At 38.0% G+C, this 144,179-nt stretch overlaps 2 protein-coding genes and 1 long non-coding RNA gene across 9 annotated transcripts; all 3 read left to right on the top strand.

Annotated features, from left to right (window-relative positions):
* Nucleotides 1-1,500: 1,500 nt before the first annotated feature.
* LOC132611950 (uncharacterized) lies at nucleotides 1,501-2,925 on the top strand. The gene has a single exon (XM_060326308.1). The coding sequence runs from the start codon at nucleotides 1,501-1,503 to the stop codon at nucleotides 2,923-2,925; it is 1,425 nt and encodes a 474-aa protein (XP_060182291.1).
* Nucleotides 2,926-26,557: 23,632 nt separating this feature from the next.
* LOC132608892 (calcium-transporting ATPase 3, endoplasmic reticulum-type) lies at nucleotides 26,558-119,855 on the top strand. Of its 7 annotated transcripts, XM_060322668.1 has the most exons (34): nucleotides 26,562-27,740; nucleotides 27,821-27,871; nucleotides 28,083-28,116; nucleotides 29,530-29,547; nucleotides 33,040-33,176; nucleotides 33,671-33,745; nucleotides 47,736-47,781; nucleotides 48,094-48,153; nucleotides 48,299-48,379; nucleotides 49,715-49,800; nucleotides 52,239-52,340; nucleotides 54,248-54,301; nucleotides 56,818-56,919; nucleotides 70,843-70,901; nucleotides 73,674-73,818; nucleotides 79,468-79,575; nucleotides 84,123-84,275; nucleotides 84,654-84,758; nucleotides 85,887-86,083; nucleotides 89,265-89,376; nucleotides 91,531-91,629; nucleotides 91,710-91,855; nucleotides 91,981-92,038; nucleotides 92,956-93,048; nucleotides 94,360-94,410; nucleotides 94,503-94,634; nucleotides 101,472-101,573; nucleotides 115,470-115,524; nucleotides 115,833-115,918; nucleotides 116,341-116,489; nucleotides 117,921-118,026; nucleotides 118,133-118,186; nucleotides 118,855-118,900; nucleotides 119,357-119,855. In XM_060322668.1, the coding sequence occupies exons 1-34, from the start codon at nucleotides 27,708-27,710 to the stop codon at nucleotides 119,422-119,424; spliced, it is 3,003 nt and encodes a 1,000-aa protein (XP_060178651.1). In that variant the 5' UTR covers nucleotides 26,562-27,707; the 3' UTR covers nucleotides 119,425-119,855. The 7 variants fall into 7 exon arrangements, 6 of the variants coding, with proteins under 6 accessions (XP_060178653.1, XP_060178654.1, XP_060178656.1 ...); XM_060322670.1 differs by lacking the exon at nucleotides 101,472-101,573 and having other exon boundaries at nucleotides 26,559-27,740; XM_060322671.1 differs by lacking the exon at nucleotides 79,468-79,575 and having other exon boundaries at nucleotides 26,560-27,740.
* A 5,897-nt stretch (nucleotides 119,856-125,752) lies between these two features.
* Nucleotides 125,753-132,497, top strand: LOC132608891 (uncharacterized). The gene is made up of 5 exons (XR_009570593.1): nucleotides 125,753-125,924; nucleotides 126,000-126,107; nucleotides 128,096-128,384; nucleotides 129,533-129,778; nucleotides 132,227-132,497. It is a non-coding gene; the product is annotated as an uncharacterized LOC132608891 (long non-coding RNA).
* Nucleotides 132,498-144,179: the final 11,682 nt, after the last annotated feature.

Below are 144,179 nucleotides of genomic sequence, written 5' to 3'. Positions count from 1 at the left end.
GTAAGTTGATTATTTACATTGAGTTTGAACTTAAGAAGGAAATTCTTTTTAGGGTGATTCATTGTTGTCAAGGGATATGTTATAATGAGTTGGTAGAAGTAATATGTCAACGATGTAAGATGACATATGATCCGGGCAACATTAGTTTGAGTTACAAGACAATGGTTCTGGATAAAACGTGGCAAGAGACACCATATGTTCCATTATAGGATGATTTTGACTTAAAATCCTATTTTACAATTGTTGATGAACGAGGTACTAGACCCACACTGAAAGTGTGTTTACTTGAGGATGGGAAGAGAATTTGATTATTGAAGCAGGAGATTTGTGTATTTCAATGTAGGAGATCTGAGGTCAAAACACAAGAGATTTGGGTGTTGAAGTAGAAGATGAACAAGAAAAGAGATATAATGACTTAAGCAAGAGATTTATGTTAACACATAGATTTTTTTCATAAGATGATATTAGTATTAATTAATTTTTTTCATTTTGCAGGTGATAATCTATAAATAACAATGGGTAAGCTGATTATTTACATCCAGTTTGAACTCAAGGAGGAAATGTTTTTTAGGGTGATTCATTACTGTGAAGGAATATGTTATAATGAGTTGGTAGAAGTAATATGTCAACGATGCAAGATAACATGTGATCCGGGCAACATTAGTTCGAGTTACAAGCCAATGGTTTTGGATAAAATGTGGCAAGAGACACCATATGTTCCATTAGAGGATGATTTTGACTTAAAATCCTATTTTACAATTGTTGATGAACGAGGTGCTAGACCCACACTGAAAGTGTGTTTACTTGAGGATAGGAAGAGAATAGAAAAGACAAGTGCAGTAAGCTATGAAAGTGGTGAAATACAGGTTCTTGTGGGAAGTAATGAGTGCAACGTGATCCAAGACCATTATAGTCCTATTTTTGTGGAAGAAGAAAAACCAATTGATAAGTTTACTGAACTTCACTTGGAGCAGAATAGTGATTCAAGAGCATTATAGTCCTATTTTTATGGAAGAAGAACAACAAATTGATAAGTTTACCGAACTTCAATTGGAGCAGAATGTGATCCAAGAGCATGATAGTCCTATTTTTGTGGAAAAACAACAACCAATTGATAAGTTTGTGGAACTTCACTTGGGGCAGAATGTAACCTCTGATTACCAAGTTGCTGATGATGAAACAATGTATACGGAAAGGGGTTATCCTATGGCAGATGTAGCTTGGGACGACAATTTTACAACCATTTGAAGACAAAAAGACAGTTTTGAGGAAGTTAAGAAAGATTGCTCTTACTACTAAGTTTCAAATGAAGACAAAGAAGTCAAATCCTAAGTTGGTTTTTGTAAAATGCATTGTTGAGAAGTGCACTTGGCGTGTATGTGTTATAAAGTTGGCAAATCGACAAGCTTTGTCGTCAAAAGGTATAGTGGTAAACATAATTGTGGTATCAAAAGTGCGCCAAAATACCATAAACAAGATACATCTGACTTGATTGCGAACATGCATAAAACTTTTGATACATCAGGACAAGGACCAACACTTAGAAAGATAAAAACTTCGGTACATAATGAAATTGGATGTGAAGTTAGTTACAGGAAAGCAAGACAGAAAGCCTTGGCTATCATAAGAGGGACCCCAGAAGAAGGTTATTCACTGTTATCGGGGTACTTGCATATATTGGAGCAAACAAATCTGGGTTCGAGGACAGACTCAAAGTTGGATGAGGATAAAAACTCCAAATATTGCTTTCTTGCTTATGGAACAGCTATAGAAGGATTTTCTCATATGAGGAAAGTAATTTCTATAGATGGGACATTATTGAATGGAAGATATGGTGGTGTACTTATCTCAGCATGTGCACAAGATGGTAATCATCACATTTTTCCAATTGCATTTGCTATTGTTGACTCGAAGAATGATAACTCATGGACGTATTTTTTCACAAAGTTTGCTGAATATATTCCTGATAGTGATGATTTGTGCATTTTATCAGACAGACATGTAAGCATAACGAATGTTGTTGCTGATGTCTATAAGCTTGCACATCACAGATTTTGCATGTATCATATTACTATGAATTTGCGGTCCAAGTATGGTGATTGTGAAATTCTTTATAATTTTCAAGAAGCTGCAAAAGCATACACATTGGATGAGCTCTCTGTTTATTTCGATGCAATAATGGAATCAAATGTGGAAGCTGGTTGGTACCTTGAAAATTATATTGGGCTTGAGAAATGGGCGAAAGCCTATTTTCTTCGAAATAGGTACAATTTGATGACAACAAATATTTCAGAATCGCTCAACGCAGTTTTAAAGGTTCAAAGAAACGGTCCTATTGTTTCTGTACTCAAAGCTATCCAAGATAATATGACTAAGTGGTACGTTGAACGCAGCGGCAAAGCTCAAAATAGCATTCATTTCTTAACCCCTAAAGCTGAGGCGTTGGTTCGGGATCATTATGTTGCCTCTTGTTTGCTAGCTCCTACCTGTTTAAACGAACATGAGTTTCATGTGCGCGGTGATATAGATTTTTTGGTTAATCTGGAGCATAAAACATATACCTGCAAGGTCTTTCAGATGGATAAGCTCCCGTGTGAGCACGCGATAGCAGTTTTGAAACTAACCGCAGGCCAAGACATATGGGAGGAGATATATATAATGTGTGATTCTAAGTACCTAAATGAGACGTGGAAAAAAGCTTGGGATAGAACAATTTATCCTGTTCCTCATCCAAAAACATGGATAAGACGATCAAAGGAAAAAAAAGTGGTTCATCAGCCTTCCATAAAATTGCCAAAAGGTCACAAGAGAGAGAATCGTGTTCCTTCAGTGGCGAGAATTCAAAGAGGAAGAAGCAGTAGAGAAATTTTTCAATATGCAGGCAAACAGATCACTATAAGACGAAGTGTCCTCGAAGATAACTGATGATGCATTGTAATCTGAAGACTGATCTCTTTTGTGGACTAGATCTTTTGTGGTTTTACTTATCTCTTATGTTATAAGGATTCTATCTCTTTTGTTATATGATTTTCATCTCTTGCGGAATGGTTATAGATCTCTTATGGTCTAGATCTCTTGCAGTTTACTGTTTTATATCTTATGTTATAAGGATTCGATCTCTTTTGTGGACTATATCTCTTGTAGTTTGTTGTTTTAGGCAAAGTAAGAAATATTGAGTGAACTGCTGCTTAACCTGCAAGAGATTATGACTTAAAACAAGAGATTCTAGAACGAAGCATAAGAGATCCACTATATCCAAGCTTTTCAGTAGCAACCTGTTGTAAATACCCAATAACTTCTCAAGAAAGGAAACTCCCAAGCCTATGTCAATAACACAAACTGATATTTTATCCACAACCAGCTACACAAAGCATGAAAGCATTTAATAGAAGAGACAGTTTAAACAAAACACGAGAGACAATTAGAAATTTAAAATATTTATATTTTCAAGTTGTGCTAGTTGAGTCTTTGAAAGCAAAAAGGAACATAAGAAACTATCATCAATTTTCTTGCTCTTGTTCACATGACATCCTCTGCTCATTCCAACAATCATCATGCACCAGTTGGAGTAACTACTTCTATTGCACCTTTTCTGGATCGTCGACGCTTACACGATCGCATTATCAAACAGCTACTTTATGTTTCCATTTTGGGGGTCAATCGCCTGTCCAAGAGGGGCTCCTATACTTAGTTAGACATCTGATGTTCCTAGGAACTTTAGAATCATGTATCTGCACCAAAAAAATCCATTTTTTTTATAATACAAGCCAAAGATTCTTTCATTTTTTTTCAGACAACCTTCAATTTTGTCTAACCGTTTCTTTAGTGTCATCAACTTTACTACCAGAACCCATTCGATCAAAATTAGAATCCAACCTATCAAAACCAGAAGCAGCAATACCAGAATTTTCGATTTTTGATTTCCCGATCATTGGAGAACACCAAAATCATTTACAACATAATTCATCATGGGCATCTTATGTGTAGGACTTTGATTAAGACGATCCTCTTCATTAATGTCACGACCCGACTAGGGGCCGCGACGGGTACCCGGGGCTGACCACCGAGCACCCCTTACTTCCTCACTTGTCATAATCATTTTGCATTTCTTTGTCATTCAGTAGAGCATAATCACAAAATGACCATTTTCCATATATAAAAATATGATTGATTTATATATACATAGGCCTCTGTAGGCTAACAAAATAATATGTACAAATATGCCGTAGTCATTTAGTGAGACCATCTAACCCACACTGCGTATCTACGAGCCTCTACTGAAACACCGTACACATAGACGGAACAAGACTCCGTCGTGCCCAAAATGCATATATGTACCAAAAGAATAGGCATAAGCACCTCCGGACGATGGAGTGCTCTCAATCAGCTGGCAGCTACTAGGGATCTGGGTCAAGCTCGCCTCCCTGTCTACCTGTGGGCATGAACACAGCGTCCAAAGAAAACGGACGTCAGTACGAACGTTGTACTGAGTATGTAAGGCAGGAATGAAATGAGCAAGCGTTCTAGAAGGATCATAAGTCATGAGAGAAGGACATAACCTGCATGAGTGTCATAAGCAACATATTTTTTACATATATCATGTCTTACATTATCATAGTATATGTGTTATCATATCCAATATATCTTCTCATACATCATCACATACAGCATCACATCGTAATCCACATCGTTACCCGCATCTGGGTAACCCTTAAATGCTGCCCACTAGTGGTGATCATGTTCGGCCCTCTAGGCTCGGTGTAAACATAGCAGCCCGCATTAGCGGTGACATGTCCGGCCAACTAGGCGCGGTGGAATCATATGCAGCCCGTCTTAGCGGTGACATGCCCGGCCAACTAGGCGCAGTGAAATCATATCATCACACAACTCACATTTCACATTATTAATACACCCCTCATAACATAGCATCATCCTATCAGTTCTTAGCATTATATACGTAACATAGTTACATTATCAGCTAGCATCATTAATCATCTTATTTACATGTCATAATGCATTAACAGTATACTATAGATTTTAAGAATGATCACACTATATCGGGGTGATGTAAGGTCGTAAACCCCCGATCGTATTATGAACATCCGTGAATATCGTGCCTCGCCTTGAAGGGAGTAGAACGTAAGGCGAGTGTTAACAAGAACAACGTCATCACCTTCACTTCCGTACCCTTATGTGATACGTTATATCGGAAGACTCATAAGCTTCCTCTTATAAAAGGATTTATGCTTTTTGAAAGAAGGTTTAAGGATTCATGCCTTTTGAAAGAAGAGATGAACCTCACATACCTTGTCGTTTAGCTTCGTTATCGGTCACTTGCCTTCCTTCGATGTCACGTCGTTACCTTCACGAGAGGATCGCATTAACATTAGTTAATCGGCTATAAGAATACATCGTTAATTCTAGAGAGAATTGGGCAGCATTTCCTTTGTTTCTACGACTTTTCCCACATTCTATTTCAGCTCCCAAACATTCACAACAACACACACAATATCATATCAGCAATCGTCATTTGTACACATTGAGCAAAATCCACCATTTCTCCCACATTTATGATTATGTCTCGTTATCGCATTTTTTGCATATCTAGTACTTGTCCCATGGTCTAAACGCCTTTTATAACATATCCATAACCACAACCTATTCATACTCATGATTCCTTCTAGCTACCATTCAATTACAATACTACTCATTCATTTATAACTCACTTCCTATATTTTCTTACAATCCAAGCACCTTAGTCCTTCAATACTCTAAACAACCTAATATAGCCATGAAACTTACCTTGGATGATGATGGAACAAGTCTAGAGTGGAATTCCTTCTTCTTCACCAAAACCTTGTTTCTTCCTTTTTGGGATTTCTTAGTTTGGACGACTTTTAGTTGAGGTTCATGGACTTGGATTCATGAATTTGATGTTTTTGATCTTGGTCCCCTTTGATTTCTCTTGTGGATGGATGTGGGAGAATATATTCTAGGGTGTTCTTGGATGGAAGAGAGGGGAAATGAAGTGGAGGAAATGAAAAAAAATGATCCCTTATGTAATTTAAAAAGCTGGTCGTGGGACTTTATACGGACCAACATACGGTCCGTATAATTTATGCTGACCGTATGTTGGACCGTACATTTGGTCCAGAATGCAATCTTCATCTTGTCCAATTATACGGTCCAACATACGGCCAGTATAATTTATACGGACCGTATGTTTGGCCGTATAATGCCAACTGAAGCGACTTCTGTTCTCGTCGACTTGTTTGATCTCCGATCCTTATGGAACCTTCTTAACACTTGTTTAGCACTTCAATACTAATCTAAGGGATGTTATTACGTGTCTCTAAGACATCATTATGCCCTCGTTGACTCGTTGCTCGTAATTCTTATCCGATATGCAACATACGACTCACTTTCCTTAATAACTTCCTTTCCTCATTTCGGATGGTTTTGAATTCTCGTTTAGGGTAATCAATTACTATTTCGTACTTCTCAAAACATCGCGTTCATTGTGACCTTCGGTCTCCTATTCGCTGTACATATACGGGGAATTTTCCAAGGTGTAACAATTAACCACTTGCATTTTCTCAACATAATCTTCTTTGTTAACCACATGCATTTGTTCAATCTCACGTTATTGGTCTTGTCCTTCTTGTTGTTGCTGCTGCTCATCTATGCCGTCAAGAGGACCTAAAACATCTATTTTATCCAGCTCGCTTACTAACTCATTGATAGTTTCGTTCTTCTCATCCACCAATTCTTCGAAAAGCTTCACCCATTTACTTTTAGCGTCCTTCTTAGACGGTTTCATTATTGGTATGCAATGCACCTGTAAGACAACACCACATATTATTAATACTAGTAATAAAGTATCTTTTCACCAACTTATTAATACCAGTTATAACTTATCAGTAACAAAATCATACCTCATTTTCACTTATCAACTTATCATACCAATGATAACGCAAGTGTTGAGTTTTTTCTGAATGCCATTGAACTATTCGGGGTATTGCATTATTCAAAGTCAAAGACTTCTTTCCAAGATTGGCTCCAACCACATCTATCTCTTCATAAGCCCATACCTATTCTGAGAAACAAATGTATATATTTTATTTAACTATACAATGTAATACAAAATTATTAGCTAATAATTAAACTTACCAGAAAAGCATCAGTGAAGCCTCATATAGTGTATGGTTGTGGTTTCTTCTTCTATGTTTTTTCTACATTTTGCTTCCATTTGTTTGCCTTTTCCTGAAGGTCCTTCTTTAAACTATTAAGTGTGAACTCAAAGCACACTCGACCCCAAGGATATGACGCAAAGAATGTTGGATTTGTCACCAATGCTAGGTAGTACTCAGACACTTGCTTACTATCCTCTGCAGCTAATAAGACTAAATGAATTATGTATAAGGCAATAATACCATTTTTCTCGGCTTTGTTGAATAACTTTGATCTCGCATTCAAAATTTGTAATAGATCTTCACCCACCAAACAATCCTTTTATCGTCGTGCCCCTTTAATGAGAAACAATATTCCCTCACTCTACTCACAAAACTCAAACCACGTTGATATAATTGATAGCACTTACTTTCACTTGGAAAAGGACCACAATTCAATCCAGTAACAAGACAAAATTCTTTCATTCGAAAGCGGACAGGTTTGTTACGAATCAAAAACCACATTTCATTTTTTTCCTTTGTCTTGATTTCCCTTAACAACAAATAATGACACAAAAGACCATGAAAGCTATTTTTCCAACAATCAAAATTTATGTCAAGGAATTGATCTAGGCAGGCCTTAAGCAAAAAAAAAAAAAAAAAAAAAGACGTACTGTGTTGGGATCCATCCTTTTAAGGGAATTTCTGATACGATCCGGCTTGTGGAAGACACGGATTTAAACGACAAATACGCAGAAACAAAAGATAGAGTAGAAATCAAAGATGAGAAGTAATGAAATTGGGATGAGAATAGAAAAGACAGAAGCAATCAACATTTATGTCAAGGAATTGATCTAGCCAGGTCTTACGCAAAAAAAGACGTATTGTGTTGGGATCCATGCTTTTAAGGGAATTTCTGATACGATTCGGCTTGTGGAAGAAATGGATTTAAACAACAAATATGCGGAAACAAAAGATAGAGTGGAAAAAAAAAGATAAGAAGTAAATAAATTGGGATGAGAATAGAAAAGACAAAAGCAAGACCCAATTAGTAAAGGAATTATAGGCAAACTTAGGTATATAAAACCTAAACCCTCCTAATTGATTCCTACTAAAGAACCTATACTATTTGATAATCAGCCAAGAGTGATCCAAATGAATCCACAAATGAACAACTCTATTGAAAATCAATGGAAAAGGGTTTTATAGCCAACAATGTAATCCACCACGATTAACTATCACTAATCACTAGATTAGCACTACACTAAACTACCAAACAAACTATCACTCAATTTAGAGTATTCAGCTCAATTCAACATAATCTAAGTAAATGAAATGTCTAAGTCTAATATTTATACTCCTAGACTAAAGAAGACTAAGTTATTACAAAAATACCGTTAATGAGGCAAGGGCCTTATTTGGTCGGTAGTCTTCTTTGGGAAATTTCAGAAATAGCCCTCATATGGAATCTTCATCTTCCAAACACCAATTGTCTTGTAATTGTGGCCCAAATTACATCCCTAGCCTTGAATTTGGATTCTTGGCCATGATTTGCATCATATAGCCACAATTTGCACTTTTAGCCCTTTGCGCTTTTAGCCTCTTGGTGTAGAAGTCTCCACAATCTCTTCCCAAGCTATCATCCAAACATCCCACGTCCTTCCAAGCATCTTTGTGCCCTTTGTGCCATCTAGGATCATATCTTCCTCTCCTTCTTCAAAAGGATTCGTCCTCGAATCCGAACCGTGCAAAAAGATAGAAGAGTATGAGTACACATCCTCGCACAAACAAATAAAGGTAATAATAACATCCTCACACAAACAAATAAAGGTAATCATCATATGTCAAATGATAATACCTAAAGTAAGCAAAGTATGCGACCAACATACTAAATGACCCCACTGGATATGTTCTTCGTTTCAGCAGGTTTTACATACTAGTACTATTCACCATGTACTAACGTCCCTTTGCCCGGGGCCTGCACTTCACGGTGCAGATACCGGTTTTCAGGAGCATACACCTGCGCAGTAGGATCACTTCAGTTATCAGCTTATTGGTGAGCCCCACTCCTCTCGGGGTTCAACATGGAGTCTGCATTAGTATTCAGTTTATGGTAGTCCAGGGCCATGTCCTGATAGTTAGTATTCAGACATGTTTTAGAGGTTTCATAGACAGATGTTAGTTCACAGAGTCAGTTGTGCTTTCATGTTTGCAGACTATTATGTTTTCATGATATTTCATGCTATGAGAAAATTTCAAGACTTTATTCCGCAAATTACATTTTCTTGATTCATTTAAATTGCATCATATAGATTATGTTGTTTTGATGCCCATGTTGACAAGCAAGCCATGAGGTTCGCTCGGACACATGGCAAGCAAGGCCCGAGTGTCGTGTTACTCCCAGGCCATGGTTCGGGGCGTGACAAAGCTTGGTATCAGAGCCAGGTTCAAGTGTCTTAGGGAGTCTATGAAACTGTGTCCAGTGGGGTCACTTTTATATGTGTGTGGCGCCCACACATATAAACAGTTGACCACCAAGACATTTAAGATTTTCTCACTTCTTTCAACTCTAGATCGTGCAATAGAGCTGTGTTCTCAGAAATCACTCGAACTCATGTTTGTTTCCCGTTCTACCGAATACGCCTAGTCTCAATGGATGAGGAAGATGTAAAGCTAGTCGTTATCGATGTGTTTCTCTCAGATAGAGGCATCAGGAATTATTCTAACTCGTGTCATGAAGCTTAGAGCAGTAAGTAACATTCGTCTTCCATCGAATTCTGAACGTATCAAATGTGTAAGCGGCAAGAAGGAAATTCGAGGCTCAAGACTAGCTAAATAGTGCATGGTGTGTTTATCAGGTGATAGTACCATTTGAAAGGCAAGTTTTGATATGGTAGTACACATAGGTTATATACCTTATAGAATAAGTTTATTTGGATTATCTGACCATGGAGCTACTGTATAAGGGTGATGGTTCATATTTAAGACCCCACGAGGTAGGATGTTATGAAGTTAACCGCAGCAGGCATAAATTGTCCACGGTAGTTTTAAGTAGGAAATAGCCTAAGAGCCAATCACCTGTAATACTAGAAAGTATCGACTTTTTTTTTAAGGATATATATATATATATATATATTTTTGTCATATGATCTATGCACATGACTAAGAAGGGACTGATGCGATAAGAAAACCACGAGCAGACGATATAAATTTTTGTAGGGTTAGTTTTAAATTATTTCAGCTTATTCAGATCAGACCTAGAGAGTATGACGTTAGTAAGCTACTAAAAGAAGCAGATATTACTACGAGATAAAAGATATGACAATTCTCTCTTAGGTTATGTGATTAAATATTTATCCCTGGTGTATAGTATGATACAAATTTTGAAAGTGTATAGAGAGTTTGGGGTTAGTTGATCCAATTCCTTGTTTAAGACAGATGAAATTTCCCTAAGTGTGATCCATGTCTATAGTTCAGAAAGATAGTATACAACTCCAGAATAGAGTCAGATAAGGAGGAAAAGTTAGAAATAACCTTATGCTTCACTTTAGTACTCAGAGAAGAATTAGAGATTATGATGCTAGTAAGTGGTCAACAGAAGCATAGTGAGTAAGTTTGAATAGACACAGTGAATTAGAAATTTTCAGCAGAGTTAGTAGAAGTACGATTTGAGTTACTTAGTCAAGTTAGCACTACTAAGGTAACTGTCTGAATACACCGAAGGCGTGTTAGAACCCAAAGGGTTTAAGTTAAATTCGAGGTATAGAAATTGGTGAAAGAACAAAATCATCTAAGCAGTAAGAGAGCAAGCTACAGAAGAAGAATTTTTAAGAGTTATCAGAAAAGAGTTTTCCCCAAGACTGACAAAGCTAGCATGCGAGTTATGTACATTAGAAACCCGTTCATTTAAGTAATCCAGTTTTCCCTGTAAGTAAGACTTGCTTGAAGTAAGCGGAAGAAATGAGTCGTCAGTATTTTTTAGGAGATTAGCAGAGCCACTAGATGACCACTTATCACTAACTCGAGAGATCCATAGGCTTTAAATATCAGCTCTTGAACTAAGGGGGAGATCGTGCGATAAGGTGCCGATACAAACTATGTGTTTTATAAGTTGATAGGTGTTAAAGAGATTATGTCAGAGGATCACAGTTTCATGGAGCCAAGATAAGGCGTGTAGAGTGTGATTTTTGTCATGTTGTTGAGATCAAGTACTAGGTAATTATGTTATAAGATAAAGTTCTAGATCGGATAGCGGAATTTAAGGGTATAACAGTTCCAATTCCAGAGTAATTCATGTATTGTGTGGTATTAATGACCAGACGTACTCTACTCGTGCCTTTCATACCCATACCATGCCCATGTTAGAGCTTTACACTCCATGTTTAAGATACAAGAATTAAGACTTCATACGATGGTAAGGTATGCAAGGGAATGTCCTTTCATGTTTCGCACATCAGGTGTGCTCGTGTCTAAAGTTAAAAAAAAAAAAAACTGCATTCAGGTCTCACGTATCTATCATGATTTTATACTTATGTTCTAGCATTGACCCCTATGATTATGTTATCCACATACTCGTGCCCCAATTCATTTCGCTATGCATTCCATTTATAACGGTATTGTAACAATGATTTTGTGAGATAATAATGAAGGTGAACCAAGATGGATGTCCTACCCATGCTTCTATGTAATTCATGCTTATGTTCTTTTAGCTAATGTTTTACGATCATGACGACATGATTCCTTTTTTTCCTTTCGCTAAGTATCTAGGTCTCGTTATGTTCAAGGTGACTTTCTATCCATGTCTTAGATGCTCGAGGAACGAATTATTCATGCCTATAATCTATTCCTTCATGAGCCTTATTTATAACAAGGGCATTTACTTACAGTGATAAGAGTAAGCTGTGTTGAACCATGTCCTATTCTTTCGGTATATCTAAATTCTAAAGGTAATGTTTTATCTATGCCTTACGTCTCTGAGTACCCAAGAGTTAGCCTGTAACTTGTGCTTTATGCAAGTCAGACTAACTCCTTAGTCTTACTTCAATACTCATGAACTCAAGTCCATACGCCATGGTGTGTAGGTACTCATACAAACGCCAAATTTTTCATGTACCCATGTCCCATGTCATTCTATTCACGTATTCACGTTTCATGCCATATGAATCACGTTCCCATGTACGCATGTTCCACGCTACGTCCTTCATGTACAATGCACCATGTCATGTCTGTTCTCTAAAGCAAAGTATCTCATGTGAATCGTACCAATAATTCTTTTTCTCTCAGTCCTCTATAATTCGTTCACGAGAATGAGCAAGATGAGCTAAGGTATTCATAATCATGATTAGCAGCTAACAAGATAATCAAAAGTAAGGTGCATTCCTATATTCAAATAGATAACTTTTCATATATCCTGTGGTACTTATCTCAGGAGTATTCTACTCAGATTCGACGTATTCATGTCATGCCTATGCTAGAGATTTATGAATACCTATGTTAGGATCATATTCTTGTTATACGACTCAAGTCTGTCGCATTCACATCGAGTTGCGCTTACATTCAAAGCCTAGGTCATATTCAAAGCTTAAGCCATGTTCCTATCTTATATTACCATGGTGACAAATGAACGTCTACAATTAAGTCCCTAAGTATCCAATCCTACGCGCGCTTAGTATTCAACCCTCATGTTGTAACAATCGTGTTTTCGATATTCAGATCCCATGTTACGATATCCATTTTCACACGTATTCGTATCTCATGACAGTTTAGCACTCATGTATTCATGTCATCCAGTTTCATGTATTTATGTCCCACGTCATGCGTCTCATGCCCAGGTAATCATGTCATGTTCGTGCCTATTTCCAGTACTTCTGTCATTCATGCCTACGGATTTTCTTCCAAACCCCATGCATAGTAATCATATAATCATTCAGCCAATATCCGTGTGTTCAAGCCAGCTCAGTATATATGTTAGCTACATTCAAGATCCAGTAATCACGTTATATCACATCATGCGTATTAAGATACCGTGTGAGTTGTGTGTTGGTACTTTAGTTAGTTGGCAGGCGTTTGAGAAATGTCGTGAGGGTCCGAATTATGAAGGAAGTCCTACCATAAATTTTGTAGATTCCAGAGTTAGTAGCGATTCTTAACCACTAGCCATAAATCGAGGACAAATGTTCATGATTCTCATTCATGTAGGCGCTACTCAGTTTCATGTTCCCCATGTACTTGTTTCCATGTAATCACGTACTCAGTTCTCATGATCCATGACCATGTTCCCACGTAACCATGTCAAGCTCTTATGTTTTACGTCATGTTTCTTTCATGTTCATGAATTCAAGCCATGTCCAGCCATGTTCTTAACCATGACCCATCATTCGAGGACGAATGATCCCAAGGGGGAGATATTGTAACACCCCGTACCTTTAACCTAAGCTTTGACCATGATCCTAGACTTAGAAAACCAGATAAAGAATGTGGGAATTGGAAATTTCCTCTTCAGCTGTAAGATGGTGGTTTACGCCCATGAACAGTGACCGTATTTCAGTTTACGGGTCGTAAATCAAATCGTAAACTGGTAGTTGAATGTCATATGGTTAAATACGGACCGTATTTCACAATACGGCCCGTATTTCAAATCGTAAACTGAAACCAAGGATTTCTGAGCATTCTGGAATTTGGCAATTTGATGTCAAATGGTTAAATACGGACCGTATTTCAAAATACGGCCCGTATTTCAAAATTTATTTGGAATTTGGGAAAACTTCCTTCATGAAAGTTATAGATCTTTGAAATACCTTTCCAACGGTATATTATGGGCGTCAAACGGACATCTGTGCAAAGAGTTATGGCCATTTTACTAAAGAGACGCAGTGCAGTCCATATGTCAAAATACGGACCGTATTTCAAAATACGGCCCGTATTTCAAAATACGGCCAGTATTTAACTGGGCCGAAAATCTAATTTTTCCAAAACAGTATATATTCATCCATATCAGTTCAAATCATTATTTTTCATTCCTTCAAGCCCTGGAACGACTTCCTACCCTCTTCCATCATCAAGAACACCAAGGTAAGCCTACTCTAATTATTCCAAATCAATTCTAATACCTATCCTTGTAATCTAAACAAGAAATCATCATTCCAAGACTAGGGTTTTCAAGAAAACCTATCTCAAGGTTCAAGAATTCAAGATTTTGGAAATCTTCTTCAAAGCTCAAGTCTTTAATTCAAGTTTTGGAGCAATTAAGGTATGTAGAACTTCCATCCACATGTGGGAATCTCTACGTTCTTCCCCATGCTCCGTTTCTTGATATTCATGAAGTTCAAATCCTAGGGCATTAAACCCAACATATTGGTAGCCCGTATTTATGTATTTATGTACATGAATTTTGTATCTATATTCGTTATTGTATTCCTAATCTTCCATTACGGTTATTAGGAACCCTAGCTTAATCCATGAATCATGAATTCTTCCTCATGTGTTCTCATTATGTTTATATGAAACTTTATGATTTTATGTAGCAAGTTACAAGCATGTTTTCAAGTCAATTATATATATATATATAATTATGAACTATTGTTATTACTCATGAATCAAGAACATGTTTGCAAGACTATTACAAGATATTTCATGAAACCAAGTTACAAGTTATTTCGTGAAATCATGATTACAAGTTATTTACAAGTTATTTCACGAAAATCATGGGCTTCTTAGCCAACTATATTATGTTCATGTTTTGGGAATTTCTTAGTTAACCGAGAAGGCTCAGATAGCCTGAAACTACGTTGCCACCGTAGGATAAGGGTTGTCAGCAAGGAGGCAACACCTTCATTATGCAGTTTGGATCCTTACATGCTTATTATTACTTAAATCGCATACCCCTGGCAAGGTGTGAGTGTTCTGCTGGTAGGACGCAAGTACCAGACCATGTTGTCGGTTATACTATAGCATTCCCCACGTTACAAGTAGTTTTACATACAAGTATTTCTATTGATTTACTATTTTAAGATTTTACTCACGTTTCATGCTCATGTTCAAGTTACATTCAGTTTCAGTTCATGTCCTATATCTATGTTGTGCCATGTTCTTCGTTTCAGCAGGTTTGACATACTAGTACTATTCACCATGTACTAACGTCCCTTTGCCCGGGGCCTGCACTTCACGGTGCAGATACCGGTTTTCAGGAGCATACACCTGCGCAGTAAGATCACTTCAGTTATCAGCTTATTGGTGAGCCCCACTCCTCTCGGGGTTCAACATGGAGTCTACATTAGTATTCAGTTTATGGTAGTCCAGGGCCATGTCCTGATAGTTAGTATTCAGACATGTTTTAGAGGTTTCATAGACAGATGTTAGTTCACAGAGTCAGTTGTGCTTTCATGTTTGCAGACTATTATGTTTTCATGATATTTCATGCTATGAGAAAATTTCAAGACTTTATTCCGCAAATTACATTTTCTTGATTCATTTAAATTGCATCATATAGATTATGTTGTTTTGATGCTCATGTTGACAAGCAAGCCATGAGGTTCGCTCGGACACATGCAAGCAAGGCCCGAGTGTCGTGTTACTCCCAGGCCATGGTTCGGGGCGTGACAGGGGATAGGGTCAAGAAATTTACCCACCCCATGCTTGTCATAAAGACCAAGACATCATCCCATATTGGGTTACAAAACACATTGTAGCCTCCAAAGGTGACTACATGCTCATCATTGCAATACAATCCATTATGCATATCATCATCACTAGTCATGTTATCATCGAATAGGACATTATCTTTTAAGAGAGAAGAATGTATGAACAACAAAGAGTCAAAGCATGCAATTCCTCTCTCATAAAGACAAAGGTCACTTTCCACAACACTTTCATGCACACGACTAGGTAAATGATCAATGATACCAACATCATCACTGGATTGAGGGTCATTAAGCACATCACAAGGTTCCTCAATTAGTGGACTATCATGGCAAACAAGTTGATCATTACAAATATCCACACTAGTTGGACTCAAATCGATCTTACAAGAAAAATCAACTCGGTCATCACTAGGATCAACTAGTAGGTGAACTAACAAATCATATGACAATGTATTAACATGCAAATCATAGGGATCAACACTATGTGGACACAAATTAATCTCGCATGAAGAGTCAAGATGGTCATCATAGGATCAACTAGTGTTGGATCACCCATATCAACTACATTGTCAACAATCAATGAAGATCTAAGCTCAACACATGGTAAAGATTCATTAAGCTCACATAAGGCTCAGCTATCACTCATACTCAAGTCAACATGCTCATTCACAAGATTTGGAGTGTTAAGATTAGCTATTTTACCTTGAAGTGCACACAAAGTATCTTTCTTACCGTGGTTCTCAACATTGGAGCCCATTTGCTCCTTTGGGAAGCCTTCAACTACCTCATGAATGTTCAAAGTTCGAGGCTCATCACTCAGTTTGCTTCCAAGAATACCTACACCATTATCAAAACAATTAGAGAAGAAAGAAAAGCTATAAGATTTAGAATGGGGTTGTGACAACTCCCTCACATCACTCCTCACATCCTATCCTTTTTCCACTCTAGAGTTGTCACTTTTCACTTCCTTACTCCTCTCAATCTTTTCACTCTCAATTTCATGGGAGTTGGGACAAGTGTCAAGTACATCTTTGGAAGGGTTAAGGGAACCCTCCACTTCACTCTTCTCTTTTTCTTCACAAGGGTTGGATTTCCTTTCCTTCAATTGTTGCTTCTTGAGTAATTGTTCCTTCAATAGGAGTACCTGCTCCATCAACACTTTGAGACATTCACTTGCGCTTGTGTCTCCTTTAGGGTGACTTCTCACTTGAGCCCTTGAATTTCTCCTACTTCATCACCTATCAATACTTCCCTCCTCCTTCCTTCCACATCATAAGCATATTGAGAACATAGAACATTCGTATTTGGATGACAAGCATGATTCATAGTATTTCTTGAAGTAGGGAATGCATACTCTCTACTTTTTCTAGGACGACTCCTACTTTGCCTAACCCACACACTTATACCATTTTGCTTAGAGTAGGAAATATCACAAGTCAATGTGCGTGAATACCTATTAGAAGATTCCTCATAAGGGAATGCATGTTCAAATTCACTATCTTCACGGGCATATTCACCACAAAGCTCATAACCATAAGGTTCATATCCATCACAACTTCCCAATTCATGCAAGTCTTCACCAATTGGTTCATAACGTAAGTGTGAGGAAGGAATATACCTCAAGTCTCCTCCATATCCATGGTGTGTAGGATGAGAATCGTCATAGCCTTCACCTTCACCAAGGGATTCTTCATAGAACTCTTCTACTCTTTCGTAGTCTTAATAAGACCCATGAGATCCACTTGTCTCATATTCGCCTTCGGAGTAGTAAGGCTCACCATCGTATGGGTCATGATCAAATTGACCATTGTCGTCTCCATAATTCCCATACTCATCATAGTCATATGTTGCACCATCTTCCCCATAGCATTCTTCACAATCAAAGCCATATCCTCCATTACTAGAGGCATAGCCTTCCATGTCATCACCACAAGATTCTGAAGCTATGGATGACATCCTTATATCTCCTCCTCCTTATTGTCACGACCCAACCGAAGGCTATGACGGGTACCCGGAGCTAACCTACCGAGCACCACTTAATCTGATTTATATAACCATATCTCGGTGGACAACTTGGCTAACTCAAAACTATCATAATTTGTACGGGCATGAGTTCTCGAAAACAACTCATCAATAAGATCATCAACAATTATGCCCATTTTATATATACATAAGCCGGCAAGGCTACGGAAATGATATATAAAATATACACCGGTAGGGTTATGAAACTTCTAACTATCCACACATGTCTACGAGCCTCTATACAGAATACTGGAAATCATAAAGACGGGACAGGACCCCGCCATGCCTAAAATATATATATACCAAAAGGAGAATACCAATAAACTGCGGCTCCGAAATAAATGGAGCGCTCTTGAGACTCCGCTGATGAAGCACCTAGGGATCAAATCCGTCTCCTTATCTACCTGCGGGCATGAACGCAGCGTCCACAAGAAAAGGACGTTAATACAAATAATGTACTGAGCATGTAAGGCATGAATAACAACATAATCAAGAAATAAAGAAGCATGAGATAAAGAGATAACCTGTATATCTGATTGCCTCTTAAGGCGGATACCATACATGCTAAATTTATTTTCAAAACAACATCCATACATATATATAAGTAAACTGCCCGACCATATAGGTACGGAGTTATGCTGCCCGGCCATATAGGAATGGTGTGATCATCATTATCCCGCGTCCGGGCATCCCGCGTTCAGGATGATATTATAAGCTGCCCACTGCAGTGGTGTGTCTGCTCGGCGGCCTATAGGCTGGCGCAATGTGAAAGAAATACATATATAAATACAATTAGCATGCATGAGAGCCCAATGAAACACTTCTACTTTACCGGAGTGACGTAAAGTCGGTAAATTCCTATGTGTCATTATGGAATCTTCATCATCGCTATATCTCACCTTAGAGGAACAACTATCATAAGGTGAGATCAACAACAACGAATGAAATCGGTAATCATGTGACAGGCTCAATAGTATCATGAGAACATTAAGAACTTTAGGCTTTGGCCTTTCAGGAATTGAAACCATCATCATCACTATCATGTCTCAGTTTGAAGGAACAATAACATAAGATAAGGCCAATTATACTGAATGTAATCAAGAATTATATAATAAGCCCAATCATATCATATCATGAGAACATCTAGGACTTTAAGCTTTGGTATCACTAGACATGGAGTCATCATAAGAAATCTTGAGAATGATGGACTTCTATCATTCTTAGGAGTAAGGGTAATATGGATAGCATGTATGGGATCATAACATAGGAATCATGCCTTTGAAAGAAAGGGTTAGCCTCACATACCTTCACGTCTTCTTAACTACTAACGTTTTCCTCCAAAGCCCGCAAAATCTACATTCGAGAGGGTTCATAACAAGGTTAAGTCTTGAAAACATGCTTAAGTTCAAACTAGAGCAACTAAAAGGCTAGCGGAATTTGGGCAGCACTTCCCCTATTTCATCAACTTTCACCATATAATAAAACAGCTCCCAAACAACAATAAAAACATCCATAATATCATAATCAAGGAATTATATTCAATTTAATCTCAAATTTAGCCAAAATCCCCTTTCCAAGTTCACCTCATAGTCATCTTCTTCATTACAACACTCATGGCTTCTCCACTTTAATTATTTTCCTTTCTAAGGGGTACTAAACCTTTACATCAACTCGATCATAAGAATAGGATGGAGAACATAACTTGTAGTAGTAGAATTTTACCTTACTCAACTCTCTCTTCAAGACCAATTTCACCATAACCATGAAAGGATGCAAGAACCATCACTCTCCATGGATTTACCTTGAGGTTTTGATGTTGATTCTTTCTTTAGATGATATGGAAAGGTGTGGAGTGTTTGGGAACCTTCAAGAACTCTTAGGAAGCCTCTATAAATGTAGGGAAATAAGTGTGGAAAGTTAGAAATGAAGTTGGGGTCGTTTGGGATTTAAAAAGGTGGCAAAATCACCCTCCGTCCCATTTTGCAATGAGTATGCGGCCGCACACTCCATCCTTAGCTTGGGGGTGATTTTGGGCAGTGAGACCAGCCAATTTGGCAAGTTGGCGACCAGTATGAGGCTTAGCACACTGAGTGTGTGACCGCACGCTGCCCATTTTTCTCGATTTCGCGGAAATACGTTCTTTTCGATTCGTTCGACCTCTAATCCTTATGGAACCTTCTTGGCACTTGTCTAGAACTTCATTAACCATCCAAGGGGCTCTATATATCTCCCCTAAAATGATGCCAAGCAATGTGTAGCTCACATGATATGAAAGCTTCTCAAACATGACTCAATCTCAACTTTCTACGACGAACTTACTTCCATTGCCTCATATGGCTTTGGAACCTTAAGGTATACTCTCAAAATTATCAAATACCTTTCATGAACTTATAAGGGCTTCATGTCCACTTTAGGCTTACGTTAGTCTATTCATAACGCAAACGGCACAAAATTCCAAGGTGTAGCACTTATGTCCTCTCTTCTTGTACCTACAGAACGAGCAAACAAGATTAGTAGTAAAGTTCCTCACACTCGTATTTGCACTCAAGCTTACCTCTCAACCTAAAGCTTCTTCCAACATTGGCAATACACCGCTAATTCCAAATTAATTCACAAGGTTGCTAATCTTTATAAAGAATAGATTTTTGTATAGATGAAAGAAGGACGACACAAAGTGAACGGACAAGAGCCAAAAAAGTTTCAACGAAATAAAAGAGAAAAACTTGGAAGAAATTGGCATGAAATGAAATTCGACTCAAGAACTAGTTAACAACCAAGTAAGGGTCAATTATTAGTTGTTAATTAGCTAGGAAAATCAAAGAAATGAGAAGAAGAAGTGCACAAACCTTGGCCAAACACTTAGATAAATTTGGGAAATTTTTGGCCAACACTTAGAAAATTCGGAGCTGCTTGCAGCGTGTTTTTAAAACGCAAATAATTCTTTCTACATAGCTACGATTGATGAATGGTTTGTTGATTTGGAAAGTAGACTCGATGAACTTCAATTTAGATAGGTTATTTGTCTTGTAACTCCTTATACACACAAAGATACGCCCCTCTAAAGTTGACTCAAAATCTGCCAAACTTAGAAAAAATTTCTAAGTGTTGAGAAAAGATCAACTCTCTGAATTGGGCCCCACGAGCGTGCAGAGGCGCGTCAGGCGATGATGTGGCCGCTGACATGGCAACTGACTTGGGCAATTTTATTTTATTTTTTGAAAAATCACAAAATTGGATTAAACATTTATGATTTTTTTTTTTTGGAGACTTGACTTGGGCCCACACAAATACCTTTTCACTAAAAGACTTGACAATTTTGGATCAAACACTCTTTTTGGTCTTCTTCTTCACTATGAAGATATGAAGATGCTTATAAACTCCAAGAACATCCAAAACCAATTCCATGCCCAAATCAACTTGTTTTTTTCTCTCAAATTTCGGATATAAATCCTCCTTGACTAGGAGAACAAAACCAATAAAAATTAGCTCCAAATAAACTCCAAATCACTAATCCCACTTTGTTAGTTTCTAAACTTTTGAAGAACACCTATGAAGATATGAAGATCTTCAAGAACACTATGAACTTCCAATTTGCAATTTCTTCAAATCAAGTCCAATTAACTCCAAATTTCGAATCTAGCTCCTCCTCAACATAGAGAAAAAAACCCAATACAAATTGAAATCAATTAACCCACAAATCAACAAACCCAAATTTCTTGTTCTTCAAATTTTTCAAACCTTCAAACCCAACAATGGTGAATTCTTCCAATCAACTTGAAATGACCCCAAATTTTCTATGTGGCTTCCTCTCAAGTTAGAGAACAGACCCCAATACCTTTTAAGCTCAAACAACCACCAATTCTTCAATACCCACTTCAAGTTTTTCAAAAAGCTTCAAACCCAACAATGGTGATTTGTCCAAAACACCTTCAAATGCTCCGAAACTTTAGATCTAGCTAGATTTGATATCAAGGAACTCAAATCTAACTTCAATTTCTCACAAATCCAACCACAACACAAATTTTTTATTTCTTTTGGAATTTTCGAATAATTTTTTTTTTGGATTTTCAAATTTTTGATGTTATATCCCGTATTTTTGTACATTGGATTATTCGTGAGCTAATCGACATAAATTAAGGGATAAGATTTTTTTATTTTTTTTGGGATATGAGACAAGGACTTTTAATATGGCACGACTTACTTGTAAATTTCAATTAGTGTAGAAATATTAGTAGAGATTAGGGATTAATTAATCATGATTAGATTATTAAGTGGGGATTTATTATTAATTAAGTCAATTAATGCACTAGGTGGGCCCCACTATAACATGGCCAAATCTGATTGGTCCATGCCATAGTGGGACACATGTCTCATAAGTGGGATGCATATATAATGCAAGAGATGACTCATTAATCACATTTCCATTCACAAACTTAGTGAAAGAGAGAGAAGCTCCCAAGCCATGGAAACTTACGGCCATGGCAGCCCTTGAACAGCTCACGGCCAGCCCCCCTCTACATAATTAAATTGATAATCTTCAAGTTCAATTGGAGAAAGAAATAGAAATTACAACAGCCATGGCAGCTCACGGCCATGGCAGTTCTTGATCAACTCAAGCTTGCTAAGGTAAGGTTTAATTCCCTCCTACATGTTTTAGTGATGATTTGGTCTTTGTACAATTTGGTGGAAATGGAATTTGTGAAATGGAAGCTTAAATCATGCTAGAATTTATACTGATTTCATGGGCTGTTCTTGTGGAATTGGAGGACTAAGTGTAGTTAAGATTTTGTATTGTGTTGTTATAATTGATGGGCTGTTTTAGGACTTGTTGTACTATTAGGATAGTTTCCTTGCATATAGTAGTTGATGTCGTTGTGGTGTTGTTGCTGATATGAATCACCAATTTGGAAGAAGGAAATGTATAAGATATCGTATATGAAGCGTATGTGGCTTGTTTGGTGTAGTTTTAGATGTTTGAGGTGTATCGGGCATTGCTATGTTGTAATTAGGGGTTGTTTGGGGCATGTTGTTGTTAAGTTATTGATGGGATTTGCTTGTATATGGATGATAGTCACTGATTATTGTGTTTCTCGATTCGAAAGAAAAGATAAGTTCAAAACGTACTTCTAGTAGTCCGAAAGATTGCTTATGGGTGGTTGTAATTGTTGGACTATTATAAGGTCGTTTCGATGAAGTGTTATGATTATAAATTATTAAGAGTAACTTGAATATGTCGTAGTCGTTATGTCGACTATTATTGAATGTTGTAATATGTGGACTGATTTGGAATGTTATGTGGGCTGTTTTGGGGTATCCTTGGATCTTGTTTTGATTAGTTCTTGATGCAATAACTTAGATGTGCCGTGGTTGATGCTATTTTGGTTGTTGTATAGTTGGCTTAGATGTGAGGAGAGTGAGCGATATAGGGGAGGTGCTGCCCAATTGTCTAGAAATAAGCTACTAACGTTGAAGTACGTTTTACGTCTTTCCGTAGCTTAACCATAGTCTTGACGTCTTAATATAGGTTGAGATACTTTGGACAGCGTATACATATCAATTCACGGATTAAGCGCCAAAGGTATGTAAAGCTAACCCTTCTTTCTTTTTGGCATGATCTTTATAAACAAATAGACGACGAGCATATAACTCCAAAGAAACTCCTATTCTTAGAGACACTAGGATGGCTAATGTTCTTGATATCCAGAACCTATTTCATATTATCTTGATACGTGTCTATGATCCTTGAAGTTCTATTTGATATAATCCATAGTGACATTCGAGGGGTACTTGATATGATTGTTATCTTTGATGCTCAAGTATTAGTTCTTTCTACCTATTCTATTGAGTCTCGGATGATGATTTAGTTTGCATATGGTTGCTCACTACTCTGCTCGTGCATGCTGTTAATATATCTTTCACCGAGTCCCGGGCCGGGTATGTTTTCGTGCACATTTTCACTGCATTGTTCACCGAGTCCCTCACTAGAGGGCCAGGTACGGTATATATATATATATATATATATATATATTATGATGATGATGTGATTATGGCGCCGAGGAAGGTATATGATGACTTATTCACCGAGTCCCATAATGGGCCGGATATGGTATATGATATAGACATGCATGATTTTCATATCGTAAGGCATAGGTGCATTGGTATCTTTGATTATCATACTTGCCTCCTGTAATCGTTTATGCAGTTGTGATTTTCCTTATTGCATTACATGCTTTATATACTCAGTACATATTCCGTACTGACCCCCTTTCTTCGGGGGCTACGTTTCATGCCCGCAGGTACAGATACTCGATTTGGTGATCCTCCAACTTAGGACTTCTGCTCAGCTGTTTGGAGAGCTCCATTGTTCCGGAGCCTAGACTATTTTGGTACAGATCTTTTGATATAGACTTATGTATATGCCCAGGGGTACGGCGGGGCCCTGTCCCGTCATATTTCACTTTTATACTCTTAGAGGTCTGTAGACATGTGTGGGTTGTATATAAGTTTTAGGCAGCTGTGTCTATATGGTTTGCTTTGGATATCCCCGTGTATAGTGGCAGCCTTGTCGGCTTGCATACTGTGTTATTGTTATGCTGTGACTCCTCAGGAGACAGGTTTATGATATGTGGTGTTGCGAACCCTTCGTTTGTTTTTACAAGTTTCCATATTGTCCTTAGTTTCAGTCTATTATATCTAACAGGTATGTTTACGAGTGTCCAGCTCGGGCACTAGTCCCGGCCCATGGGGTTGGGTCGTGACATCCTAGGATTAGAAATTGTAAAAACAATCTCTTAGCCTATGCTCTGATACCAAATGATATGATCCGGCTTGCGGAAGACGCAGATTTAAACAACAAATACGCGGAAACAATAGATAGAGTAGAAATCAAAGATGAAAAGTAAAGAAATTGGAATGAGAATAGAAAAGATATAAGCAAGACCCAATTAGTAAATGAATTATAGGCAAACTTAGGTATATGAAACTTAAACCCTCCTAATCGATTCCTACTAATGAACCTATACTATTTGATAATCAGCCAAGAGTAATTCAAATGAATTCACAAATGAACAACTCTATTGAAAATCAATGGAAAAGGGTTTCATAGCCAACAATGGAATCCACCATGATTAACTATCACTAATCACTAGATAAGCCCTACACTAAAGCACCAAACAAACTATCACTCAATTTAGAGTATTTATCTCAATTCAACATAATCTAAGTAAATGAAATGTCTAAGTCTAGTATTTATACTCCTAGACTAAAGAAAACTAAGTTATTACAAAAATGTCGTTAATGAGGCAAGGGCTTTATTTGGTCGGTAGTCTTCTTTGGGGAATTTCGAAAATAGCCCTCATATGGAATCTTATCTTCCAAACACCAATTGTCTTGTAATTGTGGCCCAAATTACATCCCTAGCCTTGAATTTGGATTCTTGGCCATGATTTGCATCATATAGCCACAATTTGCACTTTTAGCTACTTGGTGTAGAAGCCTCCACAATCTCTTCCCAAGCTATCACCCAAATGTCCCACGTCCTTCCAAGTATCTTTGTGCCCTTTGTGCCATCTAGGATCATATCAATTTCTCAATTTTTCTATAGCAAAACCCATCCTACACCTAACTGTCACTCTACCGGGGAAATAACCAGTTTCATCTTGAACTGTTTTAAAAATGAATTTCAACTTCATAGGTGTGTGGAGGGGGGGGGGGGGGTGTAGCGCCATGCAAGTTTTCCTGTATATTTAAGCATACATCAGTAAAGACTTTTAACTAGTTATTGTACAAACTGCATAGTAGGTGGCAAGAACTTTAACTAGTTATACAAGCGATCTTAAAACACAACATAAGCTATAGACTTTAAACACAACATATCATAAAACAAAACATAAGAGATCACCTATTTAAACACAATGACCATTAACTGAATTATTAGTTTTCCAGCATATTCGATCACACATCAGTAAAGACTCTTAACTAGTTATGGTACAGACTATGGACTAGATACAATAGCAAGACCTTCAACTAGTTATACAAGAGATTTCAAAACAAAACATAAGAGGTTTAACTTTAAACACAAGAGATAATCAGATAAACATAAGAGATAGCTTATTAAAACACAATGATCATTAGCTGAATTATTAGTTTTCCTGCATATTTAATCACACGTTAGTAGACAGCTAGCTATGATACGAACTATAGAGACTAGATACATTAGCAAGAACTTCAACTAGCTATACAAGATTTATTTGAACAAAACAGGAGAGATATTAACTTTAAACACAAGAGATAATATAACAAAACATAAGAGATCACTTATTTAAACATAAAGTTAACTGAATTATTAACTTTAAAAATTGTAAGAGATTGTTACCTTCAAAGAAATTGTAAACAGAAGATTATTAACTACAAAAATTGTAAGAAATTATTAACTGAATTAGAAGTTAGAAAATACATGTTTTTTTTAAGATTATTAAAGATGTCTTTTTTTTTTTTTATTTTTTTTTTATTTTACACTGGAACTAATTCGTAAAAGACTATTATAATAGTCACATATCAAATCCTCATACAAGCAAACAACACCACCTATGACAATACCAAGGCTCTTGAACCCTTAAACTATTGACTAATTCATTGAAAAAATTACGAAAATGACAATTTTCCTCCATTATCATGGGAGAGCCGAACAACAAAATGGAATTACCTCGTTTTCCCCAACTTCGACATTCTCTTCGTATCGAGAAGCAGATTCATCCTCATTCTCTTCGTGTCGAGCAGTAGATTCATCGTCAGTCTCTTCGTGAGCAGCAAATTCATCCTTCTCTGACTCATCCCCATCACTTTCTTCTATTGTTGTCTCCTTCTCAATTGGCCGCTCTTCGTCTCTTTCCCCTTCAGTTATTTCCTCGGAAACTTCTTTTGACTAAACGTCATCCTCTTCGTGAGCAGCAGATTCGTGCTTCTCTGACTTATCCCATCACTTTCTTCTGTTGTTTTCTCCTCATCAGTTGCCTGCTCTTCGTCTCTCTCCTCCTCGGTTGTTTCCTCGAAAACTTCTTCTGATTCAGTGTCATTTCCATGGGACGACCCAAAATAGATTTAGAGGAAGGAGCTTTTTTGGTCATCTCTTAAAGATCAAATTCAATCAAAAAGTGAAAAGAGCAACACTTGGGGAGTAGAAGCTAAGAGAACAATTTGCAGCCAATACAAGGGAATAATTTGTAGCCTAATAAAATTGAAGAAAATCAATGGAGATTGAAGAACTTTAGCTTGAAAATCAATGGAGATTGTAGCCCAATTTGCAACTATGTCGTTTTTTGATGTTAGAGTGAAGAAACTTTAGCTTCTAGGGTTTATTAATACACTTTTCCATTGTTTTTGCAGAGATACTTGCAAGAGCAGACCCCATGTAGGAAAATTTATAGAAAAGTAAAAAAAAATGAAATTCCTAAAACTAACTGGGTCATTTACCCAATATGAAATTGTAAGTGGTCATTGCATCTCATTTCCTCTTTAGCGGTGGTGTCTGATGAAATTCATAGCTCTCAAAGTAGACGGCTAGTTCCATCGCTCGATTCACTCTCTCATTCTTGTCCTTTCATGTGGAGTAACTGTTACGGGACTCCTTCATTCTTGGCTTGGGCTTCTTAATCATAAGACTTTATCCAATCTGCCTTTACTAGAGTTGACAAGATCATCATCCACCATGTCCTATTGACAGACACACACTATTAATACCCAATTTCTTGGCTTGGGTTTCTTAATCATAAGACTTTATCAGATCTGCCTTTACTAGAGTTGACAAGATCATCATCCACCATCTCCTACCGACAGACAAACACACTATTAATACCCAATAACCCCTCGGTGTTCTTCAATGGAGGACGCTTACGCTCGATCTGTTTCTGAGGTATGTCCCCTTTCTGCTTAATCCCCAACTCTTTTGGGTGATACCTTGTATGAATTCCTATGCTGCAATTCCATTTTCAGGTTCTTGAATTCTTTGGCGTGGATCCAACTAAAGGTCTTACCGATATACAGGTGCACTTACCCCTCATTGCACTACAATAACAACTATTCCATAATCCCCCAAACTATTTCACTACAATAACAACTATCCCATAATCCCCCAAACTAGTTAGTTATATGATCAATCCTCAATCTTCAATTGGTTAAGACCATTTGTGTCTTTCTTTAGCTGGGGTTAGAAAGGATGGGTTCTAATCCTTATTCTCTCTCGTTTGCTTCCCAGGTTACACAACATGCACGGTTATATGGCAACAATGGTAATCCTTGCTTTCCTTACTTCTCATGTGCTTTCTTGTTCCAACTCTCCAAAAATGCTCCGACATCGCAACATAGCTCATGTGCTATGCCAGCATATTGGGGAATATTTTTGGGATCAGGATCCCTTTTAAAACTATAATGCTAATTACAGTGCTCTGTTGTGTCCTTCCTACAGTATCCCAAACTTAATTGGCTAGGCTGTAGTATCCCAAACTTAATTGGCTAGGCTGCATATCCTATTGCCATCTTGTATCTTTATTTGTTTTTGAAATTTTGAAACTATGAGTTTACAGGAAAATAATACATGAAGTTGACTCCTTTGTGCCCTTAAATTCAGTAAGCGGAACATTTTAGGCATGCACACAGTTTACTTGCAGTGTACATTGGGCTAGTGCGAGTTGTCATTCCTATATTTGGTTTCTATGTTTGGTGAGGTTTCTTTTGATGTAAAATTCCTAGTATATGTACGAGATTCCTTGCCAGGTCATTTTGAGAAGGACAAACTATTCCTCGAGTTAGGATCTTCTAGTTTTGTAACTTTACCAAGATTTGTGCTAGATTATATAAGATCATCCTACGTCCAAGAGTATTTAGGTTCTGAATGTAGTTATGATGCTTAGATAGCCCCTACTTTCCAATTGTGTTGTAATTTTGGATATCGATGGATAGAAGTTGATGAGTTGATTGAGCAGCTAGTGAAATTTGGTTGTTATAATTGGTATGGTTGTGGAGAATAAAATCAAGTTTTTGGATCCGAGTGTTATGAGGCTACAAAATGTTAAACTGTTAGCTTGCATCTCGACTATAGTTGGTATAGCAGTTGTGTCTGTGTCAGCTTTCTCAGCTATTCCACCGAGTGCCTGCAATACCCTATCAGCATATGTACGGAAATTCTGCCTATCAAAGTTTAGGTAGATGGGAAGAATCCGCTTAGCCCTTTTTGTCTTTAGCTGATTAGTAAATTGGTTTTACTAATCAGCATTCCATGCTTTTTGTCTCCTTCATTGACCCCTAAGCAGCATTCCTTGAGACTCTTGAGGTATGTTACGCACTGCTTTATGGTTCTGGATGGGTTGTCATGAATACAACAATGTTCTAACGGCCAGGAATTGTTTTAAGGAGAGGCCACTGTGATACCCCTAAGCAATCACTCAAGTTTATTCTTTTTGTCTCTGATGCTATAATTTTTTTTTTTTCCATACCAATAAAAAAATGTTTTTTTCTTTCTAATTGGTATCTGTGGTGATAAGGTTTCTCTTCAACACAAATACTTAATGGAATCTGTTTAAGGTCATAGTTTTTAATAATTGTGCATGGTTTTGTGACTATACGTATATGCTTGTCATTTCCCTGATTTTTTCTTCTCTGATATCAATTTTCTCTTTGGTTGCATGTTTCATGAATCTTCTCAGTGTTGCCTCAAGAAAAAAGTAAGTTCTCCCCCCCCCCCCCCCCCCCCCACCCCCAACACACACACACACACACAAACCATATCAGTCGCATATAATTAGGTTGCGTCTAAAATAGGGTAAAATATAGACATGCATAATCAAAAAGGTAACTTCGCTTTAGAGCCCGTTTGGATTGGCGTATAAGCTGGTCAAACCAGCTTATAAGCCATTTTTAACTTATTTGGGTGTTTCTCAAAAATAGAAAACAGCTTAAATTAAGTTAAAAAGTTCTTAAAATAAGCCAAAACCAAGAAGTTGCTCAACCCCAACTTATTTTTTTTTTGGCTTAAAAGCCATTTTGGTTTGACCAACAACTTTACCTTTTAATCTCTTATATTTTCTGTTAATTCCAATACTAACCTTACTTCTAAAAACCCTTTAAGCACTTTTATGCAAACACGTAATTGCTTAAAAAAGGGCAGGGCAGCCCGGTGCACTAAGCTCCCGCTATGTGCGGGGTTCGGGGAAGGGCCGGACCACAAGGGTCACGTAATTGCTTATTTATAAAATAACTTTTAGCACTTAAAAAGTACTTTAAGCACTTATGCTTAGAAGCCACTTTTTTTCAGCTAATCCAAACGGGCTCTTAGTTATGGAGATTTTATTCTTGTGTTTCATTTTATTACTGTAGTAAAAAATCTAGATTTTTGATGGAGGAGTCATGTTTTATTAGCATTTGTGAAAAAGATAGGAAAAACAGAGAAAGCTCTTATTCAATTTATATGGTACTGCAAGAGAGCTTTTTCTAGAGTAGAATATGGTAAAAGAGATAAGAAAAAACGTTCCTAATTGATGGTATTCTTAATTACTTTACACAAATATGTTCACATATTGTATTCACCCCCAATATTCCAACAATATTCAAGAAAGACAAACAAATAACGATATTATTTCATTTTGGTGATGCTACAATGCAAAATGATTTGCAATAATGTAAGCATTTTATTTTTCTGGTCCAGTCCTAATCATTACATTTTCCTCTTAACTTAACGTCGCACATTGAGTGAGATCGACTGTTTTTATAATTCTGAGCTATATAATGTCCTCAGGATTCTCTGCAAATCTATATAGATCTAGAGACCTCTCTTGAGTGACAAGTGTCCGAAATCCAAACATCAGATCAAAATCTGTCTCTCTTGCATACTTTCAAGATGTATTTTGGAGAATTTCTCCCATCCTATGTTAAATTAAAGAAAAATCCCATCCTTTATTCATCCGTTTCCATTGGCTGACTCCTCAAAGTGTGGTCATTGCGTGATTGGCTTAGGCGGCTACTCCCTTTCATTCTGATCATTTGGTTTCAATCTTTTCTTTTGCCATTGGAAAATCCCCATACCCACTTCCCAAGACAACTTTATATTGTGGTGTTTTAAGCGTCTAATGCCCATCCCCCTTCCTATATTGGTCACAGTGCTTTTCCACCTTACAAGATACACTTTTTTCGATATAGTTACCAGTTTCAAAAAAAAAATAGATACTTTTTTCTTTTTATTTTCTTTCTATTCCAGAAGATGTCCCTCCTAATTATGTCTTATCTTTTATCCACTTTTAATGAAATTGTGAGTAAAATAGACAGGTCTGAAATGGTATTCAAGTCCATGTTTATCTAAGTCAGTCAGTCTTAGAGGATAGGTAATGCATCTTTCGGGTGGTTAAGATTCTTTCAAATGTTCTACCACTCTACGCCATACACTTAGCTTTATGTTTGCTCCTAGTGGTATGCCTGATGTTGGTAATTTATCAACCTTACGTTCTCGTATCCATGAGAGCTGTTGAATATTTGCATCGTTGTCAAAGACGCCAAGCTTTAGAAGGCGCTGCAGGTCTATTAGAGCTTTAAGCACAAAGAACATTTGAAGTGTGGGCTGTAGCATTAATGATGGTGGAATGAAGATAAAAGTAAAAATTTACATGTAATGCAAAGAAAGAAGTAACAAATTCATTTATAATGTTTTCCTTAACAATAAATGTATCTTTTTTGCTGTTTGTATTTATTGTTTTGTGCCACTTTATTCACTATAGAACTCATGGGTAATGAGGCACAAGCCTTAATTCCTTGCCTACACTTAACCGCAGCTTAAGCGAGGCAAAGTGCCCTTCCTGAGCTTTTCTGAGCTCCAGGGCTTAAGCGCACCTTAAATGAAGCATTTGACAGCACAAAGTAGTTGTTCTGTTCCTCATAGAAGAAAGGCTACTTTTTTTTCCAAAATTGACATGCAATCTACAGGCTACTGCAAAGGCCAATAAGACTATAATATTTTTTAACTGATCATCCTTGTCTTCACGAGAAAACTGTGTCATCTGCAAAGTGGATGCTGGAAGGCTGCACTTACTGTCACGGGTCCTTCCTACTGTGAAGCTAGTTATCCACCCCATCCGTTCATCCTTATCAGTTATTCTACTAAGACTATCCATCACAATAATAAATAAGGGTGACAATTGATCATCTTGTCCAAGGCCTCCAGAAGATTCAAAGAAGCCTTCACCCTTGCCATGTAACGCTGAGGATTTCATTGGTGCATTATCCGCTCTATCTACTTTCACTCTTCATTTTCTCTAGAAAAGAGATAAGGAAATTCCAAACTTACCACTCATAGGACTTTTCTATGTCCTGTTTTAAATGATTCCTCGATTTCCTCCTTTTGTGTTTAATCTAGGCACTCATTTGCAATATGGACTTAATTGAGATTTGCCTCTCCTGCGACCAAAGCATTTCGTGAATAGTCAAGCTCGGCATAAAAGGGCTTATTAATGTCCTGTTTGTTAAATGATCCCTCCATTACTCATTTGCAATGGGAACCTAATTTGAGATTTTCCTCTCCTGTGATAATTCTGTGAATAACAAAGCTGGGCATAATTTATCCCTTTCAGTCTCTTATTCATATCATCAAGCTGATTGGTATAAAGAACTTTAATTCCAAATCCCTCCTTTTGTTTGGGATCAGGGAAATAATAGAAACACTTAGACCTCTTTCGAACTTCCTCTCCTTATATAACAGCCAAACATCTCCCCAGCCAAACATCTCCCAATGTTCCAGCATTTATGTAAAATGTGAATACCTATCTGAATCTATCAGGTCCAGGGGCTTTATCTAGATTGCACTGCTTTCTCCACCTCTTCTTCAAAATAGTGACATTCCAATACTCAATCCTCCTTTGTGATATACGGATTCCATATCCTCCCAACATTATCTCCATTCCTTTTAGTAATAGGGGAATTTGCAGTGTTCTGGAATATGAATTATTATTCATTGAGTGTGTCACCTATGATTATAGTTTCAGCCGAATGCTGGTTTTTCATGACCCACACCATGACTTCTTGACTGCACCAAGCTATTGCTGGTTTCAACAATTCAATTCAGTTGAATAAATCTCATGCGTTGTGCTTATTAATTGGGACAATTTTCTTATGATAAGTAATAATTAGTACATTGTTTCTTAGTTCTGTCTACGTATTATTGTTTATTGCAGGCACTCCTTTCTGGAAGTTGGTGCTGAAGCAATTTGATGATTTGCTGGTTAAGATTCTAATTGCAGCTGCTTTTATTTCCTTTTTTTTGGCACTGGCTAACGGAGATACGATATTATCAGCCTTCATTGAACCTTCTGTAAGCTAACTTGACTTCTCTTTCTTACTGCCATTAGGGGACGGAGCGGGGGTACAATTCGGGGCAATTTTTCTTTTACCAAACATAAATTTCTAATGAATAAATAACACTAGTATGCCATATTGCTAATAGAATGAAAATATATTATATAACTTAAGAACTTATGAACATTGTAATCTATACTTTTTCATTGTTTCCTTCGTGATTTTAGGACTTGATGTACTTTCTCCTTATAGTAGGAACAGAATCATGTTTTAATTGTATAATAGTAGCAATAACAAATATGAATAGGAAGAGCCGACTTGACAAAAATAGCTCTAAAGTAATACTTCATTATATTACAGTGAACATGCTCTCCACGTGTTGATTGAACTAAAGAAAGTTTGTTACAGAGTGCCAAGAAAAGTTTTCTGTTGGTACTTCTGTAGAACAAAATTCATATCATTTTTACGGTAATCCTTCTTATTTACCATAATTACAAGTTACGTTTACAGGTTATCTTGATGATATTGGCTGCAAATGCAGCGGTCGGGGTGACCACAGAAACAAATGCTGAAAAGGCTCTTGAGGTAAGATATTCAGTTTAGTGTAGAAGTAGTGACATTGCGGTGTTAGCAATCCCATTCTTCAGGTTATTCTTTTGATTTCTGTCTCTGTTTATTAGTTTGAATTCTATAACATCGCATTATTTAACCTTGCTGTGGGAACCAAAAAAACATCCATTTTCTTTTGTGTCTGCGGTCTTGCGGTCTCTTGAACACTGTTTTTATTTTGAGTTCTTGTTCAATGAAGAATATCGTCTATGAAGTTTTGGAATATAAACGTTCGCCAGGTTTTTACAATTTTGTCTCTGGAAATTGTAATACTGTTTACCAGTTTGGAACTATTATGGATTAGGTGAGATGTTGTGGTGCTAAATTCTTTATAGTTACAAGTACAAAGGAGAAAAAAGAGATTTGTGGAACTGTTACAAGGGATCTTCCACAATATCCTTCACATATAGGCACTGTATTGATTTATCAGCAAGCTAAAAACTTACAATGGCTAATTGTTGATTTTTTAAAACTCCCAATTTTCTCTTTTCGTAAAAAAATTGCTTCACGAAACGTTGTTAATCCTTCTGAATGAAGCATGAAAAGAACAGAGCCAAAGGAAAAAATAAACTGAAGTGGTGTTTGGTGGAACTGCGGCGTCGAATGCTCTATCTTGTTCATTCTATCTTTTTTGTCTTCTTTCTTTTCTTCTCTGGGTCATTTTCCAAAAGAGAGAATTTATAAAATGAATTCAGAAACTCGTTGTTCCATGTGTGTAATATCTTATTATATTTCCTATGTTAGCATTTTATCATTGCAGTTGGATGGATACACATTTCAATTTTTATTATATAAGACAGGATACACATCACATTCTCATGTTACTACGGATTGTCATGTGTCGTCCATGCCTGGTGCTACTTGTCCTTCAGTGCGGTGGTTGATTGTCTCTGCCTCTTCTCCACATAGAAAGCATGTTGAACACAGATGTATATTCCTTTTTGTTAAATTATCGTTAGCTAACACTGCATTGCTAGCTGGTAGCCAAGTAAAGCACGCTACTTTATAGGGGATTTTGACCTTCCAAATCAGTTTCCAAGGCCAACCAACAATCTGATTTTTTGATACATTGTATTCTCTGTAAGCTCCTTTGACAGTGTAAGTACCTCGGCTATTACTTGACCATAGTACACAGTCTTCAGATGTGGAAACTCCTTTCAACTGTTCCAAAGTGTGGTAGAATCCTGTTAGTTTAAAAAAAAAAAGTGTGGTAGAATCCTGTTGTTAATCTGTCAATCTTCCAGTCATTAAGTAACCTCCTGTAGCTCAATCTCCAACCTTGGTTTGTGCCATACCTTTCCAGTAGTTGAATTTTGTTGCTGATTCAAATTATAAATAAATGGGAATAGTTCCTTCAATGATCTTTGCCCTAACCATTTGTCTTCCGAGAAAGATATCCTCCCACCATTACCTACTTTACAGTAAGAGTTGTTCTTGAACTTTGGCCACAGATTCCTGATTGATTTCCATACGCTAACACCATAGGGGCTGACTACTGGCTTTGTCATCCAATTTCCCTCCATGCCATATTTCTGACTGATAACATTTTTCCAGAGGGACTGCTCATTTGCGACAATTAAATAGAACCTTGAAATTTGAATACAATTTGTAATTTGCAAGTTCTTTTGATTCTAAATTTGCAAATTACATTATACAATTTTGCATAAAAAATGAAATTGCATTCTTCTAAAAGTTACTCTCAACTTTTCAATATTTTCACTAGGTATTCTCGTTGGAATTGACAATTATCGTTCAGTGGCATCAATTCCCTCGTCGCTTCGGTGGATAGTATCTCATTATAAGATGCTTCGTCTTGGTCATTTTCTTCTAGGTGACCAAAGTTTCTTCTCTTCGTTCTATCCAATCTCTGAATAAGACGGAAATCTCTAAGCTGTCATCCGCCAATGAGTGTCTCCGAGCTGAAATTGTTGCGCTAAAAGTGATTTCTGAAGTTACAGATGATGCTTGAATAGTGAACACATCCTGAGCCATTCTAGAAAGAATTGAAAATTGTTTTTCGTGCTTCCTCTAGTATTTCAATAATCCCTTGTTAATTAGTGAAGAGTGTAACTGAGTACCTCTTTGCTTATTCAAGTTTTACAGGATTTTCCATGTGCCTCTTAACAACCCCATCCCGCCTTGGCATGGGCCAGTTTTAAATGCCAAGGGTTATTTGCAAATATTACAAATTGCTTTTTGTATTTCCTTTTCTTGGGTACAAAATTGCCATGCTTCTGATGTCTTTCTATGTGCCACTGGGACTTTAGTGGGAGGTATAGGAACTTCAGACTATGATTGAGTTTGAGTTGTAGCTGCTGGACTAATGGGTGTTTCATTTAATTCATCATCTTCTTCTTCATTCATATTGCCATAATCCCCATATCGTGCTTGTGGTGCTTTGTGATCTTGTTGCTCATTAGAATTAATATCATAAGAAAAATTGGTATTTCATCAACATGAGTGAAATTATCTATAGGACTAAGATTACTAGAACTGCCAACTTTTTCCTTATCCCTACTAACATTCCATAAACATTGTAGGAGCCATTATGATATTTGCAAATTAAAAACAATAATTTATAATTCAAATAATATAATAAAATTTAGTACGAGAATTAAGTGAAAAATAGAACGAGTGCTCCAAACGTCAAAATTTTTAACTAGAAACTGAAGTTGAAACTTGCTTCAGCTAGTTGCCAACTTTATCTCAAATAATTGGTAGCAATTTAATAGAAAATCACAATTTTAGAGAGAGCGGGAGAGATAGTAAGATTGGTGGAGAAAATGAAGAAGATTTGGGGGTATTTATAGTTAATAGTTAGGGCGAAGGTGTAACTTTATAAACTTGGGAGTTAAAAATAAAATTTGGGGTAGGGGTGCTTTGGGGGGTTGGGGCTCCAAAATGGCCTTTTAAGCCATTGCTAAAAATAACTGTTGAGAAATGACTGGAAATGGACAGCAACAACAACATACCCAATGAGTCCCACAATGTGGGGTCTGGGGAGGGTAGATTGTACGCAAACCTTACCCCTACCTTAGGTAGGGAGGCTGTTTCCGGGAAGACCTTCGGCTCAAGAAAAAGCATAGGAAAGGTTAGATACGGGTAAACAGTTCAAAGCAATTATGAAAATGAAAACAACGAAAGTGAATAAGCCATGCTAAACCATTCTGTGCAAACAGATACTCGCAGAAATCAAGGGACAAGAAACTAAAGATCAATGCAACTACTCACAAGAAAGGATAAACGCGACTACCTACTAGCCTTCTACCCTGATCTTAGTCCTCCATACCCTCTTATCTAAGGTCATGTCCTCGGTAAGCTGAAGATGCGCCCATGTCTTGTCTAATCACCTCTCCCCAATACTTCTTCGGCCTACCTTTACCTCTTCTGAAATCGTCCATAGCCAGCCTCTCGCACCTCCGCACTAGGGCATTTGTGTCTCTCTGCATCACATGCCCAAACCATCCTCGCTTCCCGCATCTTGTCCTCCACCGAGGCTACTCCTACCTTGTCTTGGATAACTTCATTCCTAATCCTATCGCTCCTAGTGTTCCTACACATCCATCGCAGCATTCTCATTTTCGCCACTTTCATCTTCTGAACGTGAGACTTCTTGACTGGCCAACGCTCCGCCCCATACAACATAGTCGGCCTAACCACCACTTTGTAGAACTTGCCTTTGAGTTTTGGTGGCACCTTCTTGTCGCACAACACTCCGGAGGCAAGCCTCCATTTCATCCACCCTGCACCAATACGGTGTGTGACGTCATCATCAATCTCCCCATTTCTAATAAACTCAAGATACTTGAAACTATCTATCTTCTGTATGACCTGGGTGCCAAGCTTCACTTTCACGTCAGCCTCATGCACTATATCGCTGAACTTGCACTCCAAGTGCTCTGTCTTGGTCCTACTCAACTTGAACCCTTTAGACTCTAGAGTTTTTTTTCCAAACCTCCAGCTTAGCGTTAACTCCGCTGCGAGTCTCGTCAATCAGGACTATGTCATCCGCGAATAACATACACCATGACACCTCACCTTGAATTTACCGCGTCAATCCATCCATCACCAAGGAAAATAAAAATGGGCTAAGAGCTGATCCCTGGTGCAACCCCATCATAACTAGGAAGTGCTCCGAGTCTCCTCCCATAGTCCGTACGTCTTGGCCCCATCATACATGTCCTTGATCGCCCTAATGTACGCCACAGATACACCTTTAGCCTCCCAGCATCTCCGTAGAACCTCTCTCGGCACTTTGTCGTATGCCTTTTCTAGGTCGATGAACACCATGTGTAAGTCCGTCTTCCTCTCCCTATACTGCTCCACCAGTCTCCGTACAAGATGAATAGGTTCTGTAGTAGAGCGCCCCGGCATGAATCCGAACTGGTTCTCTGAAATAGACACGTCTTTTCGCACCCTCATCTCCACCACCCTTTCCCACATAGTGTGGCTTAGCAGCTTGATCCCTCTGTAGTTGTTGCAACTTTGAATGTCGCCCTTGTTCTTGTACAATGGAATCATTGTAATGCATCGCCATTTTTCGGGCATCTTAGCCGTCTTAAAGATGACATTAAATAATTGAGTCAATCACTCCAGACCTGCCTTGCCTGCAGTCTTCCAAAATTCCCCAGAAATCTCGTCGGGTCCGGTCGCTTTTCCCTTACTCATCCTACGAACAGCACCCTTAACTTCCTCAATCTTTATACTCCTACAATATCCAAAATCACGACCTATCGGAGTACTCCAAATCTCCCAACACAATGTCTCTGTCCCCTTCATCGTTTAAGAGTGTGTGGAAGTATGACTGCCATCTCTGTCTAATGAGAGCGTCCTCCACCAGTACCCTGCCATCCTCGTCCTTGATGCACCTCACCTAATCCAAGTCACGCGCCCTCCTCTCCCTCGCCTTGGCTTAGTCGGTACAACTTCTTATCCCCGCCTTTGTCCTCTAGTTCTGCATGCAGGCATTCAAAAGCTACTGTTTTTGCCGCTGTAACCGCTAACTTTGCCTCCTTCCTCGCCATCTTATACAATTCCTTATTCGTCCGCTTCTCTTCATCATCCTTGCTATCTACCAACTTCGCATACGACCTTCTTTGCTTCTACCTTCTTTTGAACTTCTTCATTCCACCACCAGTTCCCTCGGTGCCGGCAACGACTACCCGTCGAGACCCCAACACCTCTCTAGCTGCTTCCCTAATGCAACTGGCCGTCTATCCCACATGTCAGTCACCTCCCCACTACTCTCCCAAGCTCCCATAGCCCTCAACTTACCCCCCATCTCCAGGGCACCCGTCATGGTCAAACTCCCCCATTTGATCCTAGGCTTGATATCCACGACCTTCTTTCTCTTCCTCATCTTGATCTCCAAGTCCATCACCAAGGGCTTATGCTGGGTCGTTAGGCTCTCACTCGGAATCACCTTGCAGTCTTTACAGAGACCTTTATCGCCCTTCCTAAGGAGTAAAAAGTCTATTTGCGTCTTAGCCACCGGACTACGTAAGGTTACCAAGTGCTCCTCCTTCTTCGGGGAACTCGAATTGGCTACCACCAGCCCAAAGGCTTTTGCGAAATCCAACAGTGCAACTCCTCTTCCGTTCCTGTCCCCGAAACCACAACCTCCATGCACATCGTCATATCCCCCCGAAATTGACCCGATGTGTCCATTGAAATCTCCTTCTATGAATAGCTTCTCAGTGGGCGGTATACCTCCCACCATCTCGTCCAAATCCTCCCAAAAACGTCTCTTCTCCTTCTCTCCCAAGCCCGTTTGAGGTGCGTAAGCACTAATAATGTGCAAAATAAACCCTCCAACGACCAGCTTAATCGTCATCATCCTATCATTGACCCTTTTAACCCCTACCACCTGGTCTCTTAAGGCACTATCTACTAAATTGCCTACCCCATTCCTATCCCTCGACCTACCTGAGAACCATAGCTTATACTCGTCCACATCTTTAGCCCTAGATCCTACCCATTTAGTCTCCTGGATACAAGCTATATTAATCCTCCTCTTCTTAAGAATCTTAACTGGTTCAATGGACTTCCCCGATAAAGCCCCAATATTCCAAGACCCTACTCGCAGACTAGAAACTCCCTTAACCCACCTACCCTCTCCAACCCTCACCCCCGTCCGAGAACATGACCCTAGTCTACCATCGTCTACCAAAGCCAGTAAAGCAAATATAAACTACTCAAATAGGCAAGAATCAATACTAAAACACAATTTAGCAATAATCTAGATGAAAGTCTAAATGCTACGACAAGAACAGTATAAGTAATGCAAGAATGTAAATTATCTACAAGGATAAAAAACAGAGAATTAAGAGATGCAACCGAAGGTACCAACTCCAGTTAGACAGAACCTGCTCACGCCAGTTCACTGTTCACCCCGAAATCACTGTTCTCGTCGGAAATACTGTTCACGCTGTAAACTCGAATCTGCCGGAACTGGATTCGCAGGCCCCAATAGGCGGAAAAAGGGGCAGGGAACACAAGAAAGAAGAAAGGAGAGAAGATAAAGCAGATAGGAGAAGAAGATTGGGGGGGGGGGGATATAGGGCTGTCACAAACCCTAGGAGAGAGACAACTTACCTGGAGCGGCCTCCGGGAGGTTGCTGGCTGGAGTTGGAGGGTGGGGGTGGGCGGGGGGTTGGGGGATGGGAAGTGGACCGTTGGGTTATCTTTTTAGGGGGAGAGAGAAAGAGAGAGAGAGAGAGAGAGAGAGAGAGAGCGCAAATTAGGCAATGTTTACAAGATTATAACTGGCTGCTACTCCTGAAATGGAAATCTTTGATACTAATTCAGGGGTGAGATAGATGGCGTCGCAAGACTAAATGAAGCAAAGAGGCATTTACAGGAAGCAATGGCACTTTAACTTTGGATGCTCAAATATTTACAGGAAATGGACAGTTGTTAAATTTTTTTCTTAAAAGAAAGGACTAGTGTGCCGGTCTTGGTCCGGCCGCTTAGGCCCCCCCTCTCCTAAGTTGTCCTAGGGCCGTATCGGTCCCGATAACAGGTCGGATCGGCACCGGTCCCAATAACTGGTCGGGTCGGTATCGGGCGGTCCGGTCCACTAGACAGGCATAGCTGAGTTACACGTGCGGGAAGGTGTTAGAGAATGCTACGCTTATCCTTCATTGATTGTCTAAGAGTTTTCGAAGGGGTTTAAATAGTCCCGACTACTCCACTCATTGCATTTAAGTTTGGGTTAGTTCTCAGATTCTTTCATAGTTATAAATATAGCATATCGTGTATTAGTTTTGTCTGGTTTGTGTTATCACTTTTGCCTATTTTAATCTCTTGTGTATTGAAGAATAATTAGTACCATGTTTTAGCTTCTGTAAACATTAAGTGTACATTTGGTTAGCATGCTAGTTATGCGGAGTTATAATGCGTTGTCTTTTATTGAATGAAGTAAGTAGAATATAATTAAAGGCATCGAGGGTATGCAAGAGTTACAAAACTGGAGAACATGTAGGGTGAAGAAGTACAAAAAAAAGAGCTTATAGAAATGCAGGGTAAGGCTAAGTACAATAGACCCTTGTGGTCCGGCCCTCCCTTGGACCCCATGCGTAGCGGGAGCTTAGTACACCGGGCTGCCTTTAAAAAAAATAGAATCAAGGAGTTGATAAATTCTAAAAAGAGGTCTAAATGATTTACCGGCGACGGTTAGCCCAACTAAGAAGGTTAACTTAACAAATATCCTTGGGAGAGCAAATTTGAGTTGAGACCCCATCAAGACATCTAGGGTTTCTTTTTGACCCTAAACACCAAATGATACAGACATGTACCATGATCCAGATTCTCTTGATGGTTTTTCAACTTTCCTAGAGCTCCTGCTTGCGTAGGCTTCTTTGACAGTGAATGGCATGGACTATTTTAGACCAAAAATAGCTGAGAACATAGTCAAAAATTTGTGGTGATTGGGCAGTTAAAAAAAAGGATGGTTATGCTTTCTGAGGCAGCCTTACACATGCTTTCGTCTATGAGATATTATAGGTTTGGCACATTGTGGTAAATCTTTTGACCCTAACTCCTTGTCTAGATTTATCAATATTTTCGTTGTTGCTGTTCGACCTTCACCTTCTTTTTGTTAGATTTTCTAATAGTTGTAGGAACCTATGTTGCTCGGACTCTTCACTTTCGGTGCCGTACCCATGTCTACATGGTGTGGGAGTGGGACCCGATCGAGTCAACCAATTTTGGGTACTTCGACCAAAATCGAGGTAGAAATTCCGGACAAATTCAATGATTTATGTAATCAAAACAAAAGCTATGGTGAAATTGAAGAAAATAGAATAACTTGTATATGGAATTCCTATGTCACTCCTTTTCCTTTTATCTCCCTTGATCAATATTTTCTCCCCAAGTTTTTCACATAATATCTCATAATTTAGGTTTTATAACTCTATTTTTAGAATTAATTTTTTTTTGGCTAAATCCCCGAACCCGTATCCGTACCCACGACTCTTAAAATTTAGATCATGACGAATTCAACCTCTAGATCCGTATTCGACACCCGCACCCGAGTCCAAGCAACATAGGTAGTAATGCTATCCATTTGGGTATTATTTTGCTGATGACAAACCTCTAGATTGGTGTTTATCTGTTATAAGAAGGACACCATTAAAGTAGGGTTTAGGGAATGGGGGGCGGATGTGATAGAGGTTAATAAGGGGGAGTTCATGCTAAGGGTGCGGTTCAAAAATATTGGCAGTGGGATGGAGTGGGGTTTTGGGGGCATTTATGGACCTGTGGGGGAGGGGTCAAATGAGTTTTTTGGGGAAGAATTAGGAGCTGGGTTCGGGAGGTGGAAAATTCCTTGGGTGTTAGGTGGGGATTTTAATACTATTAGATTGATGTTAGTTGGGGATTTTAATACTATTAGATTCCCAGAGGAGAGGATGGGGGTAGGGTGGTTTCAAAGGCTGTGGAGGATTTATCGGAGTTTATTGATAACCACTTTCTTATTGATTTGCCTTTGATAGGTGCCTCGTTTACTTGGTCCATGTAGGAGGATTCAACTTTTAGATCGAGACTAGACAGATTTCTTGTGTCTAGTTTTCAGGAGAAGTTGACACCTAATGTGATTCAGTTTCCTCTCCCACGATTGGTGTCAGACCCTTCTCCTGTCATGTTGGATGGTAGCAGAGTAAGACGAACGAGGTTTCCTTTTAGATTCGAGAACATGTGGCTACCAGAATCTGATTTTAGGGATAGAGTGGCCGGATGGTGGAGTGGTTATTTGTTGGAAGGGAGGCCTTCTTTTAGGCTTGCCAATAAGTTGAGAATGCTAAAAAATGACTTAAGAGAGTGGAACAAAGAGGTGTTTGGAGTTTGGTAGGGTAGAGGTGAATATGAGGGAGATTATAAATGAAGTGGGAGAGTTAGAGAGAGTAGAAAGGGGGGAGGGAGTTAGAAGAGAGGGAGAAGGAAAGGAAAGAGGGGTTGAACAGGGAATTAGTTGATCTGGCTTTGGCCTAAGAGACTAGTTGGAGACAAAAATCGAGGGCGTTGTGTTTAGAGCAGGGGGATTCCAATACTAAATTCTTCCATAGGATAGCAATTGCTAATAGGAGAAGGAACTTCATAGAATCAGTGGAGGTTAATAGGGTGGTGCATGTGGGGGAGGAGGAAGTAGAGGGGGCAATTGTAGATTTTTACAAGCACTTGTTTGAGGAGGAAGTAGATTGAAGGCCTAAGTTTGAGGGTTTAGGGTTTAATCATATTGTAGGGGAGGAGAGTGAGTGGCTAGAGAGGGCAATCGAGGAGGAGGTGAAAAAGGCGGTGGAGAGTTGTGCGGGTGACAAAGCTCTGACAAAGCTCCTTGCGCGTTGATGGTTTTTCTTTGTTTTTTTTTCAACATTGCTGGAATACAGTCAAATTTGATGTGATGGATACTATTGCTGAGTTTTAGGAAAGAGATGGATTCGAAAAAAGTTTGAATGCTTCATTTGTTGTCATTATCCCTAAGCGGGAGGGAGCCTCGTGCATGAAAGACTACAAACCTATTAGTTTAGTTGGAAGCATCTATAAGATCATCTCGAAGGTGCTTTCCATTAGACATAAGAAGGTGTTGCATGAGACTGTCTCCACTTCACAAAACGCTTTTGTGGCGGATAGATAGATTTTGGATGCAACTTTGGTAGCGAATGAAGTGGTGGATTCGAGAAGGAAGCAAGGTGTGCCAGGTGTACTATGCAAGCTTGATCTTGAAAAAGCCTATGATCATGTGAATTGGAGTTTCCTAGATTCCATCATGCTTTAGATGGGATTTGGGAATAAGTGGAGTAAATGGATCAAGTTTTGTATTTTCTCAGTAAGATACTCAGTGCTTGTGAATGGCAATCTATGCGGTTTTTTAGGAGTTCGAGGGTGTTGAGACAAGGGGATCCTCTATCTCCGATATTATCCTAGTTATGGAAGCCTTGAGCAGGATGATGGATAGAGCTGTCATGGGAGGTTTCTTGAGGGGCTTTAAAGCAACAGTTAGGGGTGTTGGGTCAGGATCAGTTTGTCACTTGTTGTTTGCGGATGATACCTTGGTTTTTTGTGATGCAGCTGTGAATCAACTGGATTATTTAGGCCAAGTGCTTACTTGGTTCCAGGTGGTGTTAGGTCTTAAAATCAACTTAAGGAAAGGTGAGATTATACCAGTTGGGAAGGTGGATGACATTGAGATACTTGCTCAGGTTCTGAATTATAGGGTTGGGACTCTCCCGACAACCTATCTTGGACTATCGCTAGGTGCTTTGGACGAGGATATTATAGTGTGGAGCCGGTTCTTCAAAGGGTTGAGAAGAGATTAGCAGGGTGGCAGAAAAGATATTTGCCCAAAGGCGGGAAAGAAGTGCTCATCAAGAGCACTTTATCGAGTATTCCCACTTATTTCATGTCTTTATTTCATGCTTCAGTTTGGATCACTCATACCAGTTGGGGAGGTGGATGACATTGAGATACTTGCTCATGTTCTGAATTGCAGGGTTGAGACTCTCCCGACAACCTATCTTGGACTATCGCTAGGTGCTTCGGACAAGGATATTATAGTGTGGAACCGGTTCTTCAGAGGGTTGAGAAGAGATTAGCAGGGTGGCAGAAAAGATATTTGCCCAAAGGCGGGAAAGAGGTGCTTATCAAGAGCACTTTATCGAGTATTCCCACTTATTTCATGTCTTTATTTCATGCTTCAGTTTGGATCACTCATAAATTGGAAAAACTTTAGAGGAATTTTCTTTGAGATGCGGTGGTTGGCGCAAAGAAGTTTCACTTGGTGTGGTGGAAGACTGTAACATCTCCCAAAAAAGGGGAGGTCTGGGAATTAAGGATTTGACGGTTTTTAACAAAGCTTTACTAGGTAAATGGCTTTGGAGATACGGGATGGAGGTACAAGCTTTTTGGAGAGGTGTGATAGTTGATAAATATGGAGAAATGGAAGGGGGATGGAGAACTAGAGATGTCAATATGCCTTTTTGGGTGTGGATTGTGGAGGAATATATTGAAGGGATGGGATGATTTTAGCGCAAATATCTCATTCAAGGTAGGAAATGGATGGAGAGTGAATTTTTAGGGTCATAAGTGGTGCGGGGATAACTTAATGAAAATTGATTTTCAGAGCTTGTTCAGAATATCTTGTCAAGGAGACTTGTTGGTCCAGCAACTTAGGGGGATACAAGGTGGAGAGAATTTTTGGGATTTGAGATTTAGAAAGGACTTCCACGATAGGGAGGTGATTGAGTTTCAAAGATTGTTGGCCCTTCTAGATAGGCAAGTCAATCCAGTTGATACCCTGATGCTTTGTGGTGGGGTTTGGGGAATTATGGAATTTTCTCTGTTAAATCTTTCTATGAGAGACTCTTGGTTAGGGAGGAGGATTCGTTTTCATGTGATGCAATATGGATGCCACAAGTACGTAGGAAGGTGTGTTTTTTCTCTTGGTGTTAGAGGGGTGATCTTGACCGCGGAAAATCTTAGGAAGCGGAAGGTTCTTTGTGTTAGCTGGTGTTACATGTGCAAGGAGACGGGCAAGGACGTGAATCATCTTCTTCTACATTGTGGTTTTACCATGAGGTTATGGTGGGATATGCTTCGGTGGTTGGAACTTCTTGGGCTATGCCAAGAACTGTGAAAGATTTGATGTTTTGTTGGACGAGAGGGAGAGGGAGAGGAAGAGGAAGAGGAGAAGACGTAAGGCATGTAATGTGGTTCCTCTTGCGATGATGTGGGTGGTTTGGAGAGAGAAATAGGAGAGCTTTAGACGGGGTAGAGTCGAGTTTTAGTTGGTTGAGGAGTTGCCTCCGGTCTCTTATTTTCTTTTGGTGCACCCATAAAATTCCTAGTTGTATAGAAGAATGGGTGGATTTTGTAGAGAATAATATTTTGTAGATTCTTTACCTTTTGGTATACCCCTTGTATACGGTCTGTTTTATGGCCATGATTATAAATGAAAATACCTTTACCTGATCAAAAATAAAAATAAAAATAAATATTGTGCTGATGCTGTAATCTCTAACTTTTTATTTAATTCATCTATACCTTTCTAAGTTGTTGGTTAGTAACTTCTGTTTTCTCTCTATCAGCTCCAGGCAGTACAAACCTCTTTCCATTGAGCGAATAAACCACGGTTCATGGTGATACTAGAAATTCTTGTTTACAAACTATCCTGAAGTTGATAAATTATATCCTAAATGGTTTTGGGTTAAGCTCATTGTTATTTTGATTGAGCTACTTATATATGCTATGATATTACTGAAATGTACAGCCTAGATATTAACTAATTTAAACAAAGAAGAAAAAAAGGTGCAAACTAAAGGATCTAGTAATTTCTTATGCTGTCCTGTAGAGGTGTCAAATGAGCGGGATCGGTCAATTTTGGGCAGGTCAAAATGGGTCAAGCTAATAAATGTGTCATAACCCAACCGGCCCAAAATCTACTCGTGTCAACATGGTTTGGGGGTCAAAAATGTGTAACATAACAGGTTATAAACCAACCCCCCACCCCACAACATGACCCAACTTTTTCTGTCCTTTTCTTTTACACCATTATCGCTCTGCAAGAATGTTGGGCTGTCCAGGCTGCAGAGCTCAAATTCTTTGCAGTTTCTGGTCAACTAGGTTAAGTTTCTTATTCGCAAGAGCTGGTAAGATAATCTAGAGTCATTCAGTTCGTAAATTATGTTGTAATTGATGATTATTCCATTGATAGTGGCTTGATATTCATATGATGAAGTTAGACCACAAATGTTTATTTCTTAACAAAGAAGAATGAGCCATATTTACAATAACAGATACTTTGAATCGAATGAAATTAAATTAGCTTTACCTGAATAGTTCTTGATAAATTAATCTGTTGAATTGGGAATATCTTGTTAAGTCATAATATCGGACGCCATTCTTTTTTATAATAGGTGAAATATTTTCAAATATTAAATGATTGGGTAAGAGAAAAATACGAAAGAGAATGGAACACAAGATATAAAATTAAAAGCAAAGGATAGATAAAGATAGAATAGAAGGTACAAGTTTACCTCTATGTTTCCTGCAACAGCAGTAATGAATAGGAAGAGCAAAACATAAGTGTCTGGTTGAGAAATCTGGAAGAGGAATGATATAACAGAAAATGACCCATTGGTTGGGTTGAATTTGAATCCGCCGGGTTACATTATGACCCAATCTATTCCACGGGTCATTTTGGGTCAACCCATTCTGACCTGCCAGATCTTTTATTAAAGCCTAACCCATTTTAGTTCGGATGGAGTGGGCGGGTTACACACTAATGGGTTAATTTTTGCCACCTCTACTGTCACTGTATATCTTTCTCCATCAGTATTTGGCATTTTGACTAACTATGTTACATGGAGGAAAATGTTGATATTCATAAGATGTATCATTTTTTCGTAGCTGTTATGATCTGTCTTGTCGATCATCTACTCTTGAACTTCTTAACTCACAGAGCTAATTGCAGGAGCTACGTGCATACCAAGCTGACGTTGCTACTGTCCTGCGCAATGGTAATTTGAGCTCTTCCTAGTTTTGAATTCTCTTATCAGTTGGTGAAAGTTTTTCTTTGTCATTAGTGTCTATGGATAGTCCTTTAAGCCTCTAACATGATTCTGATCTCGATATGAAATCTATACATCATCCTTGGATCCAGTACATAAAGGCATGGCATTGTGAAATTTCTTTTCCTGCTTCTAAACAAAACCTTGACAGCTTTTACATATCGCTTTCAGTCATTTCCTTTTTATTTCCTTACTTGATTAGCATTTTCAACATATCGTGCTTAACTATCATGTGAAATTGATCTGAAATTGATCTATCAGGTTGTTTCTCGATATTACCTGCAGCAGACCTTGTCCCTGGAGATATTGTAGAATTGAGTGGTATGTTGAGTCTTTTAGCTTTATCAATTGGAAAATTGAATAAGATTGTTGTTATATTGTTATACTCATCCTCTTATATTGTTATACTCATCCTCTTTTATTTTGCACTAAGATTTTCTTTGTGACCTTTCCATGAAATGTGAAGTTGGGTGTAAAATTCCAGCTGATATGAGAATGACCGAGATATTGAGCGATCACTTACGTGTTGATCAGGCAATTTTAACAGGTACACTTGGCCTTATAAATGATAATGTCTTTTAATTGCCTAACAGATTTATGAAATTTGGCCTTCCATTGCGAATTATTTTGTCGAGAATGCACGAAAAGACACGAGTTAAAGAATTCATAAATAATGTGAATGTAGTGAACTCTTTATAAGGTTGAGGTAAGGTCTGCGTACACCCTACCCTCCCCAGACCCCACCTGGTGGGATTATACTGGGCATGTTGTTGTAGTGAACTCTTTAGCACAAGGTAGGGTTTAGGTTTGCGTACACACTACCCTTGTGTCTTTGTTGTTGTTGTTGTAGTGAACTCTTTAGCATTTTGGGAGGCTAGAATTATGAACAATTTTTTCTTTTGAGAATGGTAGAGTGAATTATGAATAATTGTCTACTATGATGTTTCCAAATGTACCAGCAAAAAAGGACGATCAATGATAATTTCATCACAAACAACTTATAGTTTAGTGGAATACGTTTCTAAGACCTTATGCTACAAAATTGAGATTAAACTGATCAATGTTAAGAAATGGATCTTGGCTTGAAGGGAGGATGCCCCAGTCCATATAAGGAGACCAATGACCTCATCCCCAACCGAACTCAACACCCTCCTTCACGCCCAGGACTGGACATCTGGAGCGTGGACAATATAAGGCGGCGGCCCAACATCGGGTAAACAATTAATTTGGATGAGCCTGGCTCTAATATCATGATAAAGAAATGGATCTTGGGCCTAACTCAACCCCAAAAGCTAGGTCACGAGGAGAGGATTGTCGAAAGCCAAATAAGGAGACCAATGACCTCATTCCCAACCGATGTAGGAACTGAACAAAAATAAATCATTTAATGGTATTAACATTAACAAGCTTATTTCTTAAATCTTAAAGTGTATGGCTGTTAATACCAAATTAAAGGGAGTCATAACTAAAGTATGAAAGCTGTATGCACATTTTCTTGAAAGGTATCAGTTTGATAAGTTATCAATTATTAGGTGTCAGATATACTAATTATGGGACATGAAATTAGTTTTGCGATACTTTACTGATGATGGGTGGGTAGTGCTTTGGGATATTAATTACTATTGGAGTGCCAATATTTTATTATGCCATTTTTAAATCTTTTCTTGAAATATTCAGAGTTCGTAAAATGTTTCACTGATGAAATGAGATCGATTAGGAAGTAAAATTGAATAAGGTTTGCCAATCAGTGTACCTTTTTTATTGTTTGCTGCTTTTGATTGTGTATATAGAAGCTAATCAGAGATATTCATTGTAGTATCTTTAGTTCCTTTTCCTTTCTTTTGTTTTTCTTATGCTCATCTCCTTTTTGTTCTGGTGACAGGTGAGAGCTGTTCTGTGGAAAAAGAGCTTGATGCAACGACTGCTACAAATGCAGTATACCAGGATAAGACAAGTATCCTCTTTTCTGTAAGTTGTTATTAAAACCAATTCTGTGGAGTATACTATATAAAGGAAAGCTTGGAGCGTGAATTTTTCTTAAATGGTCCATCATGCTGTCAGTGACAATGTACTATGGGAGATGATAATACTGTTCGATTTAAAAATTTTAAAAATGGGAATCTGTGAGTGAACTTTGTATATGTGAGGAAACATTATTATTGAATTGTGTATCTATATTATTACATTGAGCCCTATTTATAGACACTACATCCCAATCCTTTTCCGTGTTGGATACTATATACAAATACTGTTCCTATTCCTATTCTAACACTCCCCCTCAAGCTGGTGCATACAAGTCATATGTACCTAGCTTGTTATAGATGTATCTAATACGAGGACCACTAAGTTACTTGGTGAAAATATCCACAAGCTCTCGACTTCCCAAATTTAGTAACAATATCTCCGAAGAGTATCTTTTCCCTGACAAAGTGACGGTTAATCTCAATGTGCTTAGTCCTCTCATGAAATACCAGATTTGATGCGATATGAAGGCCCCTTTGTTATCACACACAAGTTTCATTTGACTGATTTCTCCAAATTTTTGTTCTCTGAGTAATTGCTTAATCCAAACTAACTCACAAGTTGCTATAGACATTGCTCGATATTCTGATTCAGCACTAGATCGAGCAACGACACTCTGTTTCTTACTCTTCCAGACCTCCTATTTTTTTGAAACTGGTAACTGTATTGTATTCCATATGAGCAAAACAGTACATAGGTTGTACTGAAACCATATCTACAAAAGTACTCCAAGACTACTATTCTAATTCTATATTGAATCTAATACATCAATAATGTACATAGTATCATCTGAGTAAGCCTGATTACATCAAAAACAAAGCAATAAAATACAATTCAACTTGACCTTCTGCACTTCATTCTCTATACTCTCAAAACATCTGGAGTTTCTCTCCTTCCATATTGCCCAGCGCAGGGACAATTCTCCATCTGTTTCTGTTCTTTGCCTATAATCCTGCCTCTTCCCAACTCTTTAGAGCCTCTGAAACCTTGCCAGGCATGGTTCAGGCTATACCTTTGAGATTTAAAAATATTCTCCAAAGCTGTTGCGTAAACTTACAGTGTAGAAACAGATGGGTAACTGTCTCTGCCGTTTCTCCACAGAGGAAACATCTAGGGCATAAAATTATCCCCCTTTTCATCAAATTATCCTTTGTAAGAACTGTCTTTAGCTAAAAGCCACACAAAGCAGCAAACTTTATGTGGGATTTTGGGTCTCCAAATGTGTTTCCAGGGCCAGTTGGTAATCAGTTTATCAGAGGGTGATCATGCATAATAAGAATATCAAGCAATGGCTATAGCCTATTAACACACAATATTCGGATGTAGAACGTCTATCAGAGGGTGATCCTGCATAATAAGCATCTGTATATCCAACGATCTGCTCATGGCCCCGATCTTCGGAAAGCAGTCCTTTACCTGGAGCTGTAATATATCGCAGAATGCGGAGAACTGCATCACAATGACTATCAAAGGGAGAATCCATAAACTGACTTACAACACTCACAGGAAACGAAATGTCAGGTCTAGTCACTGTGAGATAATTCAACTTACCAACCAGCCGCCTATATCTTCCAGGATCACTGAGTGGCTCCCCCTGTCCTGGCATGAGTTTAGCATTCTGATCCGTAGGAGTGTCAATGGGTCTACATCCCATCATTCCTGTCTCCTCAAGAATGTCTAAGGTATCCTTGCGTTGCGAAATAACAATACTTGACGTGGATTGGGCAACCTCAATACCTAGAAAATACTTCAGTCTGCCAAGATCTTTAGTTTGGAAATGCTGAAAGAGATGTTGCTTTAAATTAGTGATACCATCCTGATCATTGCGATATCGTTAGCATAAACCACCAAATAAATATTCAAATCTGGATGCAAATTACCATTTTCCAAAAAAAGAATAAATATTCAAATCTGGAGCAGAATGTTGATAAAACACAGAATGATCTGCTTCACTGAGAGTCATGCCGAACTCCTGAATTACTGTGCTGAATTTACCACCAAACCAGGCTCGAGGAGACTGTTTCTAAAGCTGTAATATTTGTTATAAAACATGGAAGTTTAATTCTGGACGATAGACTGTTTCATTGGAAAAGAAAAGATATGGATGATAGATTGAAAATTGATCAGTTAACCCTTAGTCCCTCACAAAGAGCTACTATTTGGGATAAAAATAGAGTTAATAACCAATAATAGGTTTCATCTTTTAGCACCTGCAGAACTGAATGACTAATTATCTTCTGGTTATAATTTCAAAGACATTTATTTTGTAAAATATGTAGTACCTCTTGCTTTCTTCCGAAAGTTGTTTTCAGTTTGTTATTTTTTTTCATGGCTAAACAGTCTTCAAACATGGTAATGAGTTAATTTTCTGTTTCGATGGCCAGGGCACTACAGTGGTCGCTGGAAGGGCAAGAGCTGTTGTTACTGGGGTTGGATCTAATACTGCAATGGGCAGTATACGTGATTCTATGTTAATGACTGAAGATGTGAGCTTTATATGTTGACCCATGAGAAAATGACATAAATGGCCCCTTAACTATGAGGGTAGGTTCAAAATAGTCCGTTAACTATGCACTTAACAGTTTGGTCCTTTAAGTTTGCCACAAGTTAACAAAAATCGTCTCTTAACTATGAGGATAGGTTAAAAATAGTCCCTTAAGTATGCACTTAACAGTTTTGGTACTTTAAGTGTGCCAAAAGTTAATACTTTTAGCCTCCGACAAATATTCATCGAACTCTATATGTTGGATTTGACGAGAACTATGAAAAAAAAGGGGAAATTAGTGAGAACTCACATTCAAACGTACACATTACTAAAGAAAAGGCCAAATACATCGGGACAAAACCCACGGTCGTCCGTCGGTTATAGGGAAAAACCGACAGACTTGATAATGTAAGAAAATAGTGTCTCGGAACACAAAAACCGATGGACTCCCTCGGCTAAAATCGAGGCAGTCCATCGGCTAAGTAAAATAAACTAGACTTTAGAAATAGCAGAACTTACAAAAATTTTCACTACTAAAAATAAGCGAAAAACCGATGGACGAAAACGAACGGATAAAATCGAGGAACCCTATCAGAAAGCCAATGATTATTTTTGTAATTTTAATTTTGTTTACGAAAACAGAAAAAATGCGCGGAAACTATTTTTTAAAAAATTTTAAAATCACTACAATGGAAATATTTATTTTTATACCAGGTTTTCAATAAAAGTCTAGTCTAGTGAATTTTTCCTAGCCGATGAACTCCCTCAGTTTTAACTGATAGAGTCCCTCGTTTTTTTTGTGTGTCCGAGACACTATTTCCTGACATTATCAAGTTTGTTGGTTTTTTCTTGGTTTTGCACTATCAGACGGACGCCCATCGGTTTTGTCCCGAGGTATTTGGCCCTTTATTTAGTAGTGTGTACCTCTAAATATGAGTTCTTGCTAATTTCATAGTTTCTGTAAAATCTAACAAATAAAGTTCAATGAATATTAGGTAAAAATCATTTTAGTCCTCCAACTTTACTTTAAAAATCAAAGACCTCCCCTAACATTGAACAATCGACATTTTCATCCTCGTATCTCAACTTCTCCAGCCATTGATCGGTAGCTTTATATTATTTGACTAATCATGAAACAGGTAAAAGGGAACTTCACTTATATTTTTTTATTAATTAGCGAGTACCCTAATTAATAATATATAAATTTTCACAGTTTCCTCCGTCAATTAATTCTAACGCTTGTGCCGTCTTCAATTTTTCTCCATAGCCAGAGCAGTTCTTCATATTTTCAGAGAACCTTTCACTGCTTAGGTTATAGAGAAAAATTGAAGACGGCAGAAAGTGTTAGAATTAATTAACGCAGGAAACTATGGAAAATTAATATATTATTAATTAGGGTACTAACTAATTAATTAAAAACATAAGTGAAATTCCCTTTTACCCCTTTGATGACAGTCAAATAATATAAAGCCACTGGTCAAAGTTACCAGTTTCAAAAAAAAAAAAAAATATAAAGCTACTGGTCAATGTACGGAAGTTGAGATAAGGGGATGAAAATGTCGATTGTTCAATGTTGCGGGAGGTCTTTGATTTTTAAAGTAAAGTTGGAGGACTAAAGTTATTTTTACCCATGAATATTTTGCCGAAGGCTAAAAGTGTTTTAACTTTTGGCGAACTTAAAGCACCAAAACTGTTAAGTGCAGACTTAAGGGACTATTTTTAACCTACCCTCATAGTTAAGGGACCATATTGACAAACTTAAAGGACCAAAACTCTTAATTGAATAGTTAAGGGACTATTTTGAACCTACCCTCATAGTTAAGGGACCATTTATGTCGTTTTCTCGTTGACCCATAAACAAAGCCCTTTGTTTCGGTGTACTAGTGATTTGCTATTTTGTTGGTGCAGGAGGTGACACCATTGAAGAAAAAGTTGGATGAATTTGGTACTTTTTTGGCGAAGGTGTGTACATTTTTTTCCTTCTCCAATTACAATTTCTGAGATTATTTTGTTATTCCTAGATTTCACCTTGACCCAAAAAACTGTAGATTGAATTCCTCTCCCCATCCTCAGACCCCTAACTCATTTTTTTTTTTTACATTTTATGTACTCCGAGGAGTTTGAAATAGAAGCCTTCATCCCTGTTGTGTGCCGTGCATAATTGATACTAGGATTTACTTTGTTAGTTTTAGGATATTATATAAGCTGGGATGATGATTTGTTTTGCTAATACTGCTATGTGACAAATTAATCAAGATCACATCGGCATTTTGAATATATACCCTAACTTTTTTTTTGAAATCGGTAACTGTATCTATATTTCTTCTGAGCAAAACAGTACATGGGTTGTACTGAAACCATATTTACATAAGAACTCCATTGCTCTACTGCCTGTTCCTATATTGAATCTAAAACATCAATGATGGAAACAGTCTCATTTGAGTAAACCTGATTACACCAAAAGCATAAGATCAAAAGACAATTCAGCTTGATCTTTTGCATACTATTCTCTACATTCTCAAAACATCTAGAATTCCTCTCCTTCCAAATAGTCCACCAAATACTTGCTGGGACAATTCTCCATCTACCTCTGTTCTTTGCCTGCAAACCTGCTTCCTCCCAACTCTGAAGTGCTTCTTTAATCTTTCCAGGCATAGTCCATGAAATGCCTTTGAGATTTAAGAATAGTCTCCAAAGCTGTCCTGTAATCTTGTAGTGTAGAAATAGATGGTTAACTGTCTCTGCATCTTCACCACAAAAGAAACATCTGGAACATAAGGCATCCCCCTTCTCATCAGATTGTCTTGTGTCAGTACTGCTTCCTTAGCCAACAGCCATACAAAGCAAGCAACTTTGTGTGGGATTTTTGTTTTCCAGATTTGTTTCCAGGGCCAATTGTGTAGTTGTAGATTGGACTGATTCATTCTTCGGTAAGCTAAACTCACCTTGAAAGATCCCCTGCTACTATTCTGCCACCATAACACATCTTTACCTGCTTCCAATCCACTAAATTGTTCTATTGTGCTGAAAAATTCAGCCACTTGTGGAATTTCCCAATCATTTAGTTGTCTTCTGAAAATTAAACTCCATCCTTGAGGTGTCCAAAGTTCTGCTATAGTCCTCTGCTGATGTAGGACTAGATTATGAATGTCTGGAAAGAGTACTCACATGTTGCCTGCTTCATGCCAATCATCTTTCCAGAAGTCAGTCTTCTCCCCATTGCACACTTTAATTTTAGTTTCAAGCTTGAATTCATCCCATAAAACTTTGATGGACCTCCACATGCTTACACCATATGGTGTAGTAACAGTATTTGTCATCCAATTATACTCCTCATACTTAGCTCTAATGACATTCCCCCATAAAAGTTGATTTTCATTGTTGTACTTCCATAGCCATTTCATTCTAAGGGCCTTGCTATGTATCTCCAGGTTCTTGATTCCCAGTCCCCCATATCTCTTTTTGATTTCCATTTTACCAAGTGGTATTCTTTATTCCCCTGCCATAGGAAATTCCTTCTGATGCTATCCAACCTCTTGATAATCCCCGCTGGAATTGGGAACAGAGACATCATGTATGTTGGAAGGACATCAAGGACAGAGTTAGTCTTGGTGCGTGCGTGTAAGCTGGCCCGAACACTACAGTTATCAAAAAAAAAAAAAAAATGTACAGGAAAAAAAAAGGAAGTGTGAGCGGAGGTTGAGCAGATTGAAGGAATTGTACTTGTATAGAGGGTGTAAAATCACACTACTGAAATCAACCCTCTTTAGTATAGTCATCTACTATATACCTTTGTTTTGTATCTCAACTGCAGTGGGAGAGAAAATGCAGAAGATGATGAAGTAAATGTATTCGTAGGTATCCATTTTTTAATCAGAGTTTTCTGGGAAATGACTACAGATATTCTCTTGCTAAGTCCTTGTTACGAAATGACTATTACTAGGAAAGAATTGTTTGAACTAAGTAGCAAATTATGTCAAAAGGATTTACCTTTTCGACAGAGACTATAGTTAGAAGACTTGCAAAAGCTTAACTTCAACACCATTTTTTTCATTTAATATTGTGATGATTCTAAAAGCTATTTATTCCAAGTAATAGAGATAGTCAATTTAAGCTCCTTTAAAAAACATAAAAAACTTAAGCTCCTTGAGAAGGAAGAGGGATGAAGGAGGGGAAAGCATAATAAAAGGAAGAAGCGCGATTGAATAATCTAGGGAATCTACAATAGTTCTTTAAGGAAGTGAATGTGCCCGATTTGTCTCATTCCATGATATCTTGTCCAAGAAACATGGACATGCTGTATTGCTAAATGGGGTAAAGTGAAACATATAACTAGGAATGATAGTTATTATATATCTAATAGTTCTTGAAATTTCATTGACCACCTAATGCTACCTAGAAACTTATTAGTTCATGAACAGTTCTCCTCAATCTTTGATTTGTTATTTGCTTCTGAAGTTATTCTTTCGTTCTTTTAGATCATTGCAGGTATATGTGTGCTAGTTTGGGTGGTAAACATTGGGCATTTTAGTGATCCTGCCCATGGTGGCTTCTTGCGAGGTGCAATACATTACTTTAAGGTATAGGATTCTCATCAAAAGTATTTCTAATCAGTTTTGCCTGGATTTTGCAAGTTCACAAGTGGGGTTTTAATATTGAAGTACTGCTTCAATGAAGTTTTAAGTGTCTGATAATAGACCTTACCCTCCTTATTTATTTGTCCTGAGCACTTTAATGACTTTAATTTTTTTGATATGACTGATTTTGTTTCAATGTTAGGTATTGTACCTGACAGACTTTATTTTTATTCATTATTATTGTACATGTACCAGAATCTTGGCATATTTAATCTTTGTATGGATTAATGTACTTATCCTGCGAGGGAGCTCTGTTTTCAAAGCCGTTTGGGCGATCCTTTGGGAGAGGTAGGCTAATAATGCATTGAGGCGGACTTGGTTTTTGTGTGGGTTGGGGGGGGGGGGGGGGGCAAGTATCGTGGTGTTTTGTAAGTCCCAACCTTCCGCTTGTTCACCTAAAAGGCATAATCCAACCTTCTGGGCATTCATTTCGGGCATACGCCCAGAGAACTTTCCCAAATTAGAGCCAAAAATGCTTATTAAGTCCTTTTCTGTGCGAAGTTAGCTCATTGCAAATTCTCAAAGTAAAGGAGCTCTCAAAAGTCTTTTATTTGTTAGCCCTAATTTCATAGTCTGTTCTCTTTGTCGTTTATGTAGTAACCAAACACTCTTCAGCTCTTTGTTTGCATAATGCAAATTGCAAAGCAGGAGTCTTGTACTTCAATGTTTGCTTTACTTCCATGCTTCTCATTTGACTTCATGCTTCATTTTCTTCAAGTTTTCTCTCTTATTATTCTTTTCAAGTAAGTTTTTGGTTTTGGAGCTTCTTTTGGTATCACTCTTTTTTTAGAAGCTGTTTAGAGACTTTATTTAAAAATATGTTCTTTTTGCATTATCATAAGTTTTATGATTTGTTTTCTGGTTTTAGGTTTTCAAACAATAAATTAATATTATTGTCATTTATATTCTTTGAATGGTTAGGAACTATCATTTTTACAATTTCTAGATATGTTCCATCACCTCCGTGCTGTAGGTGTAATGCATTTGTCTTTCACTTCTTCAAGTATGTACAAGTAATGTTTGTGAACATTTTAGCATGTTTATATACTTATATTCATTTTCTCATTAATTTTCTTCAATTTTCAATGTAATTTTCCTTTATTTTTGTGATTTATATTCTTATTCTATTAAATTATAGAATAATGAAACCTTAACATCCGTGGGGCTCATGCTCAAGGCTTCGGGGCTTACGCCCGCACCTTTTAAGACACTGCTTTGAGGACACTTTTTTTTTTTGGGAGAATGGTAACCGTTAATCTATATATCCACAGGTATACTAATCCAAATGTGTAGTCCCCCTTCAAAAAGTTACATCTTGCAGCTTGCTCCTTACATGATCTTCCTTTTACAGTAAGTCCAAAACATCAAAAATGTTTTCTGTTTATACTAAAACTACTTGTTTACACCAAAAGTAATAAAGACAAAAACAATTCATCTTGAACTTCTGTAGACAATATTGTTTGCTCTCAAAGCACCTCTGATTCCTTTCATTCCACACAGTCCACCATATGCTCTCAAATCTTCCATCTCTCCTCCTTCGTTGTTGCATTTCCATCCCTATTCCAGCTGTTTAGAACTCCTTTAATGCTCCCAGGTTTCACCCACTTGATCTTCCTCAGGCTGATGAACATCTTCCATAGCTAGCTGTTCTGTCCATTTCAAGTGTAAAAAGAGATGGTTGAGTGTCTCATTTTGTTCACCACATGAGAAACACCTTGAGCATAGGTGGAAACCTCTTTTGTTCAAGTTGTCATAGAGTCAGCACTGCTTCCTTTGCCAAAAGCCAGTTGAAACAGTTCACTTTGTATGGAACTTTTGTCCTCTAGATCATCTTCCAGGGCCAATCATCCTCCTGCATAGTTGATGTGTTCAAATCCTTATAAGCTGAATTAACTGAGAAAATTCCTTTGTTGTCCTTCTGCCACTCTATTATGTCTCTTTCTCCTGACGAGTTATTGAAAGTAGCCATTGTATTATGAAATGCTGCTATACTCTCTATCTCCCAATCATTCAAGATTCTTCTTAGGTTCAAGTTCCATCCCTGTCCAGTCCATGCTCAGCAACAGTAGCTTGTTGCAATTGACAAAGTACAAATATTTCAGGGTACAACTGCTTCAAGGTTGTACTATCAATCCACTGCTGTACTTCAAGGTCGCACTATCAATCCACTTATCATTCCAAAATGAAACCTTTAAACCATTCCCAACCTTACATCTGATCCTTGCTAGCAAAATAGGCCACAAGTTCCTGATTGCTCTCCACACAGTATAACTGTATGGTATAGTTACCATGTTTGTTATCCAGTTATCTTCCATTCCATATCTAGCATTGATGACATAATTCCACAGCTTATCTTCTGTAGAAAATTTCCATAACCATTTCATCATTAGGCTTTGATTCTGGATCTTCATGTCTGTAATACCCACTCCTCCTGCTTTCTTGCTAATTGTCAATTCTTCCCACTTGACTAGATGTATCTTTTTCTTGTCTTCAGTGCCTTGCCAGATAAAATTCCTTGTAAGATCGTCAATCCTTTTGATCACATTGACTGGTGCCGGAATGATGGACATCATGTAAGATGGTACTGTTGCCCATAGTCAGTCTGCCCCCAAGAGAAAGGTACTGACTTTTCCAGTTAGACAGTCTTTTCTCACATTTCTCTGAAACACCATTCCATATCCCTTTGTACTTGCTTTTAGCTCCCGAAGGCATCCCTAACTATATGGTTGGGAGCTCCCCCACTTTGCCTCCAAGCTTCTCAGCCAGTCTCTCCAGTTTTGTCACCTCATTTATAGGATAAATGAAAGTTCTCCCCCAATTGATATGTAGTCCAGAGACTGCTTCAAAAATGATGAAAATAACCCTTAGCATTAGAATGTCATTTTCCTCTGCTTCACAAAATACTAAGATGTCATCTGCATACTGTAAATGTGTGATCTCCAAATTGTTTCCATCTCCGACCTGGAATCCCCTTATCCATCCTCTCTCATGTGCTGTGTTTAACATGTTGCTCATCCCTTCCATGACAAGAATGAACGGGAAAGGGGACAAAGGATCATCCTATCTCAATCCCCTTTGAGAAGGAAAGAAACCACATGGAGTTCTGTTGACCAGGACCGAGAATTTTACAGTGCTAATACACTGTTTAATCCATCTAGTACCAAAGCCCATCTGCTCCGGCATATTAATCAGGAAGCTCCAGTTCAAGTGGTCATAAGCTTTTTGGATGTCACGCTTCTCATAGAATGCCTGGTTTTTTACTTCTCTTCCTGGAATCCACACATTCATTAGCTATAAGAATTGTATCCATATTCTGTCCACCTTTGATGAAAGCCATTTGTTGTCTATCCACCAGTTTGTGGATAACCCTTTTCAGTCTCTCTGCCAGTAGCTTGGCAATGATTTTGTAAACTCCACCTATTAAACTAATAGGTCTGAAGTCATTGAGTTATACTGCCCCAACTTCTTTGGAATTAGTGCAACAAAAGTAGCATTCAAACTCCTTTCAAAATAGCCATCTTCATGAAAATTTTGAATAGCTGCTACTACGTTAGTCCTGATGATTTCCCAACATTGAGCAAAGAAAGCCATTGTATACCCATCCGGCCCTGGTGCCTTATCTCCTGCACATGCTTTGTTGGAATCCAATATCTCGAGCTTGAAAAGGTGCCATCAGATAAGTATTGTCATCTACCTCTAACACGGGACAGTTTCTCATGTCTAATTGAGGCCTCCAATTCTTTCTTTGTGTAAAGCTTCTCATGATAGGCTACTATCTCATTCTTCACTTCTATAGGATCTTCCACAGCTTCACCGTCTACTCTCAACTTGTCTATTGTGTTTTCTATTCTATGGGCATTAGTAGTTTTATGAAAGAAGCTAGTGTTCTTGTCCCCCTTTTTAAACCAGATTGCCCTGGATCTTTGTCTCCATGCAATCTCTTCATGCTTGGCTATTTCTTCAAACTCCATCGTCAGTGCCATTTAAGATGCTACTTCTCCCTCCAGAATTCTGTCATCCTGTGTCTCTTCCGGATCAGCCAATTGGGCAAGCACCATTTGTTTCTGGATCTTCAAGTTTCCTTGAGCTGTTTTGCACCATTCCTTCAGTTTATCCTTAAGAGCTTTCAACTTTGCGACCAAAATATAGTCAGGTTTGCCAATGTAAGTGAAGGATTCCCACCGATTCTTTACTCTCTCATTGAAACCTTCTGTTTGTAGCCACCAATTCTTAAATTTGAAATAGGAACTGGTTTTCTTCCATTCCCCACATTGTAGCATCAAAGGGGAATGATCAGAAGTTACCCTGTGAAGTATAGTCTGCTTGATGTTTCTGAAACTGGCATCCCATTCTTTTGATATGAGAAATCTATCTAATCTAGCTGCAATATATGTCTGTCTCCCTTTTTCCATTTGAACTTTCCTCCTAATAAGTCCAAATCCACCAGCTCCATGTCTATAATAAACTCAGAAAAGTCAGTCATTTCTTTGTTGGTTCTCCTGCAATTCTTCTTCTCTGAGGGGAACCTAACTGTATTAAAATAATTCCCACATAGGACCCAGGGACCTGGAATCAGTCCCCTTGCTGCTCCCACTTCTCCCCAAGTTTCATGTCTTTCCTGCCTGTCATTAGGAGCATACACCCCAATCATTTGCCAACTGAAGTCTTGACTTTTCCCAATGAAACCGCAAGAAACTGAGTACATTCCCACACTACTGATTACACCTTCCCCTTCCCTTTTATCCCACATTATGACTATGCCACCTCTGGTTCCACTTTCTTCTAGCTGCACATAGCTTACCCATCTACTTCCCCAAACTTCCTTAACTATATCTATAATTTTCCCCTCTACGCGTGGGAACTCATACTACTGTTAGCTGACCTTTTTTCAAAAAAAAAACCCGGACGACGTAGTATTACTCGTATAATAGAGGGATGATAGCGGCTCTTTGGATCGGTATTGGCCATTTAATAAAAGCAGATCTTGGTCCATGGAGTCCCAAGAAGGTAAGAACTCCAACCTGTCCGATGCTTCTTCGGCCAAATACGATATACAAGTGGGATGGGAATGAATCGCATATGTTGGTTGAGAATTGCTCGGGAATTCATTGATAATGACTTTCCCAGGTTCTAGGGAGGCTACTCTTCTTTTTTGTCGATCGAGCCGCTTTCCCTCATTCCACTCGTCCATCCCATCTTTTAGGTTCCATTTGGGCAATATGTATCCCGCTGGGTATGGCTTGTAGTAAACCTCTGTAAGATTAGGAGGATCATAGGGTAGGTAACCTTTTCACCATTCTTTTAGAATGGTGAACTACATCTGCTCTCCAGCTTTGTAAACAATCCTTGATCATACTCCTCTTCTTGCTACAGTTTAACCCCCTTACATTCCAAGAAACTATATTTAACTTCATTGATTTAATTGCCAGATATCCGCCCCTGCTCCTAGTACCATTGCTCATAAATTTTTAGTATCTAGCTCTAATCCCTTCAATTCATTCATCCCCTTCCTCTTTATGGTTGACTGCTCCCCCTTGTTCTCTTTCTTATTGTTGTCAATTTTCAGAAATAACTCTTTGGCCTTCTCTTCACACCCTCTTAAGTTTGCTCCAAATTCTGTACTGGGTTTGATGATGTGCTGTTTAACCCATTCTGGAGTACTGATTTGCTTGACAATTTCTTCATCTGAAAGTTGAATTCTCAAAGGAACAATATCTTCTGCAACTGTAGCTCGTCTTTTTCCATTGTTTGCCCCTCCCAGTGATCAATTTGAATGGGTTGGGTCTCTTTTTCCCCATCTCAGCTTCTTAGATTCTGGAACATGTTGGGTGATAAGCTTAGAAATATTTGCCTGTATTTCTATGCTTACCATGTCGTTAAGTTGGGCTTCAGGGGTTATATGATTTAAGTGATGGTGGACCTCTGCAAATGGGTCCACTAATTCTCGGTCCAATCTCTCAATTTTTTTAATTTGGCCCGCCACCGCCTCTAGTGGCCCTTTCCCTTTTTCCTCCATCCCACGTGTCCAAATATTTGAATTTTCCCCACTACTCGATGAACCCACGTGGGATTCCCTTTTATACGCTGAATCTGCGAATGTATATGACCTCTGTCCTTTATTATCCACCGGACAAAAGATCTACACTCTCTTGCCTTCGATAGCTCTGACTGTCGCCGGAATCTCGCACCATATTGGGATGGTGTATGAGAATCCATCGTTAGACACCGCGATAAACCTCGGAACTTCCTCCCCATCCCCTTTCACCTTAATCGAGCCCAGTGTAAATGGCTCTGGAGCTCAGTTTCCTCCTCTGTTTTCATATACCCTCCACACTTGTCTCCGATTTGCTTGAAGAATTCGTGTGACCACATGCTCAAAGGAAGCCCTAGAATTCTGACTCACACCCAGTCTCTTTTAATCTCTGCTGGCCAGCATCCCGTCGTCGGTTTCCACCATTCAATTTTCAATTTCATCTTTTTCCAGTTCCATTCTCCGGTCATGTGTGTTCAGCTACTTTCCTTGATGGAAGTTCGAAGAGAAGATGACCATCATTCATCGCAACCATGTGTTGCTTGCCCATCTTCTTACATCGTTAAGTGTAATGGCCTCCTGTGAGAGTTCTGGAACTTCCCAACAGTACACCTGTTCAGCAGATCTTTCTCAGAAATTGGAGTTTCCTCAGATATCTTTATATTATTTTCCTTGGACCGAATCTGAGCCTTTTTTGTGTTTTCCATCGTCCATCTGTTGCCGATGATAGCTTGTTTGAAGGATGTACCCCAACTGCTTAGTTGCTGGTCTCTGTTGCTCCTGCACTTGCTCTGGCTCATATACGAACTTAGCAATCTTGTGTGCCATATTCCCCATCCTTCTTTGATATTCCCCCATCCTTCTTTGTATGTGGTCTCCGGTATGATGATAACTGATTTATTTTGCCCTTGAATGGCAATGAAACTTATGTATCTACCACTCTCGTTGTATTTAAGAGTGCAAAAAAATTCTGAAAAATGATCCTTCAGATTCCATCTTCTGACTGCCTTCCCCTGTACTTTGGATGCTTCAATAAATACTGATATCAACCTCTTTAAGACTTTAAGGGGTCGTTTGGTACGAAGGATAAACATAAATAGTCCGGGGATAAGAATTTAGCAATTCCTTGTCCCTTGTTTGGTTAGTAATTGTGGGATAAGTTATTCCAGGAGTAAAAATAGTGCTGGGATAACTTATACCTGCCATAGGGTGGAATAAGTTATCCCCGGATAAGTTATCCCGGGATAAGGAAGAAACCTCTTCTTTTTAGAAAATATCCAATGTATAATACTTTTAATCCAACATACCAAACAGTCAATAAAAAATAACTCCAGAATAACTAATCCCAGCATAACTTATCCTTACGTAATTAATCCCAGCATAACTTATCCTAGCGTAATTTGTTTTTGAACCAAACGACCCCTAAGGCAAATTTTCACTCCTCATTAAATTCCTGCTGCGTTCCACCCACTCGTACCATGTTTCTGCACCAGATTTGCATTTAGTAATATCATAAGACTTACCAACCTGCGTTGTAAAATATACTACTGTCCCCTAACGAAGAAGAACCGACCATGGTGGCCGGAAAAGAACCCTCAGAAAAGGAAATAAATTTGAAATTACACTAAAAGCTCACTGGCCTCGAAAATCGTGCCTGGGAGCATTTTCTTTCCTATATTCAACTTCCCTTATCTGCTTTGAGGACACTTTAAAACTAGCTAACTGTGCAATGTCTCCATAGGTGATTGCTTGAGGTTTAAGAAAAGGCAAACTGAAAGGACATATTTAGGAAAATATTAATGGTCTAAATAGGCATCCGATGAACGGTGCTTTCCTGAACTTAAATTTTTCCACGCAGAAAGGGATTCACGCTGAGATTCTGAAAGAACCCATAATATGTGGCTTCTGGAACTACATTAACTTTAACTCTTGTTATTTATTCAATTTTATGATGCTCAATAAGGTGATAATGTATGCTAAACAGCTAAACATATATCACAACATGTCAAGAACAGGTAGAAGTATCAAACAGTGTGAAAACACATGCTACGGCCCTCTGTGTCTAGACTAGATACTTCAAACTATCCAACCTAGATCATGCTTGCCCAACCTACTAATTTGCTCCACATTCGCCAACCTAACATTGATACTTCCCACATCCGCCCTCATTGCACTCATCTCCATGGTCATCCCTGCAAACTCCTTAAGTAATAGAGCCTTTGAGTCCTCTCCATCATGAGATTGTCCTTCGGAATTAGTCATGGTACCTACAAAACTCAACAAACAATATTAGTAGTAAATTTCCTCACGTCGCTGGTTAAAAACTCTCAAAGTTTACCACTCAACCTAGGGCTTCGTCCAAGGTTGGGAATGAAAACCACTTGTCCAATCAAGCCTCACGATTGCTAAGCTTTGTGGAAGAATGGATTCTTGTGTTAGGATTGACGGACGACTCAAAACAAACGGACAAGAGCCAATAAACGTTCGACGAAATAAAACGAGAAAAGCTTGAAAATAGTTGGCACAAAAGAAATAGGACTCAAGAACTAATTAAAAACAATCAAGTAAGAACAATTACTAGTTGTTAATTAGCTTAGAGAATGAAAGAAAAGAGATAAGAAGTGGACAAAGACTCAGAAAAATTTTTGGAGAAGTTTTGACAGTTAGATCAGCTCTCTGAATCAGACACTGCACGCGCCACTCAGGCTTTTGCTGACGTGGCAACTTGCGTGGATTTTTTTTTTTTTTTTTGGAAAATTGGGCTAAATATTTCTGATATTTTTTTGAAAACTCACTTGGGCCCACAAACACTTTTTGACCTCTTGACTTGAAGAATTTGGATCAAACACCCTCTTTTTGGGTCTTCTTTTCTATGAAGATTTAAAGTACTTCAAGAACTCCAAATTTCCAGTCACCTTCAAATCAACTCCAAAAATTCCCAAATTTCGAATGTAGGTTCCCCCTCTACTAGTAAAAACAAACCCAATAATTTTCAAACCTTAATTTCCTCTTCTTCTCCAAGACCACCTTCAAGTTCTTCCACCTTCAAACTCCATTAATGGTTGATGGCTCAAAAATGATCCAATTAACTTGAAACATTGAATTTTGACTCAAATAACACTAGGGAACAAGTATCTAGTGTCAAATCAACGAAACAAGCATAACTTTTTTTTTGGGGTTTTAGAAGAATTTCGAATTTTATATATATATATATATATATATGTATGTATGTAGGTATTTTTTTTTTCTAGAACCAAAGGACGAAGAGTTGATGGAACAATTCTTCTACCAAGCTCTTGATACCAAACAATAAGATTCATAATGGAAAATCTAGAAATTCAAAAAGGAATTAAAAACCAAGGAATTAAGGTAAAAGCAAGACCCAATTAGTAAAGGAATTATAGGCAAATCTTGGTATGTTAAACCTAAATCCTCCTAATTGATTCCTACTAATGAACCTATACTAATTGATAATCAACAAGGAAGACTCAAATGAATCCACAAATAAGCAATTCAATGTAGATAATCAAGGACAAGAGTTTTAGATTATCAACCAAAGATCCACACAACTAATCACTAAGATAATCTCTAATTAACTAACTAAACAAATTATCACTCACAAGCAGTTTTTCTTCAATAATCAACCAAAAAAACTAATGAAATGACTAAGGAAACTATATGTAGTCTTGCCTTTTACAACTATAACTAAACAAATTATCACTCATAAGCGTTTTTTCTTCAATAATCAACCAAAAAAACTAATGAAATGACTAAGGAAACTATATGTAGTCTTGCCTTTTACAACTATAACTAAACAAATTATCACTCATAAGCGTTTTTTCTTCAATAATCAACCAAAAAAACTAATGAAATGACTAAGGCAACTTTATATAGTCTTACCTTTTACAACTAAGGCCCAAAAGTGACCTTTGGCAAAAGTAGCCACAAGTTGGCCGAAAATAGCCAACATTGGCTCTTCTTTGGCCGATTGCACTTTTAGCCACTTTTTATGGCTTCCCTTCTTATGCCTTGATCTTCAACATCCTCCCAAGTAATCATCCACACGTTATACACTCTTGAGAGATGTTCTTCAAGCGCCTCCAATGCCCCTCTCTTCATGAACATCACTTGCAAGTCTTGGAGCTCCTTGGCTTGGCTACGAGTGAAAGGCCTTGAAGGAGCGGTGCCTATTGGTATCATATCAACGAACTAGATGGTCACATAAGCAACACATATAACGTGCTTTTATGAAAAATCAAACAAGCTTAGAGTTAAAGTCTCACTTGTCTGAAATTTGATAGTCAAACCTTACTTGAAGTGCCAAAGTCAACCCAACTGAACTCAGACGGCTTCAGTCTATTTAAATTCATCAATAACATGTCCAAATTAGTCTAGGGAAATCAATCCCATAATTTGAGGATGTGGATCATATTTTACTGCATTGCAAAATAGCCATGAGGTTATGGTGGGATATCTTTAGATTGTTTGGCGCTTCTTGGGCAATGCCAAGCTCCGTGAACAGTTGATGTTCAGCTGGAAGAGTGGAGCTAGAAGAAGATGCACAAGGCTTGGAATGTTACTCCTCGTGTGTTAATGTGGGTCATTTGGAAGGAATGAAATAGGAGAGTTTTTTTTTTTTGAAACCGGTAACTGTATTCTATATCATTTGAGCAAAACGGTACATAGGTTGTGCTGAAACCATATTTACAAAGGTACTCCAGGACACTACTGTTTTAAGGCTATATTGAATCTAAAAAATCAATGATAGTAACAGTATCATCTGAGTAGACCTGATTACACCAAAAACAAAGCAGTAAGATACAATTCAGCTTGACTTTCTACACGCCATTTTCTATGCTATCAAAACACCTAGAGTCTCTCTCCTTCCAGATTGTCCAGCATATGCTGGCAGGGACAATTCTCCATCTGATTCTGTTCTTGGCCTGCAAGCCTGCTTCCTCCCAACTCTTTAAAGGCCTCCGAGACCTTTCCAGGCATGGTCCAAGATATACTTTTAAGATTTAAGAATATTCTCCAGAGCTGTTGTGTAAACTTACAGTGAAGGAATAGATGATTTACTGTTTCCGTTTCTCCATGTAGGAAGCATCTAGAACACAAAGGTATCCTCCTTTTCATCAGATTATCTAGTCTTGTGCAAGACTGTTTCTTTGGCTAAGAGCCACACAAGACATGAAAGTTTGTGTGGAATTTTAGTTCTCCAAATGTGCTTCCAAGGCCAATTAGTTATCTGTTGATTCGATTGATTCATCATCCTATATGCTGCATTAACTTTAAAAACTCCTTTGTTGTTCTCCAACCACCAAAAAACATCCTCGCTACCTGAAGTCCATTGAATTGTTCCAGTGTATTGAAAAAATCAGCCACACTTTGTTTTTCCCAATCATTGATGTGTCTTCTGAAGGTGAAATTCCAGCCTTGAGGTGTCCACAACTCTGCAACAATCCTTTGCTGATCTAGGACAATGCTGTAAATATCTGGAAATAGGAGAGCTTTTGAAGGGGTGGAGATGAGCTTTGCTCAATTGAGGAGTAGTCTCTGATCCCTTATTTTCTTTTGGTGCACCCATGTAGTTCTTATCTATATAGAGGATTGGGTGTCTTTTGGAAAGAACCATATGTTGTAGGTTTCTCCTTTTTTGGTATATCTCCTGTATACGGCCAAGATGGCCTATTTATTATCGATGGAATTTTTTACTTGATCAAAAAAAAAAAAAAACCTTGGGGTCAAAGTCAATCCTTGGTCAACTCAAACCCGTTCCTCAGGTTAACAGTCCGAAACTCGAAATTGATTACATGGATGCGTTACCCATTAGCTCAAGAATTCTATACAATAATCAAAAAACCTATTTTGGCATCAAATTATAGGTCATATTGATGATTTTCCTTTTATAGTATAAGGACAAAATTTCCCAATTCAAGCTTCTTGATCAAACATGATTTCATGGTCCAAATCTTATGAAATTAACACATGAACTGTAGATTAATCCAAGGAATCATTAACTTGAATTTGGGGTTGAAATCCCTCTTTTCCTTGATCCAAGTCCGAGAGCTTATCTTTCTAAAACCCCTAAAATTAGTCTTAAACGCTGCTGGAATTTTGAACTCAGCTTTTATCAGCTACAATGCCTCTTTTGCATTCGCGAGACCCTAGCTCGTATTCGTGAAGCACGATATGGGGGTCTGACCCAAAGACCCTTTGCGGATGAGACAATCCTCCTCGCAATTGCGATCCACTACCCACCATGCTTCGTGGTTGTGATTGGTTCCCTTGCGGTAGGAAAGAAGTCACCAGTACCAGAAAAATATGCGATCTCAAACTTTGTTCCAATGATGCCGAAAGATCCCCGAGCCCCTCAGGTTCAGACCTAAGCATGCCAACAAGTCCAAAAACATAATATACACTCATGTGAAGCTTCAATTCACACAATGACACACAAATACTCAAAAAGAGGGGTCGGTTTCCTAATTCAGCCTTTTAACTTTCCCAAACAAGATCACATTCCAAAACTTTCCCGAGCCCTTCGGGCCTCGACCAGGACCTCTTCGCTAAGTCTCAAAAGGTAAGGGCAACATGTCCAAGACGTCAAAACATGAATTTAAGTACAAATGCTCAGAACGTGGGTTTGAGTTGTTACCTGCCTATGAATTGGTGGGTAGAGTTACCTAGTACTCGTGTCAATGGGGCCTAGTATGATATGATCCTGGATCGCCGAGGAAAAGCGGAGCACATTGCGGATGATGTCGAATTGTTTAGCAGACTGGTTCTCCAAACATCTTCCAGTCGATTCTTGAAGATCATGCAGCTCCTAGCATGCATTCCTTGCACTTTTTGGGCTTGGAGTGAGTCAACGGTCTGCTAAACTATTCGACATCATCCACAATGTGCTCCGCTTTGCCCCGGCGATCCAGGATCATATCATACTAGGCCCCATTGACACAAGTACTTTGTAACTCTACTCACCAACGCCTAGGCAGGTAGGAAGAATTCACTTAGTGTCAAAGCTGTTCAAGTCCATCCCCCTGTGGGCATTTGGATTAGAATAGTGCATAGGACAGCAATAACTCGATAACCTACTGTGATGTCTAACCAACTTTAGTGTCCTCTGTTTCATGGGATGCGGTTTAGGTCCATGATTTCTAATTATCAGTCAGTTCCAGATTTCTTGATTGATTTCTTTCAGTTACCCTTCACAGTGACTCAAAGTAAATACCCTTGTTTAGATGAAATCTGTATTTGTTACTTGAACTGGCTCAAGTTTGAAAGGAGGAGCTTGCCAGCTTGGTCAAGCCAAAACCGAGGCGAGCCAGCAGTTCACAAGCCGATCCTTTCATTTACACGCCTAGTACAAAGCTATTAAACAATTCACAGGAATGATGCTTAGATTACAAGATTAGCGAGTTTGAACAGTTATTTCCATTATGAGTGATATTTTCGTGGAAATTATTTGGTTGGTTCATTAATGAGTACTCCCTCTGTTTCAATTTATGTGAACCTATTTGACTGGGCACGGGGTTTAGGAAAGAAGAAAAGACTTTTAAACTTGTGATGTTAAATGCGTTACATATATTTTGTGTGGCTATAAATCATTGCATAAAGGTAAATTGTTTCCAAATATAGAAAGGGATCATTCTTTTTGGCACGGACCCAATAAGGAAATAGGGTCACATAAATTGAAACGGAGGGAGTTGTATGTTTGTTATTCTCTTTTTATGGTAAGTCCTTTTTTGTCCTTGGTTCATTCAAATTCTTTACATGGGCTTATTTGGGTTTTGACTATACAACTGACGACACATATTTCTGTCTTCTTTGTTTAGATTGCAGTTGCCCTGGCTGTTGCAGCAATTCCCGAAGGGCTTCCTGCTGTTGTTACAACGTGAGTGTGAAACCAAATTCTTTGAATTCGTAAGCTTGTGTCTGGAAAAGTTTTTTATAAGATATCTGGGTATTTTTCAGCTGGGATACTTGCATGGATGTTATTATCCTTACATAATGTTTTCAAAGGAAAAACAAACTTAAGGGGTAGAAGCACCAAGAAATTTGCCACCTAGATGTTACTTCTGGAACCCTATGCAAAAGTCTTTTTCCTTATGGGTTAAGCAAAAAGAGTGACGTCTCAGTTAGTCCGCTGTGCCTAGAGAATACACTTTTAATTTTTTTACAAGTGTCTCATGGCTTAAGATTTATTTTCTGATCAGTATGCGAATAAAATGATTTTTGTCAATTGAACTGTGTATTCCTTGTTGTCGGCTTCAAAGATAATCCATGCTTGTTACAGTTTCTCTATTTATCTGTTGAGTAAGTGCTTTGCATATTACAAGTAGCCATTATCCTCTTTGTTTAAGTTCTCTGTCCATTCTGATATGCTGCCAGAAAGTTGTTGCTTAGTGTGCTAATAAGTTGTTTTCATCTCTCCAACACGTAGGGCAGCCCCGTTTTAGATAAAGAGGACAGTAAACCTTAAGGCTGACTTTTGGTTTTAGGTACATGCTGATGGGGAAACGACTACCATACTTTCTCCTCTCCGTTCTCTTTCTCTTGGACACTAAAGCATTGCCTATGATAGTAGTGGAAGACTATGTTGCTTGGACTCATCAAAAATGTCGACCGGTGTGTGTCAGATCCTCCAGAAGTAGTGTATTTTTTTGGAGGATCCGTCACGGGTGTGGCAACATTTTTGGAGAGTCCGAGCAACTTAAGTGGAAGATGACAAACAGTAGTACAACAACAGCAACAACATACCCAGAATAATCCCACAAATTGGGATCTGGTAAGGGTAGAGTGTATGCAGACCTTACCCCTACCTTTGGAGGTGGAGAGGCTGTTTTAGATAGACCCTCGGCTCAAGAAAGCAATTCAAAGTAGTCCAGAAAAAGAAATAACAAAATTGAAGAAGCCATGGCAAAATGCTATATAAAGCATGACAAGCAATTTGAAAAAAGGAACAATAACTACCACAAAATATACAATATAGAAGTACAAGAGACAACAGATAATAACAGAAGTCGAAGGACAAGTAACTACAAGGATAATACTACGACTACTAGCATGGAAATATGAAGATGACAAACATTATTTTCACAATTTAGTTAGATTGCTATTTAACATATAAATGTTAAATATAATAGTGACGGGGTAAGACAAACGAAGAGAGAATGAAGAGAAACTCAACTTGATTATCCCCTCAAGCTATGGGGTCTTAAGTAGTGAATATACAGGTGCTAAGAGAGGACGGTTTTACCTAATTACATAATCAGTCTAATTACTTCTGACTATCCTAATTGATACATGATATCATGTACATTATTCGTATGATAATCTTGACAAGTCGTGTGTACCAAGCTTGTTACAAATGTAACTGGTACGAAAATCAGTGAGGACTTGGTAAAAATATCAGCAAGTTTATCCTTTGATTTTACGAATTTTTTAACGTCTCCTCAGAGTATCTTTTCACTCATAAAGTTTTGATAAACTAGAATGTCCCAACAATCTATGTAATAAATTGGGTGTATCAGTACACGAGAAGCTGTGGAATGAGGACAATGTGTGAGTGATTTAGCAAGGATAAGGTAATAAAATCCATCATGTTATTCACATCTAGTACTAATGTACCGTCTCGTACTGCATTCCTGTATGACAACAGAGTCTTTTGAAATGTTATTGAGTAGTTAAGCTCCAATATCATGTTGATTTGTGTGACCATCTCATCTAAAAGCTTAAGTTGTTAAAGAGACCACACTTTTTAATTAATTAATTATATTGAGTCTCAACACGTTGCCTCATGTGTGAACCTGATTCTTTTTCATGGGTCGAACTCGTGGAATAAATTTTTGCTTTTTTTGGGTGGTGATGATATTTTAACCCATGGCCTCTTGCCTGCTTGATACCACGTGAGAAAGTAAGACCATAGAAGAGAGAATTGCGAGAAACTCAGCTTGATTTTTTCCCCAAGCTACTGGGTCTTAAATGGTGAATATACAAGTTCTAAGATAGGAAATATTCTACCTAATTACATTATCAATCAATTTAATTTTGATTTTTGACTAATCTTAATTGAAACATAATATCATCTACAATATTTTCTTACAACATTCTTAACTATAATCTAGTACTGGGAAAGTTGAAAGAAAGGAATCCTTTTTTTTTTAATTTTGTTATATTGAGTTTGTTACAGAATCTTGAGTGTGTTTCCTTCAACACTTTGTTGTTGTTGTAAAACAATGAGAGTATCCCGACATATTTCTTTCTGAGATAATTAGAGGAAGATGATACTGTCCCTGCATGTTTGTTTATATGATAAATTGAAAGTGGTCTAAAATAGAGGCACCAGAAGAAAGCAGATTTTACTCTTTTTGGGTTTTCTTTTAGAGAAATTTCTGTCCCCTCATTTTTAGATCATACCCTGGCCATTACTTTTTTTTTTTTAAATATTTTATCTGTCTGTATAATTCCCGACATGCTTACCACTATATCTTTATCATGTTTTGTTACTGTTTTGGTATGCTGCTCCCATATACATTTTTGTTTCTTAGGTCAATTTTATGCTTTTTTCAATCTCCTCTACCTCCCATCGCACCCCCCCCCCCCCCCCAAAAAAAAAAAAAAAGAAAGGTAGAGAATCCTATGAACCTTTATCTGATTATGGCAGGTGTTTGGCCCTTGGGACAAAGCGAATGGCTCGCTTAAATGCTATTGTGAGATCTTTGCCGTCTGTGGAAACCTTGGGCTGCACGACAGTAATCTGCAGTGATAAGACTGGCACTCTAACAACAAATATGATGTCTGTGTCAAAGGTATGTTGTAAACTGTTTACACTATTTGTTTTACTTTTTAAACATTTTTCGCATTCCCTTTCTTCCCAAATGGCTTATCCTCCAAAAGTAGTTTTTCTACTAGGCAGGAGAGATCCAGAGAGTGAGGATGCCAGGATAAGTTGGAGTATAATAGAATATATGCACTGGGAATTAAGCAAACATAGAGGGTGATGGTGATGTGAGATCAGCTGTGGTTGAGGAGAGTAAATGTGTCACGACCCAATTTAGCCAAGTCATGCGGGCACCTATCTTTCCCACCTCGGTAAGCGAACCCTCAACCCAACGATAGTAAAAACGTAAATAAACAACTAAACAAGCGGAAGAGAATAAATCACGTAAGTCTGACGATAATAATATAGAACAAGTGTGGAAATAAGAAAATACACCCCAGCGACTGGTCTAATCCATACAAGAACATCTAACTAGAATCTACAAGTCTGGAATATCAATAATACATCAACACTGAATATGTCTCGGAATAGAAAATAAGACACAAATAAAATAGAATCTTTTAAGCGGCGGACGTCTCGTGCTCACCCTGTAGACTCTAAGCAAATCTCGAAGCGACTATCAACCATGAGAAACAGAAGTAGATCCAACCTGGAATTCTGCATTTTTAATGCAGCAAGTGCAGGTCAGTACAAAACCACAGTACTGGTAGGTATCATTGGCCAACTACGTTTAGCTAATATAATCCGGACAATATAGCAAGATAAGCAGATATATCAACAAGTATAAGTCAAACACAAGTCAGAACCAAGTACACATCATCATCTAGGTTGAGGCATCTACAGCCAAGTGTGCCAAGTCTCAATCTATCCAATCCGAAACCAAACAACACAAGAAAATCACCAGATCACAATATAGCCATAATGCCATGCCATTGAATAATGTATGAATGGAAATGCAATGCAATGCTGTGTACACATGTACTCCGGACGGAAGTATCGAGGTCCCGGTAGCACAACCCATGGGGGACCTGCGAAGTCCATGTACCTCACTCAATCCACGATTCCGGGACAACCATCGGATATCAGACTCTCACATCACTACACTCAATCCACGATTCCGGGACAACCATCGGATATCGGACTTCTCACATCACTCATGCAAACTAAGCCTAGCTCATCACAGTGTTTCCTCAAGTATCATCAATGTATCATCAATATATCATGAAGGATGAGAAAGCGTGCAATGTATGAGCCAATATCAATAACAAGATCAATATCACAAGTACCAAGCATGGATATGCCAACAATATCATGAAAGACTACACAGGTCATATAGAATACTATCCTCGTATCAACCATCAACAAGTGAGGTACCTCAATATCATGAACAAGATAGATCAATAGTCTCCAATATTTACTATCACTACGCGGCATCAAGACCACAACAATAGAACAAATCAAGTCTCAAGATAACGGGGTGACTAGCCCCAATTACACAACAGGGACCAACCTAAGACAATATCCAACTCAACTTCATACCCGAAGGTTTACATGCTTTCTCCGAGAATATCTAAATATATGCTTCGCTACATGAACTCTCACCAAGGGTAAGCCATAACATACCTGGATGGCCGAACAACAATGCACCAACAATAACTCCTTAGCCTTGCCCTTCCGCTGAGCCTCAAAATCAAGAAAGTCTATTCATATTCGAATCTAGATTAGAAATCATGAAGATCGACACCTCTATTGCTATCGTTCAAATTAGGTCAAAACCCAACCCTAGGAATTGGGAAACGGGGCCCACAAGGGCAAAACAGGAAATTTAGGGGTAAATTATCCAATTAAACACTAGGTGATCAGAACCCATCAAATAATTGCTAAATTAACTCAAGGATTTACTCAATTTCAAAATCCAAGCAAAAGCCCCAATTTTGGGTATATGCCCTAACTCTTATATTCAAGAATTCGACGCTAATAATGGAAGGTATAGGATTAACAACCTTAGAACAAGGGAGACATTCAAAGCTGCAACAACTATAGAGGTATCAAACTGCTAAGTCACACTATGAAAGTGTGGGAAAGGGTGGTGGAAATGAGGGTGAGGAGAGGTGTGTCTATTTCAGAGAACCAGTTTGGATTCATGCCGGGGCGCTCGACTACAGAAGCCATTCATATTGTAAGGAGATTGATGGAGCAGTATAGGGAGCGGAAGAGGGACTTGCACATGGTATTCATTGACCTAGAAAAGGCCTACGACAAAGTGCCAAGAGAGGTCTTATGGAGATGCTTGGAGGCTAAAGGTGTACCTGTGGTGTACATTAGAGCGATAAAGGACATGTATGATGGAGCTAAGACCAGGGTAAGGACGGTAGGAGGAGACTCGGAGCACTTCCCTGTTATGATGGGGTTGCATCAGGGATCAGCTCTTAGCCCGTTTATATTCGCCCTGGTGATGGATGAATTGATGCGACAAATACAAGGTGAGGTGCCTTGGTGTATGTTGTTCGCGGATGACATAGTCCTAATTGACGAGACTCGCAACAGAGTTAACGATAAGCTAGAGGGCTGGAGACAGACGTTGGAGTCTAAAGGATTTAAATTGAGTAGGACCAAGACAGAATACTTGGAGTGCAGGTTCAAGGGCCTACCGCGTGAGGCTGACGAGGAAGTGAGGCTTAGTACCTAGGCCATTCAAGTATCTTGGGTCTATTATACAGGGAGATGGGGATATCGACGACGATGTTTCACATCGTATTGGTGCAGGGTGGATGAAATGCAGGCTCGCCTCCGGAGTGCTGTGTGATAAGAAAGTGCCACCAAAACTTAAAGGCAAGTTCTACAAAGTGGTGGTTAGACCGACTTTATTGTACGGGGTGGAGTGTTGGCCAGTCAAGAAATTTCACGTTCAGAAGATGAAAGTCGCGGAAATGCGAATGCTGCGGTGGATGTGTGGGCACACTAGGAGGGATAGAATTAGGAATGAAGATATCCAAGACAAGGTGGGAGTGGCATCGGTGGTGGACAAGATGCGAGAAGCGAGGCTGAGATGGTTTGGACATGTGAAGAGGAGAGACATAGATGCCCCAGTGCGGAGGTGTGAGAGGTTGGCTATGGACGGTTTCAGGAGAGGTAAAGGGAGGCCGAAGAAGTATTGGAGAGAGGTGATTAGACAGGATATGGCACAGTTTCAGCTCATCGAGGACATGACCTTAGATACGAGGTTGTGGAGGACTCAGATTAGGATAGAAGGCTAGGTGGCTTATCCTTTCACCATAGTAGTTTTAGTTTGCCCATTTGTTTACCGCCATTTGATTTCTGCATTTGATTGTTGCTTATATTTGTTGGGCCGTTGTACTTTGGTTATCTTATCTATCTATAGTAGTTAATGCTCCTTTCTTTTCGGACTGTTCTACCATGACTTTCTCGCTTTTGTTATTCCTTGCTTTCATATTGTTTTCGATATGCTTGGTCCTATCTGACCTTTTGTCTTGTGTTTCCTCTCTTGAGCCGAGGGTCTTTCGGAAACAGCCGCCCTACCTTTCAAGGTGGGGGTTAGGTCTGCGTACACTCTACCCTCCCCAGACCCCATATGGTGGGATTATACTGGGCTTGTTGTTGTTGTTGTTGTTGTAGATACATCATAATCTAGCAACCCAATCAATTTCATCATTTAGAAGCCTAGATAGAATCTTCCATTACTAATGAACTAATAAGGAAAAAGGGATTCTAAGATGATTAGGAGTAATGAATTAGCAGGAGATTAGGAGGACTTACCACCAAGAATCTTCTTCAAGAATCCTCTAGAATTTCTCCCCACATGAACCACTTTCGGAATAATAAATGAATGAAAAGACTTGGGGTTTTATATCATTAACTGCCCCAGTCACTGCCGGATCACCGCTTCCGTGGTCACTCAGACTGCTTCAGCGGTGCCGCCCCAGCGGTCATGCCTAAATTGCACGGGCCGCTTCAGTGGTAGGGTGACCACTATAGTGGTACCGCTGCTGCGGTGCTGGTGCCGCCAAAGCGGACAGCAGATACCAGAAACTATTCAAATTTTTAAAACTCAACCCGAATTTCCGACTGGCTCCCGAGGCCATCTGCTCACAAACCATATACTCAGACACACATAAAAACACGCTACGAATACACTCGTGGCCTCAGAATTTTCCCAACGGAGGTCTCGTTGACCTAGTCAACACCCGATACCTCGATTCCAATTTTCTAACCCAAGTCCTAAAATGCATCCGAGTGCATTGGGAATCGAACCAGATATACACACAAGTTTTAAAAGACCTTCTGGACCTCTCGGAGTCGACGGACTCCGAAAAAGGTCCGTTTACCCAAAAGTCGACTTTGAGTCAACTCTTTTTCGCCTAAAGCCAAAATTTCACAAAACGTTGCCCAAATCAAATCTAAACACCTCGGGAAGCGTGTCAACGGTCCCCTCGGGTCAAAAGTGAGCTCACCAAGCTCGGGAAAGGGTCAAAATTGTCGGAAATGCAATAACGACCAAACGGGTCGTTACAAAATGTAGACAATTTAGATGTTTTGGCTCGAAGTTCCACGAGAATGGTATGACTTAGATGAAGATGTAACACATAGAATTAATATAAGATGGTTTAAATAGAGAAGTCTATTGAAATGTTACCGATTTGGAGGATACCTGTTGACGTTAAAAGGCAGGAATATTATATACGATTGAGGAATGACCCTCTAAGGTCAAATATATCCCCAAGATGAGTGTCGCAGGAATACAATGTTAAGATGGATGTGCAGTTATACAAGATTTGATGATAATAGAAATAATTACACTATTGACAGTAAGTACAAGTAACATACATAGAGATAAGCTCGAAACCCACTGGGTGCAAACAATTTCTGAGGGCCATCGGACTGGGGTAAAACCCTGAATTACCCGTGGTGCACTTGCGGGAAACTCCTTGCGAGGGCCTGTGCACCCCCGGGATTAGTCGGGGCTCAAAGAGACCCGGACACCCGGTGCTTAATCAAAAAAAACATACATAGAGATAAGCTGAGAAAAATACGCTTGAGATGGTTTGGGCTTGTTTTGCGTAGACCATAGATGTAATGGTCCATACTTGTGAAACGATGACAATTCTTTTTGGGAATATGTGAAACGATGATAATTCTTTTTGAGAATATGTGAAACGATGATAGTTGAAGATGTTAAAAAGGGATGAGATTCTAAAATCATTGGAGGTTATCTCGAAAGAGCTAAAATATCTTGGAATACATTCAAATTTAGCAACAAATAGGATGCAATTGAAGAAAAAGATCCATATAGGAGATACTAAGTAGTTGAAATTAAGACTCAGTCATGTTGGTAAGCTTATTTTAGGTCCAACTTCTGCTTGGAGTCTTTCTGATCTTGTGTTCTTTGTATGTCAGTTGAAAACGTAGAGAACTTGTAGCGTTAGAGAATATTAGAATGAAATAGGTTCAAAGAAGCAAAATAAATATAATGCAGATATTTTGTCAGTGCTTTTCGTCAGCACAAGAAATTATGAACTCTAGATTTGAAGAGCACGCAGTATTCATTTCCAACTTTTGGTACCTGCAATATTAGGGATTGTTCGATAGTCTGTAAGTTTCTTTGACTAATAGTGTTTACTTGCTAATGAATTTTTGGCATATATATTTTTCTGTTCAGATTTGTGTGCTTCATTCATTAAATAATGGTCCAGTGGCCTCTGAATACATTGTTAGTGGCACAACCTACGCACCAGAAGGTTTTGTAATTGACAGCTTGGGAGCCCAGGTATTCCTTTTTATTGGTGTTCCTGTAGGTTTCTAGAGTTTAATTTTTAAGGACAATTACTTCGTTTGTTTTGACTGCAAGCAATGCTGCTCATGTGTTAGCAGCGTAGTGTTTGTGACCAATCTCTTAGGGGTCGTTTGGTAGGATGTATAAGTATAGTGCTGAATAGGGTGTATTAGTAATGCTGGTATTATAATGCTGACGTTACTTATGCTGAGGTTATTTCTTATCTATTGTTTTGTTTGGTGTATTAAAGCGTAGCGTAATTTCTAAAGAAATTGTTTGTTTACAAAAATACCACACATTCTTTAGCTTTGTTCACAATTTTTGTTGCAGCAATTTTACTTCCTTTTCAACGACACATTTTCTTGTTTCGTTTATTTTACCCATTCAATCGATGTTTAAGGATGTTTGCTGGAAATTCTGTACTTTAAAATGATTTAATTGCTGAACTTGTACAATTACAAATATGACTCGTTGTCTGATCGTCAATTTGCTTCAATCCAACAGTTGATTTGGTTTCATGGCGTCGACCCATTTAATTTATTTTTTATTTTTTCCGTCTTGTGAAATAGACTTTCTAGTAGTAGTAAAAGCAAGGGAACAGTTTCATAGGAAATGGAAAACCAAGACGGCCAAGCAGTGACCACACAATTTCTACACCAATGTAACGGTTGTGGCACTCCGGTGCTTAATAATGAAAAATTTAGAAGAATCTTACCAATGAAAAATAAAGATAGAGAGAAATACAAGGGAAATTAAATATCAGGGGTAATTGTGTCTTTAATTATGTTTATGCATTTATTGAAAACCCTTGTATTGCTAATACCGTGGTTTGCTAGGTATTAGTTCTACATAGAATAATACCAATAGGGTGTATAACTAATACTTGCATTAGTTATACATAGGTTGAAAATGTATACCAAACAAGGGATTAGTAATACACAAAGCTAATGCATGCATTATTTTTCCTAATACATCCTACCAAACGACCCCTTAGACATTTGAAGGCCTGATAACTACTTTATTGCATCTCTTTCAATGAGAATTGCTTATCATCGTAAGTGAAGGTTTTGCGGAAAAAAAAAACATCCTGAAAATATTTTGCGATGTCGTTTGAATATGCAACGTGCAAAAGAAAGAGGATGGTCTCTTAAAGGCAATGTTGGTCCTGTGGTGGTGAGGTGGTGGAGGCTTTGGTACCTTCAGAAGTATTGAATTTACCTTTGGTATTGAGAATTGTTAAAAGGCCCCCTCAATATTGTCATTTGTCCCTTCTACTAAATATTTTCCTATCACCTTAGCTCTCGTAAGAACCGAGTCCCGTAAAGAAAATGGAGTAGACCCTGGCCCAAAAGCAAGTTTAAGAGGTGATGTTTTGGAAAACAATATAAAGAGACTACAACTCAGACATTTGACTTATTGCGGGATTCTAACATCTGGAGCATGGAGTAGATGAATATATTATGGTAGTCTAACATCATGGATGAATCCGACTTTGAGACCATATTGCGAAAATGAACCTTAGACCTAACTCAACCCAAAAAGCTAGTTCACCAATAATGGACTCAAACAGGTCCTATTTATGTGTCGTTGAAATAGAAATGGGTTAGGACATCTAATTCCTAGTGGTGTGCAATAACCTGATCTTATTGGTCTAAGGACCTCTATGATGAGTTTGCTACACTCACCGGGATTCTAAGAAATGAAATTTAGTTTTCCTATGTCGGAAACCTAGACGATTCACACTTCTTTTGCGCGTAAAAAGCTGGGAAGCGAGTGGCTTCTTGATGAGCCTTTGTACACATGCTTTTTAATAGAAAGTAAACACCTTTTTACTTTAGAGATATGTTGCTTGCATCCTTCAAAAATGTCGTGGCACTCGTGTTTGATCCTTCTGTTAGAATCCTTGTGAATATTCTAGAATATGCGTGAATATATTAGGTATCTTAATTTCCTCATTGTAATTAGGTATTGAGTACCTTTCCTTTTTATAACATGTAAATACAATTATTTAAACCCCATCGTTTGAGAGAATAATTAAGCCGAGTTCTCTTATTTTCTCTTCCACTTCGTATGGTATCTAAGCAGAACCCATTCCCATTATCGTTTCCAGATGTTGGGCCCCTTCATTAAATTTCCCACGCTCTAGACGTTCAGCCTTGGGCGTGAGGGGATGTGTGAAAAGTCCCGCATCAACATGGGATAGGTTGTCTCTTTAATAAGGCTTGGGCAAACTTTACCTCTTGCGTTAGCTTTTGCGTTTGAGTTATGCCCAATATCCATTTCTTTACATGGTATCAGAGCCTTGTTGACGCCAGCAACACATAGGAAGAGAATACTCTTATCGCCATACCATTTTCCGGTGACTTTCACGGCTGTCAGATAGCAACTACCTGAATTTCTATAGTTGTTGTGATTAAACCAACACCACTATGGGAAGCAGGACATCTCTACGCCAAAACCCAACTAGCTCTATCGCGAACCGACGTCCCACATGCCGTCACGCACCACCCAAAATGTGGTCACGTCCGGTGAGATCGCGTGAGCCCTATTCCACTACTTTTTGGCTAGTTTCCTTTTGTGGATAGACTTGCCCATCCGAGACCACCCATCCAGGTTCCACCTGATTCCAACCACTTTCTGGTGAGGCAGTCTATTTTCCAATAATTTGCTTCACTATTTCTGTCGATCTGCTCAGTCCCAGACTTGGATTGTTATTTTTTTCAATGGTAATTGTATCTTACCCTTGATTTGTAGTTATTTCAACTAGTATTTGAAACAAATATCACTCGGACCAAATAATTTTTGTTCTAAAACCATGGTTTCCAGCAATTGAAACTAGTTTATCATTACTGAAGCCTTGATAGGTAGTGCAAAGAACCTATTTTGTTCATCCTCAATACAACTATGGTGAAGGGACAAGGTGTTTAGGATCACTTGATTAAACATGCTAAAGATATTAATGAAAAGGATAGGGGAAATTGGGAGAGAGGTGGGGGCTAGCCTTTCCATCTCCTCTTCTCCCTATCTTAGTAGTAGTATCTAGGTATCGCGTAGATTATTATCCTTATGTGTGTATTACTATGTGTTGCGCCATTTGTTTATATCTTGATATTTTGCTGTCTCATTTTTCTTGGAATCCTGCATTGACTATGTTTCTTTTGAGCCGAGGGCATATCGGAAACAACCTTTGTACCCTACAATGGTAGAGGTAAGATCTGTGTACATCCTACCCTTCCCAGACACTTGTGGGATTAGGCTAGGTATATTGTTGTTGTTGTTGTTGTTGTTGTATAGGGGAAAATGGGAGAAGATTGATGCTTAATTGTGTAGTCTATTGTGGAAATCTATTGATACGAAGTTCATGCCGCCGTTGTTTCGGTCATTCTAGACTTGCTTATAAGTTTAGGAAAAAGCTCGTGGGCTATACACAAATGACATCTCCTTTTTTTTATAATGCGATTTCTCGGTTCACTAACCTTAAAAAGCAGGATTTGGATATGTTTTTCCTCAGCGACCAAGGATCTTGGTCGATTGAGGTAGTTCTTGGGCATTGAAATTGTTCAAACTAAATCAGGAATTGTCAATTCACAGAGGAAATATGCACTTGATATTCTTGGGGAGATATGGATGACTGATTGTACTGATACTCCTATGGATCCAAATGTTAAGCTCCTCCCAAGTCAAGGGGAGGCTCTTAGTGATCCTGGAAAATATAGGAGGCTGGTAGGAAAATTGAATTATTTCACTATGACTTGACCTGACATTGCCTTCCCGGTTTGTGTTGTAAGTCAGTTCGTGGATTCTCTTTGTCATAGTCATTGGAGTGTTGTTTTTCGCATTCATTAGATACGTAAAATCTATTCCAGGCAAAGCACTACTTTGTTTAGACTGAGGACAAGAGAAAATTGTTGGATATATAGTTGCAGATTGAGCAGGCTTACCCTCTGACAGACAAACCACTTCTAGATACTGTGTTTCTACTTGGGGGAAATTTGGTGTGTAGGAAAAGTATGAAACAAAATATGGTGGCTAGATCGAGTGCAGAAGTAGAATATCGGGCTATGACAGTGCGACATGTGAATTCATATGGATCAATCAACTACTGAAGGAGTTGAAATTCGGATAGATTAAAGAAATTAAACTTGTGTGTGAGTCCAGTGTTTCACGAGAGGACCAAACACATAGAGATTGGTTGTCATTCTGTCAGAGAAAAGGTGTGTTTAGGAGACATCGTCACAAAGTTCGTGCAGTCAAATAGTCGGTTCCAGAACAATATATATGTAGCAAGCTTGGTACATATAATTTGTAGCTTGAGGGAGAGTGTTAGAATCCTTGTGAATAGTCTAGAATATGTCTAAATATATTAGGTAGCTTAATTTACTCCTATTTTAATTAGGATCCAACTCACACCTGGTGGCATTTTCGGAGGATCGGAGCAACATAGCAGCGTTAGAGGGAAAAATATTTTTTTGCTACTTGCTTCTGTTCTCATTAGTATCTTCATTTAGTAGTTTATTTAATTTTGGAATTTGTATGTGCAGCTAGAGATTCCTGCTCAGTTTCCTTGTCTTCTTCATATAGCAATGTGCTCAGCTCTTTGCAATGAGTCTGTTATACAATACAACCCAGATAAGAGGATTTATGAGAAGATTGGTGAATCAACTGAAGTTGCCCTTCGTTTGCTGGCAGAAAAAGTTAGTCTTGGCTTTGGCTTGTGTGTAGTTACTTTATTACTTCCTCCTCTCCAAATTATATAACATTTGTTTCTATTTTGTAGAAGTCCCAAATGTTTGACATTATTCAACTGTGCAATTTCCAAGCTGTATAATTATTCAAATTTAAAATAATTTGATTATTTCTATCAATCTAGCTATGCAACCATTAATTTATTGTTTCCTTTCACTATTACTTATATAATAAGTCAAATCAACATATTAAGTTCCGACAGGTCAAATGAAAAGGGTCGGAAGAAGTATTGGTTTTAATATATTACATTTTACATGCACTTGAATTGATTTTGTGACTGATAATCAGAAGTAACTCAGTGCTTCTTCTCTTACAATTGCTGTCAGATTGGTCTTCCTGGTTTTGATACAATGCCCTCTGCTTTAAATATGCTAAGCAAGCATGAACGGGCGTCTTATTGTAATCGCTATTGGGAAAGCCAATTTAAAAAGGTGAGGTATGTTGCTACTTTATTTATTTTATGCTGGGATAATCGAAATCTAAGACTTGCATTCACATTTTTATGGATCTTCAAACTAACTTGCTTTTGCCGAAACATGCAAAAAGTTCATGTTTGAGCTATTCAAATTGGGGTATTTTTCAAGTTTCCGAATACATTTAGAATCTTGTTTGTCTTTTAGAAGTGTTCCTAATGATTTTCCCAATTGGTTTGTAGTAAAATATTGCCTCCCATTGAAATGATATTAACTCCCTCTTATTAAATGCTCACAAGACCAGTGAAATTCTTGCAATAGTTTTTTCATGGAAAATACGGTGAATATAATTGTCTTCACCATTTGAATCCTCACATTCCTTGAAGACATCATGCATCAAATGTTCTTTCTTGTTTGCATCTGCCTTGAGAATTTGAATGAAGACAAAAAGCTAAGACGAATTCTAGGTAAAGATTCTTATAAGTAATACAATCCTAAAAGAGCATTATGGTGCACCAAGCTTTTGCTATGTGCGGCATTTGGACAAGAGCTGGACGACCTATAGAGAAAAAAGTTTATTGTGAGTTTTGCAAATTCCAAGTAGTCAACAATATTAGGGTACCAAAATGTGAAAGATCTTGAACGACCTTCGTGTGCTACCCTTAGATTTGTAGGCTAATTCAGTCTAGAATGTATATTTGTTTTTCTTAATCACTTAATTCAGTGTAGAACATAATTCTGCCAAGCAAGAATTACAAGCAACTTTTACATGAATAAGTCAGAACTTGTCCCTTTTTGGGCTTGGCTACTGTTTGATCTTTGGTGTTTATAGAAGCTTGCCAGGGTCCTAAAAACTATTCATCATTGGATCTCTAGAAATCTTCACCCTTTTCCCCTTTCTCTTGACTCCTACAACCACTTCCTGCTTTACGGTATCCATTGTTTATCTGCACTTGAGGAAATCGGAAAAGACTAATTTTGGGGTTTATTTAGAATCAATGACTTTCATTTTCCTTCTCCTGGAGATCAAGCTGCTTTACTAATTTGCTTATTTATATGATTTTGACAATTGAAAAAGAATTTAATCACCAGATTTAGTGCTATGCTTGGCATAGTATTCGTCTTTACTTATTCCATAACTTGCAGGTTTCTGTATTGGAATTTTCCCGTGATCGCAAAATGATGAGTGTGCTTTGTAGCCGGAAGCAGATGGAGATAATGTTCTCAAAAGGAGCTCCAGAAAGCATACTGTCCAGATGTACCAATATACTGTGCAATGATGATGGTTCTACGGTCCCTCTTTCTGCACATATTAGAGCTCAGTTAGAAGCAAAATTTATTAGGTTAGGTCTATTCCTTTTTTATGATGGTTGTATTTTGTTTACAAGCCTGGCACTTGAGTGAATGGGTTATTTTAATCCAGATAGTTCAGATTGAAAGCCTGTACTTTTTATTAATAGGTAAGTAAACATTATATTATATTAAAAATAGAGGAGCCTAGCACTAAGATAGTGCAAAGGCAGAACATTGGTTAGGGATCCTTTTTACAAAGAAAAAAAGAGGAAGGAATCCCGCTGTACAAACCTATTCCTGTAAAGATTCTATGAAATCTGGCATGCTATTTATATGCTTTACATCCTGTAGATTACACCAAAAAGCCAACATCCATAAACGTTTGTCTTTCAGTTTCTGTACGGTATCTGTTTTCCCTTGAAAACATCTGGCATTCCTTTCCTTCCATTATCACCCAACAGACACAAGCAGGCACCGTGTTCCATATCTTCCTCAATGATTTGCTGATTCCCTTAGAGGCCCACCAGATGAGTAACTCTTTAACTGTATATGGCATGACAGATTGCATCCTGAATAAGCAGTAGAAAAGTGACCAAATCTGGCTTGCAACTAGTCTATGAAAAAAGAGCTGATTGCAGCTCTAGTCGCGCACGGTTCAAAACTCGGTGGATAATGCGCGTAATCTACATCACACGCAGCGTTCTGACCACTTAAACCAAAGCCCCGGGGGCTTGATACATGTAGAGGATATAAGTTATCTAATCCTTTTGTTCTATGAAGTGTCACTTTTCTTCTGGGCTGGGATTGTATGCATATAAATATGTTTTTATCTGATACTTGGCACCCACTTCAATTATCAAAGGGCAATCAATTGATGTTTCGACTTTGTTGACTTATTTCAGTGTGCAGCCAATAATAATTTATGCATATAATAAGGTCCTTTAGTGGTAATATGCAAGTATTTTCACTCAGTACTTTCGTCCTCAGCCTCTTTCTGGTGTCCTTTATACAGTAAGATGGTCTCTCTCATTGTTACACTAACACAATTTCTGATGCTTTATATTCTAAAGACAGTGCAATTTATTCACAGATTTGCAGATGTAAAAATGGATGTTACCTACAGAATATCTGGCATGCTTCTTGAGGGAAAATTGAAGGATTTAGCACCTCTTGTCGAGAAATTTCAGAAAGAAAAAAAAAAGCTGATTGGAAGGAAGAGTAACAGTTTAACATTAACCGCCTCAAACATACACACATACGATATCTTGGCTGACATTGTGCAGAAAAATAAAACTAACAAAAAGAGGACTTACATTGATAATTATGTATCAATTCGATAGCAATCATTTCATTTGAAATTGGGAGATGGTTTAATTGTGATAATCTCTGTAGCTTTACATATCTTTAAGTTTGCTGTCACGACAATGCAGATATGACTTTCTTTGTAGATCATAAGTCTTTTTTCCCCTCTCTTTTCCGATACATTTCCTTGCTGACCATTAGTTGTAAAATAAGTATCTCTATCTCAATCTTCCTGGGGTGAACTCCTGCACCAGGCAAAAGGATATTGATACTGACAAGGCATATCTCAATTTTAGAATTAAAGGGAATAAACAACATCTTAATCATGGAGAATTCCCCATGTTGTGAGACATGACAGAAACATATTTGTTCATCCTCAAGCAGACATGGTTTGGGGAGGAAAACAACAGCGTTGGAAAATGGGGAGGAAAACAACAGCATTGGAAAATGGAACTGAAGTTAATGTCTTCCTGTTTCATATATGATAAGAGTTCCAAGAGAAAGGGGCACCAAAAACTAACCTCCTATAAACTACTTCTATAGAAAGTTAGGACAATGGAAGGATAGCCTAGTGGTAAAGATCCTTCACCTCCAACCATAGGGTTAAGGTTTCTTCCCATCTACCTAAGCCTTGGTCGATAGAGTTACTCGGTACACGTACTGGTGAGAGGTAGCAGGTACCCAGTGAAATAGTCAAGGTGCATGCAGGTTGGCCCGCACAACACCGTCATAAAAAGAAAGTTGCCTCTATGCAAGTGCTAAAGCCTGAGTCTAATGAGTATAGGATATAAGGGGTATCCGATATAGTGATCAATTTATCCCATTCAAGGTGGGGGATGGTGGGTGGTGGTGGGGTTTTTTGAAGTTATTGCCCCTTGTACCTCTCTCTGCAAGTGTTGCACTCAAGATTGTGGTCTAGTGGTCAATGAACTTGCACTCGAGTGTGGCCCAATGGTCAATGAAGTGAGAGGAGAACTATGAGGTCTCAGTTTCAAATCCCAGCAGTGGCAAAAACCTAGGTGATTTAGTCCGATCTACCTTAGCCTTGATGGACAAAGTTACTTGATAACTATGCTAGTGAGAGGTAGCAGGTATTCAACGGAATAGTTGAGGTGCGTACAAGTGACCCGCACACTGCCATCATAAAAGTATTTTTACCTCTCTTCAAAGTGTTAAAGATTGAATCTAATGAGGTGGAAGGACATACATATTCTAGTTGTTTTTCTTTGTCTGCTTACCTTAGGATCTTTTATAGGGATTTTTGCATGGGGATTAGTGAGGCGCACATTCGTTGGACCAGATAGCACTATTATCTAAACAGAGTTGTACTTCGACACCAATTAATAGACAGACAATTTCTGGCCCCTGCTAATGGTGAACATTATGTAAGAACTTTTTACAAGAGCTTCGAGATTTCATAATTATTAATTACTTAATATAAGACATTGAATAACCTTTTGCATATATTGCTTTCTTTACGGAATGTTTTTGTTTTTAAAATTCAATAACTTAAGTTCTAGCAGTTATATGCTTCTCTTTGATCGTAATCTTCTCATTGTTGAGTAGGAGAGGTTGCTTCTTAAGAAGGTTCAGGAGGCTCTGTTACTCTCGAGTATTGCCATTGCTATGTTGCAGATATTAATCTCTGATGAAATTTTGTAAACTATATCAGAGATGGTGATATCGATGTTTTGGACAAACTTGAGAATTTTGTATAGCCTCGTACTTTTGCCGCTTTTGATAGTGTACTGAACATAAATAAGGTAGTGACCATCAGACTTATCCGATAGGTCCTCTATATGGATGGTTGTTCATCTCTCTACGTTTTATCTTCTGATGTGTCAAAGGGTTCTTGTAGCTATTTGAATATCTGTTGCATTTTTTCATATTTAAGGATATTTATGTAATGCATAATGTTTTTCCCTCCAGTTTTGCAGGAAAAGAAACTCTTAGATGCCTAGCTCTAGCCTTGAAACGAATGCCTATGGGTCAACAATCGCTCTCCTTTGATGATGAAAATGACCTTACGTTTATTGGGTTGGTATGCTCTCTCTTCTATATGTCTTACTTTTGTATGTTAAAAGCATTACAACTTTTTTGATTTGTTTATATATTTATTGTGTGATTTAAGGTAAACTTCTTTAAAAGAATCAATCAAATAAAATAAAATTTTACGATTATTTGAAATATGTGTTTTATCAGATTGGTCCATTATTTCAACTTCAAACTTGAAAAAATAATTTGAAATTTGGAAAAAAGGTTTTAAGAGTATTTCAAGTAAGGTTCTGTTCATCCTCTTGACATACCATTCAATTGATGAGTCTTTTTGAGGAGTCATCTCATGCCAAATGCCAGTGCTCTGCAATAATTATCAAATGAATCACAATATTCACCACTGTAATCAGTGCAGATGCAGTGTCTCTCAACCAAGGCATGAAATTCACATAACTTGATCCTTGGATTTCAAAGAAAATACCCAGAGTTTGCAAGAATCATTTTACCCTAACGGACCACACAAATCAGAATATACCAGCTCTAGAAAATCAGGCTTTTTAGAGGTGGATGACTCTGAAAAGAAACTTTTTCTGTTTTCCAACTAAGCAATGAAAAAATTTCTTTAATTTTTCTTGTTTCACTCCCGAAGCAAAATCTTAGCCAAACAATCAATCCCCTTTCCTACTCTTATGACTGCCTTCTATGTCATAAATCTGATAAAGTATCACTCTCCACTAAATTTACTCATTCAGTTGAAGTGGAACCTTGTATCGTATACAAATTTGAGGACTTGTTACATCGAGCCATAACTATTGACTCTTTACTAAGCTTCCACTAGTCATCACGAAAGACACTACAATAATCATAATCAAGCCAGAAATGAAATTCAGGCGGATATCTGGAGCATACTTGACATTATTAAAAATTAACCTCGAACCATTGTTAGTTTCCAAACAAACTTTGGTAATGCCAATAACCTCAGTTCTCCATCATTGCCCTTTTAACACTCCAAAGTATATAAGATAAAAACGATTTTTTTCTATGAGATAAAAACGAATTTTTTCTTTGGCATAACATGGTATGGGCACCTATATTCACCAGCCAGCTAAAAAGGGCAGCCCGGTGCACTAAGCTCCCGCTATGTGTGGGCCGGGGAAAGGCCTGACCAACCAGCTAGTCTTATGGAATACTAAATTGATGATATTTTCATCACAGGCAAAAAGATCATCTTTAATGATAGTAGCTACACGTTTGTCATTATTGTCATCTCTCTCTTACGCATATACCCATTCTTGCCACAATGGTCACTGTCACATGTAGATGCTTATATACGGGCCTCAATTTCTACTTTTTGGTTTGTCTTTATGACCTTTAAATGTATTTCTCTCTGTCTTCGATAATCAAAACATCGGAGTGTGAGGCTTAACAAGATGATGCCTGAGAATTTCTTCGTTCAAAACACCACTCTATGCATATTCCACATGGTCACCACACCATTAGGAGTTGAATTAGTCAAAGAAACATGAAGTGTTTCCCATATGGCAAAGTATTAAAATGCTAAAGTTCTTGTATTTCGTCATCACAATTATCACCAGTTCCAGATAGTTAATCAAGGACGCCCTGAAAATCATTTATTTGATCAGAAATAGGACTGCCATCCTCATATCTCAAATTCATCAATTGTCTTAGCAGCTAGTTTTCGAAGCATAAAGTGTCTCGAGCTTCTCCCACAAAGTTCTAGTAGGTGTCTCATTAACAATGTTAGTAAGAACATTGTCCTCTACCGATTGTCTTATTTAATCAAAAACTTGCTGCTGCTCAAATTCCCAATTCTCATCGGATATGGATTTAGGCTATGAGATGCAAATACCGACAAATGCATCTTCTTCACAAACAAGAGATTTTTCATCTTGCCCTTCCACTTATGGTGATTACTACCATTTAAACATACCATTTTGCTCATATTTGTTTCCATCATGCAAATAGACAGATTACCAATAATTAACAAAAAGCTCTTATATCAATCTATTGAACAAGAAGAAGGCCACTATCTGATATAGTCAGATATTTGATGGACAAGAAGTTATTCCCATAGTTTACTTGTCCATGGAAAATCTTTAGGTTTTTACACTAATGTGGTTCTCATTTTAATATTGACCATATTGACTATGTACGTACTCTTATATTTGCTCACTTAAAGGTTGGGATGCTTGATCCACCAAGGGATGAAGTAAGAAATGCCATCATTTCGTGTATGAATGCGGGCATTCGTGTAATCGTTGTTACTGGGGATAACAAGGTAAAATGAAGTGTCGTGTGAATAATGAATATTTCAGGCTGCAATGGCTTGGACCCAATTTAATTTCTGCATAATTTTAGACAACTGCAGAATCTTTGTGCCAAAAAATTGGTGCCTTTGATCATTTGGGAGATTTTACTGGGTTTTCCTATACTGCCTCTGAGTTTGAAGAACTTCCAGCATTGCAGAAGTCGGTGGCATTACAACGAATGACAATTTTATCCAGGTAAACTTTGCTTCTTTAATTTATATCTATACAACTCATTGGCTCCTGGTTTCCAATTTAGCCTTTTCTGTCATTTATAAAGGTTAATTTCCTGCCGTTGACAGATATCTTTTTTATGTTGTTAGGGTAGAACCATCCCACAAAAGGATGCTGGTTGAAGCATTACAGAATCAAAATGAAGTGGTACCTCTTCCCTCTTTTGGTTGTTGCTTTTGATCTATCCTCAAATGAGAATGTGCTTCTGCTTGCAAAATTCCTTTGTTTATATTAGAAAGGAACCACATCAAAATGTGCTCGTAATTTCGTCAAGAGTACAATAGTTATAGGTAAAGTATGCATCCTGATAAGCTGTTTTGAACTGGTAGTATGATGGCACATGTAATAAGGCAGGTGAAGTTGCACTTGTACACCCAATCATTTGTTTTCAAACAATTACCGCTTTGTCTATATGCTGGTGAGACTTGTCCTTCTGCCCATTAAATCTGTGCTTATTTATCTCCATGATGTGGGGTAGTTTGGCATCTCAAATGCTCCTTAGGGTATTCTCTGATATGTTCCGTCTTTGCATGTCCAATAGGCGGAGCTTACACCTTGAGTTTTTAATAATGTAAGATTACTTGACAACTTCCGTTGAAATGGTTAGTAGCAATGGCAAGGGATACCTCTGTTTCGAGTTGTTTTAAATACGGTGTAGGAGGTAGAAGATTATTTTTGTTATTAGTTATTACCTCTTTCTGAACCTATTATATGAATATTGTGTTGTCTTTGTGTAAATCTTCTGTGATCTTTTAGCCTTCTTCTCAAGTATTAAACTACCTGAGTTTGCTTAACAATTGCTGTCGTCGAGACGTACCATAACCACGCTGAGTCGGTACCTCTATTTTTGCTTCTTTTTAATCCTTTGCATGTGAAACTTCTTTCATCCTTGTTTACATGGACAGGGGCTCTTTGCCTTGTCCTTTAGTGTTTGGATTACCGAAGCTTGCTTAAATTCTTTCTGTTGAAATGCACCATCAAAATGCAGAAAACGACCTATGTTTTTAGTTCTTTTTAGTTCCATGCTTATGAGATATCTCTCTTTTTAATATTTTAATTCAAAGGTTGCGATGACTGGAGATGGAGTCAATGATGCACCTGCACTGAAGAAAGCAAACATTGGAATTGCCATGGGATCTGGAACTGCGGTTGCGAAGGTACTTGGTTTTCTGCATAGCTTATTTCTGGTGATGAGTTAAAATGCTTGCCTGAAGTCTCTACTGATTTATATTAAAACTATTGTTGCCAGTTGAATTTCAGAGTTCCGAGATGCACCCTAAAGCTTCCCCTTTAGATAGACAAGAGATCTAAGGTTGTTATGTGTTCTAGCATAGTAATACGGTTTATTCTTTATGGTTGTCCATGATTAGGAATCCAGTGATTAGGAAAGTTTTCTTAGCTTAAACTTTTCTTCTTTTATGTTGTCTGAACTCCTATATTAAGAATACTCTTGTATTTGTCCAAAATTAATTCAGCAAGAGTTTTCTCTTTAACTATATGGTATCAGAGTCCTTTTACAATTTCAGGAAAAAACTATATGGTATCAGAGTCCTTTTACAATTGCAGGAAAAAACTATATGGTATCAGAGTCTCTAATATCTTAAGTACCACTTACCGGCAAAAGGTATACGTGCCAAATTTTTTCTTTCTTTCCATAATATTATTGCCTTTTTAGGTTACCATTCTAGTGGCAATAGTTTTATTTCTGATGACACCATGTCAGCTTTTGGTGATCATTTCAGTTACACCACCATTTTTCGGGTGAATTTACAAGTAAAACATTTTCTAGAGCTTCTTCTGTCTTCAGGGGATCAGTATTTAAGTATCGAGTCTTCCACTAAACATATATTTTCGGTCATTCTTTCTGAAAAGATATCTTCTCTTCTTTCTTCTATACATTTTTATTATCAAAAAAAATATTAGAGTTTGGATATTGAGTTCCTCATTGAACATTAAATTTCCGGTCGTTGTTCCTGGTAGGTCTTCTTCCCCCTTTTCTCCTCATTATAAGGATAAGGATTGAGTCTCTCTTGTGAACATTACATTTCTAATCACTGTTTCGAGAAAGTCTAATGAAGGAGGTACTAATTATCAAACTTGTTCAGTTGTCCGTAAAATAACAATGGATAATTTATTATGGATCAGACCATAGGTTTCCCTAGTCCTCCCTTCCTGAAAGGAAGAGTTTGAAATTCTTTTTTCTTTCTGTGGGATCAGGAGATTGGATCTAGTTGTCAGAAAATTAGTTAAGTGCCTGGGCAGCTGAAGTGCTGAAAAAATATGTTATATCAACAACAAAGAATGCTCCCCAAGAAATTCTGCTGTTCCAGATGACTTTACCAAGAAATTCATTGTTTGATCACATAGTGGACTTTGTTTTCGCTTTTCTGATCTGTCATAATTGTTTATGTTGGACTTCCGAATAGAGAAATTTGAAATAGTCCCTTTCCTGTGGTCTGAACTTGCAGAGTGCTTCAGATATGGTTTTAGCAGATGACAACTTCGCCACTGTTGTTGCTGTAAGCTGATATTCTTTTTTATCAAATACTGTTAAGTTTTTTGCCCTTAAAATTATATTCCTTTAGTTAATTGAATTATGTTTTCTGTGCAGGCGGTTGCTGAGGGAAGGGCTATATATAACAATACGAAACAATTTATTAGATACATGATATCTTCAAACATTGGTGAAGTGGTCTGTATATTCGTGGCAGCTATGCTTGGGATTCCTGATACTCTTGTGCCTGTGAGTTGGTAGTCTATAACTTCTATAGCATGTTCAGCTCAATTCTTAAGCATCTCAAGTGCATATTTTTCCCTTGTTAACCCTGAATTAAGCAGTCGTATTTTGATTACTGCCTCGAAGTTGTTGATGGGTAAAACTCCCTCTGTTGATTCCGTGAGGTTCAGCCAAGTGATGCGATGGTCCCTCTTGTTAAAAAAAGTTTCATTGATTTGCACCAAGTGCTGAATATGTACAAAAAAAAGGGCTTAAAGTTCTCTTAATTATGAAAGGTATCCATAAATTCAGCGAAAGAAGCACGTCACTGTTCACACCAAGAGTACGGAAGGGTAATAGCCCTAGATTATGCGAAATGCAAAAGTATAAAAGTGTTATCAGAGCATCTGCTGTTCCTTTCTTTCCATAAACAAAATATGTGTGTCTACATTATTTCATTGTGTCCTATTTATAGACACTAAATTACAATCTTTTTCCACATAGGATACTCTATACAAATCCTATTTCTATTCCTATTCTAACACTCCCCCTCAAGCTGGTGCATACAATTCATAAGTACCGAGCTTGTTACAGATGTAACTAACACGAGGGGCAATGAGGGGCTTGGTGAGAATATCTGCAAGCTAATCACTCGACTTCACAAATTTTGTAACAATCTCTCCGGAGAATGTCTTTTCTTTGACAAACAGTCAATCTCAATGTCCTCTCATGAAATACCGGATTTGATGCGATATGAAGGGCCGGTTTGTCATCATACACAAGTTCCATCTCACTGATTTCTCCAAATTTTAGTTCCATCTCACAAGTTGCTACAATCATTGCTCGATATTCTGATTCTGCAATTGTTACTCTTTCAGGACACCAAATTACGTCCTACTAAAATATGATATCTGGATAGCGAACGTTTATCAGAAGGTGATCCTGACCAATCAGCGTATGTATATTCAACGATCTGCTCATGGCCTTGATCCTTCAGAAGTAGCCCTTTACCTGGAGCTGACTTTATATATCGCATAATGCGGACAGCTGCATACTAATGACTATCACAAAGAGAATCCATGAACTGACTTACAACACTCACAGGAAAAGAAATATCAGGTCTAGTCACGGTGAGATAATTCAATTTACCAACTAGCTGCCTATATCCTTCGAGATCACTGAGTGGCTGCCCCCGGGCAGGATCCATATGCCATATGAGTGTCAATGGGTCTACATCCCATCATTCCTGTCTCCTTAAGAATGTCTAAGGTATACTTGTGTTTCGCAATAGCAATACCTCATTTGGACTAAGCAACCTCAATACTTAGAAAATACTTCGGTCTAGAAATGCTAAAAGAGATGTTGCTTTAAATTAATGATACTATCCAGATCATTACCGGTAATAACGATATTGTCAACATAAACCACCAAATAAATACACAGAATTTGGAGCGGAATGCCTATAAAACACAGAGTGATCAGCTTAATTACAAGTCATGCCAAACTCCTGAATTATTGTGCTGTACTTCCAAAATCAAGCTCGAGGAGACTGTTTTAGACCATGAAGTGACCGGCGCAATCGACACACCAGACCAGACCCTCTCGAGGAACAAAACTAGGTGGTTGCTCTATATAAACTTCCTCCTTAAGGTCACCATGGAGAAACATCCTATGTCCAACTGATAAAGAGGCCAATAGATAGAAAAACACGGGCAGATGCTAAATTTAGCCACGGTAGAGAAAGTATCACTGTAATCAAGCCCAAATATCTGAGTATACCCATTGGCAACAAGGCAAGCCTTAAGCCTATCAATTTTGCTGTCCGGACCAACTTTGACTGCATAAATCCAACGGCAACCAACAATAGATTTACCTGAAGGAAGAGGAACAAGCTTCCAAGTACCACTTGTATGTAAAGCAGACATCTCATCAATAATAGCTTGTTGACATCCTGGATGAGAAAGTGCTTCACCTGTAGACTTAGTGATGGAGATAGTGGATAGAGATGGTACAAAGGCATAATGGAGTGATGACAGCCGATGATAACTTAAAAGGGTTTAATTTGGGTTAGTATTACGAGTGTACCGTATACCTTTTCGAAGTGCAATCGATTGGTCAGGAGAAGACAAGTTTGCAATAGGTGCAGGGTCCGGCACACGACATGAATCATCTGGGCCAAATGCTGGACATGGTTGACGATGATAAGTCAGAAGTGGTGGCATGGTTACTGGAGATATAGAAGTAACTGCAGATTCCTCAAAGGTCGGTGTCGGTAAAACATGAGGTATAGGTAAGACCTCAGAGATATCAAGGGTTTAATTTGGGTTAGTATTACGAGTGTACCGTATACCTTTTCGAAGTGCTATCGATTGATCAGGAGAAGACAAGTTTGCAATAGGTGCAGTGTCCGGCACACGACATGAATCATCTGGGCCAAATGCTGGACGTGGTCGACGATGATAAGTCAGAAGTGGTGGCATGGTTACTGGAGATATAGAAGTAACTGCAGATTCCTCAAAGGTCGGTGTCGGTAAAACATGAGGTATATAGGTAAGACCTCAGAGATATCAAGATGATCAGAAGAAGATGTAAAGTAAGGTTGAGACTAAAAAAATGTGACCTCGGCTAACATGAGGTACCAACGATGATCAGGTGAGTAGTAACAATACCCTTTTTGGACCCGAGAATAACCAAGTAAGACACATTTAAGAGCACAAGGGGTTAATTTATCTGTTCCCGGGGCTAGGTTATGTACATAACATGTGCTCCCAGAGACACAAGGGGGAGAGATAGTATAGAACCGGCTAGGAAACAAATATGGAATAAGGAATCTGATTCTGAATAAAAGATGAGAGCATTCGATTAATTAAATAGCAAGACGTGAGGACTGCATCGCCCCAAAAATGCAGCGGAACGTGGGATTCAATGAGAAAAGTGCGAGCAGTCTTAGTGAGATGCCTATTCTTCCTTTCTGCTACCCCATTCTGATGAGGGGTGTACAAACAAAGTTATCTAATGAATAATTCCTTGGTGAGTCATAAAATTCTGAAACTGGGAGAGGATAAAGTATTCAATGGCATTATCTCCATGAAAAGTACGAATAGAAACACTAAATTGATTTTGTATTTCAGCACGAAAACTCCTGAATAAGGCTCTGATACGATGTAAAGAATGGATCTTGAGCCTAACTCAACTCCAAAAGCTAGCTCATGAGAGTAGGATTGGCCAAGTCCATATAAGGAGATCATCTATCCCTTTTCATCCGACGTGGGACTCTTACACCCCACTTCACGTCCAGAGCTGGACATCTGATGCATTTGCAATTTAATATGCCGGCCCAACATTAGTGCACAATAATTGGGATGGGTCCTGGTCTGATGCCATGTGAGAAATAAAAGAGAAAAAATATTATTGAACTGTGTATCTACATTATTACCTTGAGTCCTATTTATAGACACTACATTACTAGCATTTTCCAAGTAGGATACTATATACAAATTCTATTCCTATTCCTATTCTAACAAGGAGGACAAACTAAACTCAGGACAGCATAGTAAAGGTTCTTTCACAGTGAAGTCAGCATATTCATACCTCAACCAAGCTGGACAATAGTCTCATTTATAGAGCTGGAAAGCAGTCTGACAGGTGAAATTACCCCCTAAGGCAGCTTGCTTTGTGTGGTCAGTGGTTCGAGATATCTGCCTAACACAAGTTAATTTAAAGAGAAGAGGAATGCAATTGCGTTCTAGGTGTTATCTACGTGGGAAGGAATCCGAGCAGTACCCATTTGTCATACATTGTCAAGTCAGAGGAGTACTATGCCAATTATTTTTAAGTGTGAAAGGAATGTCATGGATCATGCCTAAGACTACTGGGGTATTACTTTCGTGTAAGATGGATTTTCTTTTTTTGTTTCACTTTTGGTGTAAAGAAGATTTTGCATAGGATGTTGACTCAATGTTAGACATTATAGAATCCCTGTAATGGGCTACATTTATAACATTGTTACCGTTCCAAAAAAAAAAAAAAAAAACTGGTCTGAATTAGTTTTTCAGAAAAAAAGAAGATTTCCTCGCAAAAATTCAACATTTTTTCAAGTGAGATGCTTGTCGAAACACAAATTCAACTTTCAAATACCCTTTTTCAACTTAACTTCAAATACTTTTTTTTAAATATCACTCCATTGATGTCCAAGCGCTACGGAATCTGCATATTACAGTAAAAGAAAAGAGAAGAGAGTGAGTAAGTACTTTCGTGCTTAGGATGTGTCACAGACTGTTCCCTAAGAGGTTGGATGAGTCTTTATGCATTTAAAAAGTACTGATGAAATTGGTAACAGTGTTTGAAAAGCATATATGCATATGTATTGAAAATATGAATACGAATCTGAAGTGTCAATCATATATTAGAATATGTAACGACACTTAAATATGGATTAACAAGCAGTGAAATGCAATGTTATGTTCTGTTTCTTGACGCATTGGTGGTATTACTGTTTCTCTTCCTGTCCTTCCAGATATGGCTCCAAACTCATATCCAGTGCCTAACTCGTCTGACTGGAGACTGTTGAAAAGTAATGGCGTCCATAGCTGAAGTAATATTTCTCCAATCTCCTCGTCCATATTTCTCGGGCAGGTTGCCTCTTCTAGCATCAGAGAAATATGGAGAGGTGATTGGACTGTTCAGGGATTGGCCGTTTAGTGATTCATGAGGGATGATCGATCCACACATTAACTCCTCTATGACTCAATCATATTTGCATGAATATGTTGTACGTTTGCTCTGAGAGGACATTAAGCCATCATAAATATCTAATCGTTTTATGCAAGTGAAATGCATCAACATAGTCTCTACTGTACTGGCATAAAAGTATAATATGTAAATCATCTATTTAAAATAGGTATCGTGACATGAATATGATATCATACTCTGCACTAACATATAAGCAGGCTCAATAAAATTAAGTAGGCATGTCCTAAAAAAAGTAGGCATGTACTAGGTAATACACAGATTCCATGATCCTAATTGTACTAGAAACCCAGGTAAAGTAATCGGGTTCCCACCCATTTATATGCTCGTCACCTCATATACGTATCACCACCGAAATCATAGCGTCTTCTTTATTTTATGCTTATCTTTTAGGGAAGAATCACTTCTAGAGGTCAAAGTCTCAACATATCTCTGTGTCCAAGCTAGCTTATTGCTCCAAGATTTCATTACCACATTCAATCTCTCCAATCTATGGAAAACATGAGTTATCGGAGTTAATTACGCTTAGTGGACCCATCTTTTAAAATTAAGATTTTGGTTAAAGTTAAAGTCAACTCTTGGCCAACAAGGTCAAATCCAGGACCACTCACGTCTCTGTATTACCCATAGTCTAAGGAGTTTAAATATATACTTAATTTCTCAATCAGAATAATTTCTACTCAATTTCTTAGTTTATTATTTTGGGGCGTCATGGCCAAGTTTCCTAATTTTGTAAGTGCAATTCTATGTTTAGAAGCAGAAATTCGTATAGATTCATGTAAAAAACTCATAAAAGAGTTTAGGATTGTTACCTCATTCGTTTAGGATGATACTCAATCTAAATCGATCCATTCCTGCAGCTTTTATGCCACCAAAAGTGTGAAATACCAAAGTCTGAAATCGCAAAATTGCCTCTTTTAAATCAGGGGTCCTTTGCTATCGTGGAGCCCTTTCCTCATTTGTTGTCCAGGCCCAGGTCAATTAACCTCGCATTTGCGACCTCCTTTTCGCAAAACTGAGCCAGGTCAAGCTTGTCTGCAATCATGGACCTGCTCTTTGCGAACGCGGTGGTCAACTGATTTGACCAGTGGTTTCTTATCTTCAAACGCGACCGACCACCAGGCCACCAAGCCTTCCGATCGTGGTTGCACTAGATACACAATTTCAACAGCTGGTTTTTTTTTTCTTGTTTCAGAACTCATCCGAACCTGTCAGGTCATCCCAATATATCCCTACAAGTCATAAACAGTAATATCAACTTATAGGCATGTTCAAAAGATAATTTGGAGCTCAATTACTCAAAACTGACAGTTGATGCAATGTCAGCACATCCGCCATCTGGAACAATTTCTGGAATAACTATCGATGACCCTTTTCTCCCTTGCACAGCTTCAGCTCTTACATATCTTCCAGAAATGTCAAATCCTAGGTGTGTTGGGGAGAGCCCAAGTGTTAGAGTCCAACACTGATTGAACGTATGGTTTGCAATCTCTTTGTATGGTCTTGGATAATTCTCACCTCATGTAGTAGCTCTTGGGGTTTGCTTAGGCTCAATGCCCATTTTCTTAACAATGTACATGCCTACGTACTAGAGAATCACTAAGATCTGGTATGAATGTCCAGGATGGGAAGAGTAAAATTAATCTGTTTAAAAGAAGGGAAATGTGAGTAAGTACTCTATATACCATGTTTTTGACAGGTCTATAACACTGACATGCCATCTTTGTACTTCACAATCCGGATTGTTGTAGCTTAGACATCAAATTTGAAAATGAACTAAAAGCCACTTAGCTGTAGCTCGGTGTGACACAAAGATGCGTGCCAGATGCAGCCCTTTCTCTTCCTCATATCTAAATACGTGATTTGTCCATTCCAAAAATACTTTGGTTTTGTATTATCCATTTCTTTTATAAGAAACAATCATCCATACCCATTTTTTATTACATGGCTCCAGCGTTCCTTCCAGGGCTGGAATCCAATGTGATGTTTTATTTGTTTCTCTTCTAAGCATGTTAGACAGTTAGGTTGGCTTTTTTTTTTTTTTTTTTTTTGATTCCCGTGTTATTCTTGAATTTACTTTTTTCAGATTTATTAGGTCATTTTGTTAATACACAGGTCCAACTGCTATGGGTAAATTTGGTCACTGATGGATTACCTGCCACCGCTATTGGGTTTAATAAACAGGACTCAGATGTTATGAAGTCCAAACCTCGGAAGGTATTAGTTTCTCTCCTATCTTAGTTGACTCGTGACATGGATTGAGATAATAAGGTCTTTTTGTGTGCATTTTCTACTGCTTTTTTGTTGTTTGTTTCCAGTGGTTTACTGTAAGGCTTAGATGGTACACTAGCTTTGATCTTAGAAGCTCCATTTCGCATGCGTTTGTTCCCTTTTTTCTGCTACCAGGCTGGTGAATCAGGCTTGTAAGTTATATAATTTTGTGTTTATTATGCGCTGCTTCATATTCTTGTTAAGTTATGAGATCTTATTAGTCTATTTTTTAACCCAAAACGTGTAGCATAAATTTTAAGGTGATGAACAGAGAAAGCCTGTCTGAGGAGGTTGAGGAACTTTCTGTTCTTCCTAGTTGAAAACTAAACAGAGAGGCTATTTGTGTGAATAAGTTAATTCTGGAAGTTACGCTGGGATGCTATTGCTTTTACAAGTTTCTTACTCTTAAAACTTTCATTTCTTTAGTTCTTCAAACTTAGATCCATATCATATATCAGAAAGATGTTGGAAGCAGATTTTGCATCCAGATATGATGAACTTATTCATAATTCATGTAATGCTCTATTGTAGGTCAAACTCATATTTGATTGTCAAAATGGCTCATAACGCTGGAAAAGATACCACATGAAAACTTGTGCTCAAATTTCCGGTTAAAAATAGTAAAGCAAAGCATGTTCTTTTTTAGGGTGACCACATTTAACAATTGCTCGTTCACGGCTAAGCCCCAACTACCAAGGTATTGTCCTATTTGGGCCAACCTTTCTGCACCACCTCAAGGCTTTTGGCCTCACGATTTTGTCCACTTGCATTTTAACCCAAAAGGCGCCTTGAGGTGGCCTAGATGAATCAGGCCATAGCTGAAAATACCTTAGTAGGTGGGTTTGAGTGTGGTATTGGAGCCAATATCTCTCCTAATGCGGGGTGGGGCAAATCTCAGCAAGGACGCCGAGTCCTTAGAGGGGATTGAGTGTAATAGCCACGAACCGATGGCTGTGAGTTCGCGGTGAACTTGTCTTACGAAAATCCCGTATAAGAATGGGAGGGGAAAGTTAGGGGCCATATAAGGTGAGTTCAAGATTCAACAGTCGATACACCTTTTATGGTTAAAGCCTAGGAGGCCAAAACCGTGAGGTCTACGAGCCTTGGGGTGGCCCAAAGAGTACCGACCAAACTAGAAAATATGATGGCAGTTAGGCCGAGGCTGTGATAGGCGGTATTAGAGCTGGTACCTCCCCTAGTACGGTGGTGTGACAAACCTCAACAAGTACGCTGAGTCCATATGGGAGGGTGAGCTTAACAACCCACAGATCTTTGATGATTGAACTCGAAGGGGGATTTGTTGAAAACTTGCCTTAGACAAATCCCACATCGAAATGGGATGAAAATGTTGGGGGATATATAAGGGTGAGTTTAGGATTCAATTGTTAAGGGACAAGTAGGTTAAGAGGCCCAGACAAAAACGTGAGACCAAAGTCTTGAGGTGGCCTAGAGTGATAAGATTCAACCTAGGGAAACTCTAGAAAAACAAAGAACAAGAGAATCAAAATAAAGGGTGGATGAAGAATAGAAATGGAAGAAGGTAGATGGATAGATACTTGACCCAAGAGCAAGAAATCTATGGACAAGAAAGGGTATATCAAACCCTAACCCTTCCAATCGGATTTATAAACCCTAGAACCTAAGCAATTCGAATCAACAAACGACTCAAATGAATCCACAAAGAGCAACATTGAATTCGATGGAAATAAGCAATTCATTTCACAACTAGGAAGTAACACTTGGTTAACCAACCAAACAATCTATATTAATCTAAAGCTATCCAACTACAATCTCTTATAAGAGTCTCTTCATTCAACATAATCTAAGGATGAAAATAACCTAAGTCTAGTATTTATACTAAGAGACTTAAGAGCTAGGCTAGTAATTACAAGAATGCCATTAATGAGGCAAGGGCTTGTTTGGCTAGTTGGATCAACGACGACAACAACAACAACAACAAGCCCAGTATAATCCCACCATGAGTCTGGGGAGGGTAGAGTGTACGCAAACCTAACACCCACCTTGAAAGGTAGGGCGGCTGTTTCCGAAAGACCCTCGGCTCAAGAGAGGAAAACAAGACAAAAGGTCAGATAGGACCAAGCATATCGAAAACAATATGGAAACAAGAAATAACAAAAGCGAGAAAGTCATGGTAGAATAGTCCGGAAAGAAAGGAGCATTAACTACTATAGATAAATAAGATAACCAAAGTACAACGGCCCAACAAATATAAGCAGCAATCAAATGCAGAGATCAAATGGCAATAAACAAATGAGCAAAACTACAACTACTATGGTAAAAGAATAAGCCACCTAGCCTTCTATCCTAATCTGAGTCCTCCACAACCTCGTATCTAAGGTCATGTCCTCGATGAGCTGAAACTGTGCCATATCATGTCTAATCACTTCTCTCCAATACTTCTTCGGCCTCCCTTTACCTCTCCTGAAACCGTCCATAGCCAACCTCTCACACCTCCGCACTGGAGCATCTGTCTCTCCTCTTCACATGCCCAAACCATCTCAGCCTCGCTTCCCGCATCTTGTCCTCCACCGATGCCACTCCCACCTTGTCTCGGATATCTTCATTCCTAATTCTATCCCTCCAAGTGTGCCTACACATCCACCGCAGCATTCGCATTTCCGCGACTTTCATCTTCTGAACGTGAAATTTCTTGACTGGCCAACACTCCGCCCCGTACAATAAAATCGGTCTAACCACCACTTGGTAGAACTTGCCTTTAAGTTTTGGTGGCACTTTCTTATCACACAACACTCCGGAGGCGAGCCTCCATTTCATCCACTCTGCACCAATACGATGTGAAACATCGTCGTCGATATCCCCATCTCCCTGTATAATGGACCCAAGATACTTGAAACTTCCCTTCTTGCACGTCTAGCCACATTTGCGTTTCTGACCCTTTGTGACTCTAGCCACATTGAGTGTTGGCCTTCTTTCTGGTAGCTTCTTCTTTCATTCCTCTCCAAGCTACTTTCCATACTTTATAGGACTTCTTATGGGGGTTGTGTGCCTCTCCATGGGTCTCCAATGTTCCTTTGGTCATCCTCCTAGCTTGAATGGATTGGAGTCCCATGCCTTGGTCTTCAATGTGAGTCTTCAAGCGAGGTGTGCTTAGTAGGGTCATATCATCCTCCCCTTCTTGAAAAGGATTCAACCTCGAATCCGAACCTTGCTTTCCTAAGGAAGATGGAAGACAACATACTCAAAGATTGAGGGTTAGTACATACAATAATAACCACATAATCATGCCAAGGATGAACAAATTGGTGGTACAACCACACATCAATAGTAATCATGCATAGAGTGTGCATACATGGGATTTCAACCAGGTGAATTCCCCAAAATTCAAGAAATAACTCACTCCCCAAGCAAGTTCTACCTTCATTTTGACCAAGTGTAAGATGTAAAGTAAGGTCATTCCAACCTAGAGCCCAACCCTCTACACTAGTCTCCTCAAACAATGGCTTCACTACCAAGACATAACAAGAGGACACTACACTGGGATCATAAACAAAGATATTCCTCAAGTCATGGACTACACATCCCTCTTGCAAACCCATCATAAACTTAAGCAACAACATACAAAGGGTTTCATGAGCAAAGAGGTCATAGGGAAAGGTGTCACACAAGATATTGTTAGCAATTTGTAGCCAAGTTTTACCCTCCTTTTCAAGATAATCCATTTTAGCAATCAAGTCAAATTCCCTCAAGAGGAGGTTTTGCTCACTAAGAAATGGATCATCATACTATAGTGGTTCTTTAGTGACTTTGTGATTCTCAAGTAGGGCTTCATTTTCAACATTCCCAAACACAAAGCCATGTATTCCACAATCATCCACTATGTTACTATCAAGCAAGTTATCATCTAGTGATAGCACTTGTGTTGATATTGATCCTATTGAGAGTGAACTTGCTTATTTTGAATGTGATCTTGTGATTGAAGAAGAGTCAATATAGTTATCAAAAGGATCAATTAGTGTGTAAGCACTTTTCACCAATGCATCATCAATTAACAAAGGGTCTCTAATTCCCACAAAAGGCAATCACCTCTACTCAATTGTTCATCAAGCACAAAGTGATCCACATTTGCTAAAGTAGAATGGTTAGCTATGTTACCTCGTTGAAGAAGCACATCACCTTTGTCAATTTGGTCAAGTTCCTTGTATTGGACTTCCTCTTTGGAAGAGGGTAGCACTACTTCACCTTCCAAAGGAACTTGGAAACTCGCGTCCATGTCCGCTTTGGGGTGATCATCCACGTAAGTACCTACAAAAGGAACAAGACAACTAGAAGAAATAGAAAGGTTAGGGGGGTTAGCTTGACTTGGCACCAAGTCCTTCTCTTCACCACACCTTTCCTCTCCTCCTAACATTCCTCTAGCGACCATACACTTCTTACTCTTCCCTTGGGTCGAACCTTGTCCTCCTTGAGCAACTAAGGTCTCATTTTCACTCATAACCATTTCCTCCTTTTTCATCTTTTCACGTAGCTCTTTCATCACTCTATAGTCTTCACGCACTTCATGGGGAGTCAATGGAGCAAGTACATACTTTTGACCCTTGACCACAAAAGAATACTTGTTGGTCTGCCCACTATGTTGAGCAGCCACATCAAATTTCCAAGGTCTTCCAAGAAAAATATGGCACACTTGCATTGGCACCACATCACATAAGATTTCATCCTCATATTTCCCAATGCTCAATTTGATAATCACTTGCTTGGTCACCCGCATTTCTACACTTTCATTGAACCATTGAAGCTTGCAGGGGCTAGAGTGTTTTCTTGTGGGGAATTTCATACTTTCAACCAAAAATTGGCTAACCGCATTAGTGCAACTCCCACCATCAATGATCAAGGAACAAACCTTGTTCAAAATCTTACACCTAGCATGAAATAAATTCTCTCTTTGATCACTCTCTTCCCTAGCTAGAGCCCCTATGGCTCTTCTAGCGACAAGAGCATGATTCAAAGCCTCCTCATATCTCAATTCAAGTTCTCCCTCGGAATCACTCTCACACTCGCTACCTTCTCCCTCATGTTCATCACCAACACCTCCCTCATTTTCATCATCGATCCGGTACCTATCTCTCACAATGGTGATAGTCCTCCGATTAGGACACTCACTTGCATAGTGCCCTTTTCCTTGGCACTTAAAGCATTGGACGCTAGAAGGACGATTATAGTTGGGTTTAGAGTTGTTACCTCCTTTAGCCTTATCATCAAGCTTAGCTTGAGGATTGGGAGTAGTGATCTTGGGCTTCTCCCAAGTGGACGTCTTCCACTTCTCTTTCCTTTGGTTCCAAGTTGAAGATAATTTGCTTTTGTCTTTGTAAGACCTCTCTTCTTTTAGATCCGCCTCAACCTTGGATGCGTCATGGAATGCCTCTTCAAGACTATTATAAGTCTTGAGCCTCATCGATTTAGAGATGTCCCGATTCAAGTTGGCTACAAACCTTATAATAGTGTACTCCTCATGCTCCTCTATCTTGGACTTCATCCGCAAATCCTCAAACTTATCAAAGTACGCTTCCACACTTTTCAACCCTTGCCTCAACATGTACAACCGTTTGAGTGCATCTTGGTGGTATGTGGGTGGAAACCACCTTGTCTCCATGAGCTCAATCAAGTCACTCCAAGTTGGGAGATCGTAGATGTGTTGTTGAGCTCTTTGTAACTTCTTGGATTCCCACCAAGTAGAAGCGTACCCTTCAAATTGAGTGAGGGCATACTTTTCCTTCAAGGCCTCGGACACATTGTTCGTGAGGAAGATGCGCTCACTTTGGAATCTAGGGTCATGGCCCGAAAATCTCTCAAAACCTCCTCTTCCTCCCCTTCCCCGGTTATTCATTCCTCCACGCCTCCCTCCTTGCCGGTTATCATCTCACCACCTACCTTGTGGATAGTCATCATACTCCTCTTCATTCATGGGGTATTGGTAGTGGCGTTGGTATTGGTTTTGGTTAGGAAAGGGATCTTGTGTTTGGACTTGGGGTGGAGCTTGGGGTGTTTGTTGTAAGGTTACTTGAGGGATTGCCTCATTTATGTTGGTAAACTTGGGGATAGGTTTGTCGATTAATGTTTTGGAATGTGGAGTTTTGGGATGGAAGGTTGGTTGTTTGGGGTAGTGGAGCTCTTTGGGTGGAGGTGGTTGTGGGGGTGGGATTGCACAAGGCATGGGCTTGTCCCGGGGTAATGGTTGGTGTAGTGTCTTGTGTTTTATCCCCATCACCTTCATTCCGAGAACGGGAAGTGCCCATTCAAGTCAAACCCTCCATTTGAACTTTGTCAATACTCACCATCTCCTCATCTATACCCTTCAGCTTCCCATTCACACCATTCATCTCTCCTCTCATCTCTTCCATACCTGCTTGCATGCCCGAGATTTGATTCATGATCATAGCCAATGAACTTGCTATGGATGACATATCCACTACCTCTTGCGTCCTATCACCTTGGTTAGACATGATGACCTGCAAAACTAGCAAACAAGATTAGCAATAAAAGCCCCACTTCACTCGTGTTGAACTCTCAACCTTACCACACGTCGTGTTCTTTCGAAGTTGTTGATGAATCACTCGTCCAATAGAAATATGCAATTCACTTCACAACTAGGAAGTAACACTTGGTTAACTAACCAAACAATTTGTATTAATCTAAAGCTATCAACTACAATCTCTTATAAGAGTTTCTTCATTCAACATAATCTAAGGATGAAAATAACCTAAGTCTAGTATTTATACTAAGAGACTTAAGAGCTAGGCTAGTTATTACAAGAATGCCATTAATGAGGCAAGGGCTTGTTTAGCTAGTTGGATGTTGGCTTGAAATCCGAAAAGGCTCCTCTTGCACATATAGTCATCATCCAATCCTCAAGCTTGCAATTGTGATCCTTTTGCATCTATGGCCCTTCTTGCACGTCTAGCCACATTTGCGTTTCGGACCCTTTGCGACTCTAGTCACTTTGAGTGTTGGCCTTCTTTCTTGTAGCTTCTTCTTTCATTCCTCTCCAAGCTACTTTCCATACTTCATAGGCCTTCTTATGGGGCTTGTGTGCCTCTCCATGGGTCTCCAATGTTCCTTTGGTCATCCTCCTAGCTTGAATGGATTGGAGTCCCATGCCTTGGTCTTCAATGTGAGTCTTCAAGCGAGGTGTGCCTAGTAGGGTCATATCATGGAGGGGTCAAAAGCAGACAAACCTTTGCAATTGGGTCCGATTCGTGATAGGTGATATCAGAATCGATACTTCTTCTAGTAGGAGGGTGGGGAAAATCTTAGTGAGTACGTTGAGTCCATAAAGAAGGGGTAGGTGATTGAGTGTAGCTGCCCGCTAAACCGCTGGCAATTGAACTCAAAAGGAATTTCACTATGAAACTTGGCCTAGGCGAATCTCTCATCGGAATGAGAGGGGAAAATTAGGGGCCATATAAGGGTTGCTTCTGATATGATCCAGAATTTGTGCATGTCATTTCTATTAGTTGTAATTCATTTTAATTCATTTACATTTCTTGTAATTGCTTAGCTGTAATTAGGAGTTGATTAGTGAGGTGGTTCGTAGTGTTAGTTACAGTCATGTGCACTGCACATGGGTATGAGCTGTCACAAAGTTTGCCGCCAAAACCTCATTAGGCTATAAAGTGTAGTTTCATCAATTGTAAAAGCATTCAATCAGATTCTTCTATGAAACAATACTCCTTTCTCTCTTCTTCAACTGAATTCCAATTTAGGGTTCTTAAACTTGGCTGTCAAGAGTAATTCTACTTCATTTACTCTTTAGGCTAGTTTAAATTGCTACTTTCGATCCAATTTGGATCCAGAGTGCATCATTGGTATCAGAGCGTGTGATTCTCTGACCTGGACAGATGGGTGACCACAATACTAGAATGCAAGAATTAAGGAAGGAAGTCGATTCTCTCAAAACTCCATGGATGGAGTTGTGACTTCAGTTTTTGATATGCGCACTATGGTGGATGAAAGAGTAGCACAGGCAATGGAGGAAATTAAGAGAATGCTACTGGGTAATGGAGGAAATTAAGAGAATGCTACTGGGTAATGGAGGAAACAATATCAATGGACATGCAGCAGTTCATGACAGAAATGCAGCACCTGAAGTAGCTGATGCAGCACCTATGACGAATTGCAGACATGAGAGGTATGAAACTGCTACTAATAGGAAATATCAGTTAGAACTTCCCAAGTTTGATGGACAAAACTTGAAAGACTTGTTGTATAAATGTGATTAATTTTTTGATGTGGAGGATATAGAAGAGGGTGCTAAAGTGAAAATGGCATCATGTAGACTAGAAGGAAGAGCCTTGCAATGGCATCAGTCATATATGAAAAGTAGAATAACTAGAGATTGGCCAAGATGGGGAGAGTATGTGGGGTGTTTGTATGCTAGGTTTGGAGAAGAGTTGTTTGATGATCCAATGGGAGATTTCAAGGAACTCAAGCAGTTAGGATCAGTTCAAGAATATGTAGATATTTTTGATGAATTACTAACAAGGGTGGAATTATCTGAGGAGTATGTTGTTAGTTGTTTTGTAAGAGGGATGAAACCTGAGATTGGGCTGACTGTTAAGGTGTTAGGACCAAGAACCTTAGCTAAGGCTGTTAGTTTGGCTAAAATTCAAGAACAAACCATTGCTGTCCAACAACAACTTTTTACTGGGATGCTACCTAATCCCAACCCCAGAAATATGATCAGATTCTCAAATGATAAACCATCTTACTATGCCAATTCTTCTTTTCCCCAAAACCAGAACCAGAACCTACAAGCTAAATCCACCAATGCACCCTTTAAACCTCAAACTAATGCTAGTATAGGACCCAAACCACCCTACAGAAATGCCAAATTACTAACACCTGCTGAAATGGATGAGAGGAGGAGCAAGGGGTTGTGCTTCAACTGTGATGAGAAGTACAGTTTTGGCCACATTTGTAAAAAGAAGAGACAATTGTTTTCTATGGAAGTAGAGGAGGGTGAAGAAATTACTGAATTAGGGGAAGTCTCATTGGACCTGCTGAGTGCTTATCCATGATTGGTCAAGGACTAGAAACTGATTCTGAGGGATCCATATTACCTCATGTGTCAGTCCATGCAATGAATGGTATCCATGACTTCAGAACCATGAGAATTACCATTTCTGTAAAGGGTAAGGCAATTCATGTGCTGATTGACACTGGAAGCACCCACAATTTTCTAGATTTAAACACTGCAAAGAGGCTGGGGTGTGTTTTGACTGCCATCTCACCTTTTCCTGTGTCCGTTGCTGATGGAAATAAGGTCTATAGTAATTATGTGTGCAAAAATTTGATGTGGAAGATGCAAGGTGTTTCTTTTGATTCAGATATGCTGGTGTTTCCGATAGGAGGATGCAATATGGTGCTTGGCATTCAATGGTTATCTACCTTGGGAGATATTATGTGGAATTTCAACAAGTTAAGGATGGAATTCACTATTATGGGTCACAAGGTCTCACTGAGAGGAATTAAACCACTATCTGCTAAAGTGATTCAACAAGATAGGATGGACAAGTTACTGGCCAAACCAGCAGAATTATGCATGATCTCAGTTGGAAGGTATCAGGAGGAACCTGTTACAGAAAATGTAGTAGAATTGATGAGTATAGAAGGTACTCCAGTGGATTCTGAGGTTGAGGTGGGAATGCAAGCTTTGTTGGAGGAGTACAATGATTTGTTTGAAGTTCCCACTGATTTGCCACCTTCAAGATCACATGATCACAAAATCATTTTGAAGGATGGAACTTCACCGATAAACATTAGACCTTACAGGTATCCTGCAGTCCAAAAAGATGAGATTGAGAAATTAGTGGATGAAATGTTGGAGACTGGAGTAATCAGGCACAGTACCAGTCCTTATTCATCACCTATTGTCATGGTGAAGAAAAAGGATGGTTCTTGGAGGATGTGTGTGGATTATAGGGAGTTGAACAACTGCACAATCAAGGATAAGTTCCCTATACCAGTGATTGAAGAACTTCTAGATGAACTACATGGAGCTAAATATTTCTCTAAGTTGGACCTAAGATCTGGCTATCATCAGATTAGAATGTTTGAGGAAGACATACATAAAACTGCATTCAGAACCCACCATGGCCATTATGAGTTTTTAGTTATGCCATTGGGTCTCACAAATGCCCCTTCAACCTTTCAAAGTCTAATGAACCAAATTTTCCATGCTCATCTCAGAAAATTCATATTGGTTTTCTTTGATGACATTCTTATATATAGCAGGAATTGGACAGATCACCTAACACATTTACAAGAGGCTTTCAAAGTTCTTAGAGCACAGGTGTTGTTTGTTAAGAAAAGTAAATGTGCATTTGGGCTCAAGGAAATAGATTACTTGGGTCATGTCATCTCTGAACAAGGGGTATCTATGGATAAACAAAAGGTGGAATCAGTATTGGATTGGGTCCAACCAACTACTCTAAAAGGGCTGAGGGGATTTCTGGGCTTGACAGGCTATTACAAAAGGTTCATTAGAGATTATGGCCTTATTGCAAGACCCTTGTACAATCTACTGAAGAAAAGCAGCTTCAAATGGGATCCTGCTGCTACTTTTGCATTTGAAAATCTGAAGAAAGTTGTAACTTCTGCACCTATTCTGGCTCTTCCTAACTTTTCAAAAGAGTTCATTGTGGAAACTGATGCATCTGGTGATGGTATTGGGGCTGTGTTAGTCCAAGACAGCAGGCCTATAGCTTACTTCAGTAAAGGGTTGTCTGAGAGGAATAAGGCTCTTTCTGTTTATGAGAGAGAACTTCTAGCCTTGGTGACTGCAGTTCAAAAGTGGAGGCCATATCTTCTGGGTAGACAATTTGTTATTAAGACTGATCATCATAGTCTTAAGTACCTTTTGGAGCAAAGAATCACCACCCCTAGTCAACAAAAATGGTTAGTCAAGTTACTAGGTTATGACTATAAGAAGGGTAAAGAAAACATTGTTGCTGATGCTTTGTCTAGGAAGCAGGATTCTATACAACTTTTCAGCATTTCTGGTGTAAATGCTGATCTGTTGGATGCTGTCAAGACTTCTTGGATTCAAGATCCAAGCCTGCATCAGCTGATTCAGACAATCCAGTCTGGTTCAAGTCACAAGCCTCACTATAAATACCATTCTGGCATTCTAAGTAGAAAAGGAAGGATGCTGGTAGGTGCTGATAATACTTTGAGAGAAAACCTAGTTGCCTTCTATCATGATTCCCCCATGGGTGGACATTCAGGTATAACTGCTACTCTCAAAAGGTTACAACAGGATTTTTATTGGAAAAGAATGAAGCAACATGTGTACTCTTATGTGAGGAACTGTGATGTTTGTCAAAAGTGCAAAAATTAAAATGTAGCATATCCAGGGTTGCTTCAACGCTTGTCTATCCCTGACAAGGTTTGGCAAGACATTTCAATGGACTTTATAGAGGGCCTACCTAAAGTTGCAGGGAAGGAGGTCATCTTTGTTGTGGTTGACAGGTTGAGCAAAGCTGCTCATTTTATTGCCCTAAAACACCCCTATATTGCCTTGGATGTAGCTCAGGTGTTCATGAATGAAGTATTTAGATTGCATGGCATGCCTAAATCCATTGATTCTGACAGAGATGCGGTATTTACTAGTAAGTTTTGGAAGGAACTCTTCAAGCTACAGAAGGTTTCATTGTTAAACTTCTACTGCATACCATCCACAAACTGATGGTCAGACAGAAGTTGTTAACAGATGCTTAGAATGTTATCTTAGGTGTATGATTTGTGAGAAGCCTAAGGAGTGGCCCCAATGGTTAGCCCTTGCTGAATGGTGGTACAACACCACTCACCACTCCTCCATTAAAATGTCCCCTTATGAAGCTGTGTATGGTCAACCACCACCTCCATTACTACCTTACTTGCCCTTCGATTCTCAATTAGATATGGTGGACAGAAGTTTGCAGGCTAGGGAAGCTACATTGAGGGCTCTTAAACTACATTTAACCAGAGCTCAGAGCAGGATGAAGTCTCAGGCTGATAAAGGAAGGACTGATAGAACTTATGCAGTTGGGGATTGGGTCTATGTCAAGCTACAACCCTACAGACAGCTATCATTGAAGCCTCATGCTCACCAAAAGCTCTCTGCTAAATTCTTTGGACCTTTTCGGATAACTGCAAGGGTTGGTGTTGTTGCCTATACCTTAGCTCTCCCTACTGGCTCAAAAATTCACCCTACTTTCCATATTTCTCAACTTAAGAGGAAGCTGGGTTCTCAGCCTGTCTCAGTTACCCTACCAGTGGTTCAATCTGAAGCTGGTCCTGTTTTACTCTATCCTGAGGCAATCCTAGATAGAAGGCTAGTTCAAAAGCATGGCAAGGCTGTCCCTCAACTCCTCATCCAGTGGCTTAAGTGGCTTAACTCGCTCAGGAAGATAGTACTTGGGAAGATTTTGACTCATTCTAACAGCAATTTCCACACTTTGATCCTTGAGGACAAGGATCATCTCAAGGGGGAAGTATTGATATGATCCAGAATTTGTGCATGTCATTTCTATTAGTTGTAATTCATTTTAATTCATTTACATTTCTTGTAATTGCTTAGCTGTAATTAGGAGTTGATTAGTGAGGTGGTTAGTAGTGTTAGTTACAGTCATGTGCACTGCACATGGGTATGAGCTGTCACAAAGTTAGTTATAACTAACTTTGCCGCCAAAACCTCATTAGTCTATAAAGTGTAGTTTCATCAATTGTAAAAGCATTCAATCAGATTCTTCTATGAAACAATACTCCTTTCTCTCTTCTTCAACTGAATTCCAATTTAGGGTTCTTAAACTTGGCTGTCAAGAGTAATTCTACTTCATTTACTCTTTAGGCTAGTTTAAATTGCTACTTTCGATCCAATTTGGATCTAGAGTGCATCAGCTTCAAGATTCAACTGTTCAGGCGTCTTTGGTTAGCCAAAGGAGACATATCCGTGAAGCCCAAAAGTCTTTAGGTGGCCCAAAGGAGTCGGGCCAATGCGAACAATACCTTGGCAGTTAGGCCTGAGTCGTGCAACTTTATATTTACAGCGAGAGAGAACCAATTTCTTCGTGATATCTAAGTGCAATCAAACATAAAATAATTGGAGAATCCCTTCAGAGAGACAAGAGTGTTAGATGATTATGTAATGATTCTATCTAATAGGATTAAAAGATACAAAATTAAGACGGGTTTATTTAATTCCATTTTAGTACTCCGATTGAGCTATAGTTCAGATAGCTTATGTACTTCGCCTTTTTTAACGAACTTATGTAAATTGTTTCTTAATACTCTCTTTTTTTTTTTTTTTTTTTGCTAGAACAGAATCATGGTCATTGATTGATGTTTTCATGAGTTCTTGATATCATCCAAGTTTGCCAAGTTTCAATAGAATTATGAATCTCTGCTTCCCCGTTTCTTCTCTTTCTCTTGTCAGTAGTGTCCATCATTCTGAAACATGCTTATGTAGCTTTTCCTTTCACATATATCTCCGGTGACATTTCTGGTCATTTGATTAAGTTCATCCTAAATGCTTGGGACACATGCCTGTCAGCACGAAATGGAAGGCGGAATTGCACTTAATCAATTTCCTTTTCTTTTTGTATTTTGTTCCACTTGACTGGCGGTGACAGTGAAGTGTCGGATGCCCATAATATATTATAATTATTTGTAATCTTCTGTTTCTTATCTTCCATGTAGCGTTTGTTCATCATCTTTGTTTGTTGCCTTGCCAATGCTTTAACATTTTAACCTTTCCATGATTTATAAAGCTAAGATGCTGAAAAATTATTCAAATTTTAACCTACTTTCACTTGTTTATGACAGGTCAATGAAGCAGTAGTTACTGGGTGGCTGTTTTTTCGTTATCTAGTTATTGGAGGTAGATACATTCCTTATTCACTTTTATTGCAGACCTAGTATTTGGAGGTTTAAGGCCTCTGTTTAGTCGAATCTTATAGCTGCTAATTCTTCTTCTTCTTCTTCCCTACTTCCTTTTTACGCCTTTCTTGGGGAATCTAATATCAAAAATACTTCTAACACGACGAAATGAGGGTGAATATTTTGAATATGTTATTAGTGCACAATAACGCTGGCATTTGGGTATAAAATTTCCTTGTAGTTGTGAATGCTTTATATGACCTGGTGCTATCTTAACTTCTTTGTTGATTGTAATTCTCTTTCATGCAGCATATGTTGGACTTGCCACTGTTGCAGGCTTCATATGGTGGTTTGTTTATAATGATAATGGACCCAAACTCCCATATACTGAATTGGTAAGTTTACTCCAAAAGGTCATTAGGTGCATGCTATTCACTTCCCATCTGTTGATGTGGTTTTCTATTTTTCTTTTTTATACTTATGGGGTTCAGTGTTGATAAGTACCTCTGTGGTCACAAAAGATCGTGCATTCTGAACTTGCCAAAGCTCCTTCATCTTCAAAAATATTTGTCAATAAGCATCTTCCTCTAACACCTCCCTTGAGCACAGAAGGGAAGAAGTATGAGTTATGGGTGAATCACAGTTCTTTCTCTTCCCATTTCTGGATCTACAGGGCCGCATTGATGAATTGGTTTCATAGTGTTAATGTGTGGTTTTTCAAGGAATATTCAGATTCTACTTGATAACTTTGAAAACTTGGAATATGTGTCCTTGAATTGCCTTAGATTAAAACTAACTCGTTCGTGTTTATTTTCAGATGAATTTTGACAGTTGTTCAACAAGGGAAACAAATTATCCCTGCAGTATATTCAGTGATCGCCACCCATCTACTGTTTCAATGACGGTGCTTGTTGTTGTTGAGATGTTCAATGCATTGAATAATCTCAGTGAAAATCAATCCTTACTGTAAGCATGATACTGAAACTGTTGTTTGTCTGATTTGTTACTTTGCATTGTTTAAAAGTATAACCCCACACTTTTTTATCCTTTTATTTGAGGAAATGGAAAGCTGTTCTTTTAATGAATTGCATCAAATGCAATGCCTCCACCTACAACTTATTGTGAACTCTGTTGCTTAGAGAAGCTTGCTTATACACACAGGACTTTTTCAGATAGAATTGTAGTAAAACTGAGTTGTGGCCACTCAGATTTAACATATGCCTTACTTCTTCTGAACCTTGAAATTCTTGGGCTCCTCATGGGTCGTTCTACTGGCATTTGTCCTACTGGTTTTGAATATTTAACCTTGCTCTTACCAACTTTACAGTTCTGTTCTTTGTCAAAGTTACTTTGACAAAAATAATTATTTGATTGACATATTTCTCAGAAATCGTTTCTGATGAATGCTTACAACTTGGCTCTGAAAGTTCTTGTAAAGCCACACAAAGTTCTGACTACCTTACCTGCTTAGTAGTCCCTTTGACCATTCTAGAAAATACAGTAATTTTAGGAGATTTCTTTATAGATCCAAAACCCCTTCCCATATTCCAAAATCCTTCTTAAAATCTAGTTATGACAAAAATGTTATAGTACATTAGGATTTTATTGAAGGTGGGTGCAGGTGTTTTTTTTCCCTGAATGATGAATATTGATTTTGTTCTTTACATAAACTATTACCTTGTGATCTACTCTTTTTGGGCCTCAACAAGTAAATGTATGTACAAGTGCAGATATTGTCTTTCTCAAGACATAGATTGCAGTCTGCATTTCATCATATGCTATCCTGAATTAGCTTGACTTTTATAATCTTCTAGAGACTGAGAAATAAAGCAGAGAACTATTATTGAATTGTGCATCTACATTATTACACTGAGTCCTATTTATAGACACTGCATTACAATCCTTTTCCATGTAGGATATTATATACAATTCCATTCCTATTCCAATTCTAACACTCCCCCTCAAGCTGATACATACAAGGCATATGTACCGAGCTTGTTATAGATGTAAATAATACGAGGATTAGTGAGGGGCTTGGTGAAAATTTCTGCAAGCTGATCACTCGACTTCACAAATTTTTTAACAATATATCCAGAGAGTATCTTTTCTCTGGCAAAGTTAGTCAATCTCAATGTGCTTAGTCCTCTCATGAAATACCGGATTTGATGCGGTATGAAGGGCTGCTTGGTTATCACAAACAATTTCCATCTCACTGATTTCTCCAAATTTTTAGTTATCTGAGCAACTGTTTTATTCAAACTAGCACTTTAGTGTTACTAGATCTTGTTCTGTTGCAATATCTGTATAGAATGCCTTCTACCTAGACAGTATATTGAAATTACGTCAAAATAACTGTAAGTCCTTTCAGGACTGACTATATTTTCATTTGTTCTTTAGTGTCATCCCTCCATGGAGTAATCCATGGCTTGTGGCGTCGATTATCTTCACCGTGATCCTTCACATTCTCATTCTTTATGTTCAACCATTATCCTCTCTATTCTCTGTAAGTAGTCTCTTGTTCTTCTGACTTCACCATAAACTCTTTCAGTTGTGTTAAGGCTTCCTTAAGCTGGACATGTTACTTAATGATTCTGATGTGTGAATTGCAGGTGACACCGTTAAGCTGGGCAGAGTGGACAATTGTGCTATATCTTTCGTTTCCTGTAAGAGATTTGACCATCAAAGTCCTTGACTGTGGACTCCCTTTCTTATTTATGTTTATGAGCTGCAAAAATCGTTTGTACCGTCTCCTACTGGAGATAATCTTTTATCATAACTTTGGGAAGAAAGCATGATATAGATTAAACTGGAGAGATGTTCTAGTTTTAAATGAGGATAAGTATTATTAAGATTGGTACCACATGTGGCAAGTATGTCATTCTAGGAGACAAGAATGTGTGACATTTATCTATAGCTCATGTCCATGTTTAGCGCAGCTAGAGTACGTGCCCAGTTGCTGCCTAGATAGTCTCTCTGTGTTTACTGCCAGGTATACAGGCATCAGAAGGAATATGCTGGAGATATATTTACGCCGTTTCTGTCAGTTGCTGATTGTCTGTATTTAAATCCTTAGAGACCATGCGTTGTCGCCAAGTTCCTCGAGCTTAAAATGATGAAAGGGGACCAAAAGGAATTTCTCATTATCATTAGCATTATCATTTTGTATGCCTGTGTTCATGTTGACATTTTGTTTGACCTTCTCCGTTCACGCTTAATGTGATTTCGTTTGCCAGTGGCTTTGGTTCTTCTGTTCTTGTTCATAAATATTCTTGCCATTTATCCTGAAGTGGGTTTCCACCTTTCATGATCGCTGCTACTGTTTCTTTGTCAGGTGATATTAATTGATGAAATACTGAAGTTCTTCTCTCGAAATTCAGGTAATAATAGTCAACTGATGTTCTTTCAAATTATTAGAGAATCCAAAAACTTCCATTCTGGTGGATTGTAAATTCCAATCCCCAATGTGCTCTTAGGCTCTTCACTTGCAATTTGTTAGTTATTTTGAGAAGAACCTACCTATTATAAGACTCAAACTCAACCTATTATTTTGTGAAATGTCCGTAATGATACTGTACTTCATATAGATCTCAAGAACATCATGCTTACTTTTCCTTTATGCAGACTAAATAACCTTAGATGTTGTACATACTAGAACAGAGTGAAATTAAGACTAGTTGATAAGGTTGAGCTTGTATTTCTAGTATTACTGCTTTTAGACATTGAGGATGAAGCATCTAAAACTAAATGAGTACTGCTAGTGGCACAAAGTTTTACTGTAGAAGTATGTTTTCATGAAATTTATGTATGACTTATTGTTGCTTCCTTGTTTATAGGAATAAGATTCACTTTCAGATTCAGACGTGCTGATTTACTTCCAAAGAGAGAAATACGCGATAAGTAAGCTGCATGCTGCTCAGACTTTGCAAAAAAAAAAAAAATGTACAATGGGGATATTGTCAATATACGACTGAAACCCAATACATCTCATTCTATATTCTTGTCAGCATATTGGAAGTGCCTTGTAGCTCAGGCATTACATGTCGTAAGGTTGCAGCTGAAATAGTTACCCCCCCCCCCCCCCCAACCACCCCAACCCAAACCCCTACCCATCCTGCAGGAACAAATTTTGTTTCAAAAATTTATAGAAGTTAGCGTTCTAAAGAGTGTAGTGCTCATCTGTTGTAACATTTTTGCTGATTCATGGTCTTTTATGGTCAGCTGTTATTAGAGCTAGTGAAACCGAACAGTTTCATGATTTTCATTCTGAACTTTCCGGTGGTATACCCCAATTCTTCTGCAGTTGTATACATCATTCTGAAGTTCTTTTGTATCCATTTTACGTATTTTCTTAGAAGTCTGGCCAATCATTGGCATTCATTATTGTGTTTACTTTCCAATCTTGGGAGCTTTAAACCGCTGTCTACTAGCCTACTAATACAATGGAGGGATCTCCAAGAAACGAACTCGAAAAAATAATGTTCTTTATTGAACAAGAGCTAATTTTAGCTCAGGACCTTAAGTTAATTATTGGTAAGGTTCGATATGTTTTAGCCATATAATTGAGCATTCCTTTTAAGTTAAACAATATCCTTCTGTAATTGCACGTTCGAATTTAGTACACTTTAAAAGTTTATGACATATGTAAGGGGGTAAGTAGTGCAGGGACTTCAAGTCCAATTGACAGGCTTGTGTTGGTTTTTATAAACAAAGTTTCAAATATCTTAATGCGTTGTACTTGTCTTTTGACTGATAGTTTGATACTTACCATTGATTATCGTGTCTGCTTTGGCTTTCAACATCTTTACACTACAAATTCTTGGTTTAATTAACTTTGTATACCGGTGCATATGGCCATCACATTGCATACCATTCACTTGCATTGCATGCATTCTTTTACATCTCATACTATTGATGCTTGTTGACTTGATTTCATGCCATATGTGTAAGAAAGTGCCTTTCCTTTTTAGCGTTCTATCAAAAGTGGAGGTCATGACCACAATTGGAGTTAAATACAAGAAATAGACTGATATAAGAGAAGAGTTGTCAAATAATAAGGGGAGAAACTTTGATCAATCTTATATACATAAGATCTTGGAATCCAGTTTATGATCATTTAGTTCTTATCCAATGAGGAAATAGAGGAGGAAATTAAGTATGAATTACTGGACTATGAAATGTTTCTATGAGTTCCTAGTAGTAATCCTACTTTATGTTTATTACCTATGCATAAACTCGAAAGTCAAAAGTCTCTTCCACCAGCCATCCTTTTTTTAATAGGTCAGGGATAATTCGATATTCCATGACTAAGCAAGTTTAAACTGTCGCCTCTCCTTTTATTTTTATAGGCTAGTAACAATGTAATATATTCCATGGATAAGCAAGCAGTTGATGAGTCATTTAATTATGAAGTATCATCCTGAAATGACTTCAAATTAATCAAATAAAAGTGTTTTGTCTTTTGAAGGTCCAACTGATTAATGATATTCCTAAACTTTAGTTTCCTATGATAATCTCAATACAAGGTGATAGATTCTTGAGACCACTCTTTTGACTTATGATATGGACTTACTTTACAATCAAAGCAATTATCATTAAAATTGATTTCTTTTTTCTCCTCTTGGGGTCAGCGGTAGAGAATATAATGAAGACAAAAACAAAGGTGCCGACTATTTCAGCTCCAAGACGTCGCCCTTATTGTGAGCAAGAGCTACAACTTTGGCACAACCACCCTTAGTTTGGTGCAGGATCATGCCAAATACTTTGACCACATCATCACTACATAAATCTCCAAGGCACTGCATTATTATATGGAACAACTTGTCAATGACAATTTCCCATCTAAGAACATGCCACAACTACCGGATTTATGTGCCTCCCTCAAAACAATAGAAATCAAATGTTGGTTTACTGCCTACTTAGACGAATTAATTTAAAAACCTCAATTGATTGGGAGCAAAGGTGGTGGTCCTGGTAAAAAATGGTCTATTGGCGTATGAAGGGATGAAAATGGAGGTTTATGAGTTGGTCTCGATGGGAAAATTAGTCCAAATATAAATATTTTTAGGCAAGATACACAGATAGCTCCCTTAAGTTGGCACCAATCATCACTTAGATATCTAAACTGAGTTTTGTAACTAATGGCCATCTGAAGTGCCTATTGAGCACCGCCTGACTAACCAGTAAAAAAAATGGAGAGAGTGAACTTCACACACATGACCTGACAAAATTATGAAATAAAAACGCCGCATGGCTTTTGACTCTAACTGATTTGAAAAAATATATCGCTATCTTCTTCATGGTCGCCCCGATGCAATACCCCCTCCGTCTCCTGAGTTATTTTCCTTTCCAAACCCTTATTTGTTATCATCCCCTCCCCTACTCCCCACAGTTTGTTTTCTCCTACCTCGTCCTGCCCATCCAACTATTTTTAAATCCCTCCCACCTGTTGTGGTTTCTTGTTGTCTCTCACTTCAATCTCTCCCCTATCGTCTTATTCATTCGAGCTAAGCTAAAATTCTTTTCTAAATTTGATGTGTGCACTTCCTACAATTCGTCTTCTCTCTCCTCCCCCTTTCCTCCTCCCACTTGCCACATGTCATTGTTTCCTACAACACTCCCACTTCAACCTCTCCCCTTATCTTCTTCCTCCTTCAAGGTGAGCTTTAATTATTTTCTTAATTTGATTTCATAAAGAACCCTAAGGCTAAATTGAGTACTTCCTCATTATGTTGATTGGAGAATTAAACAAAATTCAAAAAATAGTAACCAATTTTTGATTGATGCTCGAGTTGAATTCCCAAAATATAAAACCAAAATTTGAGAATGAAATTATGAATAAGAAACAGGGACAGAGAGAGGGTAGTGACTTCATATGAATTTTGTTGGTTATGACATGGGGTATTTCCGCCTATGAAAGCAATAGTGGAATCAAGTATGTGAAAATGTGTTGCGTGTTATTATTGAGTTATTGTTGTTATGTGAGAATGTGAAGGGTTGTAATAAGAAAGAAGGGGTGGAGGTATTTTTATTTGTGTTTTTTCGGCAGTGATGTTCGGTCCTCCGTGGCGGACATGGTGGTTAATAGTTTTGCTATTGTGGTCTATATATGATTTAACAAAATTGTTAAAATATAGCTAATGGAAAAGATTAAATATTTGGTGAAATTTGATTGTCAATAGGGTAATATGATGATTGAAAGGAGGAGTCAAAATGGTATTGGAGGTGAAGAACGAAAGGTAATAGTGGTGTTGAATTTGGTGGTACAGAAGCAACGACATTTAAGTGGCTGAGTTAAGGACTAAATTTGTGGGACGAGAGAGAAAGAACAAGGAGGAAGAAAAAAAACCTAAAAAAATAGCTTATCATGCACTGTGCTACAAGTGAGGCTTACCTTATGTGCCACAATATGTGCTCAATTGGCACATCATGAAGTGATTACTAGGGTTAAGGATAAGAATAACTCAATTGTAAATCCTACTTCAGCTACATGTCTCCTAAGTGATAAATGATAGGAGTCCTTAGCTAGCAAGATTACTGATTACCTTGTTTATCACAAAGTCTTGTAATCTATCGTGTACATTGCTGCTTGTATGCATAAGGGATACAATCTTCTATTCTACTACAACGAAATATATTGTATTTTTTACACTCTTATATGGTATCAGAGCAAGTCGAGACTCATGTACCATGTATTCATACTAACCAACTCGACTGTGACGAGCAACAATGACTCCTATGCTCCAAATGTTTCCCATTGTCATGTAATCAAACTAGATAAAAATAAATACATCATATAAAAAAATACTAGGTTCTTTCCATGCTTAGGGGACACAACCTAAGGGCTATATTGAGGGATCCCATAAGTGTTCATAAAAATTTATTGAAACTAACCAAGAGGAAGCAAACAATACTCCCAAACCAGTTGTTGACCCAGCCTGGAAGAAACAAGATCAACTTTTTCATAGTTGGTTACTGTCCTCGCTAACAAAATGTGTCTTTTCCCAGGGCATCGGGTGCTCTTCGTCAAAAGATGTTTTGCATGCCCCTGAGAATATGTTTGCTTCTAAATCTAGGGAAAGAATCATGCAATTCTGATGGCAACTCTAGACTACAAAAAAAAAAAAAGGCTCCAAGACGATGGTTGAATATCTACAAAAAATGAAGTCTTTCACTGATAATCTAGTGGCAGCAGCACAAACTATTTCAAATTATGAGTTGGTCCTACATATTATGGGAGGTCTAGGTCTAGAATATGATGCATTGGTGATATTTGTTATCTCATGTGTTGATCCTATTACCATGGCTGGTCTTCATAGCCTACTTCTCGGTCACAAATATTGGCTAGACCAGAATAATGTTGTTGATGAAGCAGTTTACCAACCCAAAAGATGATAATCGTTTATAAAAGAAAAATACTTCCAGCATTACAAATAGTGAAAGAGGTGGTTGAGGTCGTGGTAGGAATTCACGACAAAACTATGCTCAGGGCGTCCAATTTTCGAACCCTAATAGTGGTTCCACTCAATGTCATGTTTGATCAAAATTTGGCCACTCTGATATTGTTGTTATCATCATTATGACAATGCATATCAGGCTTCAAATAAGCAATGAATGGCTGCCATAGTGGCTCAACCATCAAGTGTGCTTAATCCTTCTTGGTTCTCAGATTCTGTCGCAACGAGCCATCTAACCAATGATTTGGACAATATTAATTTGCACGGTGTTTACACTAGAAACAAGTAAATCCATATAGGTAATGATACATGTTTAATGATTTATATTGGTGATTCAATGTTTTCTACCATTGCTCGCACTTTATTTTTTCCCTAATATCCTTCTTGTACTTGAAATTACTAGTAACTTGTTGAGTGTAGCTTAATTTATCTTAGGTAATGATGTGATTTTGACTTTCACCTTATCTTTCATCTTGTTAAGGATCAGGCAATGGGGAAGGTACTGTTGGACGGAACTTGTGAGCATGACTTGTACAAGTTTCATCCTTCTTCTGTCGCATTCAAGCCCTTCGCTCAACATCAAGCTCTATGTGCTTCATCATCATCTTTTGACCTTTGGCATAATTGTTTAGTCGTTGCTCCAATTAGAGTAATGAATAAAGTTGTTCTTTGTGTCAATATGAAAAGATTCATAAATTTTCCTATTCTAGTTCATTGTTGCGTTTTACTTCTTTTGGATTTAATTCATCTGATGTACGAGGACCTGCTCCTTCTCTTTCAAATAATAATTTTTGTTATTATGTTGTGTTTATTGATGACTTTAGAAAGTACTCTTGGATATATCCCATAGTAGCTACACTTAGCGTGCTCAACACTTTTTTACGTTTCAAAGTTCAAGTTGAAAACCTATCTGAACATAAGATTAAAGTTGTGCAAACATATTGGGCCTTGAAATATAAAGAATGTTCCAAAAACTTTGAGAAATTAGGCCTTTTCATCAAGTTTCTTGTCCTTACACTCATGAACAAAATAGGGGTGCGCAAGGCACAATGTCAAAATTGGTCTTACCTTTCTTGCTCATGCGTCCATTCCCTTTCATTATTGGCCTAACATATTATGTATTTCCATCTATATAATCAATCACATGCCTACGCCAGTTTTGCGGTAACTCTCTCTCTTTGAGAAGTTATTTCGCAAGGTGCCTGAGTATACTTTTCTCAAAATTTTCTTTTGTGCCTATTACCCTTATCTTCTACCATACAACTCTCGTAAACTTGCCCTTCGTTGTAAGTTATGTGTTTTCATGGGCTGTATATATCTCCACAAGGCTATAGGTGCTACCATGTCCCTTTTAATCGCGCGTTTATCTCTAGACATGTCATCTTTGATGAGACACTCTTTCTATATTGGACGGCATCTCTCTTTGGTCCTTCATTTCACTACAAGAAACATGACTTATTGTGGCAACATTTAGTGGCGACCTTATTTATTGCTACAGAAGTGACATATCCAGTGGCGACACACATTGTTGCTACAGAAACAAATTTTTTAGTGGCGACTTTTCTTAGGTCGCCACTAATATGTGTCAATAATTCTGAAATTTCTGTTCCCGCTACCGCTAAAAAATTGGCTCCAAATATTTAGTGGCGACTTGTAAATAGTCGCCATTAAATACCAATTTGTGGCAACCTGGTTGCATCTAATAATCCAATTAATTTAATTTTAAAATAAAAAGAAAATAGAAGCAAATTATTCATTAAAATAACAGAGAAAGCTTATACACATTCAGTCCTCCATTTCTGTAGAAAAAAAAAATCCTTTTGTCCATTTCTCTCTGCTCATATCACAAAATTTCTTCAAATCTTCCAATTCTCTATGCTCGTTCCATAAAATGTGAGCCACATTTTGGAAACCCAAAAACTCTAACAAGAAATTGTGACTCCATCAGGTATGTTTTTCGTTTTGGTCATATAATTTTTTAGATTTCATCTCCAATTTGTTTAACCCATTTGATAATTTATAGGAATTTGAGTTATCTGAAGTTGAAGAAGGAAGGGAGAGAGTTCAAAGTCTGAATATTCACTGTAAGGTTAACCTGTTTGAAGGTTTGAAGCTTGAAATCACTTTGAGGGTAAGTTGTTCATGTTTATCGACTCTCATCGCTAATTTTTGCTTTTCGTATTTTGTCGATTCTTGGTCTTGATAGTATTTTTTGTGTTATCCCCTAACTGAAAGTTTCTTTTTAAAATTTTAGACCTTTTGATGTTGTTATTGTGATTTTATGTTCATATTACATTGGGTAGCTTGAATTGAGTGATTTATGCAGAGAAAAGAGGTTAATTTAGGTTAAATTTACTTGATTTTGAAGTATTGAGTACATTTTTTCCTGAAAGAGAGATGAGTAAAGCTAATTCAGTGATTTATGCAGAGAAAAGAGTTTAATTAGGTTAAATTTACATGGGTTTTGAAGTATTTAGTAATTTTTTTCTTGAAAGAGAGATGGGTAAAGCTAATTCAGTGATTTAAAGGCGAATCTTGAAGCAAAGAATCAAACACCTGATGTGAGTATGTGAATTCTTGATTGTTGTTTATTAAAATTATGATTTTGGTTCAAATAATACCACTTGATGTGAGCCTTGTTATGAATAATGATTTTTCTTGAGTTTGGTTGTTAAAAATGCTCTCTTTCCCTTTATTTGGTCATGCTAAAAATTTCAAGATTCCAGCTTTGTTTCCTTCAGAAAAAATGCAAGGTGAGTTAAACGTAGAATCTTGGATGAAATTTGGATTTTTTTGCTTCACTTTTTGCTTGGGTTTTTTGTTGGTTGGATGATTGATTGAGTTTGGTTAGTAAAGTTTATGTCTTTTGTGGTTTCTGACCTTTTTGTGGCCATTTCTGTTTTGTGAGGAATATGAAAATATTCTCATCTGAGATTGAATTTGCTTTTCCAGTTGAGGGATTGAAGAATTTGACGAGGATGTCGATAGAAATCCATGAAAACTGTTATACTTTAGTAAATAAAACTGGAAAAGGAAGAATTTTTGGCTAACAGTAAACTCGGAAATAAATTTGGCGACCAGTAAAACTATAAAATAATTTAGGTAACCAGGACAGTGCACAAAACTTAAACTCATTCTAAAATGTGTTAAAGTTCTGGGACATCACTTTTAGTTTTTTGTTTTGTCATAAAATAACTACTTTTCTGATGCTTTATTTGTATAACTGGAAAGTTCATCCTTTATGTATGTAGCTACTAAATTCTTCTGCTGATAATGATAATGCACTCACTAAATATGAAGGGCTTCTGGGATTCTTATAAATCCCTTTGGTGGGATGTGGCTCGCCTAGGAAGAGGATATATGATTGAAAAAGATGGTTTTACAAGTGTGAATACTCATTGTGCCTTGAATACAAATGAGCCATTTGTGTTGGCAACTCAGTCTGAGCAAGTCTTCTACTTGAATTACATGGTCGATAAAGATTGGCTTGTTGCTATAAAAACAAATCCTCGCGACCTTTTAAATATGCTTGAAGTTGAAGATGAAACATTATTAAATGAAGAATTTTATCAACAAAAGGAAGTTGAATGTAATATTTTGCGTACCAATGACCAAGAAACTGACTTTATAGAGGGATGATGTTGAACCGCAAACTGTTTTGCTTACCAATGATCAAGAAAATGAGGAAGATGATTTCATTAATGACAATCATATAGATGTATCAGACAAGGAATATGATGAAGAAGAGTTACTTGATGATAGTGATGGAGAGGACAGTGATTACTCTTGAAATTGAGAAGCAAAGACTGATGATTTAGATGTCATCTTGTTTTGAGAAGCTCTATATATTTTTGTACTTATTAGGCTGACATGAAATTAATTCAAGATTCTTGTAGCTTTATTTTTATAAATAGAATCAGTAGTTAAGTCGAATCAGGGGCTTACTCTAACATTTCCATCAATGAAGCAATAGTTGTTAGCAAAGTGTCCCCCATTTTTGTTATTGCTTGATTTAATACTTTGCTTTATGTATTGATATTTTTCTTGGACAGATAGCTATATATTTTATCATCTTTAATTCTTATTCTGATACTTATCCTTTTTTATTTGATGTTGCAGGAAATGAAAGGAATTGGACGAGGTAAAAGTGTGAGAGGCGGGACGAGCCGTGGACATGGCAATTTTCGAGGACATGGAAGTTCAGGAACGATGTCTCAACTACAAATACAACCAACAGAGATTAACGAGGCATCTTTGGAGATAGGACAATCAAGTAACCCAACTTAAGGACCTATACAGACCGAACAAACATCAAGTAGCCCTCTCCAAAGAACATCTCTAGAGACACAATCATCAAGGAATCTAGAAGAAAGTGTACTTCCCTCTCCATAGGCTTCAAATGGTGTAGGTTAGTTTTAAAAAAAATATTCTCTTTTTTTTTTTAATAACTAATTTCATTATATTAATCGCCAAAGTGAAGAATTATATGCTATTGGTCCGAATCATATATTTATATTAAATGTTTTTCAAATATTTACAAATTATTAATTTAGAACCCAGTACCTTTAAAAAATTAGAACTCCGAACCCAGAAGCTTTAAATTCTGGCTCCGCCTTTGTTTTTATGGTGCCACATAATTTGCACTATGACAAAATAAAGGACATTGTTGGTAGCAACTTTCCTGGGGTCAGAAAAGCAAGAAAAAAGGATGTTGGGTACCCCAGGAATTATTCGATATTGAATTATTGATTAGGCTTCAAATGATTTTGCTTTATCTATCATGATTATGCTGGTGCTCTTTAATCTCTTTTACTTTAATTATAAGTTTTTCAATAAGAAACACATTTAGCCTTTCAGTACATTTGAAAAGTGGTCCTGACCCACCAACCATTTGGTGAAAAGTACTACAAAAAATTAGGCCACCCCAAAAACTTAGTGCCCCTGTTATGATGTTTGTATCAGTACAAAGAGGGAAAAAAATGTAGTGCTCGTAGTTAAAAGTATATTCTTGTATTCACACATGGTTCAATATAAATGGACCATGCCTAATGCAAGAACATGATATACTTCTTGAAATTCATATGTAAATGTTCCCAAGGAAGGAGACAGTGGTTTCTGTAGTATCACAATTCGAATTCCAATGACTCTGTTAAGTTGAACGTAAATCAAAGTCAATCGTAGTTGGTGCATTTCTGTGATACTTACGCAAAGTTGAGTTGAGTGACTCTTTCGTTACAAAAACTATCCATCCAGAAAGAAAAATGCATTTAAGTGGCACCAATAAAATGATTGTCACAAACATAGGAAGAACCCATGAATTCAATACACAACTGAGTATGCAGTTCAATTAGTTGTCTTAATTTTCTGTTCAGATATGAGAAGCAATTTGCTTATTAAATCCAAACCAAGAACATCATAAAGGGTTCTTGGTACAAAGTCTTTTGCAGAAGTAGAGGAATATACGATAAGAATACAATTGTTCTCCTATTATTACATAGACTGTTTTGTTATTTATATTTATCTGCTTATACATTTTCCTATTGAACTATATTGAAGAGAGATCCAATATCTTCTGCAATGGAAATTATGCGGCAAGAGATGCAAGCCGATATGGATCGAAAGTTGCAAGAAGAACTTAACCGGAAGTTGCAAGAAGAACATGAACAAATGGCTATCGACTTAAAAAAGGATATGGAACAAGATTTGCAAAACAAATTGAAAGAGGAGCGTGCACACATGAAAGGAGAATTTGACAAGATGTTCCAAGAACAAATAGCTGCTTTCATGACTAGAATGCAACAGGTACTTTTTCTTGTTCTTGCTCTTGCTATTGAGGAGTATTTTTATTAATAACCAACTTTGATTTGCTCATCTATGGTATTTTAGTGTGATTTGCTGAGCAGTATTGATTCAAATATGCAGTTTTTTTACGTCTATGTTGTTGTTGGAGATAGCATCAGTCTTTCGCTGATGTTTGGAACTCTTCTTTTTTCTTTACTGCTTTGAAATTCATAACACAATGAAATAGTAAAAAATAGGCCAAATACCTATATAGCCCCCTAAACTTGACATGAATTTCCATTTAGGCAGCTTAACAAAGGATGTTTTCTATTAGACACTCAAACTACCATGAAAATGTGTCTATTGAACGCTAAAAACTCAGTCCCAAACAAAAGATCAGTGCGTGAAGCTCAAATGCTGCTTATGTGGCTGAATAACCAATTAGAAAAAGACATATCAATTAAAAATAATCCACCTTGGATTGACTAATTCCACACAATTAGACTCACTATCTTCCTCTCTCCTTGCCCCTTTTCTCCTTCTCTTGTTATCACATTCTTCAAGGAAGGGAATAAGATTGTTTTACTCCTCTTTTTTTTTTTCTCCTGATATGCTCCTTAAGTCAAGGATTCTAGATGTAACTTTGGATTTGACATTTATTCGTAATATGTACTCAGATTAATTCGATTTTCGAAAAAATTACTGGTTTATAATAATTAACTATAAATGGCTTCTTTGCTTCCGAAAACCTTATTTTTTTTATAATTATGATATTTTCTTCCACTCTATGTTATTCAACAAGGATTAGAGAAAGGAATATTAAAATCTGTTGATTTAGTTCTTTCAAAAGAGTAGAAATATTTCAGTCCTCATTGTCTAGTGAGGATACCGAAAGAATGAAAAAAAGTATTTTGATTTTATCTTTTTTTGAGGAAAAATTATTTGTTGTGTAGTGATAAACTTTTCAAATTCATGAATTTGGGTCTTTCAAGTGAGGAACAGAGAAAAATACATAACAAATGAGAAAAGACAAAGGAAAACAAATTCTCTGCTGTGATGAAACACATGGTTTGACAAAATGGTAGTAACTTGCTGGACAGAAAAGGGGCATCAAATTGGAGAGGATTGAGTGTCTAATAGGAAACATCCTCAGTTGAGGTGTCAAAATGGAAATTCATGACAAGTTTAGGGGGTTGTGCATGTATTTGGCCTAAAAAATAGCATGAAAATAAAAGTAGCTCTGAAATTCACACCCATAAAAGTTAGACCATTTTAAAAAAAAAATTAGATTTTTGATTTGAAGTTTAAAATCAGTTTGTACCAAAACTTATAGTCTTGTGATATCAATACCTTCTTCCCTACTTTGGTTGTAAGCTAAAAATGTAGAAATGTTGTATCTATGATTGATGATGGCTAGCTAAAAATACTACAGTGCTGAAGTTCTGATATGTAGCTAGAAATATAGCTCAATTTAGTGATTTTATGAAGTTTGCATATGTTAATTGAATTAGTAGTTTTCAGTGGTGTTAAAAGCTTGTGTAGTTGGTACTAAGATTACTGGCTGCTAGCAAGTAGTATAAGTGGCATCGTTATGTATTCATTGTAAAAAAAAAAAAGTATTAGTTTTATCGTTACGTTACCATTGTCAAAAAAAAAAAAGTATCAGTGGTATCATGTTCAACTATGATTGTTGGTTGTAGCTTCACTGTTAGGAATTTTTTTTTTGGTAACTATCAGTATATTTATCAAAGTGGGAATTTTGTATAGCTCAAAATTGCAGTTTGGATAAGAGCCCCAAACTTGCATTCAAAATAGCAAAACGACTAGTTGCATCTGCAGAAACCTCGTGAAAAGCTTCAGCTTGAACAAAAGCAACTACCCTCATTTCTTCTCCAGTTTCAATCATTCTTCTCACTTTCCATCCATTCTCATCATTCACAAAACACTCCACTTCATATTTTCCTCTTTGTTTTCCCAACTTGATTAACTCCACTTCTTCTTCCCTTGTTATTAATGAAACTGGAAAAGAATTACTACAACATTGTGGAATTTGCAATCTCTTTTTACAAGTTCCTCTACTTCTATTAATGGAAACTGTGTATGGTTCAAAGCCTCTACATTTTCAAGAAATATCTTTCTTTAATGTTGTTGAAATACGCCGAAAGTTTGGTTGCCATTGACATTATTGCACCATTTTTTTCTTCTTCTCAATATTTCATTGAAAAGAGAAAGAGAATTTTTTTTTTATCCTTGTGGGGTTTGGTTATTTCAGTTGGCATTTCTCTATGGTTTTGTAAATTGTGATTTTTTGGTTGATTGGTGGTTCTCTTTTTTTTTTCTTTTGACACACTTCCTGGAACTATTATGTCATTGACTTTTTAAATCTTATGTGCTCTATGTGACCCTTTTTATTATTAGCATTGGATTATGATAATTTTCAAACTGGTCCTATATGTTTTTTAATAACAGGGACGAGGTTCTTAAACAATGGAGCAAACCAAAGAAAAGTTTGAAGGCGTGCAATAGAAGTTTTTGGTCATATATAATATGCATAAAATGAAAGTTTTTATGTAATATGCATACAATGGAAGTGTTTGATGATATGTAATATATATACGTTGGAAGTTTTTGCTTTTTTGGGTCATATGTATATGCATATAATAAACCGTAGTACTATGTCCATAGTATTTCTGTAGTTGACTTTTAAGTAATGAAAGTATTTATGATATTCAGCTTGGAAGTGCTTTTGGAATTTGTTATGCTACTGGATGTTTTTAGTAGCTATATATTAGTTTCAGAGAATTCAATTCTCAATAGTAAATCTAATGATTTAATAGTTTTTGTAGCCAATTTATTGTTGCTAAAATTTGTTATTCAGTAGCAAGATAAATGTTGCCACAGATGTTATAGTAGTTTTTGTGGCGATTTTTGTCGCTACTAAACATAGTTTTAGTAGCAAGATGAAAGTTGCGACAGATAGTATATTGCTTTTGTGAAGACAAGAATCGCTACTAATAGAAACATGTAGCAGCGAGAAAAAACTTGCCACTAATAGTCTAATAGGTTTGTGGCGACAAAGGTCGCTACTAATATCACTTTTGTAGTGGCGAGGTAAAAGTTGCTGCTGATAGTTAATTTGCTTTTGTGGCAACAATGTCACCACTAAAGATCTTATTTCAGTAGCGACTAGGCTAATATCTATGTTGTAAAATATTTTTTTGTGGCATACTTGTTTACTTTTAGTGGCGATATATGTCGCTACAAATGCCTACTTATTGTGGCGACTTCTGGTTGTCGTCACAAATAACCTTTAGTTATGGAAGTACTACCAACGATGGGAAAGTCGCTACTATAAGTCTTTAGAGGCGACTTTTGAGGTTTTTGTGGCGACGGAAGTCGCCACAATAAGACAGATTTCTTGTAGTGTTTGTTCCCTCGCTGGTCAGTATAGCTCTACCTTTATTTGTGATTGGGCCTTGCCATGCATTTGCCACTATGTCGAGTCCTTTTATTTCTTCGACTGATTAATCAAGAATCTTATGGCCCTTCACATTACTCTTCGTGCTTCAGTCGATTATGAGATTGTACCTTCTCTTAGACTCACTGTTGATCTACCCTTTGCAAATACACAACTTTTATGAGTGATGTTTCCCAGTCCACACTATCAATGCCTAAGCTGTTATCTCTCTCGCACCATATGATCACTCACTGACAATTCAAATCTCTTGCATTATTAGCCAATACTACCATCAAATATCCACTCCTTCATTCTACCTTACACATGCTTCACTCAAGCCCATAAAAATCCTAATTGTAGGTAAGTCATGCTTGATGAGTATAATGCCTTTATTCAAAATGGCACATAGTTCCCAGTAACTTCTTCGTCTTCTAAGAACATTGTGGGAAGAAAGTGGGTGTTCAAATTGAAACTCAATATGAATGGCTCAATCGAGCACTATAAAGACCGCCTTGTAGCAAAGGGATACAATAAAGAGGCAACAGTGGACTACCATGAAACTTTTCTTCTAGTTGTGAAGCCTTCTACAATCCGGATTACCTTAACACTATCTGTCACGACCCAACCGGAGGGCCGCGACGGGCACCCGGTGCTAACCCACCCGGGCATCTCTTATCACACTTTCACATTTATATCTAGGTGAGCCATATAGCTAAATCATACTTTTATCCCTCATTCATACTATTTCCATTGGGCAACAATACATTTATATCATCGTCAACAAGTATGCCCACAACAATGTACATAAGCCGACGAGGCTAAAAAATGATATCCAAAACATAGGCCGACAAAGCCAAATACATCAAACCATAGACACATGTCTACGAGCCTCTAAGGAGAGTATGTCATATCATATAGGCGGGACAGGACCCCGCCGTGCCCATATTTACACAAAAGAATAAATACCAAAAGTTGTAGCTCCGAATGAAATGGAGCTCCGCTATGTAGTCCCTGAGTAATAAAGTTATGGATCAAGTCTGTCTCCCTGGCCACCTGCGGGCATGATGCAGCGTCCACAAAAAAAAGAACATCAGTACGAAGAATGTACTGAGTATGTAAAGCATGATCAACATCATTAAAGAAGCAACATAAGAAATAGCATAAGATGGGAGGTAGTAGATCCAACGTCATAAACACTTACTTGTTTTTCATAGGGACATTCCATTTCTAATGCGTAACCGTGTACATACATCCATATCCGTATCCGTATCCGTATTCGTATCCGTACTCATTTACACTTTCATACCCATATTCATAATCGTATTCATATTCACATTCATAATTCGTTTACATAGTCATATTCATAGCATACTCGACCATGAAGGATTTGTCACGACCCAACCCCATGGGCCATGACTAGTGCCTGAACTAGACACTCGATACGACGAACCTGTTAGATATAGTCAAACTAAAACTAAGGACGAAGTGGAAACTTGTAAAAGTAATCAAAGATTCACAATGCCGTATCATCATAAACCTGTCTCTTAAGGAATCATCACTGATCAAAGCATAACACAATACGCAAGCCGACGAGGTTGCCATTATACATGGGAATATCCAAAACAAAACATATTGACACGGCTGACCAAAACCTGCTCACAACCCACATATGTCTCCAGACCTCTAAAAGTATAAAAGTGAAATATGACGGGACAGGGCCCCGCCGTACCCCGGGACATATACATAAGTCTATATCAAAAGATCTGTACCAAAATAGTCTGGGCTCCGAAACAATGGAGCTCTCCAAACAGCTGAGCAGAAGTCCTAAACTGGAGGATCACCAAACCTAGCGTCTGTACCTGCGGGCATGAAACGCAGCCCCCGAAGATAGGGGGTCAGTACGAGATATGTACTGAGTATATAAAGCATGAAATACAATAAAGAACTCATAACTAAATAAAAGATTACAGGAGGCAAATATGATAATCAAAGATACCAATGCACATGTGTCTTACGAGATGAGAATCATGCATGTCTATATCATATACCATACCCGGCCCATTATGGGACTTGGTAAATAAAGACATCATATACCATACTCGGCGCCATATATATATATATATATACCGTACCCGGCCCTCTAGTGAGGGACTCGGTGAATAATGCAGTGAAACTGTGCACGAAAACATACCCATCCCGGGACTTGGTGAAAGATATATTAACAGCATGCACGAGCAGAGTAGTGAGCAACCATATACAAACTAAATCATCATCTGAGACTCAATAGAATAGGTAGAATGAACTAATACTTGAGCATCAAAGATAACAATCATATCAAGTACCCCTCGAATGTCACTATGGATTATATCAAATAGAACTTCAAGAATCATAGACACGTATCAAGATAATGTGAAATAGGTTCTGGATATCAAGAACATTAGCCATCCTAGTGTCTCTAAGAATAGGAGTTTCTTTGAAGTCATATGCTCGTCGTCTATTTGTTTCATAAAGATCATGCCAACAAGAAAGAAGGGTTAGCTTTACATACCTATCGTAGATCAATCGTAGCCAAGCTTCCTTCGTCGCCCCTTTAGCCTATTTAATATGAGAGTAACACTATTGTTAATAAACTACGACTTCCCAAACTTATAAATCTACAACCAATCACTTAGGGGAATCACTTCTTAGTTCATACTTCTTGATTAGTATTTTGATTAGTTAAGAACTTAACAGAAATCGGGCAGCATTTCCTCTATATAACTTGCCTAACCCGAACTTCCAATTAATCTCCGATTATCACAACAATACCAACAACAACGATAACAGAAATAATCATATCAAATCCTTAAAATCCAGCCCATAAACAACTCAAACAACCCAATAACCTTTCTTAATCCCTTTTCAATCTAAATCATTAACATCTAAGACTATACACCAAACAGACCAACATACGCTTCATATACAATACTTATACACTTCTTTCTTCCAAATTTATGAGTCAATCAACAATAACACGACAACAACACCAATTTCTCATACACAAGAAAACTATCTTAATGTCCCAATAAGTTCTAAAACAGCCCATAAAATATATACAAGTTCTAGCATGATTTAAACTTTTCTTTCGCAAATTCCACATCCATCAAATTGTACAAAAACCACACCAACTCTAGAACATGTAGGAGGGAAATAAACCTTATAATAACATGCCCCATGCATCCCATCAATTACAACAAGAACAGCCCCTAACCTCATGAACGTCTAATCCAATTCATATCTCAACAATTCCATATAAACAACTACAACTTTAATTATCATGATTCCTTCACTTTTAACACACAATCAACGACACCAACAACAATCAAACTCGATTAAATTGAAACAACTCCAATTCAGCCCAACTTACAATACCAACGAATTCATGCAATTTTCTTACTTCCAATTTCGCCTAACACAAACTAATATTTCCATTATAACATCATTAACTCCAATTACATCATAAAAGAGAAGATCTTACCTTAATTTAGTTAGGACAGATCCTACACTCACTTGCACCAATTGCACCACTCGTTCTTCCTCAATTCAATATCCTTATGTTGCTGCCTCTTTGAACATGTAAAACACCTTTGGGATTTAATTTAAACTATATACATATATATGCAGCCCACCAATTCTACACGTGTCCCACTATAGCATGGACCAATCAGATTTGGTCATGTTGTAGTGGGGTTCATTAGCACTCTAATTAGTTTAATTAACCATTAATCACCACTTAATAATCTAATCATGGTTAATTAATCCCTAATCTCCACTAATATTTCTACACTAATAGTAATTAGCTAGCAAACCGTGCATTATTAAAATCGGGATTAAAAAGTCCTTGTCTCATATCTCAAAATAATCTTGTCCTTGAACTTATGTCGATTAACTTACGAATAATCCAACGTGCAAAAATACGGGATATAACAGGATCGGTGTTTCACATACCCGGCCATGTCAAGGCTCGGTGAGTATACATACTTGGCCCTACCAAGGCTCAGGGTTATCCGTACCCAACTGTAGTGGCGTGTGCGCGATACATAACATACCCGTCCATATAAGCTCGGTGTTACATAATAATCATACATAGACACATATACGTAGGAGCTCATAAGCATCTTTGACGTCATTACTATCGTCGTTCATTACATCTACCCCTAGAGGATTTGTTATATCCCGTATTTTTGTACGTTGGAGTATTCGTAAATAAGTTTAAGGACAAGATTAATTTTGAGATATGAGACAAGGATTTTTAATCCCGATTTTATTATTGCTTGGTTTACTAATTAATTGCAATTAGTGTGGAAACATTAGCGAAGTGGGAAATTAATTAACCATGATCAGATTATTTAGTGTGGAGATATTAGTGGAGATTAGGGATTAATTAACCATGATTAGATTATTAAGTGGGGATTAATGATTAATTAAATTAATTAGTGCACTAAGTGGGACCCACTACAACATGGCCAAATCTGATTGGTCCATGCCATAGTGGGACACATGTCATTGTGGTTGGACACATGTCAACATGGTAGGCAACATATATATAGATATGTGATGACTAATAAGTCATACATATTCATCTTCACAAACTTGTTTTGGAGAGAAAACCACCAACCAACCATGGCAGCAGCTCACGGCCAGCTCCATGTTTTAAAAAAAAAATTATGAATCCCTAAGGTGCTCTAAACGTTCAAGGAGGCAGCCATGGCTGCCAAAGTTCACGGCCAGCCTCAAGAAAGAAAAAGGAAGAAGATTTTGATTCTTAAAAAGTGTTCTACACGTTCAAGGAGGCAGCAACCTTAGGATTTAAATTGAAGAAGAAGAAGTGGTGCAATTAGTGCAAGTGATTGTAGGATATGTCCTAATTTAATTGAGGTAAGATTTCTCCTTCTTATGGTATAATTGGAGTAGATGATGTTGTAATGGAGAGATTAAATTGTGTTAGACGAAATTGGAAGTAAGAAAATTACATGATTATTGTTGGCGTTGTAAATGGGCAGAATTGGAGTTGTTCTAATTGGATTAAGTTTGATTAGTGTTGTCATTATTATGGTATTGTATTTGAAGGTAATTTGTTATGTTGAAGGGCTGGAAATATAGTTATAGATATGTATAGGTGTTGTTGTTCATGGTAATATTATACTCTTTTCCGTGTGTTTGTAATTTTGCGAAGTAAAGATCGAAAATCGTATTTTTGATGTTGTAGTTTTGGTGGACTGTTTCGAACTTGTTGTTAAAATGATGTTGAAGTAATTTTCTTGTACTTGGATGGTGGTTGATGTTGTTGTCATGTTGTTGTTAATATGGCTCGTAAATTTGGAAGAAAACAAGCGTGTAAGATATCGTATAATTGGTTAAAGGATTGATAGAATGAATAAACATCGCAACGGATGTTAGAATTAATTATTGGTGTGTCGTAATTGTTGTTGTTGTCGTATAGTTCTCGTTATTACCATTGTGGTTGTAGTTGTGTTGTTGAGATAATTTCCTCGTTTATGGAAAGTAGTTGATATTGTGATTGTGGGCTGTTTTGAAAATGATCTGGAGATGGATCCAATTCTAGCTTGATATGAAATTGTTGGTATTGCTATTGTTGGTATATGGTCGATATTTTTGCTGAATTGGGATCTCGGGGTTGTTGAGTTCTCAGGGGAAATGCTGCCCGAATTTGTATAGGCTATACCGGGCTGCTCTTATCGTAATTAAATTTCTGAACATGAGGTTGAGCTAATGTGTACATAGCCTAGTTGTATTATTGTTGTTATGGAGTTTTGGAGGAGGGCAAGGTGAAACGCCGAATAGTTGTCATATAGCGAGCTCGTGGCTCGTCGTATTGTCCATATGATGTCTTGTTGGTTGTGCTTGATTACAAGTTGGCTGATGCTTGTGTTACTATTATTATCTTGTAGATAAAGTCTTAAAAAGGGGCTGATTCGTCATAATTGTTTCGAGGGTCGTAAATCAAGGTATGTAAAGCTATCCCTTCTTTCTTTTTGCATGATCTTTATGAAACAAACAGACGACGAGTATATGACTCCAAAAAAGCTCCTATTCTTAGAGACACTAGGATGGCTAATGTTCTTAATTCCCGGAACTTATTTTATTATGTCTTGATACGTGTCTATGATTTCAGACGTCCTATTTTGATAATCCATAGTGACATTCGAAGGGTACTTGATGTGACTATTGTCTTGATTTTCAAATGATAGTTCATTTTGATTACTCTATTGAGTCCCAGATATGATTTAGTTTGCATATGGTTGCTCACTACTCTGCTCGTGCATGCCGTAATATATCTTTCACCGAGTCCCGGGCCGGGTATGTTTTCGTGCACAGTTTCACTGCATTGTTCATCGAGTCCCTCACTAGAGGGCCGGGTACGGTATATATATATATATATGATGTGATGATGGCACCGAGACCCCTGATGGGCCGGGCATGGTATACATGTATACGACTTTATTCACCGTGTCCATAATGGGCCGGATATGGTATATGATATAGCTATGCATGATTTCATTTCATAAGGCACAGGTACAGTGATTTGTTGATTGTCATACTTGTCTCCTGTAATCTCTATTTTGGTCATGATCCTCTTATTGTATTTCATGCTTTATATACTCAGTACATATCTCGTATTGACCCCCTTTCTTCGGGGGGCTGCGTTTCATGCCCGCAGGTACAGACAGTCGGTTTGGTGATCCTCCAGCCTAGGACTTCTGCTTAGCTGTTTGGACAGCTCTATTGTTCCGGAGCCTAGATTATTTTGGTACAGATCTCTGATGTAGACTTATATATATCCAGGGGTACGGCGGGGCCCTGTGATAACAACGAGGTTAGGGAGATCCCAAATTTATAATTAAAATATAAGAAGTGCGGAAGCAAATATAGAAAAGAATCTAAAAACTAGAAAATAAAAGATATGGAAAATTCGAAGGAACAATCCACGAATTTCCAAGAACGTAAGTTCTAAAGTCTTGACAAGATCCAAGTAACAACATATAGATATAAATCTAACGCCTTTACTTGAGATAACAAATCAAAAACAGTAGATTCGGATCCTGACCACTTCATGAGTAACTTAAGACAACAATTAGTATTTAGAACTAATCGTCTTCGAAAGAATACCAAAAAGAAATCAAAAATATCAAAGAAGAAATTATCTTACTACCTTGAACTAAGAATGATACAAGCCGAGTTGCCTCAAGGACACTTCAAGGACCGTCCCGTGGAGTCAAAGTTTGGATAATAGCATGGAGAGGACGGATGGGAGATGGAAGAATATTAAAGTGGCCAATTCAAGATTTCCATCTCCACAAGACTAGCCAAACAAGGCCCTTACTTCATTAAGGGTATAATTGTAATAATGTTAGTCTTCTATTAGTTAGTTAGTATAAATAGCTAGTCTTTCATTTCATTAGGGGACTTTTGACATTTGGAAGAAAAGATGAGTGATTTTTGAGAGAGTTGTCTCTAGAGAGAGAAACTTGTAGAGAGGCCATGGATGGCTCTTGTTGAACCTTTGATTGTGAGAGGATTGGTTGCTTGGGAATTCAATTCCCTTGAGGTCATCCTAAGAGGTTGGTGCTTGTTTATGCTAATTAATTGAGGTCTTTAGGTTTGATACACCTTTAGGTTGCTTTTAATTCCATTTTCTTGTGTCAATCTATCTATCATTTACTTTCCTTGTCATTTTATTGCTTCCGCGTATCCGTTATTGTATCAATTGGTATCAGAGCTTAGTTTAGATTTGTTCTACCAAATCTAATCTTGGGTTTTGATTCAACAAAAAAAAAAAAAAAAAAAAAAAAATCCGAAATTTAAAAAAAAAAAAAAAAAAAAAATCGAATTTTCTTGTTGATTTTGTTGAATCTAGTGTTAGATTAGAGTTTCCTAGTGTTTCTAGAGTCTAAATCTTCCATTTCAAGTCAATTTGGAGTTAGGGTTTGTGTTCCACCATTGTTGAGCTTCAAAGCTTCAAGAACTTGAAAGTGGGTCTTGTTGAAGAAGGTGAAGTTGAAGGTTGAAACCTATTGGGCTTTGTTCTCTACATTAAAGAGAACTTAAATCCGAAATTTGAGCCAATTAGGAGTTGATTTGAGGGTAGTTGAATTTTTGAAGTGTTCTTGTGTTCTTGAAGACCTTCAAATCTTCATAAGGAAGAAGGCTCTCCAAAGGGCCATTTGATCCAAAAGTTGTCAAATATTTCTGATTTTTGCGAAAAAAAAAAAAAAAAAAAAAATCGAGTTGACCCACATGCGACACAACATGCGAATCACATGTTGAACCTGCGAGTCGCAGGTTATGTCGCATCTTGTGACAGAAAGTTGAAATTTGGCTGCCTCATATGCGAGACGCATCTCACCATCGCATGTAGCACATGCGAGTCGCACATGGTGTCGCATCTTGTGACAGAGAGTTGATACCTTGGTTGCATCATCTGCGAACCGCACATCGCCATCGCATGTTTCACATGCGAGTCGCATGTGATGCACAGCTGTCGCATATGGCGCATTTCAGGTTTTTTTTTTATTTCCAACTTTTATTCTCTTTGATTCCATTTCTCAAAAACAAAAAAATTCTTGATCCTTAGTTGATGGTATTGTGTCCCTAATCCTTTGGTAGGGAACAAAAAAAAAAAAAAAAAAAAAAAAAAAAAAAAAAAAAAAAAAAAAAAAAAAAAGAGTATAGAAATTTAAAAATTTCCGTTATTTCAAATTGATACCTTAGATCAATTGGGGGCTCCCGGTCGTGTTTTCAAGTTATCACCTACCCGGGCCCGAAATTGTAGTTATTTTCCCGATTTTTGTATTTCATTTTCTTGTGTCTCTTAACTAGTAGCCATTTAGTAGTTGTTCCTACTTGTGTTTGCTAGTTCTTGTGTCCGCATTTCTTTCGTGCCAATTCTTTCGTGCTTTGCTTCGCTTTTGCTTCGTTGTTAATTTCTTGGCTCAAGTGCGTTTGTTTTTAATTGAGTCGTCCGTTCTTCTTGAGTCTACAAGAATCCATTCCGGTCTCGAGTAGCAATTGTGCACCTTGCAACCAACTGAATCCAATCGAGAATCAACCTCGGCCAATCCATTTGAGTGGTAAAAGGCAAGAGTGCGTGAGTTCATTTGAGTGGTGCTAGCCGAGCACAAACGAGTGTAAACACGAGTGTGGTGAGGTTTCTTTACTACTAACGTGTTTGCTAAGTGTTCTTTACAGGTACTTCTCCATGGAGAGGCGATTCTTGGAGACCAAGGTAAACCTTTGTGGTAGAGAGGGAACCCTTGTGCTTGATGACGATTGTTACACCAATTTCATCACCCCTCGTGCGGTTGAAGAGTTAAGGCTACCTTGTGTGAATAGGCAAAGTCCATATTATGACGAGGGAGGGTATTGGGTTGATAAGAGAGTGATGGTATTCATTTCACTTGGTGAGTACCAAGAGGAGGTTTGGTGTGATGTGCTTCCAATGGATACTTGTCACGTATGTTTAGGTGGCCCTTGGTTTCAAAGGCATGAGATTCCATATGAGCAAGAGTGGCATAAGTATGTTGTGAATGAACGGGGGACACCTCTATTTCCAAACATACTTCATAGAATGAATCCAAGGATAAAAGTGCAAGAGCCCAATGTGAGTTGGCCTACCCTATGTATGAGCGCTAGTGGTGAAGAGTTCTATGAATGGGAACTCATGATGGATGAAATCTTTGCTAGCTACAACTACTCACGACTAAGGAAGATGGACTTAGCCGTTCAAACTTTTGACTCAAAGCTTGTCAAATATTGGGAGTATGTGAAAAGTTGTGGGAGACAAGTGAGGAGTCCCATCAAAACTTGGGAGGACATGAAAAGGATATTGAGAAGCCAATATCCCAAGCCACATGTGAGAAGAAGTGAATCTTTGAGGGGTACCTCTTTTGAGAGAACCCCATGCTTGAAGGCAAGGACGGCGGCCACAACCATTCTTTCTATTGGTCAAAGGAGCTTGCATGAACACCAAGGTAAGATCACTTATCCTTATACTCCTACATCTTTGGGTGATTTAAATGTCAAGTCAAGCATGAAAGTTAGTTTACCTTGCGTTAAGCCTAATGCTTCTTTGCCGTGTTTTGGTAATCCCATTGTTGAAAGTGTCACCACACTAGTTGATCCTATTGATGACCGAATTGATCCTTCTTGTAAGGTCGATTTGTGTCCACCTAGTGTTGGCACTTGTGATTTAAATGATAGTGCATTATCAATTGCTAAGCGTGCTCATACACTAGTTGATCCTTTTGATGACCAAGTTGACTCTTCTTGTAAGATCAAGTTGTGTCCACCTAGTGTTGACACGTGTGACTTGAATGGTAGTACATTGTCATGTGATAATCATGTTGGAAAATCTTGTGAGCTTGACATACTACCAACTAGTGTTGAAATTTGTGTTGATCAACTTGCTTGTAATATTAATTCACTACTTGAGGATCCTTGTGATGTGCTTAATGTTCCTCTAGTGAATGTTGATTTTGATATAGTTGGTCATTTGAAGGAGTGTGACACCCCATCTTTATTTGTTTCAAGTCAAAATGAGTTCCGTGATCTTGTCTCAATGTCATGTGATAAGACTCAAAATTGTGATGGTGGTGTATATCATGTATATAGTCATGTGAATGAAAGTATGTTGAAAGATGACATTTGTCTTTCTGAGAGTGAAATTGCATGCTTTGACTCCTCATTGCTCATGGATTACTCTCTCTTAAAAGATAATGCCTTATTTGATGCTAACATGACTATTGAAAGTGAAATAACTAGTGGAATGTTTTGTAATGTTAAAAGTGTAGCCACTTTTGGGGACTACATGGTGTTTGAAAATCCACTATGGCATGATGGCACCCTTCCCTATGATGGAGATCTTCCTTTGGGAAATGATGATACATTTATGGGGAAGGAGTGTTT

The sequence above is a fragment of the Lycium barbarum genome, chromosome 9, assembly GCF_019175385.1.
Source record: "Lycium barbarum isolate Lr01 chromosome 9, ASM1917538v2, whole genome shotgun sequence".
Taxonomy (NCBI): domain Eukaryota; kingdom Viridiplantae; phylum Streptophyta; class Magnoliopsida; order Solanales; family Solanaceae; genus Lycium; species Lycium barbarum.
This window is presented reverse-complemented; position numbering and strand designations above follow the sequence as displayed.

Bases quoted from the DNA above. Each gene is read 5' to 3' on its own strand.
- LOC132611950 (XM_060326308.1), top strand. From the start codon at position 1,501: ATGCATAAAACTTTTGATACATCAGGACAAGGACCAACACTTAGAAAG.
- LOC132608892 (XM_060322668.1), top strand. From the start codon at position 27,708: ATGGAGGACGCTTACGCTCGATCTGTTTCTGAG. The intron at 91,856-91,980 runs GTAAACTTTGCT...TTATGTTGTTAG, and splicing joins CGAATGACAATTTTATCCAG to GGTAGAACCATCCCACAAAA. The intron at 116,490-117,920 runs GTAAGCATGATA...TTTGTTCTTTAG, and splicing joins AGTGAAAATCAATCCTTACT to TGTCATCCCTCCATGGAGTA.